At 40.3% G+C, this 144,179-nt stretch overlaps 1 protein-coding gene, 1 long non-coding RNA gene and 1 pseudogene across 2 annotated transcripts; 2 read left to right on the plus strand and 1 right to left on the minus strand.

Moving 5' to 3' along the window:
* The first annotated feature begins 1,732 nt into the window (after window positions 1-1,732).
* LOC126094536 (putative pre-mRNA-splicing factor ATP-dependent RNA helicase PRP1) lies at window positions 1,733-97,086 on the plus strand. The gene is made up of 14 exons (XM_049908965.1): window positions 1,733-1,894; window positions 24,233-24,271; window positions 24,403-24,492; window positions 24,933-25,073; window positions 31,133-31,309; window positions 33,348-33,549; window positions 45,905-46,081; window positions 54,522-54,776; window positions 55,354-55,612; window positions 61,795-61,986; window positions 87,547-87,669; window positions 90,598-90,788; window positions 95,513-95,675; window positions 96,348-97,086. Exons 1-14 carry the CDS (start codon window positions 1,845-1,847, stop codon window positions 96,473-96,475), a joined length of 2,187 nt encoding a protein of 728 aa, XP_049764922.1. The 5' UTR covers window positions 1,733-1,844; the 3' UTR covers window positions 96,476-97,086.
* A 23,315-nt stretch (window positions 97,087-120,401) lies between these two features.
* LOC126163471 (uncharacterized) lies at window positions 120,402-120,938 on the minus strand. Its single transcript, XR_007535260.1, has 3 exons — window positions 120,923-120,938; window positions 120,654-120,764; window positions 120,402-120,475 (listed from the first exon to the last, which is right to left on the minus strand). It is a non-coding gene; the product is annotated as an uncharacterized LOC126163471 (long non-coding RNA).
* Window positions 120,939-126,809: 5,871 nt separating this feature from the next.
* Window positions 126,810-126,926, plus strand: LOC126100511 (5S ribosomal RNA; annotated as a pseudogene).
* Window positions 126,927-144,179: the final 17,253 nt, after the last annotated feature.

The following is a 144,179-nucleotide window of genomic DNA, read 5'->3' on the forward strand; positions in this document are numbered from 1 at the left end:
ACGTAGGCTGTGTTTAAAATATTCCGAATACAGGTTGCGTTTTCTTTTAGGGCACTGCACCAACGTCACTGGGTCGTTTAAAAAGGATTTTCTCAGATTAGCTGGAAAAAGAATTAGCAAATCACCTCAGGAATCTTGGTACTACGGTATGAAGCAACTCATGCAACTGGCATATGAGTACGCTGAAGCTAACAAGTTGGATCACCGCTTCAATAAAGACAGGAAGGCAGCTGGACAGCACCGGCATCAGGATTTCTCCAAAAGGCGCCATATTACACTTCAGACTCCAGAGAAATGCAGTTAAACATGAGTAATGGTTTCAGTAAATCGCAAACTGAGAATTTTTAAAAAAATTTGAAGCAGGTAATAGAAGAGAAATAGTTTCTTGCTCATTGCACGTATAACATGGGTGACACAAGAAAATGTTCTGTTCCTAACAAGATCCCAAAGGTCATAATCCCAAAAGGAAAACGTTTGATTGGGAAAGCTGTGTCAGTAGAAAGAGTTCAATCCGTCAGAGTGGTCTGTCCAATGAATTCTGTCGGTTTCTTCGTACCACCAGCCATAATCTTTCTGTGATCGAGGATGAAGAATGAGCCCATCGAAGATGCACTCTCCCCATGATCTTAGACAGCAGTTTCATGAACTCTGATCTCTTCGGCGACTGGCTAAAGCACTTCAGTGACTATGCCAAACGTAGTAAAGATTACTCAGTCCTCTTCATACTCGGCAATCATATGTCACATTGCAGTCTTCAAGCTGTGCTCTTATTGTCGAGTTCATCACACAACTCTGTTGTCCCTACTGTCACATGCCAGTCATAAACTTCAGCCGCTAGACCATGTATTCTTTGGACCACGGAAGCTGACAAATGGATCCACAACCACCCAGGCACTGCAATTACGCTGAGTGACATCTGCCTGGTGTTTTGTAATGCTTACCATTCTGCAGAAGGCGAAGCATTCCTTCTATGGGAAAGGTATACATCCGTTCAACCCCAATGTGTTTTCAGAGGAGTTTCTTCCATCTGAAGTAACTGATCAACTCTAGGAAGACCTAATCCAGAATTCATTTGAGGGAAGTAGGAACACAGCAGAAACGCCAGTATCTTCAGCACAAGTCTTGTCTTTACCGAAAGTTAAACCAACAATAAAGTGGAAAATTTCGGAGCGAATTTGTTTGACGCATGTGGATTCTCTCTTTGTAATTTGTTTATTTATATACATGGATTTTTTACTTATATAAAGTAGCGAAACCTTATACGTTAGCATTCTAGAGCTGAATATTCTAGTAGTAGCTTTCCTGACTCAAAACTGCGAAAATTGTGGAACCACGATACAGCACATGATTCATCGAGGTGGCTGCGTACACTCAATAAAAGCTGTGGAAAGTGTAAATAACTATTGAGATTGATAAAAAAAATTAATACTTGTCTGTATTAAACACGATACATAAATTAATTTTTGTAATTACAAACAATTTTGTGTTACCTGGGCAGTCTTGAGTATCAAAAAGCACACTTGCATATCAATCCTTTCGTTATTTCTGCTCTGCTGTACTTCTTTCATAAATTGTGTACATTTACAAGTATAATGACGCCATCCATGCGAGTCAGATTGGCCAAAGATGTATGAGTGCGTAATTAATTAAAGTGTCCCCATATCGAGTATTGTCGATAAATCGTTGATGAACGCGATTAGTGAATTGCAGGGAATGTTGTAATTCCGTTTCCTGCGCGTAGTATCGTTGAAAACTGCAGTGGGTTGTCGCTGTTGTGCCTGAGTGATTTGTTTCCGTGTTATTTAAGGCTTTTCTTTATTCTGTTAAGGTGTTAAGTTGACATTATGTCGAAGAGGAGATTGGAAGTGCTTGACCCATATGTCAAGAAAAAGCCGTAAGTAATTGCAGAGAATTTTGCTCCTTGGACGAATGTTTATTTCTGCTCCCGTGCAAGTCCGCATTAAAATGGTTTGGTTATGAACTGTTATTAATGTTTTTATGAAGGAAACTGTATACCGTCTTAACCCATTTGTAAATTTGGATAGCTTTTTTTGTATGTTGATTATGTCGTATACACACGACGTAGGCAAGTGTCTTTAAAACTTGTTCATGCGTGTTTAGGGTTATTATTCGAACATCTCGTTCCCGTATCAGAAATGTATAATGTATATTATTAGTATAGTGTGGAGCTTTCAACAAGAAATAAACACCCGTGTGTCTGAGTAGAAATATTTGCACAGAGGCAATTATTTGTGAAATTGGTTAGGTTATCATTTAGCGCCATACACTGTTAGTGTAAGGGGCAGTTTGCCACTGGTTGGCATTTTAGTTAGTTTCGTAGTGTCCCTCTGCCCTCGCAAAATTTATCTCGCAATCAAATATATTATTCATGGATTTGTTTTAATTTTTTCCGCACGATTTGTAAATCTGTGTGGTTTCATTTACGCCAGCTAAACTTACTATTTGATATGTTTGTTGTTATTTACTGGATTTCTATTCAGTAATAGTAAAAGCTTTCGAAGTTTCATTTTGAAATCGTGTATTTCTTGGTCATGTCTTGGAGAGAATCCTGTTTCTGTTTTTCATCAGTTCGGTTGTGATCCAGTAAAATCCTTTGCAGCCCTAAGTTTGGTCAGCACTACTAAATTTTCCTCAAGCTAATAAGACGAAACTACTTCAACAAACAGTCTGTGGTCTTCATAAAATGTGATGTGGCGAAGTGTCCACCTGGGTCATTCCACACCAAGTGGTCTAAAACTGAAAAAAGTTCCCACCATCATGGTCTCCAATTTTCGTCAAATTTTAACTGTAGCTTTAGTCAAGTGTTGAAGTAAGTTTCCCAAGATTTCAGGCCTCTAGCTGCAATAGCTGCTGATCTAGACCCCCTTGTCTGAAGTGTACTTAGTCCGTGTGCATGCAACATAAAAAAAATGTCATATTTGGAGTCTAATAAAATCGAAACTAATTCATAAGAATGGTTAGTAAGATGCGACCCTGTACAGTTTTTTTTGCTGATTCCAACGAAATTATGTATAACATTACTCATGCAAACCCCGGTCAAATAACTCGACTCAAAGTATACTTCAAAATTTGTCGTGACACAACGCGACAAATTTTGACCAATATTAAGACTGCAATGATTTCCTTGCAGTTGAAGATATGGACTTGAACTTTTGGCCAAGCTTCATGCTTGTGCTAGACATAATGCAGCCGGATTTGCAATGATCCAGGCCATATGGTCGCCCTGCAGTATCTCTTCAAATTAGGCAGTGTCAGCACAAACGGTAAAATTTACCAAAGTTTCAAGCCAATTATTAAAAAATAGTTGGCCTGAATCTGCTTGTGAATAGTATCACCTAAAAGAGAAACTCTTGCTCTACAAGACTGACATTTGTTTTTTTTGCAACGCGACCATTAAGTACTCATTAACTCACATCAAAGTTGTTATATTTTGTATGCGCGATGCACTAATTTTTCTTCATTTCTAGGAATTTGAATCTTAATAGTCGCTTAGAATTACTGATATAATTGGATATTTCATTCGTGTTTTATTCAGTGATTGGCCAGTGAGAGATGTCAGAAGTTAATGAAGAAGAAGAATCGTTGGCCCCCTGTTCAATTGGAAAAGATGCTGCTGCATCAAAGTGCCATGTTATCTTCTATGCTAAGAAGACTGGATTCAAAGCGTTTAGTGATTTCACAGAATGTGACCAGAAATTGCTTGTTTCGCGTTCAGAAGCCAAACTTGACGAAAATTCCATCATTTGCTTCCACCATGAAGCCCTCTTCCTACATGAATATCAAGCGATGCAAAAGAAATGTTGCAATCCATTCAAGAAGAGGAATCACAATGTAAAAGCTGGACTTAGACTGCTTGATAATGAAACAGCTGCCAAACTTTGCCTGTTAAAGAAAAAAGAAGTGATTGATATAAAACCTGGTCAGAAGCTTTGCCCTCGCTGCATGTCGGCACTGAACCAAAAGCTAGAAGATTCATCATCACTATCAACCCAATCTGAACAAGATTTCACAACGGATGAAACTGAACCAGCCATCAACAAAAGTTTATCATTTATTGGTGCTTCACCATTGAAAAGAAGACAACTAAGTAAAAGAGATAAGCAAAGCTATGCAAAAAGAAAGATCTTGGATGCACAAAGTTTAATTGGGAATCAAATTGCTGCTGCTGTAGGAATCAATTACGATGAACAGCCAAGTTCAAGTAAAAGTCGCCCATGCAATAATTGTGCAGATCTTGATAATCTTATAGAAGAGTTGAAAGAAAAATGTAAAGTGTCAAATCGTAGGACAAAAGTTCAAATATTGACCTTGGTTCCAAGAAGCTGGACAATTAAAGATACGACAACAGCATTTAATGTATCAGAAAGAATGGTAAAGCAAGCGAGAAAACTGAAGAATGAGCAAGGTGTTCTAGCTTTTCCAGCAAATCGGCAAGGAAGGAAGCTTTCAGATGAAGTTGTCCAGAAAGTACATGACTTTTTTCAAGATGACGAATTCAGCAGACTTTGTCCAGGGAAGAAAGACTGTGTGCCTGTGAGAATTTCAGGAACAAAGGTGTACAAGCAAAAGCGGTTGTTGCTTTGCAATTTGAAGGAAATGTACGTGTCTTATCAGAAGCAAAATGGACCAGAAATTGGCTTCTCAAAGTTTTGCGAGCTTAGACCAAAATGGTGTGTTACAGTTGGCTCTGCTGGAATGCACTCAGTTTGTGTCTGTACAATACACCAAAATGTCAAGCTTATGCTCACTGGTGCATCAATCAATGAAGACTACAAGGAAATTCTTAGCAAAGCTGTTTGCAGCTTGGAAAACAAGGATTGTATGCTTCATCGTTGTGAAAACTGCCCTGGTCCAGAAGGTGTAGAAGCAGTTATTGCAACATATTTTGAAGATAATGACCCTGAAGAACTGATTGAGTACAAACAATGGATTCATACCGACAGGGATACTTTAGAAACAAAGCAGCTTTCAACAGAAGAGTATGTTGAAGATATTGCAGCAAAAATTTGGAACCTGTCTTGTCATCACTACATTGCCAAGCATCAAAGCCAGCACCTGAAAGCTCTCAAAACTGATTTGAAAGAAGGCGAATTCATAATACTAATGGATTTTGCTGAAAACTATTCATTTATTGTTCAAGATGCAGTGCAAGGCTTTCACTGGGAAAACAGTCAAGCAACAGTTCATCCATTTGTAGTCTACTACTGTGAAAACGAAGAGGTGCAATGTGTGAATCTTTGTGTTATTAGTGACTGCCTTCGACACGATACGATTACTGTCCATGTTTACATTGGAAAAGTAATCAATTACCTGAAGATGCAATTTTCCAAAATAAGCCACATCCACTACTTCAGTGATGGTTCAGCTGCACAATATAAGAATTTCAAGAATTTTCTCAACTTATGCTATCACAAAGAAGATTTTGAAATAACAGCAGAATGGAATTTCTTTGGAACAAGCCATGGAAAGTCGCCTTGTGATGGCATTGGAGGCACAACAAAACGGTTGGCAGCAAGAGCAAGTTTGCAACGTCCATATGAAAACCAGATTCTAACACCCAAAGATCTTTTCAACTTCTGCAATGATAATATCAATGGAATCAAATTCTTTTTCATCAGCAAAGAGGAAGTTGAAGAAGAAAAAGCTTCTCAAGAAGAAAGATTCCTGCAAGGGCACACTCTAGCTGGCACAAGAGAAAACCACCATTTTTTGCCCATTGATATGACGACAATTAAGGTCAGTAGAGTTTCTAATGATGCGACATCTTTTTTGGCCAAAATTAGTGCTGCTGAAGTAGTAGTTCAAGTCATGGATCTTCAGCCTGGGCAGTATGTTGCTTGCATTTATGAAAAGAAATGGTGGATTGGAAACATCGTTGAAATCTCAGTCGAACAGAAAGATGCTTTCATAAGCTTTATGCATCCTCATGGTCCTGCAAGTTCATTTTATTGGCCCTTAAGACGTGATACTTGCTGGATTCCAGAACAACTTATCATTGGTGTTATTCCAGCTCCATCAGTGACATCATCTGGTCGGCAATACAGTTTTCCTGAAAGCATTCTCTTGCAAATCAACGATGCTTCCAGAATGATGAAGTAACTGAGGAAGACAGGCTTGGGAACCTGCATAAAGAAACCCACAATCAGGCTTGGGATCCTGTGGTAAAGACACCCTGTAATCAGGCTTGGGAACCTGCAGTAAAGATACCCACCCGTGGCTGTTACTGCATGGCTATCGGGCGTGGCCCCTATGGCGATGGGGATGCTGGTTTTATTGTGATAACCAGTAATGGCTCAGCCATCATGGACCAACGCAGGGCACTGCGCACACAAAATATAAGATACTTTGACCTGAGTAAATAAGCACTTAATGGAAGCGTTGCAAAAGAAAAATATATCCATCTTGTAGAGCAAGAGTTTCTCTTTCAGATGATACTATTCACAATTAAATCCAGGCTGACTATTTTGTAGTAATGGGCTTTGAACTTTGGTAAATAAAGCCATTTGCGCTGACACTGCCAAATTTGAAGAGATTTTGCAAGGCGACTATAAAGCCTGGGTAGTTGGAAATCCAGCTGTATTATGTCCAGCACAAAGATAAGACTTGGTAAAAAGTTCAAGTCCATATCTTTATCTGCAAGGAAATTATTGCAGTCTGAATATTGGTCAAAATTTGTCGCATTAAGTCACGACAGAATTAGGGGTACACTTTGAGTCGACTTGTTTGACCGGATTTTGCATCAGTAATCTTATAATTAATTTCGTTTGAATCAGCACAAAAAACTGTACAGGGTCTCATCTTACTAACCATTCTTATGAATTGGTTTCAATTTTATGAGACCCCAAAAATGGCATTTTGTCTGATGTCGCGCGCATGCGAACTTACTACCCTTCAGACAAGGGGGTGTAGATCAGCAAGTATTGCAGCTAGAGGCTTGAAATCTTGAGAAACTTAATTTAGCACTTGACTAGTGCTACAGATAAAATTTGAAGAAAATTGGAGACATGATGGTGGGAAGGTTTAGACCACTTGGCATGGAATGACCCACCTGTAAATAAAGTTGCACTCACATCTTTTACCGATATTCTTACTTGTACAAAAGGAAGAAAGTGTGATCAAGAAAGATCCATGTACCAGACCTCAGATGCTGCATCTGGGCCATATTGATTAGTTAAGGGGGTCGACAGAAGCGTCCGATCCCACGTGTCGGCTTTGACCCGTGACGTAAGGGTGTTGTGTGTGACGTCATGACGGCGCGGAGTTTGGTTTGAGTGTGGCTGTCTCCAGTTCTGTTTTATCTTATTTTGTTTACTTTTCTGATCTGTTCGTTCTATCTCGTGAGATTTTTTTTTTTTAATTTAAAAACGCTTATTACTTATTTTAATTATCTGTTTTCTCCCATTTCTGTTTTAGTTTATTATATTTATCTTTCTGATCTGTTAGTTCTATCCCGTGAGATTTAAAAAAAAAGACAAAAAACACTAATTAGCTACTGAAGCATCTTGATCTTCTATGGGTTGCAGGCGTTACGACCCCTGGGGAGGTGGGTGGGTATTCATGCATGGCTGTCTTCACTTACACGTTGTAGCTACGCAAGGTGTCTAAATTTGTTTATATTTAGTTTGCCCCCCCCCCCCCCCCCCCCACCCAAAACACCCCATTTCCCGCGCTTGTCCCGTTAGTGTCATTAGGCTTCTTGTGGAAAGTGTGTGTGTTTGTTTTTGTTTCCACCATATTTGTGACATCATGCGTCAAAGCAGACGGGCGGGATCGGACGCTTCCGTATTTCCAGTTAAGGAACACACCATGATGCACACATCTTTTATGGATATTCTTACTTGTACGAAAGGAAGAAAGTGTGATCAAGAAAGATCCATGTAGCTGACTGCAGATGCTGCATCTGGGCCATATTGATTAGTTAAGGAACACACCATGATTTTGATGTCCCAAAATGCATTGTTTTCAAGCATAAGTTGTCAATACATTTACAATAAGACTGCATGGAGTAACATGTTCTTCACCAAATGCTAACTTTCCAGACATGAACTGATGGTTGAAATTTTGAATGGGCAGCTGCCAATTCAATGCCAATTGGACAATGGAAGTGCATGTAAAGGCAGCAAGTGTCTCGGTCCACTGTGTGTACAGTTGTAGTGAACATTTATGAACAGGTGAAGGGAAAATTAATCACTTTTATTTGGCAGTCACTTTCATTGGCTTTGCCGACTTACGACCAACATTAGACTACCTTGACCACAGTCTACATGAGAGATCAATATGTCAAAACACACACACACACACACACACAGTGGAAAAACTGATAAAACGGATGAACAGTTGGTTGATCAGAGTGCAAGTTGACTAGATATTTGCTATAAGAAAATAATTTTATCATATATGATGCAGCTGGAATTACCGTACTTACAAAATAATGGTATGTATTATATCTCTGATGACTGCCTGTGGTACGACTCACTATTTGGAAGATTTTGTAATTTGGGCTTTTTGGCTCCACCCACTCATGATCAAGTTATCACCTTCCAGCAGAAAATGGTTTAGATTAGAATACTGTTCAGGCCATAGATACAGAATAATGAGATAGTCAAGGATCTAGACTATTTGGAAAAAATACTTATATGTATGATAGAATATATATGTTACCTACTTTTTCCCCATGTCTCAAGTGAGATGATTTCCAAGGATGTGGAAAAAAACTCACCATAAAAAAAGCAATGAAGGTAGTTATCAAATTTGGCAGACGACATTTAAAGCAGCCTTACATCACTCTCCATTAGTCTGTGTAGGTATGGAATGATTTCACATTTCTTACTCAAAGTGCCTAACTTATTCATCTTATTATATGCTGGGTAACATTGTAAAAGTCAGACAATTGTAAAGGTCTAGGTTTCAATCCCCAGTTGATCCTAGGATTTCTCTCTCACCTGAGGTAGTTGTTGATAAATGAAAAGCTCTGAGAACACAATGGTAAGTGCCACTGCCGTGTATTTACAGTTACAGGGCAACCGGCACTACCTATGAGCAGCAGAATATAATCCACCAGGAAAAGGTTCTAATTTCTTTCAAATGCCAGGGCAATTTAATGATAAACACCCGTGGTTGTCTGCCACAGGAACGTAACGGCAAACGACAGGTAAAATGGCTGGCACAAAGGGAGACCCATGTACGTTTTCCAAGATTATAGTCACATTCAAAGTGCATGTATATACAATTATGTTCCTGTAATACAGAAAATACAGAGTGGTTATTGACTGGCTGCTGTTGTAAGCTTGATCGTGTGTATATGCATATTTGTACATTTATATTTGAACAAGTACATAATAATCATATAGCAACAATAATGATTGTAATAACAGTGTGGTTAAAGGCGGTACAGTCTGGAACTGCAAGACCGCTACGGTCGCAGGTTCGAATCCTGCCTCGGGCATGGATGTTTGTGATGTCCTTAGGTTAGTTAGGTTTAGCTAGTTCTAAGTTCTGGGGGACTAATGACCTCAGCAGTTGAGTCCCATAGTGCTCAGAGCCATTTGAACAGTAGTAAACTTTGTTGCTAGGCAGATAATCTGTGAAGGAATTTTAGTTGACCTTGATATTGAGCAGTCTTGCTGTCACAGATACCTACCATAAAGTGGCAGGAAAACAAAGAGGCCTTCTCCGAACATGTTAAGATGCATCTCATGATGGAAGTTTAAGCAGAAGACGTGTTATGCAGGTGAAGAATGTGTATCTCAATCTGGAGAGACTGCAGATAAGAAGGGAGCATGACCTAACTGTCACTGTCCTCTTAAATGTTTTGAGAAAGTAGTGGAGTCATGCAAGACAAACATTCAGAACAATCGGGCAAGTTAAGGACTCGGATGTTCAGAATGCATCTGGCTGTCAGCCTGAGGAATGCATGCAGGTGGAATGTTACTTCTAAGTACCCATCATCTCCATTCATTGCAGTAATTATCTGTCCCATGTTTATGTGATACTGTCAACCCCTTTGCTGGTACGTCAATCTCCTCGTATTTCTGAGTGTGTCAAGATTCCACGTATATTTGAGAATCTCGCGCTAATTTCACTTGGGAGACTGTCAACAGAAATTGTGCCAAAATGGGAGTCTGGAGAAACAGAGGATTAAAGTTTGCACTTGATCAACAAATCAGAATGTTACATAGTATCTACACCACACTAATGTATTTATTTTTGTATATTTCATGTGTTGTAGTCTTTTTCTTATTCTTTTTATGTTTGTATGGAATAATATAGATGTAAATTACTCCATTTGTGGATCAGCTGCGAACTTTAATCCTCTGTACCTACAAATTCCCGTTTTCCCGCTTATTTTTGTTCCTCTCGAGCAGCTCGAATGTGAAAAAAAAGTGTATGTTGATATGTTACGGCTACTTACTTTCATTGTATTATAATGACAAGTCCTGTGTCATTGGACGCTTCCAGGATGAACAAATAAACATATAAACTGTAGGTCCCCCCCCCCCCCCCCCTATTACTGGCTTGGTAAGTCATATTGCGTGTTAGAGGAAGGCAAAGCCATAAACCTCCAGCACCTCAGGCTGAGGAATTTACTTAAGCTGCAGTTATCCCCCCATTGGTTGAATGAAGCTAATGTGTTTGCAACCTCTGTACCATAGTTCTTCACTTTGGCGTAGGTTATCTTTCAGAGAATTGCTTTTGCCTGAATTCCTGAATGCCAGCTACCAAGCACATTATTCATGGCCTTGGTTCACAGTAAGTCTTGTGTTGTTTTCTTCAGTACTACTGAACAGGCTGTGGAAAAATACTTGAAATGCCAAACATTTAAATTTCCTTTCCAGACACATTGGGAGGTAAGTTTTTAAACCAATATTTAGTTTACTGAAAACACTCCTCTTGCCATTTTTTCCTCTTCTGTTTATTACTTTTCCTGTCCGTCCAGGCAGCTTAAACTTCTGTAAATACAAAATTCTGTCATTTTGTTCCATGACTTTATTAACCCTTAACCAGAATCGATATTTTGACAAACAAAACTGGAATCGCGGGTCCAGTTGGTCCCTTGAATAAGAATTCGACATAATTCCCATAAAAGATATAATTCATATGTAAATATGTAATGATTGTATTAAAATAAGTTTTGTTTCAAACATAAATCAACTTTTATTGAGCAAAACTTTTTCATAGTATTATTTTTTAATTTCTAAGTCCAACGTCTCATATTTTAAAATAATTTTTAATACCTTACTTTGTAATGCTACATGATTACAAAAAAGGCTTAGATTAAAAAACCTAGATATAACATGGGGTTTCTCATAACTTCCCCTTAACATAAATTGGGATTCTTTATGCCATCACTCAGAAACAAAAATAATGAAAATGAAACTTTGAAGTGTCCAAATGTTATCTATGTCAGTACCTGAACTAAGAATGGCACTTGGTACACAACACTTTTTTTCCTGCATGTCGTTTACAGATGAATTTAAGACATCTGTCACATTTTTGTGACTGTTTGCTGTCAGTTTTAGGACCACATAAATAACATCTTCCTCATTTTCGTGAGCCATTTTGATTGCAATGTGAGTTTTCTAGTCATAGGTCATTTTGTGGTTCATCAGCTGCCCCTAGAAAATTATCAATTCTACTCTTCAAATCTACTGAAAATGAATAATACTCCATCTTCCTTTCTGTGATAAATGGCCTTATCAAATTCAGTCCAATTTGTTCTATGTAATGATTACGTTTCATACGTTTTCCACTATTTGATGCCTTCCATAAAATGAATCCATTTGCACTTGCAATATTCAATATTGCTGAAAAAATGACACTTGGCCATCGTTGAGTTCTTCTAGAGACTGAATAATTGGCGCATTTCTGATCTAATGTATCAACGCCGCCTTTTGTTCTGTTGTAAAATTCAATTATTTCAGGTTTTCCACTGTATTCATTGACTGAATTGTCATGGTGCATTGATGAGATTACCACTACACTTAGATTCTTTTTTGGGACAAAAGATGCCAATGTTTCATCCTTCACAAAACCAAATAATGTAGATCCTACTACCCGTCGTTTATCGGCTAACAATTCTGGTGGTATTTCCCTTTTATTTTTGCACATCGTTCCAACATAGGTCAAACCATTTTCAATCAGTCTGTCAACCAACTCCACAGAAGAGAACCAGTTATCAGCAGTTATATTCGTGTTTGTTCCAAATAAAGGTTCTGCAAGCTGCAGTACATTCTGTGTTGAAACTGAGACTTGGCTTGTTTTATTAGTGATAGCTTTGCCCGTACAGATAAAAGCATTGTATAAATAGTGTTTTAGTGTCGCAAAGGTACATAATCTTGATGCCATATTTAGCAGGCGTTGATTTCATATAAACCCTGAAAAAACATTTCCCTCTAAAAGGGCAAAGCATTTCATCAACTGTCAAATATTCTGCGCAGCTATAGTTTTTCTGACAGTTCTGAATGAAATTTCCAAATATTTCTGAGATGAGACCAGTGCGATCATTAGTTCTTCTTTCTTCCCTAGAATACACATCATCAAATCTCAAAGCAGATAACAGGAACATAAATCGCTTTACCGACATTGTTATTCTGAATATATCTCGGCCAGTTCCATCAGTTGCCCATAAACTTTCTATATCTTCATGGCCAGATTTGAATACATCTGATAATAGCAACAACCCAAAGAATGCTTTCATTTCCATAATACTCACATGGTCAGTGTAAGTAGCATTAGTTTTATACTTTTCTGAATATTCTGTTATTTTCTGATTAGTGTGAGTGCAGATAATTGCGATCATTTCATCTGATATCAGCAACTGCCATGATTCAAATGGTGACATGTTCCATTTTTCACAAGCTGTACCGATGAGACCAGGCAGGTAAGTGATGTTGTGGCTTCTGACTCTGGGCCTAGCTGGTGGATGAGTAGACCACTTGAATCAATTTTTGCCACGAAAATATGCACTACTTGACAGCCAGCTATCTCTCTCTACTGAATCATCTGATGATGAATTACTTGAATCAGAAGAAATTTGTTGTTGTGTATTTTCTTCGTCACTTATGCTCTCTTCGTCACAAGGTTGGAAATCACTTAAAGATTCTGTGTCTGAATAATTTTCGTCTAATAATAGTTCACAGATTTATTTTCTTTTCAGCGAGGCCCCGCTGCATTGTGGCTAAGTGCACGAAACACCACAAAATAAATCGGTATACACTGACTTAAAAAGTCGCATATCTGGAATCGCGGGTCAAATTGGACCCAGTGATGGCACTTGCCTCCACTTCTAGTAAATTTCAAGCAGCGAGCTCCCTGACCCTGGTGCACCTTACAATGTACTGAGCTTACACTGGCGCTTGAAACAAACTCTGTGCGTTTCCATTGTTAGACTGTTTTATTGTTGTCAGTGGGTCCAAAATGACCCACGATTCTGGTTAAGGGTTAATTTTTGCTGATGGGCAAACATTACATGCAAAATGAAGATGGTTCGGCTATTTTCCAGTAATACTTTGATAATTTATCGTCTGTTGAAGAAATGGCTGGCTATTATTAGAATTAAAATCAGAGAACTTTGCCTACTTAAACTTTCCAAGTATGTGGTATGCAGATTTCAAACATCTGTCTATTGCACAATCGGGTATTCAAGGACAGGTTAAAAATGTACAAGCTATATTACCAAAAATCACCATTTAGTTACTCTCCAAATTTTTCAAACAATATTGCTATTATTTGAAAGTGATTAAAAGAAGAAAAATTCATTTATGTGCGTGAACAGTAAAAAGAAAAGCTAAATTTTGAAGACCACCATTCTAAATCCATTCTTGTGGAGAAAAGAAAGTTATATTCATTTCCCAATTCATTGGCAATCACATTATCTGACAAAAAAAGTGAAGCACTGGGAAGACATGGTTAGATGTAACTAACTTCATACACATACATGCCATTGATGGGCGTGTGAACGATCAGAGTTGCAATTCTCTGTGACATGTTGAAAGACCACTGCAGTCAGTGCATTAGTGTTATTAGTGTTTAGCTTTATCAGGCCTATTAGGCTATATAAGGGGCTTGAATGGCATTGAATGTTCAGTGATCATGATGAAGAGCATGAAGATGCCACCTACTCATGTGAGACAGCATTATCAACGCCTGGCAGTAGGTGTCTTCATTTTTCTGGTTGGTCGAATTTTGACCATGGCCCAGTGTTGTACTGCATGGGAATGTTGGGGCAGCCATATTGTCAGTGTTCCAGTCATCCATATCTGACCACCACAAAAGAGAATTGTCATATTGTACACCAAGCACATTATAACCCCTTCACATCTGTGTGTATCTGCCATGCCTAGCCATCCATCCTACGCCTCCCTCTTCAATTACTCCTTTGATTGCCAATATGGGGCGCATCCCTCTTCTGTTAACTACTGTAGTTTGCTTTCGGCTTTTGCTCCAGCAGCTTAAATTATCGCTCACTGTAAGTTTCACAACCTTTGCACAGACTTCGCAACAGTACTTTCATGTGCCCTGATGGCTCTTCGACTGGCTGTGGTGTCGGTTATGCCTTTATCATTGGCACCAACATTTTTTTGGTATCAGCTTCCAGAACATTTCTTAGTATTTACAGCAGAGCTCTTCGCCCTGTATCAGGCGATGCAGTACATCCAGCGACACAGGCTTTTCAGTTGTCATCTGCTCTGATTCTCTCAGTACCCTTTAAGCCTTTGTGTGCTACACACTGTCCATCCCTTAGTGCAATGGGTTCAGGAAAGCCGTCACTTGCTCACTTTTGATGGAGCCACTGTGATGTTTATGTGGATTCCTGGTCACACCGGTCTGACAGGAAATAAGACTGCTACTCCCAAGGCTGCAGTCATCTCGGACTGCTAGCTCTTCCATTCTGTCTGACAATCTCTTTGTTGCTGTCTGTCAGCAGGGGGTGTCACTTTGGCATCATCACTGCTCCTCCTTCATGGGAACAAGCTCCTGAGAATTAAACCTCTCCCAATGGCTTGTACGACCAACTCTCAGCCCTCTCACTGTGGGGAGCTCATTTTAGCTAACTTGCATATTGGGCACTGTCTTTTTAGCCATCCCCATTTAAGTGGTGCTCCCCCACCACTTTGTGCTCATTGCCCTCAGCCTTTGATGGTTCGCCATTTCCTGTCAGAATGCCCTTTTTTAACCACTTACGTTTTCATGTATGTTTGTCATCTGAATTATCGGTCGTTTTAGCGAATGACTTGCAGGCTGTCAACTGCGTTTTACTTTTTATTCAGCATAACTATGGTGAAGGACATTTAGTTTTTAGTTCAGGGCCTCTTTCTCCACATCCGTTTTTTGAGCTGTCTTTTCTTCCACCGATTGTGCTTAACATGTAGTCGTTTTTCAACTCCTTTTTTGTCTTTGTGGTGTATGCTTCTAATATGAGTGCATAGGGCCCTGGTTGTTTTTGTGTCCTAAAACAAAAACAAACACATACATACATCTGTGTGTGCTATTGAGATCAAGCGATGTACACTCTGCAATATTCTGCATCATCTTGCACCATTGGTTGGAGACTAGCAGCAGCCGGCCTAGGGTATTACTGTCTCACACTTCAGGAGCTGTTAATACTCAAGGGTGTGTGCCTCCCTCTAAAGTTCACCAACCACAAATACAGTTGTTTTGCTCCATTCCATTGTTGTTTCAATGTGAGCCAAATTACCTATTCCTCCATCAGTGCTTCAAGTAATACATTTTATTGTCATATGTCAGAGTGAGCAGCAGTAATATAAAGTGAACAGCAAACTAGGTGAGAAAAATTTATGATCTGTGCTTGAAAATGACTCAAATTACAAACTAGCAGCACAAACCCACAACGAGGCAGTTATGAGATAATTAGTAATCGAATAAGTGGTTGGCTGGGATCTGATGCAACATTGCTGTCTAATGCTTTGAGTTGGTCATTAGTGTGGGGTAACACCTGTTGTTGTTGTTGTTGTTGTTGTTGTTTTCAGTCCTGACACTGGTTTGATGCAGCTCTCCATGCTACTCTATCCTGTGCAAGCTTCATCTCCCAGTACTTACTGCAACCTACATCCTTCTGAGTCTGCTTAGTGTATTCATCTCTTGGTCTCCCTCTACGATTTTTACCCTCCACGCTGCCCTCCAATGCTAATTTAGCACCTGTATGAGATTGATATAATGAGTTTATTTCATTATTGTTTAATTAAACAGTGCTTTAGCTCATATTATACAAGTTTATTTTATTGGTGCGTAACCAAACAGAGATTAAATTGTGATTTTGCTCATACATGTTTACCGTGGTAACAGAGAGACATTTTACATGTGTACAAAGTGCGCTGCGTTACGAAAAACGGCGTGCCCACTCAAGGATTAACACCACAACACAAACAGGTGTGTTTGGAGTGGTGCCAGGACCAGGAAGTGTGGACTGCCGATGAAGGGCTTTGCATTGTGTTCATGGTATTGTGGTGACATGCGAAGAGGTCTCTGATGATTTGGAGGGACACAGCATTGTCACTCCTAGTGTCGTGGCGGAGGTTCCATCAGGTGACTTAGTCGTGGGTGGTAGATTGAGGAACTCTTTTGGAGTAATTGTGAACTTAGTGTCTCTTCGCACATATCACATCCCGCACAACAGTATCTTGGTACCATACTAATATGTGATCTCATTTTGCCAAGTTCTTTGTAAATTTGACTCTGTTTTGTAATAAGTGAAATAATCGCATACCTCTCAACCTGTAAAGTTCAGTTTCCGGAATTCCTCAACCCCCCTCCCTCAAAGGCATTGAACGCATGTTTAAGGGTTCCACTGGTTTATTTGTTTCAGTTCATCTGTGTTTACTACATTCTCCTTTTCAACACTGATATTTTGGGGCTGGTATTGAATGCACCAAACTTCTACAACTATGATAAAAACTTTCAGCAAGTGGCAAGTTTGATGAATACTTGAAAGAAACTGTTTCCATTAACTTGTAGAAGCTACTGCTGGATGTTAACTAATCTTGCTCGAACCAAATATCAACTTGTTCAGAACAGTATTGTATACACCCATTGTTGTGTATCTTGGAAAACAGTGTATAGGAATGGTATAGGGGGAAAAATTGTGCGATGGGTGGTGTCCTTGAGTGCCCCCCCCCCCCCCCCCCCCCACACACACACACACACACACACACACACACACACACACACACACACACACACACACACACACAGACGGAGAGACAGGCGGAGAGACAGGCACACAGGGAGACAGGCACACAGGGAGACAGGCACACAGGGAGACAGGCACACAGGGAGACAGGCACACAGGGAGACAGGCACACAGGGAGACAGGCACACAGGGAGACAGGCACACAGGGAGACAGGCACACAGGGAGACAGACAGGGGGGGGGGGGAGCGGCATGGCACAGCCTATTCCATTGCCTCCTATTCAGACTGCCAGTCGTGTTCTTTACAGTAAACTAGCTTAAAATATTGCCAGTAAGTTATTTACTCTAAATTGATTGATTCAGAGATTGTTCATTGTAATGTATATCTGTATTTTCCTGTACTTTCTTATAATCCCACCTTTTTTGCATTCTGACCTGTACCCTTGTCCCCAAAGGTGATGGATTAGGAGGGTTATATTGTACAAGAAACGTGCAGTCATGCACATAAACACAAGTTCCATATGTACCACAATAAAAAAATAAAAAACATAGTTATCAACCAAAGTCAGACAACACACACATATTCTGCAGTTAAACAGAATAACTGCAGAAATTTAATCATGGTCAGCATATCGTCCCCCATTACAACATGCACTGACATACTCCTGAACACCTTAGTCATATCCGTAACTAACAAAAAACAGAGTATCAGACAATGGAAACTCCAGAAAGGCATATCAACAGTGTAAGAAAAGATAGATTGCTACTTACCGTGAAGATGACCCGTTACATTGCAGACAGGCAGAATTAAGACACTTACATGTAAGCGTTTGGCCACCGCTTTTGTCGGAAAAACAGAAAAACGCACTATTCATTCATATTAGCAAGTACACCTCATGCACACATGACCACGAACTCTGGCAGCTTGGGCTGCAGTGGATTCTATGGTGAGCTGCAGGAGTTGGTGGTCATGTGTGCACGAGGTGTGCTTGCTTGTGTGAATGAATGGTATATGTTCTCTTTTTATGACAAAGGCTGTAGCTGAAAGCTTATATGTAAATGTCTTTTAATTGTGCTTGTCTGCAGTTTACGTCAGCTACAGGGCGTAATCCGCAAGGCGCAGTCTTGGGCTGTAGCGCGTGGTTTTCAGTTTTCGGCTGCCAAGACCCGCGTTATGCATTTCTGCCGGCACCGAACGGTCCATCCTGAGCCGCGGCTTTATCTTGCCGACGAACTTCTTGCTTTGGTGGAGACCCACAGGTTTTTGGGTGTCCTTTTTGATGCCCGGTTGACTTGGCTGCCTCATATCCGGCAGCTTAAACAAGCGTGTTGGCTGCATCTCAACGCCCTGCGTTGTTTGAGCCACACCCGCTGGGGCGCCGACCGATCTACCCTGTTGCGGCTCTACCAGGCGTTAATCCAGTCTCGCCTGGATTATGGGTGCCTAGCTTATGGCTCAGCATCCCCATCTGCGTTGCGGGTGCTGGACCCAATTCTCCACAGCGGGATACGCCTTGCCACTGGTGCTTTCCGCACCAGCCCTGTGGACAGCGTCCTAGTGGAGGCAGGTGTACCTCCACTGCGGTTCCGATGCCAACGTTTGCTGGCCGCTTATGCTGCCCATGTTTTTAGCTTGCCCGGGCATCCAAATTGTCGTGTCCTGTTCCCGCAGTCAGTCGTCCATCTGCCAGACCGTCGGCCCCGGTCGGGTTGTCCGATCGCCGTACGCATCAAGGAGCTTCTCTGCGGGCTTGGGTTTTTCCCAGTTCCACCTCCTTTCCGGGCGCCTCTGCGTACACCCCCGTGGTGTGTTCCTCGCCCTTGCCTTCGGCTCGACTTGGCACAGGGCTCGAAGGACTCGGTCCCTCCAGAGGCCTTCCGCCGCCGCTTTTATTCCATCCTGGCCACATATCAGGGCTCCGGAATTGTTTACACCAACGGTTCGATGGTTGCTGGTCGTGTCGGGTATGCGCTAACTCTAGGGGACCATTCCGAACAACGGTCCTTGGCGGCTGGCTGCAGCGTTTACACTGCTGAGCTAGTCACCATCTTTCATGCCCTAGAGTATATCCGCTCCTGCTCAGGTGAGTCCTTCGTTATCTGTAGCGATTCCCTGAGCGGTTTACGAGCTCTCGACCAGTGTTTTCCTCGTTCTCGTCTGGTGATGGCTATCCATGAGTCCCTGCATACTCTAGCGCGTTGCGGCCGCTCTGTGGTCTTTGTGTGGACCCCCGGTCATGTCGGTATCCCGGGCAATGAACATGTTGACCGCCTGGCGAAAGAGGCCACGAGTAAACAGTCTCTGGACGTTGGCCTCCCAGAGACTGATTTGCGGGCAGTCCTCCGCCGAAACATTTTTGCGCTTTGGGACGCTGAATGGCGCAATCGGATCATGCCCAATAAACTCCGTGCCATCAAGGAGACGACGACTGTGTGGCGGTCATCCCTGCGAGCCAACCGCAGGGACTCTGTCGTCCTTTGTCGGCTCCGCATTGGCCACTCCCACCTGACACACAGTTATTTACTGCGTCGGGAGGACCCTCCTGTATGTCGCTGCGGGGCGGCTTTGACAGTGGCCCACATTTTGTTGGCCTGCCCCCTTTTAGCTGTGGTCAGGCAGACATTTGCGCTGCCTGATACGCTCCCTGCCCTCTTATGTGATGACCCTGGTATGGCTGACTTAGTTTTCCGTTTTATTCGGGCAGGGGGTTTTTATTATTTACTCTGAGTGTTTGTTCTGTTCGTTTGTGTTGATTCTGGCCATTGGCCTACGATTTTACGCTGAGTTTTTAATGTGTTCTCGGTGGTTGGCTTTTCCTTTTTATCTCTATGGTCGGCCAACCACTGTCGCACTCTGTGTGATTTTAATTTGTTTCGTCTGATCTCTGTAGGGGTATTTCTTGTCCTGTATCGTCTGACGTCTTTCCTGTTGTTCGTTTTTTTTTTATTCTCTTTGGGTGGTTTTACTTTTTTGGAAAAAGGGACCGATGACCGTCGCAGTCTGGTCCCTTTCATCCCCCCCAAACCAACCAACCAATCTGCAGTTTAACATATCATCCTTATGTTAAAAAAACTAAGTATTAATATTAAATCTCTAACATCACACTAATTCCAACTTGAAAACAAATCTGTTGCCTATAACACTGTTCTACAAAAAAAAACTTTTTTTCTGTTTCTGATAAAAAATATTGTGATCCTAGTTGTATTTTGAGTGCTGAATTGAAAACTGTTTTTGGTTTTTTTCTGTCAGGGATAGTTTGAGTAATCGCAATTTTATTTCTCTTTTCAGTTTCTGATATAGTGCAGCAAACGTGAGGTGAAATTCAACAAACAAATGCACATCTTTATGATGTTATAAGTTCATCACATTAATGGAGGGTGGGATCTAACATGAAACACAGTAACCTTTGTGTATACACTCAGAAGCATTTATTTGACATGAGAAATTACAGAGAATTGACAAAAAATGAGCCACTGCCTTCTAATGCACATCACTTTTTTCTCTTGTATTGTGAATCTTTCTTCTCTCGAATGATATTCCAGCAATAATCTGCTAACATAGAAGGTACCCACTTCCGTTCATACCGCCTTTCTATGGTAGAAATGTCTTTATGGAATCTTTCTCAATGTTCATCCGATACGTCACTACAACTCTCTGTGAAGTAGTCCAGATGAGAGTCCATCATATGTACCTTCAAAGACATATTGCACCCCAAATCCTGATATGCTTTGATCATATCCTTCACCATTGCTTTGTAGTTAGTAGCTCTTGTTCTTCTGAGGAAGTTTTCTGACACCATCTTGAAACAGTCCCATGCAGTTTTTTCTTTATCAGTTAAACATGCTTCAAAATTTGCACCTTTCTGCAGCTCCTTGATTTGTGGGCCCACAAATATACCTTCCTTTATTTTTGCAGCTGAAAGACGGGGGAATTTGGTAGCTATATATGCAAACCCACAGCCTGTTGGATCCATGGCCTCCACGAATTGTTTCATCAGGCCAAGTTTGATGTTAAGCGGTGGAAGTAGTATATATTCAGGAGCTACCAGACTTTCACGTTGTACATTCTTTTCGCCAACTTTCCATCTTCGCCTAGGCCATTTCATTTTCACGTAGTGAGAATTTCGGTCTCGACTATCCCACTCGCAAAGAAAAAAGGCATACTTTGTGTAGCCTTGTTGCATTCCCAGTACCATAGCAATTACCTTGAAATCTGCACATATTTTCCATTTGTGTTCATTGTATTTTAATGAATTTAGCATCCTTTGTACGAATTCTTAATTAAAGCTACTGGAATAGAGGGTATTTTATTTCCATTATGGAACGAATTACCCTTCAGACTTGTTTTCGATGCATCTTTGAAAAGTCTGCACTCCTGTGAAATATAAGTGAAGTTCAGCATTTTCATCAGGCCAGCAACGTCATTGCAAAATGTCAGTGCTTCGTCAGTTGAAAAATAAGAAATAAAGGCATGTTCTCTGTGCCTGAACACACTGATTTTAGTACTTTGGTGCAGCAGATTACACTCTTGTAATCTTGAACCAAGCAGCTGCACCTTTTGTTTACTTAGTCCTAGATCACGTACTAAATCATTTAAATCTGCCTGTGTTAACAAATGTGGCGATGACTCACTTGTGCAGTGATATAAAGAATCATCATCTTTGATTTCTTCAGTACTACTTGTTTCACTGTCACTCGGAATTTGACCTCGAGCTCTTGAAGGTACTGGAAGGTTGTCGGAATGCTGCGCTGGCATTCTCACTGAAGGCAGATCTGGGTAAACAATGTGCCTCTTTGACTTTTTGTTTGTAAAACCCTGAATTTTTGTTAGACAGAAATAACAATCAGTAACATGGTCCTTAGGCTCCCTCCACACCATTGGAACAGCAAACAACGCCACGTTCTCTTTACCTTTCCATAACTGAATTAGTTAGCAGTAACATGTAGCACAACAGAAATATGGTGCCCATTCTTTATCTTGGTCTCCTATCTCTACTCCAAAGTAATGTTTGTATGCTTTCTTTATGACTGAAGAAATGTTCTTCCTATTTCTGGCAAAAGTGAACCTCCCACAGATGTAGCAGAAGTTGTCCGGCTTATATCGACCTCCACGACGACGTGGCATTTCTGCAAATTTAAAAATACCACTTTGGTAATACACCTGTATTAAATTAATAGAAGGGAACTGGAGGAACGCTGATGTGTAAAAACAAGCAGTCATTTTACCTTCAGCACCAGGCTCAATCAGTTTACACACTGGAACTAAAAAATTCAACCGTGCTCGGAAATATGACAGTCAGTTACTTGTCAGCCAAAACACCCACTCGTTAAGACTGACACAAATTGCAGCTAACACCACTGTTGTAAACTCGATGCACCTGCCCCTAGGAGGCGTGAAGCTTTACTGCCGAGGCAGCGACTGGCTATCGCCGTTCGAGTTAATGAGATGTTTCAGGTGGTCTTAATGACATAGGTGTGGCGGGGGATAACCTAATGATGTCTGATTCTTCACACCTGCTGTTGTACAAGAAATTATCACGTTCTATCACTATTGGATGCGGCAACATACCCGTATTTCTCTATAACGTCTCTGTGTTTGCCATGAATTGTGAATATACATATATATGCATATTACATAAAAAGTATCCCTGACAATGATATTTTGTTTACATATTTGAATTTCCCACGGTCAAATGGTCTAGAAGCACATACTTTAATATCAGAAATAGAACCCATGTCGAACAGTGTAATTGCCAACATTATTCTCACCTACAAAACTCAAGAAGTGCACTAAATCACTAATAGCACTCAGACATTTTAGAAACGTGAGCATCCCACACTAGAGTGTGCCACTGTATACTCAAGTATGCCTTCTGCAAACACAGTCCATCTAAAATACACCATACCACCGTGATGACACGCAGCAAGAGTGTCCCATCACGGGTTGAAGCAGATGGGTGGTACCATAATCTTCAGCTGACATAGTAAATTTCATTATGTATATCTGTCGTGTTACTGCATGAAACATTAATAAAAAATTACTGAAAAGTTCAGGCATGTTATTGTCATGTGATGTGATAAACATTGGCTAAATCTGCACCACATCACAACCACATAAGCTATACTTTGATAAAAATGACTTTTAGATGTTCAGTTCAGTGTCTAGTAGTACTAGGGATCCAGCATCAACCAACCACATCTCTTTGCTTGGGCTCCACTTGTTTGCCATGTTGCCTATTTTGCAGGTACATGTCAAGTCTTGCCAGGCAAGGCATGTTAATTGGTGTGGAGGGGCAAATCCAGACAGAGTGCTTTAGGCCTATATGAGTCGCATGAGCACTTGGCATGCCGTGTAACAGCAAACAACGTTTCATTGAGACTTTCTCTATTTGCAGCTCTGTGTTTTGTTTTGCACAGTGTTCAGTAGTTGCTGTCTATGTATAGAAATTTCTGTATAGAGTGCATTCCTAAGAGCTTTTCTTCCATAGTGAAGGTTCTTCCATAGTGAGTGTTTCTTCCATGTTCTACTTGATTCAAACCTATATGGTACTGGTAAACTGGTCTTATAAACTTAATGTCAGTTCTTGTGCATGGTCATGTCCGTAACTGAAGATTTAAGAGTATCTCCTTCAGAAGACTGTACTCTTTTTTTTCAATTTACCGAACTGATTTTTTAACTTGTTTTAGCTGCTGTTTGTACTTTAGAAATCATTGTTGCTACAACTGTCTCATGGTCACTGATAACCCCAAAAAGGTGAGATCTCTTTGTTGCCATTAAATTAATACATTTCATTATGAGCGGGCTTATCAACTATTTGATCCAAACCGTATTCAGAGGAGAGTTATTTCTAGCCCAAGCCTTACAAAACTAAGTGTTCTAGTCAGTTGTTTGATGATTAAAGTTTCATCCAGTAATAACTGTTTTTGGGGTACATAGATGTTAGAGAGTTGAGGGTTTCTCTAAAGTTTTTGGTTACATCTGTTAGTGAGTCTGGTGGCAGACATGCCATAAGAAACTACTGAAATCACTTTCTCTACATTAAATTGGGTTTTCTTATTACAGATACGATCCTGAGAAGACCAAAGAATCTGATAAAGATCGGTGAGTTATGTCGATAATTAGTGAGATAAATCATTTTAATGTAACCTCTTATGATTTCAAATGAAATGTGGCACATTTTTCAGATATGTTCATACTATTTAATTAAAATATGATGTGATTTTTGCTTTCAGGGAGAAATTGACTGGTGGCACACCAGTAGCAAGTTACCCAAAACCAAATGTCCAGGTTAATCCATTCACTGGATTACCATACACTCCCAGGTAAGATGATGGCATTATTAATAATTTATTAAATCCTATTCTGGTGAACAATGAAGTTGTAAGTTTTGGACAAGGTGTTTAAAATGTGCACATTGTATCTTGCTAAGTGTAATTTAATGATCCCTTTTTGTAATTGTAAATAGTGTAAATTGTTATATGCTGCTGATTTAATTTTAAGTGTAATTACATATTCATTTGGTTACTTGAAATGCTCCTAATGATACTTTCATTCAGGGCAGTACTGTGGAAAGTTGTAAAATCTTTTAGGGCAATGGTGCCCTCACACTTGTATTTTACTAAACCTGCATTAAAAAGAGGCTGTCCTTTTTCATTTTAATGGATAGGAAAATTTGCTTCAGTGTATTTACATACTTGGTAATAGTAGTCAGCCCTTTTAACAGATGATGTAAGTATTAATTTTTTTAAATTTTATTTTGCAGGTATCACGAGTTTCTAAGAAAACGTGTAACTCTTCCTGTATGGGAGTACAGAGGACAGTTCATGAAGCTGCTGAGTGAGAATCAGTGCATTGTACTTGTTGGTGAAACAGGTTCTGGAAAAACTACACAAATTCCTCAATGGTTTGTACTAACAGCTATTTTCTGGTAGATTAAATAAAAAAACCTGTGAATGGAGACATAGGAGCTACATGTCTTGAAAGTTGACATACTGTTTTCATTAACAGCTCATATGTTCCAAAGAAAAGCTACGATTGAAGGTAAACACTGGAGGCATGATAATGACTCTCTCACTATTTCGCAAGCCAAAGGATTCCCTGTTCCCAGAATTCCTGTGACTGTACAGAAGTCATTCCTCCACAGTGTCCTTCAGTTCATCATTGGATTTTAAGTGCTTTCCTTTGAGATGTTTCTGTAGTGGAGAAGAGTCATGGAAATCGCAGGGCAGCATGTCCAGGCTGTGGGGCAGTTGCTCAAGTTGTTCCCACTTGAACTCGGCCATTACACTTTGTGTGACCTTGGAGACGTGGATGTTTGTTATTGTGGAGGGGAATTGATCCCCCTAGGAGCAGCTCAGGCTGTTTCCTCTTGGTGGACTTGGATAGGCTACAGCGTCTCTCGCAATATATGTCTTCAGTAGAGGTTTTTCTGTGATTGAGGTATTTGACGAGTATCTGACATTGTATGTTGAAAAAGACTGCCAGAATCAGCTGCCTGCTGAGTGCACAGCTTTGAATTTTTTAGGGGGAGGTGGTGATGCATGCTTCCTTTGCCTAGATGTCTCAGTACAATATGCCAAATTAGCATATGCAAGCATCAACTGGTTCGGTTATTATAACACTACGTACTTTGTCATTTGAAGATTCCATATACTTTATGCTGCAGTGCATTTTAAATTAATCACATGACATAATGCTGGGGATCTCCCAAGGAGTGAATTCAGCTGCCTAGTAAGAAAGATTTTTCTTTCTTCCATGCAAGTAGGCACCTTTCCTATATGAAATATAGATATCCAGGTTGAATGTAACCTACTGTAATATATAATAAAATGTTGGTTGGTAGGAGGGGGGGGGGAGGTATTTGTGTTGGTGATGAGAGGAAGCTGAGATGAGACCTATGCTGCCACAGCCAGTCCTTTTGAATAACACCGACGGCACCACTGAGCTTAATGCTCCCATAAAAAAAAAAAAACTGTGACATTGTAAAACAACTTCTCACAGCTGCAGATACCAAATGCTTTAAAGGAAAGTTGAGGAACAAAATTTCCTGTGTGCACCCTTGCTCCAAACACAGGCATCAACTATATCTTATTTTAACTCTGAGAAAAAGATCTCTGCTGTCTTATGTACATGCTCTCCTTCCAAAGTACCAACTGTGACACTAGTCAAATAGTAGTAGTGACAAAAGTGCACTTCGGTGCCTAGAAAGATTCATTCTGCTAAAACACATTGTAGAACCAAGATTCATATTTGCAAAACTAAGGATCTTGTGACAGTAGATATATTTGGTGACAGTCCAGAAAGAAGTTGACACTGGGGATGTAAATACACCGATTGCTGAAGACCGGCAAATGAAGTCACATATTACCATTACAGCTGACAGTATATGTGGTAATTTGAAAGCAGAATTGCAAGATTGGTTCTTCGAGAATATTCGTGTCCTGAAAACCCTCTAGATTCCAAGCATCGTGAAGTGTCAACTGTCACTCAAACCCTTTGAACACTACCTGCAGTGATCGAAGCAAAGCAAAGAGGATTGTTCAGCACACTGTCTGTAAATGCATTAAAAATATTCGGAGCAGCTGTGCTGAAGTATACAGGCATCTGTCTATACTGGGAACATTGATAGTATACTTGGGTATGAAAATGACAATTGGCCCCATCCCTATGAAGACTGCCACACTTAAGGAGATCTGCGGAACAGTCCTAAGGAATTATAATCAGCAAATGAAATGAAGGGTGGAGCACTACTCCAGCCTCTACTCACACCCAGCAAACATCAGCACAAAAGCAAAAGGAGAAACTATCAATTGCCAACTTCACAAAAGCTGAATGCCATGTCTTTTGAGCAGCTTCAGAGAGCTGTTGCGTGGCTTAAATGTGCAAAACGCGCTGGTAAAGGGGACATCCAAACAGAACTTGTCAAACTGACACCACTCCTTCCAGTACCCTGTAGTGTTGGGCTGAGAGTATGGTGCCACAGGACGTGCCGTGCCAACATCGTCACTCTATGTGCAAAGGTAAAAGTGATCTGAGTGATTGCAGTTGACAAGTTCAGGAAAAGTGCCATGAGCAGAAGACACCATTATTCATTGTTTTCCTTCACTTGACAAAGTATTTGACTCCGCCAGAAAAGAGGGTGTGTGTGTTTTGCTAATAAACATAGGGTGTCCTGAAGATAATCAGGGCTTCTAATTGCTATTTGGAGAGTGCTGTGATATTTGAAGGGAGCACACCACATCCATTTTCTGTAGAAAGAGGGGTTAGTCAAGGCAGTGTACTTGCCGCCTTACCTTGTTTGGTATACTTTCGTTATTTGCTCAGAGTTGCTTTCAGTGAAACAAAGCTGACCATTGATGTACATACCAGGCCCGACAGGAAACTTCCCATCTCGCTATTCAGAGGCAAGTGCTTCGTGAGGACTTGATTGTAAGCAACCTTCTATTCAGACGATGCAGCACTTGTGGTAAATACTCAGGATGAGCTTCGAAGGCTTAGATACAAATTTTCTGCTATAGGCACTCTCTTCTGTGACTGAATATAAAGGAGATTGGCATTATTGTGCTAGGATATCGTGCTATCTGGGCTCGTTAGCGTCAGTAGGTCTCTCCTAGGACAACAAAATAAACGTGAGAATCAGCAAAGTGGTGGATACTGTCTGCTTTACACAAGTATATAGGACAGCATCTTATGATGATTATAAAAATGCTAGTCTATTAAGCATGTGTGCTGTGCACCCTCGTGTATGGAAATGAGATCTGGGCATCATATGCTACATAAGAGCTTTAGCTCCACACCATTCCGCTGTGGTGGTTACCAAGTATCCCAGGGGTAAAACGGAGAGATCGTGTATCAAATGAGAAGAAACTGACTTAGCAAAGCTGCTGAGTACCACCCCCCCCCCCCTCTCGAGAAACACAGCCTGTGGTGGATAGGACACTTACATCTTGTGGACCAGTCCCATCTTTCTTGATGCTAGAGAGGGTTCTTGATTCACGTTGTAGGAAATACCAGAAATTAGTTACATGTGGTGACTTCAGTATAAATTTTGTTTAAGATGGTGCAAGAAAAAGAATGTTGGCAGATCTCCTAAATTCATATGATCTGATGCAGATGGTGTTTTTTCAAACTAGGGTGCAGGGGAACATTTGCACAACCATAGACTGTATTTTTATTCATTCTTCAGTACTAGATGGGCATTTGGTTAGTAAAAGGGTGAAGGGCCTTTCAGACCATGATGCACAAATTTTAACACTAAAAGGCTTTTGTACTCGAACGAATGTCGCATATAATTACAAACTATGTAGGAAAGTTAATCCAACAGGAATAGTGTGAACCTTGTGAAGGAACAAGAGTGGCAGAATGTTTATAGTGCTGATAACATAGATGACAAGTACTATTCTTTCCTTAACACATTTCTCATGCTCTTTGAGAGTTGCTTTCCATTAGGGTGTTCTAAATGGGGTACTAGTAGCAGTAATAGGCAGCCCGGGTGGCTGTCTGGTGAGAAAGGGATATCACACAGAACAAAGCAGGATTTATATCAAAATGTTAGAAGTAGTCACAGTCAAGCTACAGTAGCCCATTACAAACAGTATTGTAAGGTGCTTAAAATGTTATTAAGAATGCAAAGAGTATGTGGTATTCAAATAGAATAGCTAATTCACAGGATAAAATTAAAACTATATGGTCAGTTTTGAAGGAAGTGTCTGGTCAGCAGCACAAGGTCGACAATATGAAGTCAGTTCGCAGTAAAAATATTTCTGTTACTGATGAATCAGATATATGTACAGTATTTAACAATCATTTTCTTAGCATTGCTGGTGAAGGGAAGGGATTAGTATTGGGTCCACTCCTGTTCCTTATTTATATAAATGATATGCCCTCTAGTATTACAGGTAACTCTTAACATATTTCTGTTTGCTGATGACACTAGCTTGGTGGTAAAGGATGTAGCATGCAACATTGTCTCGGTTTCAGATAGTGTGATTCATGACCTAAGTTCGTCGCTTGTAGAAAATAAACGAACGCTAAATCACAGTAAGACTAAGTTTTTAGATTTTCTAACACACAATTCAACAAAACCTGACATTTTAATTTCACAGAATGGGCACATGACTACTGAAACTGAACAGTTCAAATTTCTAGGTATTCGGAGAGATAGTAAACTGTCATGGAAAGCCCACGTTCAGGATCTTGTTCAAAGATTTAATGCTGCCGTTTTTACTATTCGAAAGGTATCTGAAGTGAGTGATCGTTTGACATGAAAATTGATCTACTTTGCTTATTTTCATTTGCTTGTGTCATATGGTATTATATTTTGGGGTAACTCTTCCCATTGTAAAAGGATATTTTTGGCTTAGAAACGGGCGGTTTGGGCAATGGGTGATGAAAGGTCACAAACCTCTTGTCGACCCCTGTTCATGAGTCTGGGTATTTTGACATTGACCTATCAATATAGATATTCCTTACTGTCATTTCTTGTTAACAACCCAAGACTAAGCAACTTTCACTCTGTTAATACTTGGCGGGAATCAAACTTGCATTTGGATCGGACCTCCTTAACTCTTGTGCAGAAAGGTGTGCAGTATACTGCTGCATCCATTTTCAATAAGCTACCACTCGAATTCAAAACCCTTAGCAGTAATCCACGCACTTTCGAATGGAAACTGAATAGTTCCCTCGTGGGTCACTCCTTCTGTTCTGTCAAGGAGTTCCTTGAAAAATTTAGCTGATTCTTGTTCTGTTGTTGATTGCATTTACTTAAACTTGTGGATTGACTTTTTTCAGGTTCATAAACATTTTATTTAAATCTGTTATTACCTCCATGTTGTAGTTGCATGTACTGACACGTTCCATGACCTTGGAGATTTGCTCCTCAGTTTGGTCCTATGGAGTTGATGTGTAAATAAATAAATTAGTGGGATAGGACTTGGCAAGAGATCACCTTGAAGACCTACATTGCACTTTAAAAAGTGTACCAATTGTGATACGAACACATTTAATGGTGGCTATGACAGATGGGAGCAGCTCACCGAAGACCACAACGGGAAGCTCATCAATGATGGCAGCAAGTTCCACAATGGTAGATAGCTCAACAGCTTAGCTGTGAAAGAAGTGTGTGGACAAGTGCTTATGGCGAACCTGTCGTTTGGGGTGATTATACTCTCGTCCCACTTGTGGGCACTGAATGGGATCTCACATTGGATTTGTGAGATGCCAATGAAAGTGCCTGTATGGTGCTGCTTGAATCTTCAATTGGCAGAAGTATAAGCTACTTATCGTGTCATTCTCATGTCATTATTCTTAGACTCACCACTCTTTACTCTCTTGTCATCAACAAACAGATGTTTGATAATGAGTCATTTATTACATGACATCATGACATGACACCTCCTTCAGTATCTAAGAGCACATCAGATAAATCTTAAGTGGGATTGAGAAAAACTGCAGCTTTTTGGTTCTAAGGTAACATTACTGAAGTTCACGTGGTGTACCAAACATTTACTAGTTCCTAATTTGTCCTGTATTTAAGTCATCTATTGTTTTAACATGGCATTATTAACTGTCCTAAGATATTAAAATATGCTGTGATACCAATTTTTTTACATATGTGAAACATTTTTCTAATTTCATAAGCAAGAAATTTGTAAAAGGCGTACCAGTTTTGTAAGCACTTTTCTTTATTTCTCTGTTTTGAATGTCTTTTTTTTGGGGTAGGGGAGGGGGAGGGTATTGGACTAACTGTAGATTGTCTTGTTATTAAGCTTTGCCATTTTCACACTACTGAAGTTTGGAAAATGTTTAAAAAACAAAGTATTTGTTTAGAAGTGATTACATTTCAGTTAATGCCTCACATTCTGATAGAATCAAATATTAATTGTTTCCGTGTTGTAATTATTATGTGAGAACTGTACCTAATACGTGTTAAAAAGTTGTAATGTAAAAATGTAAAATTTTCAGGTGTGTTGAGTATGCTTTGACGAAAGGTAAAAGAGGTGTAGCTTGCACACAACCACGACGAGTAGCTGCCATGTCTGTGGCTCAGCGAGTATCTGAAGAAATGGACGTTTGTCTGGGACAGGAAGTGGGTTATAGCATACGATTCGAGGACTGTTCCTCTGCAAAAACTTTACTGAAGTAAGTAGACTGTTGAAATTCATATTATGATAGTCTTGTATTAGGGGCATTACTTTTCTGTTTAAAGTTATTTCATTTGTATTCAACTAATTTTCTCAGTCTAAATGATGATTAAATAATAAATATTTTTGAGCCTTACAGTATAGAAGAATAAATTTCATTTACACAGTTCACATTCTTCTCATTTAAAACATTAGCAAAGCCAATTAAAAGTAGTAACCATAACCGCTCATCTTATAACTGTGACGTTACTTGGTTGGCAGGCACATAAACAAGATTGATAGGTTGAACAGTGTAGTTGAATGGCATGCACGCGCGTACACACACACACACACACACACACACACACACACACACACACACACAGAGAGAGAGAGAGAGAGAGAGAGAGAGAGAGAGAGAGAGAGAGAGAGAGAGAGAGAGAGAGATGACCACTTGAATACAGGATTTGTTAATCACTTTTGTAGGGGATAGAGTGCAAAGCAATTTTCTATGGTTGCAAAGAAACAAGTGGTGTGGTGTTTGCCTCCAGCCAATATTTGTTAAGGCAATGTTGCAACTTCAGACCTTTTATGGCAGATGTTAACTAATTTAAATTGCAGTTACATATTATGGGATATACAAGTGGGAGATTGAGTAGCTGTTAAAGCTGTTAATTAAGAGGAAAAGGTAGGTAGAAATGTATGGCTTGTACTGCAGTTTGTAATGGGAGATTGTAATCTGTTCAGAATATTTAGACAATATTTTAGTTTTTTACTGCACTGCTACTATTAGCAGCATTGCTTTAGCTCTTCAGTTTGCTATTATTATTGTTGGTATTATTTTTAAATTCATAATCTTTTAACTTAAGCCTTTTTTTCTAGCAGGATTTGTAATGCTATCACTTAAGATTCTGAATTATATTCTTGGTATTTTCCTTTTTCCCCTTCCTAAAAAAATGTTGATTAATTTTAACCTTGACTAATTGTTACGTGTATTGTCCTCTCCCTTCTTGATTCCTTTATTTTCTGTATTCATCCTTCAATGTTTCTACCAGTCTTGTCAGTTTTGGACCTTGTTTGGAGTAAATTTATGCTTTATTTATTTGTACGCTGTGCGAACATATTGTGGTCGTTGAAAAAGCAATGAACTGGAAGTCGTAAAATGGAACGCTGTAGCAGTTGTAACACAATTGCCTATGAAGCAAGATGTCGTCCCTGTAAGAACACTGAGGCTGCAAACTTGCTGCTAGAGGGAGATCGGTGCACACTCGCATGAGACAAGAGTGTGAGCACATGCACACAGACTCTCTCCACTGCACGCAGTAGTGCCAAAAACAGAGAAATAAAGACTTCAGAAGAAGAGCAAAGGAATGTAGTGTGTTTCCTTACAGTGGTAGGAATATGGGCAATGGAAATTTATTGAAGAATGGTATAAGTACTGGAGAGCACTGCATGTCTGTTGCATTTCCAACGCTCAGTCCGACCTTTTGCGCAATGGCCTTCAGTAATAGGGACCTCCATCTGCTGAACAAGGGTATTGTTAATGCAGTGTGTTGTTTCAGATTGTGCGTCGTTGACCAGTGACATCTGATCTTCATCACATAACTTGAGCCATTTCTTGACCCTTTTAACAGATATGCAGTTCTCTTTGTATACTTGTGCCATTCTTTGAAGAATTTCTGTTCCTTGCACACCTTCTGCTGTTAGGAAATGCACTACACTCCCTTACTCTTGATTTGAAGCCTCCATTTCTCTGTTTTCAGCATGACTGAATGCAGTGGATGGTCGTCTTATGCACGTGCTTGCTCTTGTCGCACGGTGTGAGCTCATATCCCTAGAAGTGAGTTCAGGGCCTCAGCACTGCTACAGGGAGCACACCTTCTTTTGTAGGCATTGGTATTACAATCCCTTCAGTGATTTCCATTGTACAGTTTCCCTCTCATTTCCTTTTGAATGACTCTAATATAAATCAAGCTGTTAATTTTCTTTGTCTAGTGTTAGTTTTATCATGTAAGTTATCCACCTGTGTGTGCACTAAAATATTAATGTGCAATTAGGTACATGACAGACGGTATGTTGTTACGTGAAGGAATGTCAGATCCTATGCTTGAGAGCTATGAAGTAATTCTCCTTGACGAGGCACATGAAAGGACACTGGCAACTGATATCCTAATGGGTGTCCTGAAGGAGGTTATAAAACAGCGATCTGACCTGAAGCTGGTCATTATGTCTGCTACTCTTGATGCAGGCAAATTTCAAGTAAGTTTGTATTATTAAATTCATTGCTTCTCAAACATTACAGGTAACATAAGTAGTGAATCTACTGCTTTGTTAAAATCCTTTGTAAGCAGAGCAAGAAAAAGTGTGTGTGTGTGTGTGTGTGTGTGTGTGTGTGTGTGTGTGTGTGCGCGCGCGCATGGGGGGGGGGGGGGACACATAAATACATACTTGGGAAATGCTGGGTACTCAGTTGTGGTGTAAAGAACCTTCTTCAAAAACTTTACATCTCCTGGGATAATGTGTTGTGCCATTATCATGAAACACTTAAGCCAAAACAAAGGTAACTTTATGAATGTAATAACTAATTTTCTGAAAAGTTAGGCTATGTTTGTATGCTGAACAAAGTAGCAGTTTCTTTAGAACCAGGAAAGTCATATATCAGAAAAGTCGGTAGTAATGATGCCCCATTAGTGACATCAGCTCGCAGATCTCTCAACACCAATCCATTTGAAACGTTGCAAAACAGCAATGCCGGAAAGATAGCACTATCTGGTAGATGACTACCACGTGTGACAAGAGTGTTACAGAGAGTGCAGTTGTCAATGTGCATGACGTGGAACAAACAGTGGGATGAAAATGTTTGTGATAGTGACTTACCTTATTGTTGTATAGACCATGAAAGAGCACCTTATATTTAGGTGAAAGTGAACTATCTATTACGTAGTGATGTCAGTAAAAGTAGGATGAGGCACTTACAATAAAACCAAAAATTATTATGGCTGCTGCTGCTACTACTGCTACTACTACTACTACTACTACTACTACTACTACTACATGGATAGTGTGATTTTCACGGAATGCTTTATGGAAGTTTTTGTACCCTTTGTAAAAGCTCATCAGTTAAAGAATGGCAAACAGTAGAAAATGTTAATGCTCCTTGACAATGGACCAAATCGTCCAGCATGTGATGTTGTTGTTGTTGTGGTCTTTAGTCCTGAGACTGGTCTGATGCAGTTCTCCATGCTACTCTATCCTGTGCAAGCTTCTTCATCCCCCAGTACCTACTGCAACCTACATCCTTCTGAACCTGCTTAGTGTATTCATCTCTTGGTCTCCCTCTACGATTTTTACCCTCCACGCTGCCCTCCAATACTACAGTAAATTGGTGATCCCTTGATGCCTCAGAACATGTCCTACCAACCGATCCCTTCTTCTGGTCAAGTTGTGCCATAAACTTCTCTTCTCCCCGATCCTATTCAATACTTCTTCATTGGTTATGTGACCTACACATCTAATCTTCAGCATTCTTCTGTAGCACCGCATTTCGAAAGCTTCTATTCTCTTCCTGTCCAAACTATTTACCGTCCATGTTTCACTTCCATACATGGCTACACTCCATAAAAATACTTTCAGAAACGACTTCCTGTCACTTAAATCTATACTCGATGTTAACAAATTTCTCTTCATCAGAAACGATTTCCTTGCCATTGCCAGTCTACATTTTATATCCTCTCTACTTCGACCATCATCAGTTATTTTACTCCCTAAATAGCAAAACTCCTTTACTACTTTAAGTGTCTCATTTCCTAATCTAATTGCCTCAGCATCACCCGATTTAATTTGACTACATTCCATTATCCTCGTTTTGCTTTTGTTGATGTTCATCTTATATCCTCCTTTCAAGACACTGTCCATTCCGTTCAACTGCTCTTCCAAGTCCTTTGCTGTCTCTGACAGAATTACAATGTCATCGGCGAACCTCAAAGTTTTTATTTCTTCTCCATGAATTTTAATACCTACTCCGAATTTTTCTTTTGTTTCCTTTACTGCTTTCTCAATATACAGATTGAATAACCCTGTCTCACTCCCTTCCCAACCATTGCTTCCCTTTCATGCCCCTCGACTCTTATAACTGCCATCTGGTTTCTGTACAAATTGTAAATAGCCTTTCGCTCCCTGTATTTTACCCCTGCCACCTTTAGAATTTGAAAGAGAATATTCCAGTCAACACTGTCAAAAGCTTTCTCTAAGTCTACAAATGCTAGGTTTGCCTTTTTTTAATCTTTCTTCTAACATAAGTCTTAAGGTCAGTATTGCCAATATTTCTACGGAATCCAAACTGATCTTCCCCGAGGTTGGCTTCTACTAGTTTTTCCATTTGTCTGTAAAGAATTCGTGTTAGTATATTGCAGCTGTGGCTTATTAAACTGATTGTTTGGTAATTTTCACATCTGTCAACACCTGCATTCTTTGGGATTGGAGTTATTATATTCTTCTTGAAGTCTGAGGGTATTTCGCCTGTTTCATACATCTTGCTCACCAGATGGTAGAGTTTTGTCAGGACTGGCTCTCCCAAGGCCGTCAGTAGTTCCAATGGAATGTTGTCTACTCCGGGGGCCTTGTTTCGACTCAGGTCTTTCAGTGCTCTGTCAAACTCTTCACGCAGTATCGTATCTCCCATTTCATCTTCATCTACATCCTCTTCCATTTCCATAATACTGTCCTCAAGTACATCGCTCTTGTATAGACCCTCTATATACTCCTTCTACCTGTCTGCTTTCTCTTCTTTGCTTAGAACTGGGTTTCCATTTGAGCTCTTGATGTTCATACAAGTGGTTCTCTTTTCTCCTAAGGTCGCTTAATTTTTCCTGTAGGCAGTATCTATCTTACCCCTAGTGAGATAAGCCTCTACATTCTTACATTTGTCCTTTAGCCATCCCTGCTTAGCCATTTTGCACTTCCTGTCGATCTCATATTTGAGACGTTTGTATTCCATTTTGCCTGCTTCTTCTTCTTCTTCTTCTTCTTCTTCTTCTTCTTCGCGGATCAACATTTGTTGGCCTTCCTTTCCGCCCAGTATTCCTTCATAAACAACGAATGGACTAGCTTTCGTTGCGTAGACCATGTATGTTGATTAGTTTTTCTCTCTTCTTCCTCAAAACCCCGTGTGTTTGTGATTTTTCTGATTTCATTTCTATCATATAGATTTGGAGACCCTAATTCTCTCAGGTCTTTTTCCGTCTGTTTGTACCAGTTCGGTCTTGTAGTTTTGTTCTTTAAAAACGTATGGATTTTGTGCGTTAACCTGTTTGAGTCCATTCTTTCTAAGTGCCCCATGAATTGGATTCTTCTCATGCGCATTGTGTCTGTTATTTTGGAGATATTTTTATATATTTCTGCATTGGGTTTTGGATAATGTACCCCATCTTTAGTTCTTGGTCCTAGGATTTTCCTCATTATCTTACGTTCTTTCACTTCTAATTCCTCTTTTAGTGTTCTGTGTTGAAGGTTTAGTGTCTTAGATGCGTAGAGAGCTTCGGGTCTAATTACTGTTGTGTAGTGTCGTATTTTGCAGTTCCACGAGTGACTCTTTTTGTTGTAAATGTTTTTTGTTAACTGAAACGCCGTATCCATTTTCTGGACTCTTGATCTGACAGATTTCTTTTCATTACAATTTTCTGCAATCCATTCACCTAAATATTTAAATTCTTTTACTCAAGAGATGTAGTTATTACCAATTTTAAGAACAGAAGGTGCATCTTTGACGTCGGTCATAAATTTTGTTTTTTCAAATGAAATTTGTAATCCTATTTTAGCTGCCTGTTCTTGTAATAATTCTAGCTGTTTCTGTGCATCGGTAATGTCTTGTGCGATCAGTGCCATGTCATCAGCAAATGCTAAACAGTGTAATTCTATGCCCTTATGTCTTGGTCCCAGTCTGTGTGCTGGTGCACCTGCTTTTTTCCATTCTCTAACAACTTTTTCAAGAGCACAATTGAAGAGCACTGGGGACAGCACATCCCCTTGTCGTACTCCTGTGTCTATTTCAAATTCTGTACTCAATTCTCCCATAAATTTTACTTTGGATTTGGTCTCCGTGAGTGTTTCTTTTATGATGTTTGTTGTCTTTTGATCTAGTCCAAATTCTGCTAATACTTCAAAAAGGGATTCTCGATCTATACTGTCATATGCTTTTTTAAAGTCGACAAATGTGATGACATAACTTTTGTTTGAAGTACTATGTAAATAATTCATTGAGTTTTTCAAGTTAAGGATTTGTTCTACGCATGATCGACCTTTTCTAGACCCACCTTGGTATTCGCCTAGTTTTGAATCCAGCTGAGGTTCTGCGCGGTTTAGTAGGGCTTTAGACAGGATTTTGTATGTTATTGACAATAAAGAGATTCCGCGATAGTTGTTGGGGTCTGTTTTACTTCCTTTTTTGTACAGAGGATGTATGATTGCAGTCTTCCAATCTGTGGGGATTTTTTCAGTTTTCCAGATTTCATGTATAATTTCTTTGAGTTTTGCAATAAGATTTTCTCCTGCATTTTTCCATAGTTCTGCGATGATTTGGTCTTCTTCTGATGCTTTGTTATTTTTCAGTGACTGAATTATCTCTTTAATCTCTTGTAAACTTGGTGGCTTTGAGTCTGGGTTTCGTTGTGTACGATGGAACTCAAATTTTTCTGCAGGCTTTTCACAATTCAGTAATTTAGAAAAGTATTTTGCAAGAATTTCACAGTTTTCGGTGATGGTATGAGCAATTTCCCCATGGTCATTTTTGAACTGGAGTGATGGAGGAGAGTACTTTGTTAATTTTTGTTTGAATACTCTGTAGAAATTTCAGGAATTGTTTTTCTTGAAATCATTTTCTATGTCTTGCAATTTTTTGTCTTCGTGTTGTTTACGGACTGTTCGTATTGCTTTTGTGACTGTTTTCCTGGTATCTTTGAGATCTTCCAGGGTCTTTTGATTTTTGTTGCACAACCAATTTTGCCACGCCTGTTGTCTGAGATTTATCAGTTGGTCACACTCATCTGTCCACCATGGGTGTTTACATGTTCTTGTTTGCGGTGCTACAGTTTCAGCTGCATTAAAAGTCCTGCTTGCAGTTGTTGCCAATTTTGTGGTTTTAAATTTTGCGTTTCTTTTGTAAATTGTTCATTGCCATTTCTTTTGTACATCATATTTACGGTGTGGAGATTTCTTAGTGAATTTTCTTTTCTCTGGAATGACATCTAGGGAGAATTTTGTTGGGTAATGGTCAGAATCTAGGTCTAGCCCATTAAGGACTTTAAGTTTCATGATTTCTACTGTATTTACGCGGGAGATCATTACATGATCCAACTGATATTCACCTAGTAATGGATTAGGTGAGATCCAAGTTTTCGTTTTCGAGGCTCTTTTCTTGAAAAATGTTGATTTGAAAAATAGGTCATGGTTTTTTCAGATTTCAATGAGTCGCATGCCATTCCGGTTGGTCTGTGTGTGCCCTGACCATTTACCTACCCAATATCGATATTTCTTTTCTTTACTGATTTGTGCATTGAAATCGCCCATAAGGATTTTGACATGGTTATTTGGGATTTTTTGGAGAATATTATCTAATTGGTTCCAGAATTCGTCTACTTCTTCTATTTTGTTTTTGTTAGTGATGTTAGTTGGTGCATGTCCGTTGATTAGGGTGTATATCTTATTAGCTGATTTTATTGTCATCATGGAGAGCCGACCCGAGTAAGATTTGAAAGTTGCGACTGAATCAAGTATTGATGTATCTACTATAAATCCAGTTCCAAATTGCGGACAATTTGCCATGGCTCGTTTTCCAGGTTTTCCTTTGTATATCCTGTATCCTTCCGAATCAAAAGGATTTTGATCTGTATATCGTGATTCCTGAAATGCAATAATTTTGATTTTACGTTCTCTGGATTTGTCCAGGATGTTTTTTAGTTTTCCCATTTTTAAGAGAGAATTTACATTAAATGTCATTAGCCAAATTCTAGATTTTGGTTTGATTTTGTTATTACGGGGTTTTGAGGTACTCCGATTTACCTCCATGCAAACTTCTGTGGTCTCCCCAGAATCCGAATAGACCACTTACGGTTTTTCAACCGTGGGATTTGACCCACTGGGGTAATTTGTCTTTGAAGGTGCTGTGTCCATGTTGATTTAATTGGACTGGGTTTGTGACTGGAATTGAGATTTCAGTCTGCTTAAGCTCAGAGTTCCACTTCTGAGTTTTATAGATCAGCCGCCACTAGCATGTGGAACAGACGCTGTAGGGTTACCGCCACTAACCTGTGGAACCGTCGTGCCCTTTGTCCAAATAACCTTGGACGATAGCTTTTATAGTATCCCAAAAAGCAAGGTTGCCTCTTCCGCCAGTTCCGCCGTACCGATGATCTTCATCTCCGCCTTCACTGCCGTTGAGGTCTTCACCGTGTCCCTGGCAAGGGGCCCTCACGAGGTACTATCACCCGGGCCAGGTGAACCAAGGTTTTTTTATGAGGTGTTACTCCTCCCCGTCCTCCTTTTTCAACCGGGCTTGGGACCGGTTATGGCGGAGTTTTTGCCTGCTTCATTTATTGCATTTTTATATTTTCTCCTTTCATCAATTAAATTCAATATTTCTTCTGTTACCCAAGGGTTTCTACTAGCCCTCGTCTTTTTACCTACTTGATCCTCTGCTGCCTTCACTACTTCATCCCTCAAAGCTACCCATTCTTCTTCTACTGTATTTCTTTCCCCCTTTCCTGTCAATTGTTCCCTTATGCTCTCCCTGAAACTCTGTACAACCTCTGGTTTAGTCAGTTTATCCAGGTCCCATCTCCTTAAATTCCCACCTTTTTGCAGTTTCTTCAGTTTTAATCTACAGGTCATAACCAATAGATTGTGGTCAGAGTCCACATCTGCCCCTGGAAATGTCTTACAATTTAAAACCTGGTTCCTAAATCTCTGTCTTACCATTATATAATCTATCTGATACCTTTTAGTATCTCCAGGGTTTTTCCATGTATACAACCTTCTTTCATGATTCTTAAACCAAGTATTAGCTATGATTAAGTTGTGCTATGTGCAAAATTCTACCAGGCGACTTCCTCTTTCATTTCTTAGCCCCACCTACTACATTACCTTCTCTTCCTTTTCCTACTATCAAATTCCAGTTACCCATGACTATTAAATTTTCATCTCCCTTCACTATCTGAATAATTTCTTTTATTTCTTCATACATTTCTTCAATTTCTTCGTCATCTGCAGAGCTAGTTGGCATATAAACTTGTACTACTGTAGTAGGTGTGGGCTTCGTATCTATCTTGGCCACAATAATGCGTTCACTATGCTGTTTGTAGTAGCTTACCCGCATTCCTATTTTCCTAGTCATTATTAAACCTACTCCTGCATTACCCCTATTTGATTTTGTGTTTATAACCCTGTAGTCACCTGACCAGAAGTCTTGTTCCTGCTGCCACCGAACTTCACTAATTCCCACTATATCTAACTTTAACCTATCCATTTCCCTTTTTAAATTTTCTAACCTACCTGCCCGGTTAAGGGATCTGACATTCCACGCTCCGATCCATAGAACGCCAGTTTTCTTTCTCCTGATAACGGCATCCTCTTGAGTAGTCCCCGCCCGGAGATCCGAATGGGGGACTATTTTACCTCCAGAACATTTTACCCAAGAGGACACCATCATCATTTAATCACACAGTAAAGCTGCATGCCCTCGGTAAAAATTACGGCCGTAGTTTCTCCTTGCTTTCAGCCGTTCGCAGCACCAGCACAGCAAGGCCGTTTTGGTTATTGTTACAAGGCTAGATCAGTCAATCATCCAGACTGTTGCCCTTGCAACTACTGAAAAGGCTGCTGCCCCTCTTCAGGAACCACACGTTTGTCTGGCCTCTCAACAGATACCCCTCCGTTGTGGTTGTACCTACGGTACGGCTATCTGTATCGCTGTGGCACGCAAGCCTCCCCACCAACGGCAAGGTCCATGGTTCATGGGGGGGGGCAGCATGTGATACCTTAAACAAAAATGATGAGCTTATAAGTGATATTTCTTCCATCTAACGTAACCACCTAATTATAGCCTGTGGATCGTGGCATTATGGAGACTTTCATATGGTATTACAGAAAATAATTATAGATTTAGAAAATGTCCTACGTAATGGGAGCAATGTGGGATAGTGTAAATGAACAGACTTTGAGAAAAGTCTGGTATAAAATTTTGGGTATGACAGAAAATTCTCAAACGGACAGAATTCTTGAACAGAATATGTGTAAAATACTCAGTATGCTAAAAGAAATAAATTACCGTGAATCTGATGGAAGAGGTATTAAAGAATGGATGAATGTCTGCATCAAATTGTGCAGGATAGTGAAATAGTAAACGTTGTCACTGATACAGTTGCTGCTGCCAGCATCTCATAAACTAGTGGCCCAGAAAATGAAGGTGAAAATACACCAGCTGCTTCTGAAACATTTACATGTACAGATGTTGCCTTCTGCTGGTTTGAAGCTCACGATGAAAGTGAGCAGAATCAGATATCTGTCCTGGAAAAAAGGCTTAAAAAAAGTGGGTAGGCTTGCTTAGACAGATCAAAATTAAGGTTTTTTAAGCATTAATTCTATTCAAATCTACTGCACATGCAAGATATGTATGTATAACATTTTTTGTTCATTAGACTGTACTACATAAATTCCTATTCTACTTGCCTTTGTTATAATAAAAGGGATTCATGTTGTTATGAATATATGTAGTTTTTATTGGTAAATAAAATTATACATTTGATTATCCGAATAAACCAGTTTTTCAAAATTCCTCAATTAGTTTGGATAATTGATGCTCTACTATAATTTCTAGTAACTTAAGCAGCTTAACAAAATGCTTCTTTCAATTTGCAAACTTTCTCCTTTCAATAGTGCCACACTTTTTCATGAGTTCTGTTAATTACATCCCATTTCTACTTACATTAATGAATAGTTTCTTACTCTCTTTCTCATACAAACTTTTAAGTCATCAACATTATCCAATATATCAACATTTACATTACCACTTACCTGCTGCTCAAGCCCCGAGATCTGTACATGAACAGTATTTATATGCTTTGCTTAGCAAATTAATTCATCATCATCATCACAAAAACGTAACTCCACTACTTCTATTAATTCATCCTGCCAGGAACCAACAGAAACTTCCATTTCATATTACATTGGTTTTCAGTTACATTTTTACTAATATCGAAATTTCTGAATCCAGTTATCTAACTTGTTTGCAAAACACTTTTACAGATTCTATGTTTTATCCAAGTTTTTTTTAGTACATATATCCTTAATTTATGAATTTAAATTACCAGTGACGTTTTTGATACTCTCAATTACTTCAGTGAACATTTTCCATAAACTTATGAAGTTCTTCCATTATTGTTTTACTGCAGCTATTAACATTTGTGCATTCTTTGGATAATACCCTAGTCATTTAATCTACTATTTGTGTAGCAGTTGCTACCTCACAGAAGTTCGTATATTCTAATCTTACTCCATTATCATCCTGAGATTCATTTCAAATTGCTATATTCTGTTCATCTGCAAATCTTAATTCCTCAGACATAACTTCATAAAGTGCTTTTTAATGTTTACTCCACTATGAAACACAGTCTTTTTTTCGTTACCGCTCATTTTGGAAAAACAGGTTGATCACACCCGATAACAGGAATATTTTCTCTTTTGTTATCTTAATGTACAGGTACATGCCCGTGCACGCACACAAACACACACAATGACCACCAACTCCAGCATCTTGAGCTGGATTGCAACATCACATGGGATGCAAGCAGCAATCTGGAGGGAGTGGGGAAGGGGGAACTGGAAGGGGTAGTAGTGTATGGATGAGGAGAGAGGAACAGTCTGGTGGGTGCACAGGGACTAGACTGCCAGCAGGCACAGTGTCGAGAGGTTGTGTGGCTGGGAAATGGATAAAAGCAACAGAAAGGGAGAGGAGTAGGGAAAGGCAGGCAGATGTGTTGGCACAGGGCTGCAATAACAAGGTGGGAGATGAGAATGAAGAGAAGAAAGGACAGAGGGGGGGGGGGGGTGGGGGTGGAAACTATCGGGTGGATCTTGTGGGGACAGTATATTACCGTAGGTCAAGACTACACTCTCCACCAGACAGCGTTAGACTCTCTCTGCACCTGTACACTTCTATCCCTTTCCTTTCCCCTTCCCACCCCCTCCAGATTGGTGCTTCCATTTCACAGATGATGCATTCTGGCCCAAGTTGCAGTTGTTTTTGTGTGTGTGTGTGTGTGTGTGTGTGTGTGTGTGTGTGTGTGTGCGCATTTAATTCATAACCAGTTACGTAATGCTGTATAAGATGTTACATTTCTTAGTTGTGCTTCACAGAAAGGTCATTAATATTGATTTCAGAGAAGTTTTTTAGTTTTACATGACTTTTTATTCAAAATAGGCTAGTTATGAAACAGAACTCAACTGGAAGCTTTTGGAAAAATTGTTTGGAACATTTCTGTTACTCAGCCTTTGAAATTGCTAGCAGTACCATGGCCAGTCTTCTAGCTATCTGAAATTGTGTCAAATGCTTTTCTTCCCTTGTCGTATTAAGTTTTGGAAATAGCCAGAAATCACATAGAGACAGCAGGTGAATGAGGGTACTCAAGCACCACAACACACTTCTGAGCCAAGACATTATGTATGATGTGGATTTTGTGTGCTGGCGCATTGTCGTGCAACAAATACAGTGTTGAATGATTCCAATATTCAAGATGAACCCAAACAGTCATTGCCCATGAACGATTTAAAACAATCAAGTAGTAATCTGCATTCACCATTTGACCTTCTGGAGAGAATTCTTTATGGATGATTTCTTATTCAATCAAAGAAAGCTGTGAGAAGCGTCGTGACACAGCTTTTCAGCATGCACATTTTTTGTCTTGGAAGTTCTGGACCTTTCCATACCAAGCTTTGGTGCTTTGTTAGTGGCTCACACTGAAAACATGATTCATCACCTATTATGACCCAAGACATGAAGTCTGGATCGTTAGCGGCAATCTTTTTGTGTCTCTACAGTGTTCCACTCGGCAATCTTTTTCATAGTCAGTGAAAGAGTGGGGGGCACAAAGCAGCAGCAGTTCTTCTTTTCGCCCAAATTTTTAATTAGAATGTGATGCACAGTTGTTCCACTAGTTCCAGTGAGGTCCTCAATTAACCTGCTAGATGAACAGTGATCAGTTTGAAGAATTTCAACCATTTTTAAATATTATCTTTGACTCGAACTGTTGATGGAGCTTCTGCTTGCGAGTCTTCAATGCTCACTCTATATTGCAAAACCTTGCATATCACTTAAAAACATTTTTACTGCACATTGATAAAATTTTTTATCATTTCATAAGTGTTGTGGCACTTTTACCCAAGTTAAAACAAAACTTAATGTTCATACATTGCTCCGTTCATGACAGAAGTTCAAAACATACTGTTAAAGTTTAAGTTAAGAGCATTATCAGCAGTTTGATGCCAGCACTGTCAACTTTAAAGTGTAAGGTAGTCAAAATATCACACTACTTAATTCACGCATCTGTTCGTGGTGTGATATTAGTAATTACACAAATATAAAATAGTTGTTTCCTATGGCATGGTACAGACCCCTCTCACCCCAGGTGCATGTTCTATTCAGGACTTGATTAGACTTTGTGGTCTCTCAAACTTGACAATGTAGTGGTCTTAAGAGTTCCTAGATACACATTTTATTGTTGAACACAATTAACAGACTATTTGACATAGCTTTTGGGTTAAGACAATTAATAGACTATTTGGCAAAGCTTTTGGGTTAAGAAAGCAAAAAAAGTGGTGAGTTGTAGAAGAGAGAGTATTATTGTATGTTAGGATTGGGCCATATGGCATAACAAAAATAATTTATGCCATACGAGAAGCAAGATTACATAATGTAGCTGAAGCAAGTTAGAGTTCAGAAACTGTTTCGTAGATGTCTATAAAGCTATTTATACAAACTCTACTAGTATACAGTGTTTGCATTAAAAAAAAGGGGGGAGAGAGAGAGAGAGAGAGAGAGAGAGAGAGAGGAATGAGTTTCAGCAATAGTAAGTATTTTGTGGTAGGGGATTAAAATTTGGAGCGACTGAAAATTTTTGGAATCTAGTACTACTGATAGATGTTTAAAATATGGTGGACAAATCAGTAACAAATGGAAGAAATAATTAAAAGATGAATGAATTCTGTGGAAAATTCGTGTTGTTATGTGGGGACTGCTTAATGAGACATAATATTGTGGCCACCAGGAATAGTTTATTTGGCACTGGGAGAAGCAGGAGAACAGTAGAGTGGGCAGGGTGCTTTTAGAGACAGACAAATAAGGGTACATATAAAAGATAAGGGCACTGAAGGTGTGTGGCTATCATGATAAAACTAGAGCAAACTACATTTATACACTGCAGTTTATTTTGGCACCTGCAAGGACACCCTTTATCGTGATACAGTTTTTAGCCTTTCATTCTGATCCGTGTTACTGTCGCAGTTGTGAACTAATTTCCGTTTGAGTGTTCTGAAAGTTGCTGATGATATAACAATCCTCTTCTTTCAGCAATATTTTGACAATGCTCCATTGATGAACGTTCCTGGAAGAACTCATCCAGTAGAGATCTTTTATACCCCTGAACCTGAGAGAGACTACTTGGAAGCTGCAATAAGGACTGTGATACAAATCCACATGTGTGAAGAAATTGCAGGAGATGTTCTTCTATTTCTCACAGGACAAGAGGTATGATTTCCTCAACAATAATTGAAAACTGTTGCTTTCTTCTAAAGACAAATTATTATTAAATCTTTGATCATACAGTTCATAAACTTGCTTTCATTATTGTAATAATGTATAAATAAAATATTGTAAAAGTCTAAATAGCAACCAAAATCATGACATGAAGCTATTTTTAAAGCTTCTAGTCAGTCAGTTTTAACAATTTTGTTGGTTTAAGCAGTTGTAATGTGTTTAAGTGTAATAGTTAGTATGACAGTTCTTATGAATAATTGTACATTTCTAGTAATTTAAGGCACTCTTGCCACATATCACTGAAACTGTTTCGATTATTGAATGCTTGACATGTCAGAAGACAGTAATTTGCTGCAGTGAGACTGCTTTCATATGCAACAATATACAGTTACTGTAGGTTATTGTGCTGCAACCAATTCAGTCATAAATTTCGTATTATGTTGATAATGATAAAGCAGTGTCAAAAATTATAATACATGTTAATAAATAGTAGTCTTCCCTGTTAAAGCTGAATTTGCAATGAGTATAGGCGGTATCTCTATTAAAGTGGGTGTTCAGTTTAGGGTTTCACATTACACGATTATTGTAGGTCCTTCTGTTATTGGTGAATGTTCCAGTTGATGTTAGCTTAATCCACATCGACAGAATTACACTATGTGATCCAAAATATCTGGACATCCCCAAAAACATATACATTTTTCATATTAGGTGCATTGCACTGCCAGGTACTCCATATCAGTGACCTCAGTAGTCATTAAACGTCATGAGAGAGCAGAATGGGGCTCTCCACGGAACTCACGGGCTTCAAAAGTGGTCAGGTGATTGGGTGTCACTTGTGTCATATGTCTGTGTGCAAGATTTCCACCCTCCTAAACATTCCTAGGTCCACTGTTTCCGATGTGATAGTGAATTGGAATGTGAAGGGACGTGTACAGCACAAAAGCGTACAGGCTGACCTCATCTGTTGACTTATAGAGACAACAGACAGTCGAAGAGGGTCATAATCACACAGGAATTCCAGACTGCATCAGGATAGACTGCAAGTACTATGACAGGCGGGAGGTGAGAAAACGTGGATTTCATGGTCGAGCGGCTGCTCATAAGCCACACGTCACGCCAGTAAATGCCAGACAATCCCTTGCTTTGTGTAAGGAGTGTAAACATTGGACAATTGAACAGTGGAAAAACATAGTGTGGAGTGACAAATCGTGGTACACAATGAGGCGATCCGATGGCAGGGTGTGGGTTTGGTTTTTGCCCAGTGAACATCATCTGCCAACGTGTGAAGTGCCAGTAGTAAAATTTGGGGGCGGTTGTGTTATGGTGTGGCTGTTTTTTTCACGTAGGGGGCTTGCACCCCTTGTTTTGCATGGCACTATCACAGCACAGGCTTACATTGATGTTTTAAGCACCTTCTTGCTTCCCTTTTGGGATGTTTTGGAACGATGACTTCGTGCCAGGCCTCACCCCTGAACATCGATACTTCTCCTCAGTGCAGCACTCCGTGAAGATTGGGTGCCCATTCCCCAAGAAACCTTCCAGCACCTGACTGAACATAAGCCTGTGAGAGTGGAAGCTGTCATCAAGGTTAAGGGTGGGCCAACACGATATTGAACACCAGAATTACTGATGGAGAGCACCACGAACTTGTAAGTCATTTTCAGCAAGGTGTGCGGATACTTCTGATCACATAGTGTAGCTCAGTGAGACTGGGAGGAATATGCATTCAGCTCCTTCTTTATAATGTATGTTGTGTATAATTGAAGATTTAAATCCATGATACTCTGACAGGCAGAGTGAATGATTATACTGACCAGTTCAGGTAATATACTTGGTGTCACTCCTAAGAGGAGGTGTATATGCACCAGGAAATTGGGAAAAACACAAGAATTTTTTCATTTGGTGAAAACCCTGGAACTTTGTAGAATTGAGTTTCCTAGTTTCAGATTTCAGTTAAATTCTTGTAATTTTGACTGGTAAGAACTGTACTCTAACAAAGTATTTTACTTTAGCTCACATCTGTAGAAAATATCTCTCTTGACGTTGTGTGTAGCCGATCCTCTTCTCTGGGTAATCAGCTACATCAATCTGTCAAAAGTTTCTTCTCTGAAGACTATAGCTGGTTAAGGGAATTTATTAAAATACTTCTCTATCTTTGCAATAATTGAGGTACTCGTATAATACTTTTAGTTCAGTCACTTTATTTTTTCAACTTTCAAATATAATATCTTCTGCAAATTAACTTAATCCTTACACGTCACTCATTTACACATATTTAAATAGCATACATGTGTCTTGTTTCGTTCATAGCCAAGACATGACATAATTTAAAAGTTTCCCTCCTCAAGCGAGGCCAATACATGAATGTGCATAGTGATCTATATTCAACTGTTCAATAGTCTTTTTACAGTCACCACAGAGTCTTAACACATCAAAGAATACGACATAAGTATTCGTTGAGTTCTCCTCATGTCTTCTGTAACGCTGGCGCCAAACACTTGTCGTCGTCAGTGACTCGGCCCTCTTACGGTCTTGTAATAACAAACTTCTGACCTGCACAAAGAAACAGGTGGATCGCTAGAAACATTCTCACTCTCCCGCACTTGTACCTAAAATATCGGGTGTTCAAGACAGTTGAAGGCAGTGTGTTTTTAGAATTTAAACCGAAATTCTTGAGTCACTACATATCCCTCCCCTTAGCTCGAACATGCAATATTTTATACATATTCATCACGTACACTAATATTACACAAGATGATAATTCTTTATCTTTTAACAGTACTGTGCATATTTTACCACAATTACAAATTGTGAATCTTTTAATCCATTTTGCGTGTTAGTTCTTTTGAATCTCCAAAAAAAAAAAAAAAAAAAAAAAAAAAATCTTTGTTTTCTTTTCCTCTTCCATTCGTAAATTTCAGGTGCACATAACTCATGAATACTCTACTGCTTTGTTCTTACTTCCCATACTATTTTTCCTAAGTATGTACTTATTCATTACTAATTGTAATCTGGAGGAACTCTGGATAGAATAAAGTGTTCCCTTTTTCTGACACTTGTAAATCTAAAACGTAAAAATGCTTGTGCTGCATAGAATTCTAACTTAGCAGACTCATCCCTTTAAACGTCTGACTTCTCTCATGATACTGCCATTTTCCCCTTTAGGAACAGTACCTATATCTTATATGGGTTGATCCTAGGAGTACCCTTTCTCCTTCCGTTTTGGTAGGCACGCCCCTTTCTTATTCCTATCCTCCTATGGTTCAGGTCAATCCCTTCTTGGTGCCCCTGTCCGCGCAGTATAGGTCTGCCTATCAGCCCTTTTTCTCATCCAATAAATGTCGAGTGCCCTGTCTGTATACCTCTTAAGGAGGCCTCCTGGCCATTGCCCTAGCACACATCTTTATGAATACTATTATTAAATATTCTCTGGTAAAATTACAAATCTGCTTTACACTTCTATCCCACTTTCTAATACTTCATCTAATACCCTAGAGTCCTCTGCCACTCCTCACTTTTATCATATAAACAGATATCATGCCCACACATAGTATCTACTGTGTCTAACTGTATTTACCCACTCACAGTAGTTACTATGCCTTTTCTCAAAGGACTAGCACGGCACATGTAAATATATATTTGAGACCGACAAAAAATAATGATACAGAACCGTCACATATCAACAATGTAATATGTGCATCGAGTCAGATGTACACGTATTTTTATTCCCCTACATCCCTTGGCAGTTCTGGCATCACTTCAGGTTCCTAATTCGTAATTCTTCTGTTTGTGCTTAAATATATCTTTGTTTGTATGTAGATGTGTGTTTGTGTAACCTGATTCTTTGGCCTACTTCTATGAAATAAGTTGAAGGTTATTGGAAACCACAGAAAATAAGAGGGACTTCAGTGATAAAAGTATATGCATATGGAAAGAGGGAAAGATAGACCAGTACTCAGATGAGAAGTAAGAAAGGAAAAAGTAGAACTTCTTGCTAAGATCGAAGAAGAGAAAGAAGATAGCCAGAAAGACAGGAAAACCCTTCCCACCCCCCTTTCCCAGGGTCCCTACTTCGCCAGTACTTGAGTGAAAAGCTGGAGGAGGTATGATGTTAAACGTCTCCTACAGAAAGGACAGTCTCACCTTCACCTTTGAAGCCCCGAAGAAAAATCTTAGCAACACCTATGGAACGGCAAATGATGAAGAATCAGTTACACTTGTCTGAAAGGTGGGGGTGTGAGATTAGTGTTAGTCATGTTTGTACTTAAACTACCCACTCCTTCCAAAAATGATACAAACCCTCCTATTTACATTACATCTCATAAAAGGTATAAAATGTTCTATAAAAATAGAAAATTATACACTACGATAACGTAGCTGGCTAGTCATTTAGTTTATTCTATACTTTTATACTCATATAAAATCCTCTATTCATTTTATTTCGTCTAGATATCACTCTGCCTGAATAGTACCTTGATATTATGTTTATACTAACACTATTTTCTATTAGTTTCATTCCATGTTTAGAGATCACTGTTTATCCGTGATTCTCTTAAATAGGTCTCAATTTTGTAGTCATATCTGGTTTCCTACATACTAAAATTAATGGATAGTTTAAGAATTCAAGCATAGATTACAGAATAGTCGAAGAATTGAAGGGAATTCGGTGCAGGAAAACTAATTTTGAAGAAACACTGAAAACAACTAGGGATCCGATGGTCGTCACTCTGCAGAATGTTAACGTTCCTGGGGAACAGCTGTGACTCCGCCCGGATCCCATGGATCTGATCTTAACCTCACTTGAGCAAGTGCAAACCAGTACTTCTGGGTAAATTATTTGTGAAAGCCTCCCCACAGCAAAACAATTAATGCTTTACAAGGAAGCACAACTTTAGGTAAAGTCGTTCTGTTTTCTACTTTGTCATGTACAAGTTTGAATTCTTCGTACAAGTCATCCATAACCTTGTTGGCATCATTGAGTTCGGAAAAAGCAACTGTCAAAATGTTTCCGGAGATTATACTCTCGGGTCACTTTTCTTTCCACCGTATCAACTCGAGTGTTGACATCTGCAATTTGCAATTGGACGAAAGGAATTAGCTTATCTTGTTTATCAATACTCACCTTCAGGGTGTGCAACCTCTGATTTACAACATTGAAGATAACATTGCATACGCTTTGAAACTATCCTAATTTTTCGTCAAGTTCCATTTATACATTGTTATATTTATCTTCAATCTCAAATTCTAATTTTTTAGTCAAATCCTGAAGTTGCTCATCCTGTCTCTGGTTAAATTCAGTAAATAGTTGATTAACGTGAGTATTCAAAGAACTAGTGAGTTCACTCTTTATATCTAACTTCAGGTTTTTTACCTTATCATTTAAAGAGTCAAATTCAGTCTTTAATAGAACCATGCTGCATGACTGTTCAAGGTTTCACTCTGAGCATTTAAACTAGAATGTACTGAACCTATTTCTCTCCTTAGAGCTTCATTCTGAGCATTTAATTTTTCACTTAGAGTGGCTGTATCAGCCTTCTGGTCATTTAATCTAGCATTTAGTTCTTGTCTCAAAGTGATTGAATTTGCACTCTGTGCATCTAATTTTTCATTTATAGCTGCAATTTGAGCATGTGACTCTGTTCTTTGGTTATCTAATTTAAGACTTAGTGCTTTAATTAAATTTGCTACTTCAGTCCAGTCTGGTTGGCTCTGAAATTTGTTACTGTTCGTGATCCATAATTTTATTGATCTTAGACCCGGTAATCATCTAAAGAAAATTCACCACCGAGTACAATAACTATAATAAAAGTTTATCATTCACTCGTCTCCTCAACTTTTATCAAATAATTATTGGTTTCCACTCACCCGGCGTAGAGTTCTAGCTGCGTTGGTGAGCAGATATGTAATCAGTGCTGGTAGACAGCACTGGTGCCAGAAGTGTCGGACGTTGCTTTCAGCATCGTCGTCTGCGAGCGGACGCGGAGTCAGCGCTGGTGAGCAGCAGCTGGTGCAGTCGGCATCGGTGGCTGGTTACGGCGGCGGCGCGATGTACATGTGTGAAGACTGCTTACTCTCCACACCTGATCTTCTTAGTCGAAAAGCTGAGGTCTTCTCTCCAGTTTTCACCGCTATTACTTTCTCACGTCTTTTACAGCGTTGCACTCGCAACTTTCTTCCATTTGTTTATTGGACTCAATACAATTACTGGAAACGGTTCTCATATGTTGTTAGGCTTGGTTGCTATGGCAACACCTGATATCTTCTTTCTGTTTCTGTCTTTAAATTCCCATTTTCTTCGGATCCTGTCACTGAAGTCACCACATTATAATGTTTTTCGCTGACAGAAAATAATATCTTCTTATCTATCTATCTTATCTATTGATCACATATGTGAACTTTAGTGTCAACATACTTGTTGATTAATGATGTACTAGAACTGCTATGCAGAACAAAATTCTCTTCTTAGACATATAAATATCTTCGTTTCGCTTGTATCTCGAGCTTTAGAAATAATTAAGTACATTGAGACATAAGAGTTGGTTTAAAAACCATATGAACATGCGTCTTGACTTCTCAGAGTGCAAAACATGAAGTAGTTCAAAAGTATCTATTATCAAGCAAGTCCAATAAATGAATGTGCATAGCAATATATTTTCAATTGTTCAATAGTGTTTTTACAATCATCACAGACACTAACACATCAAAGAATACCACATAATTATTTGTTGAGTTCTCCTCACATCTTTTGTGGTGCTGGCGCCAAACACTTGTCGTTGTCAATGACTTGCCCCTCTTACAGTCTTCTTACAACAAACTTCAGACCTTAACATAGAAGCAGGTGGATCGGTAGAAACATCCTCACTCTCCTGCACTTGTACCTAAAAAATTGGGTGTTGGAGGCAGTTGAGGGCTGGGTGTTTCTAGAATTTACACCGAAATTCTTGAGTCACTACACTATGATTGTCAGAAATATTCAGCTGATGCAATTTAAGCTGTGCTCTTCGCATCCTGCCTAACCATACCCGTGAAAAAAAAGGCAAGAAAGTTTTGACGACCAGTATTGTTTGAAAGCTTAGCTTTCCTTGTAGCTACACTGGTGCATAGTAATTTAAACTTTTCCTATTTGTGTGAACATGCTACTAAACAGTGGTGTTAGTGGCTGACTGCGTCATGTGTCCTGTGTTCTGAGTCATTGCTGTCATTGGCTGGTGAGATCAATGTGACTTGAGCTATGATTGGCTGACAGAAGTGCAATACAGTTTTGATTTCAGTGCTTAGGAAGCTAGTATACTGTATTTGATGGAATTCATATTTATACTTTCATAATATCAAAGTACACATTGCTGCGCATCAAAGACCTTTCCAAAAAGAATTTTTTCTTGTCTGCGTGCACTCCCTGTAAGATTTACAGAACACTGTTGCTTATTTTTTGGCAGATATTTGCAATTTCATTTTTTAATGTGTAGCTGGAGTCATTCTGAGCAAATTATACTCACCACAGCTCTTATGTGACTCGCAATGTGAATGTAAAGTGGTTGGTTGTTGTTGCCTATTACAAAGAAAATTATTTTTAAAGCTGAATTTTTCGAGCCCATTCGATAAAGCAACCCCAAATTAGTCTATTCTGCTACTAGTTTTTTCGATATTTATTGACAGGCACTGCAACACAGGGCTTAACTGGTACTTCAGTAGCAGTCTTTGCCTGACTTGTCCATCTCGCGAGCCATCCTGTCTTGTGCTGTCTGCTGTCGCCATGCAGCAGAGCTGTTCAGTTGCTGCTGGGTTATAGGCTGTTTGTTTTCTGTGTTCTGCTGCCCTTGTTAGTACAAATTGCTATATGAATATCACACTTGGCTAATTTGGTACCACTATGGAATGGGCATGAAACACTCCTCTTTGATATAAAAGTAATTTTGTTTGTAGCAGGTGTTGGACATTGTGTGAAACTTTATGTACGGTATTTGTTTGGGATGCACATTGCAAAACTAACATTGCAAATATCTGCAGAAACACCAGAGAAACTGTGCCTGACAACTTTTATATGTATTCCAAAGAAACCTGCATACCTGGTGGCAGATTTAAAAACAAAGTACCACCATGTATTGACAGCCATTCACTGTTTCATATGCCACCTACCATTGGCATTATTTTTGCTAAAAATGGAAATTTTTGTTAAATCTTGCTTGTGATCCCACACATTGGTTTGGGAATTGTGTTTTGTGATGTGACTGATAACTCACAGACTGCCTAGCTGGTAACACTTTATTCTTGTGTACAAGCTGTTTAGCTGCTAACTAAAGCGTGGGAGAAAATGGGCCTGTTTGAAAATAAAATTACCGTGATAAAAATCGATCTTTCAGTAAAAATATGTGGCTTGCATTTCTATAATTTTCCTTCCGTTTGTATATACTTACCATATATTTCTGAACAGGAAATTGAAGAGGCTTGCAAGAGAATTAAGCGAGAAATTGACAATCTGGGGCCTGAAGTTGGTGAGTTGAAGTGTATTCCATTGTACTCTACACTTCCACCAAACCTGCAGCAACGGATCTTTGAGCCAGCACCACCAAATAAACCAAATGGAGCTATTGGCAGAAAAGTTGTTGTTTCAACAAATATCGCTGAAACTTCACTCACAATAGATGGTGTTGTGTTTGTGATAGACCCTGGCTTTGCAAAACAAAAAGTAAGTCAGTTTAATTAATTTGTTTATCAATAACTTATTGTACATACAAAACTAAACTAGTTCTAGTGTTCCTCTTAGAAAATTTGATTTTTAACGTGTTGGGTTAGCAAGAAAGCATTGTTATAAAATGATCACTATTTTTCACTGATGGCGTGAAAGAAATTTGTTGGCCATCACAGTGAAGCAGTTACTCATCTGAATGAATTGTTGATGTATTTGAGTGGGTGTAAAACTGTGTTCCTTAGCTGTTTCGTGCTCAAAATGATGTTGAGGGAGGTCTAGAAATTTTTTCATTTTAATTAATTTCTGTAAATCTTGTGAAAGCATAATATTGTTTTAGTATTTCCTTTTTTATTTTCAGAAGATATGTTTACAACATAGAAATTGTTTTTAAGTGACTTCGTCATGACCTTTGTATCAACTAATTTTAACAGTCGAAGATGATAGTGATGTACTTAAAAATACACTACTTAACTGTGAACCCCATTCAAGATAATTTAACAGAAATGGTTTCTCCATACTTTCCTTTCAGAGAGTTTTGTAGTGTGAACTGAGATTTCTTTATTTTTAACTTTAGGTATACAACCCAAGAATACGTGTGGAGTCTTTACTGGTATCGCCCATCAGTAAAGCTTCAGCTCAGCAGCGAGCAGGTAGAGCTGGTCGAACAAGGCCAGGAAAATGCTTCAGACTTTATACAGAAAAGGCATTTAAGCAAGAAATGCAGGATAACACATATCCTGAAATTCTGCGGTCAAATTTGGGATCTGTTGTTTTGCAGCTTAAGAAATTGGGAATTGATGACCTGGTACATTTTGATTTCATGGATCCACCAGGTACAGTTTTGTGGTATAATACATTCACCATACTTTTATTTATGAACAAAAATATACTTGTGAATGACTAGGTCATTCAGGCTTTTGCAGCTGTTTCATGAAGTGTTACTTGGAAGATTTCAAAACACTTCATAACTTGTGGGTAGTATTGGGATCTTAAAAGGATATAAATATTCAATGGGTTTGTTAGAAAATAACTTTTTCTGCTACTGGTTGACATTTTCTTTTTATTTATAATTTCCTTGCCACATTTCAAGAAATGACTCCAATTTTCAAGTGCATTTTCCATGTGCTCTGCAATTTTTTCCTGATGTTTTAAATTTGTGAGGTCCTCCATTGTTCTTCTGTTGCTATAATGTATGCAGGTGTCCCACATTTTAATTAATGATAAAAATCTATGTAGCGTTATACTTACGGTTTTCTTGTGGTCCACTTGTGCAGAAGGTCGGACACATTAAAATGTACACAATTTTCTATGCACAGTACACAACGAAAGTATTAAATGTACGTAAAAAGATTTGATGATATAGTGGAGATGCTGAGTTGTTGCAGATAGGTACAATAATTAGATTGTCACAAATAAAGCTTTTGGTCAGTAAGGCCCTTGTCAAAAATTCTCTCTGCACCAGTGCATGATGGGAGTGGCGATTGGGTGGGGATAAGGAGGCGGCTGGGTCGGAGAAGGGAAGGGATAGTAGGGTATGGGTGGCGGGTGGCGAGGATGAGGTGGAGAGGGGGTAGGGCAGCTAAGTGAAGGCAGGGGGGAGGGGTAGCAGACATGGAGAGAAGTAAAAAGACTGGGTGTGGTAGTGGACTGAAGGCTGTGTAGCGCTGGAATGGGAAATGAGAAGGAGCTGGATGGGTGAGAACAATGACTAAGGATGGTTGGGGCCAGGAGAGTTATGGGAACGTAGAATATAATTCAGGGAGAGTTCCCAACTGTGCAGTTCATAAAAGCTGGTGTTGGTGGGAAGGATACATATGGCACATGCAGTGAAGCAGTTACTGAAATGAAGGCTATCATATTCGGCAGCATGCTCAGCAACAGGGTGGTCCACTTCTTTATTGGCCACACTTTGTCGGTGGCCATTCATGCGGACAGACATCTTGTTGGTTGTCATGCCCACATAGAATTTAGTACAGCGGTTGCAGCTTAGGTTGTAGATCACTTGACTGATTTCACACTTAGCCCTGCATTTGATGGGGTACGTGATGTTTGTGGCCAGACTGGAGTAGTTGGTGGTGGGAGGATGTATGGGACAGTTCTTGCATCTAGGTTTATTACAGTTGTATGAGCCATGCGGTAAGCGGTTGGGAACAGGGGTTGTGCAGGGGTGGACAAGTATACTGTGTAGGTTCGATGGACGGTGGAATACCACTGTTGGTGGGGTGGAAATGATAGTGGGCAGGACATTTCTCATTTCAGGGCACGACCAGCGATAGTCAAAACCTTAGCGGAGAATGTAATTTGGTTGCTGCAGTCCTGTGTGGGACTTGAGTTATGAGGGGAATACTCCTATGTGGCCTTATGAGGGGAATACTCCTATGTGGCCAGATGGTGGGACTTTGGGAGGTGGTGGGAAACTGAAAAGATAAGGCAGGAGAGATTTATTTTTGTACAAGGTTGGGAGGATAATGCAGTTTGTGTAGGCTTCTGTGGATCCCTTGGTATATATCAAGAGGGACCGCTTCTCACTGCAAATAGGATGACAATGGTTGGCTAGGCTTTATGTAAGGGAATTCCTGGTATGGAATGGATGGCAGCTGTCGAAGTGGAAGTATTGCTGATGGTTAGTAGGTTTGTATAGAAGGAGGTATTGCTGTAGCCATCTTTAAGGTGGACGTAAACATCTGGGAAGGTGGCTTGTTGGGTTGAATAGAAACAGGTGAAATGAATGGGGGAGAAGTAGTTGAGGTTCTGGAGTAATATGGATCGGGTGTCCTCACCCTCGATCGAGATTGCAAAGATCGCATCAGTGAATCTGAACCAATTGAGGGGTTTAGTATTATGAGTGTTTAGGAAGGTTTGCTCTAGATGGCCTAAAAATGGGTTGGCATAGGATGGTGCCATACGGATGCCCATAGCCATACCCTGGATTTGTTTGTAGGTAATGCCTTCAAAGGAGAAGTAATTGTCGGTGTGGATGTTGTAGCTCATGGTGACTAGGAAGGAGGTTGTTGGTTTGGAATTTGTCAGTTGTTCAGAAAGGTAGTGTTCAGTAGTGGTAAGGCCATGGGAACTAGGGATGTTAAGTGTAAAGGGAGGTGACATCAATAGTGATGAGCAGGGCACTGTGTGGTAAAGGGCCAGGAACTGGAGTCGGTGGAGAAAGTGTTGGTATCTTTTAAATAGGAGGGTAGGATCCGGTTTGGGCTTGGTTGATATGGTTTTGCAGGACTGTGTTGGTGAGGGCTAAGGATTGGCAGAATCTCAACAGGTGGAGGTCATGTGGAAGGAGGGTTGGCAGCTGGAGATGGGTAATTTGTTGGTAAGACTGTTTGGGAGAATTCCATGAGCCAGGCAACAAAGCAGGAACAGTATGTGGGACTGGGTTCTGACTGGGGATAAGGAAACTTTTCTGGGTTGATGCAGGTGGAAGGAGCAAGGATCCACGGTGGTGGAAAAAATGCACCACCAAACAAAATCCAGAACCTAAACAGACCTGAAACACAGTCATGAACCTTTCCTCCAGAAGCCTTAGCCTCACAGAAATATCAATCATTTCCAAAGGACTCATCATTGATCCCACCCTCATTCTCCAAATTCAATCATGCAGGACTGGTTGATGACCTTCTCTTGTTATTCCGGTCCCTACAGTGAAAACACTTTCATACCAATCAGACACAACCAAAGACCAATGTTGAACCGTGCCTAACTCTTTTCACTCCTCCATCCATCTGTGATCCACCTCCATTCCTCCCAAATCACCCCCTGTTAACTTTACAGAACTTCTTAACCTCGAACCTTGCCTCACCATCATTTCCCAAAATCCCTCAACAAGCAAATAAACCTTACACCTGCTGAAAGAACCGCACTCTACCATCTAAAAACTAATCCTACCCTGCGGACAATGGCACCACCACTGTTGTGCAAGGATTACCTGGCAGAAGGACTCTTCCAGCTCTCAGATACATCAACCTACAAACCTTGCCACAGTGACCCCCATTCCAGAAAACCAACAGGATCTCCAGTCACTCGTCAAATCCTTGGTCCCACCCAGGACCTCACCCCAGAGTCCATCTCTCTACTCAACCACTTACCGCACTCCTACCTTCTAAACCCAATCGCCTAGGATGCCCTATTGTTGCCAGTTAATGTGCCCTCAATGAGAGAATAGCTGGAACTTACCGTCCTATGTAAAAGATACAACCATTTCCTCCACTGATTCTCCACAGTTCCTGTACCTTTACACTAACATCCCTGATGCGAATGGCTTACCATTATTGAACACTACCTTTACCAACACCCAACAGATTCCAAACCAACCACCTTCGTTCTTGTCTCTATAAGCAACTCTATCCCCAGCCACAATTATCTCTCCTTTGAAGGCATTATCTACAAACAAATCCAGGGTACGGCTATGGGCACCAGCATGGCACCATCCTATGCCAACCTATTTTTGGGCCATCTAGAGCAAACCTTCCTAAACACTCATAATCCTAAACCCTCCACCTGTTTCAGATTCATTGAAGACATCTTTGTGATCTGGATCAGGGGTGAGGACATCCTATCCACATTCCTCCAGAACCTCAACTACTTCTCCCCCATTCATTTTACCTGGTTCTATTCAGCCCAACAAGCCACCTTCCCAGATGTTTACGTCCACCTCAAAGATGGCTACATCAGTACCTCCTTCCATACAAACCTACGAACGATCAGCAATACTTCCACTTCGACAGCTGCCATCCATTCCATACCAGGAATTCCCTTTCATAAAGCCTATCCAACCATCGTCATCCTGTTTGCAGTGACAAGCGGTCCCTCTTGATGTATACCAAGGCTCCCACAGAAGCCTTCACAAACTGCATTATCCTCCCAACCTTGTACAAAAATAAATCTCTCCTGCCTTATCTTTCCAGTCTCCCACCACCTCCCAAAGTCCCACCATCTGGCCACATAGGAGTATTCCCCTCGTAATTCAAGTCCCACACAGGACTGCAGCAACCAAATTACATTCTCTGCTAAGGTTTTGACTATCACTGGTCATGCCCTGAAATGAGAAATGTCCTGCCCACTATCATTTCCACCCCACCGACAGTGGTATTCCACCATCCATCGAACCTACACAGTATACTTGTCCATCCCTGCACAACCCCTGCTCCCAACCCCTTACCGCATGGCTCATACCCCTGTAATAAACCTAGATCTACAACCTAAGCTGCAACCACTGTACTAAATTTTATGTGGGCATGACAACCAACAAGATGTCTGTCCGCATGAATGGCCACTGACAGTGTGGCCAATAAGGAATTGTTGCTGAGCACGCTGCCGAATATGATAGCCTTCATTTCAGTGACTGCTTCACTGCATGTGCCATATGGATCCTTCCCACCAAACACCAGATTTTCTTAATTTAGCCGGTGGGAACCCTCCCTGAAATATATTCTACGTTCCCGTAACTCTCCTGGCCTCAACCATCCTTAGTCATTGTTCTCACCCATCCAGCTCCTTCTCATTTCCCATTCCAGTGATACACAGCCTTCAGTCCACTACCACACCCAGTATTTTTACTTCTCTCCATGTCCCCTACCCCTCTCCCCTGCCCTCCGTCTAACCTGCACTTAGCTGCCCTCCCCTCTCCACCTCATCCTTGCGTGCCCCCAGCAGCACTTCACTCTCTGCCACCCCTACTCTACTATCCCTCCCTGACCCAGCCTCCTCCTTGCCCCCACCCAATCGCCACTCCCATCATGCAGTGGTGCTGCTGCCCGCAATGTGGCTTCAGTTGCCGGAGACTGTGTGTGTGTGTGTGTGTGTGTGTGTGTGTGTGTGTGTGTTGTATATTTTTATGAAGGCCTTAATGGCCGAAAGTTTTATTTGCGGCACAGTATGGTGAGTGGTGACTTCCCTTTTCATAATATTGTTACATTCCATCCTGTGTTCTCTATTGTTTGACAAGGTCTGACAATATTTCTATATATAGACAACAAGCCCATGCATGAGTACGATATACTTGCATACAGAGGACATTTATCTTATAAACTTTATCATTGTTTGCTTATACATTTTTGCAATGACATTTATCTTGGTACATTTCTGTTTTCATTTACCAAACAATGGAAAATCTAGGATGGAATGTAACAATATTATGAGAAGGAAAGTTGCTACTCCCCATATAGCGGTGATGCTGAGTCACAGATAAGCTCAAAAAAAGACTTACACAATTAAAGATTTCGGCTATTGGCCTTCAACAACAACAACAACAACAACAACAACACACACACACACACACACACACACACACACACAACTGCAGTGTTAGGGAACTGAAACCACACTGCAAGCAGCGGCACCAGTGCATGATGGGAGTGGCGACTGTGTGGGGATAAGGAGGAGGCTGGAGCGGGGAGGGGGAGGTATAGTATGATGGGGGTGGCGGACAGTGAAGTGCTGCATGTTAGACTGAAGGACGGGGAGAGGTGGGGAGGGGGAGGGAAGTAGCGGGTATGGAGAGAAATAAAAAGACTGGGTGTGGTGGTGGAATGACGACTGTGTAGTGCTGGAATGGGAACAGGGAAAGTGCTGGATGGGTGAGGACCATGACTAACGATGGTTGAGGCCGGGAGGTTGGTGGTTTTTTATTTTTTTAATTTTTTTATTTTTTATTTAAGGGTTTCTGTGTAAGTATACTCCCAAAGCATCTGAGGAAATGAACTGTTTCACTTTCTTCAAATCTGAATATTGGTCCTGATTACACATTTTTTATATCATTTTTTTGTTATATGTTAGATGTAAAGAATCCAGTTTTTAGTTTGTGGTTTTTGAAGATATTTAAAACTTCCATGATTCGCTGGTAATAACTGGAATGCTAGATATACATTTGCTTGTACCTTCTGTAGTGCAGTCTGTGTCCGAGTCTTTCCTTACTTCGCTGAGTCAACCATGGAAGCAGTATAGTTATTCCTTTGTCTTTCACTGTTGCATGTTGTTTTTTAAAATTTTCTTTAACTTTCTGGTACAGCTCCAGAAACCTTAATGCGTGCATTGGAGCTGTTAAATTATCTGGCTGCATTGGATGACGACGGCAACTTGACAGATTTGGGTGCGGTCATGGCAGAATTTCCTCTGGATCCTCAGCTGGCGAAGATGTTGATAGCGAGCTGTCAGCACAACTGCTCCAATGAGATTCTCTCCATAACAGCTATGCTGTCAGGTAACATGCAGGACATGGTAGAAAGTGCCATCTTTTTCACTTCTTTTAAATTACAACAATCTGTTTGTGCTTGTGGCAGTTAAAGTCACAAGTTTCTGAAAGCTGTGGTGTTAGGCACAAAATCTGTTGTTAAATTTTTTTGTTGTGGGAAGTAATGGCTGTGATCTGTTAGACAAGTGGGCTTGTGGGTTTTCTCATGGAGTTTACCACTTAGACAGATTGAATTATGTCCTACATTAATGATAATTCATAGACTGAGCAGAGCAGGAAACATTTGTAAGTTATTTTGCAAGTTTTTATTTGTTTGAAATCACATTTAAGATCAAAGCAAACTTTCACTCAAAATAGTAAATTACTAGTATAAAAAAACTGCAGTATTAAAATGTAGGTTTACACTCATACATGTACAATTTAAAAGTATTGCTTCTTGCTACTTTTGAGAAGAGCACAACCAAGATCTGATTTATCAGTCAGATGCTTTATGTTTACTTCTGTCTGATGTCATGTAGCATTTTAGAAATGCTAGTATTTTAGGAATGACAAATTGTTCCACATGGACTGATATTAAATTAACTATTTTATTTATTTACAATCATAATTTCAGCTATTGTGCCATTCATTTCATAGCAATTGTACACTCTTAATCTGGGTAATAGTTTAATGTTCCCATTCCAATCACGAAATTGGTTTTTGGAACTTATTACTCAGGTAATAGGTACCGTGTACAACATTGTAACACTGAAACCTTTAAAATAGTTTTCATTACTGCACTTTTTCTGCGAATTGATAAACTTGCTGGGGGTGTCTTGCCACAGATTTTTTTCTCAGGTTTCTTGCAGCCGGTTAGAAACATGATGTTACAAGAAAATAACCCTACAAATAAATAATTCATTCTTATTTTTTGTTGCCAACCACAACTTACTTCACTTTCCACTCTTATATCATATTTGATTAAATCAAACAATGGAAAATACATTGTCATATTTGACTAATATATCTGAGTAAAGGACTGCAGTCAAGAGCACACGGCACACTTGCTGCTGAAAATATCGCAGCTTCCAAGTTGGAATAGTGGCACTATGTCTGTAGTAGAAAGACCGTGCACTCTGCAGTCTGCCTTGGTTAACTATTAGTAAAGAAATAAATAATATCAAACAAGAATTTACATTCAGCCCCAGTCAAGATTGATGTGTGGAGGCACGATAGTTACAGGAATAAACTGACTGCAGGGAACTGTTGGTGCACAACAGGTTGCGAAATAGAACTGAAATTGCATGTTACAGTGACAAGACGTGAACAGTATCCATTTCTTTAAAATTTACTGAACTTTTAATTGCAAGAAGAAATGCATTGTGATAAAAACTCAGTAGTTTCCTCGTTGCTGTGAAAAAGTGATTGATAAAAAAATTTACTTTAGTGTTGATTAATCTCTTCTTATTAGAGATTTGAGTCCGGTGTGGAGCATATTGTTCATTTAGTACAACTCGGTAACAGTGTTACTGTAATAGTTCTAAAATACACAAACAAAAAAATTTTGCATCACCCAAGTTCCCAGAACTCCTGAAGATAGATGTTGACTATGGATATTGTATCACAGACACAGTCCCTTTGAGTGTTCAGAGATGCCACTAAACCCACGCAAAGATGTAAACAAACATGCATGAGCAGTGCCTATTAGACAGAGGGGATCCGACAGCCGAACAGTTCGTCATTCCACCAGGAAGGAGGTGCACGGCCTGTATCTTTATTTCACCATGCCCAGACGATCAATACCGCTGTTATATTCTGTCTGCATTGTTACTTTATGCCAGGAAGGGCTCTCAACAAGGGAAGTGTCCAGGCGTCTCAGAGTGAACCAAAGGGATGTTGTTCGGACGTGAAGGAGATACAGAGAGACAAGAACTGCCGATGATGTGCCTCGCTCAGGCTGCCCAAGGGTTACTACTGCAGTGGATGACCGCTACCTACGGATTATGGCTCGGAGAAACCCTACAGCAACGCCACCATGTTGAATAATGCTTTTCGTGCAGTCACAGGACGTTGTGTTAAGACTCACTGTGCGCAGTAGGCTGCGTGATGTGCACCTTCACTCCCAATGTCCACAGTGAGATCCATCTTTGCAACCACGACACCGTGCAGCGCGGTACAGATGGGCCCAACAACATACCGAATGGACCGCTTTGAATTGGTATCACGTTCTCTTCACTGATGAGTGTCGCATATGCCTTCAACAAGACAATCATCGGAGACTTGTTTGGAGGCAGCCCGGTCAGTCTTGACGCCGTAGACACACTGTCAAGCGAGTGCAGAAAGGTGGAGGCTCCCTGCTGCTTTGGGGTGGCATTATGCGGGGCTGCCGTACCGCGCTGGTGGTCATGGAAGGCGCCGTAATGAATGAATGAATGAATGAATGAATGAATGAATGTATGTATGATTTGTGAATGCCATCCTCCAACCAATAGTGCAACCATATCAGCAGCATATGGCGAGGCATTAGTCTTCATGGACAATTCGTGCCCCCATCGTGCACGACTTGTGAATGACTTCCTTAAGGATAACGACGACTTGGGTGGCCAGCATGTTCTCCAGGCACGGACCCTTGGGAGATGCCTGGGATGGATTGAAAAGGACTGTTTATGGATGACACAACGCACCAACCACTCCGAGGGATCTACATCGAATCACCATTTAGGAGTGGGACAATCTGGACCAACAGTGCCTTGATGAACTTGTAAGTGATATGCCACGACAAATACAGGCATGCATCAATGCAAGAGGACATGGTACTGGGTATTAGAGGTACCTGTGTGTACAGCAGTGTGGACCACCACCTCTGAAGGTCTCTCTGTATGATGGTACAACATGCAATGTGTGGTTTTCATGAGCAATAAGAAGGGCAGAAATGATGTATATGTTGATCTCTATTCCAATTTACTGTACAGGTTCCAGAAATCTCGGAGTCAAGGTGATGCAAAACATTCTTTGATGTGTGTATTATCCATTCGTAATTGTTAGTTTTTGCTTGGTAATGGCACAATAGCTAAAATCACCGTTGCAAACATATATATCTCATAACATTCCAGGCAGAAAATGTTGTCATTTCTATTATCTGTTCATTTCAAAGAACCATTAATTTTTTATGCCATAGAGCAACCACAGTGATCGCAGTAAATTATTTATATTTTCTTCTGGTAACTGGTTTCTCTCTGTATGACCATCTTCGGGCCAGCAGCTGAAAGTGTTATGCAGTGCTTGACAGGTGCCATCTGGTGCTACACAGCATTCCCATGAACCAGCTCCACATATAATCTGGAGTCTCGTTTAGAGATGGTTGTATGGACCGAAGCTGGAATTACAAATAAGTTTGCGAACTGTAGTGCTTTTTATTACTAAAATTTCCACAAATCATTTATTTGCTAGCAGAAGAGATTTTCAGCAAGATATTAATCATTTACTAATGTTTTTGCAACGAAACACTGTCTGTACAATGCGCAGTGGTGGATTTGGTTTCGTGTACATTACTCTGATTTTTATCAGTTTTTTATATGTTTTATTAGGTCACTGTCTTGTCTGTCTGTCTGTCTGTAGTGTACAAACTTTGCAGTTGATTTTAAACAAATTCCCAATGAGCTAGTGACTTGAAATTTTAAACATAGATCACTTCCTTCTTGGTTTATGGGGTGTTGGGGGGGAGGGGGGGTTGTGAAAAAGATTGGTAATGCCTGAAAACTCGACTGCTCTGGTGCTCTGGAAGACTGGCATGTTGTGCAGTTAGTACCAGAATGCATTCCAGGCTATATGCAGGCAGAGGGGGATGGCTGAGCAGACAGAGGGAGGAAGAGGAGATGTTACAACATGCATGTACATGGGAAAACTATGGGTAGGCTTTGTGTGTGTGTGTGTGTGTGTGTGTGTGTGTGTGTGTGTGTGTGTGTGTTTTGGGGGAGGGAGGGGGTATAAATGATCTCATCAAAATACCAGAATTTCAAATCCATTGAGAAATATTACACACGTAAGACAAAAAATAGATAAATTTGGAATATAACACAACTTTGAATGGGACAAAATATTATAAAATTTCTCCTGATCCTGTAAAGATTCATAACACCAGTCAGACAGTCCCGAAAATTTGTGCATGTGAATTTTTAATAGCTGTGACGAATTTTGTAAGATTTATTATGAAAAATGTGGGGCACCTACAATACATAATTGATGCATGAATAGTTCACCTGCTAACTATTGTCTATTGTATGTACCTGTCATTTTTCATTGTCAGTCTTACAATTGTTGTCATAGCTATTAAAAATGCACAAGCACAAAGTTTCAGGACAATGTGTGTGGTACTAGGAGAATTTTTTTTAATCTGATTTAAAAATGTGTACATTAAAAATTTATTTTATTTCAATACAGTTGAACCTGATTTATAAGGAACACTGTCCTGTGTAATTCTTATTTATCTGTAAAGTTTTGTCAGTCTTGACAAAATATAGTTTAAAAACGTTACATAAGCATTTATTTGTATGTAATACATTTTTACATAATTTGCTGTTATACGTAACAAATTCCAGTGAAATAAATTGAGTTTTGCATAATTGTAATGAGTGCTGTTTGGAAAGAAGCCCTGTGATATTTTGTATAACTTAATTGACAGTACAGATAGTGGGTGGTGCTGCAGAGACAAGGGTCAGGCACACAGTTAACCAGAGCCAGCGGCATGGAAACACACACACACACACACACACACACACACACACACACACACACACACACACACATCCAGGCACTCTTTTCAGTACAAGAATTTCTTTTGTATCATTCATTTGCTTTCAATCACCCATGGAGAACAGAAAAAGGAAAAGTTACACTAGATCAGAAAGTAAAATTCATATGGGAGGCGGATGTTAATACACACAAAACAGAATCTGAAATTGCTTCGGACTTAGCAATACCTATACTACACTATGTACAGTCATTAGCAAAAGAAACAGTATTTTGAATGAATTTTTTAAATTGGGTCCAAAGTCAACGAAGTGCTTTTGTCAGCAAGAAGGGAGGTGCGTAGATTTGGAAAAGGCACTTTTTATACAGTTCCAGCAAAAATAGGCTGCTGCTCTGCCGATCAGTGGCAATGCTGAAACCAAAGGTGTTAGATTTAGCTGGAAGTATGAATATGACTGCTGATTTCAGTGCTTCATCAGGATGGTTACAAGGATTTAAAAATTATCATGGAATCATAGGGAGAAAAATTTCCAGCGAATAGAAAACTGTGGTTCTGCTGGGTATCTTAAGGGATTATAAACCTCAAAAAATAAATAACTGTGATGTGACCAGTATATTCTATAAGCTGCTTCCTAATAAAACTTTAGCTGATAACAGTGACTTATGCCATGGAGGGAAGAAAAGTAAAATTAGATGACAGGTCTTCTTGCCTCAAATGTAGATCTGTCTGACAAGCTTCCCCATGTGTGATAGGAAAATACGAGAATCCGAGGTGTTTTGAAGGTGTAAAGATATGGGTGATTAAGCTTTTTAATGGAACAGTGGTTAAGAAACTGGACATCAGAATGATAAAGAAAAAAGAGGGTCATTCTTCTGATAGATGTGCAGCACATCCATCCTAAGTAGTTTTGGAAAATGTTAAGAGTGGAATTTTTATCTCCAAACTGTACCAGTATTCTACAGCTGGTTCAATATGTGATAGCTCTGACTGATGCAGGAAACGAAACTCTCTTCATTAACTTTCTACATTTAATTTATTTTGGCTGTCTGGCAGCTAGTATCATCCTTCTCAATCAACAACTGTTTCCATAAAGCTGGTATCTTACTGGAAGAGATTGATGGTGGTGACGGTGAAGTTGTGTCTGGTAATGAGATAGCTGTACTGGAGGATGCAGATTTCGGCAGTTTTGTACATTTTGATGATAATCTCACCATGTGTGCAGAACTACAGGATGAGTAGATAATTGCTAATGTGCGCCAGTTGTGTGTGGTGAAGATCGGGAAGGTGGACCAACTTAAAGTGACAGAGTTGGAGATGACAACTTGAATCGTGGGACACCTAAACTGAGTGAAGTGTTAAGTGCAATTAGTGTGTATAGGCATTACATCAGGGTGAAAAGTAATAGTGAAAAAGCTCAGAATTCATTAATAATTTTTCAAAATGAGGTGTATATACTTAATATGCCAAAAGTGATTCAAGCCAAATTATCTGATTTCTTTAAAGCAGGTTCAAGTTAAAAATAACGTATTTTCTCTTTAAAACTGTACATTTGTTGATTGCACAGGGCACAGTGCTAAATTACAATACAGTATCTAATTTCTCTAAAGTATGACTGAATATCAGTTTTTCATTTAATATGGTACAGTATATTCGTTGTTTGTAAAGTGTACACCTGTAGGCCAATTGTATGTGTCTTTTTTTTCCTAGCAAAAAATATGATTTGTATTACTGTATTTATATCCAATTCTAAGTAATTCTGAATTACAAGTGTTCTTTTCTTTCCCTTGAATCCATATAAATCAGGTTCAAATGTAATTTACAGATTTTTCTTTGTCTACTTCATTAGTAAGTAGTGTTAAATATTTTTAATGTGTGTTGTGGAATTAGTCCTAGGACACCATATGAGCATATGCTGTTATAAACTTGAACTATTGGGAGTGTTCACCCTTTGAAGTTGGCTGTATTGGGTTTAAAATTAATATAATGTCAATAATTGATGGGAAAGAGAGTAGGTGGTGGAGTTGAGGAGGAGAAAATACTGTTGTCAGTGTGTTTTTGGGGATATCACAGAACACTCCTAATCTAAATAAGCAGATTCATGAACATCAGTGCCAGCACAAACCATGTAAGTGATGTGTTCGGTTTTGGGTGTATCTTTCTTTGATTTAATTTTGCTATTTCCAAAAGTGCTAATAAATTTTCAGTTAATATTGTCATGGTATGTGAAACTTTTTGAATCCTGGTGTTTTGTCCACAACTGCCTTGGACATCTTTGGAGGTGTTCTTGATTGTCTTGTTCAAGACTCAGAACAACCAGGAGCATCTTTGAAGATGTTCAAAACAGCTCTGGAAGAAATGTCAGGCACAAAAAAAAAAAATTTAAAGGGTTCCTACCACAGAACCCAGAAAACTCACCAGCAGTTAAGACGGCAGTTTTGGAAAACCTTCATTATGTGATCAGAATATGCTTTATCAGTTTACCAGCAGTGAAAATTTAATTGCTTTTTAGAGAGATTCTTATTAGTGAAAATTGGGAGATTAAATTAGGTAAAAAAAATCTTGGAGATGGTAAATCGTGAAACCTCAGTTTTTTTCGCTGACAGAGTTCATTAGTAGTCTGATGTTTGAAAAGAACAAGTTCTCTCTCTATTAGAGTATGATTGGCAAGCTATCTGTGTAATGTATAAATTGGCATTATTTTTTTTGTAAATAAAAGTAGCATTGAACATGACAAATAGATCTTTGTTCATTGACAACTCATTGATCATGTTGTCTGCAGCAGATAATGTGGAGTATTGTTGTCTGTTTCTTATTCCTGCTTCCATTCTTTTTCTTCACAAAAGTAGCCAGTGCTATTTCCAGTTATATTCACTACACTAACTCTTCTCTGCAACAGGTTCCTTTGGCATCTATCACTGTTTGATCTGTTAGTCTTCTTTAGCATCTGATCCTCTGTTTAAATTTTGCTGCATATGAAATAGATGCCTACACTCCATATTTCTGTTGTCTGATTTATTGCAGCTTAAGTTTTTCTTCAAGATCAAACAAATTCTAAGCTTAATTCTTTCCTATTAAAGTTTGAATGGGGTAATATGCCTCTCTCATGCTCAACTCTAAAAACAATTTTTTATGAGACACTACAGAGACTAAAGTGAAATTTGAACCACAATTCATTGTGCTTTTTATGTATCTACCACACATTCAACGAGACAGTGACCACATTTTTGCCAGCAGCAACAGAAAGAGAACAGAACATAATCCATTGAAGGACTGAGTCCTGAAACTTTGTATTACCAGTTTGAGGGTGACACATTAAGTTGCATAATAGTCATTTTGACTACAGTTTTGACATAATCAAAATGCATACTAATATAGGTCGGTGTGCCACATTCCTTCTACATGTGATAATAGCAGTTATTAAGTGAAATTACATGATGAGCACAACTTAAACTATATTATGAACTGACAATTAGTAAAACTTGGTAAACGAGGTTTACTTATTACATTGTTCCATAAATTCGGACAAAAGATAGAAACAGTGGTCAAGCAAGAACTGTTTAACTTTATTTTAAATGCATTTAATGTTGGTATTCCTTTTAGGTAAGAAGGCAAATGGTTATATAACTTAGCTCCAATATGATACACTTCTGTTTTCCATAAGTTTGTATTTACTGTGTTCATGTGTAGGTTCGTGTTCTGTCTAGTTTCATATGTGCGTTGATCATAGTTGTGTCTGAAGAGATTTTCCTTTTTTAATTTGACTTATTCCCTGTTGTTCCTGTTGGACCATAGGGTAGCAGTAAAGACCTTCCATCTGGTTCCATTGGCAGCCAAACATTTCAGTGCACTCCATGTTTTACCAGCTTTCAGAGCTTCCTCTTCCACCATTCTTTTCCATGTCTTTTTTTTGGCGGCCATGTCTACGTGTTCCTTGTGGGTTCCAATTCAGTGCTGCCTTTTCAACAGCTCCTTGTTTGCATATTGTGTGACCAATCCACCTCCATTTTCTTTCCTTTATTTGTTCACGGATTGGTCGCTGGTTTGTTATCTCCCACAATTTGTCATTTGATATAACATCTGGCCACATTTATAATTCGCCAAAGACACGGGTTTATGAAGACTTGCAGCTGGTTTACAATCATGTTTGTTACCTTCCATGTTTCGCAACTATACAGGACTGACTGACTTCATGTTGCTATTGAACAAGTGCAGTTTGGTTCATCTTGAGATGTTCTTATTATGCCAGACAGAGTACAGTTGTACAAAGGCTCCATTTACCTTCCATATTCGGCTTTTTACATCCTTCTCGGCCCCTCATCTTTACAGACAGTACTGCCTAGATATACAAAGGAGTCTACTTGTTCCAGTTCCTTTCTATACACCGTTAGCTTCGCTTGTTTTAGGATCACATTCTCATTTCCTTAGTTTTCTGAACATTTATTTTAAGTCCTGCAATTTCTGCTTCATCCCATGAACCATGGACCTTGCCATTGGTGGGGAGGCTTGCATGCCTCAACGATACAGATAGCCGTACTGTAGGTGCAACCACAACGGAGGGGTATCTGTTGAGAGGCCAGACAAACGTGTGGTTCCTGAAGAGGGGCAGCAGCCTTTTCAGTAGTTGCAGGGGCAACAGTCTGGATGATTGACTGATCTGGCCTTGTAACACTAACCAAAACGGCCTTGCAGTTGTGGTACTGCGAACGGCTGAAAGCAAGGGGAAACTACAGCCATAATTTTTCCTGAGGGCATGCAGCTTTACTGTATGATTAAATGATGATGGCGTCCTCTTGGGTAAAATATTCCGCAGGTAAAATAGTCCCCCATTCGGATCTCCGGGCGGGGACCACTCAAGAGGACATTGTTATCAGGAAAAAGAAAACTGGCATTCTACAGATCGTAGCGTGGAATGCCCGATTCCTTAATCGGGCAGGTAGGTTAGAAAATTTAAAAAAGGAAATGGATAGGTTAAAGTTAGATATAGTGGGAATTAGTGAAGTTCGGTGGCAGGAGGAACAAGACTTTTGGTCAGGTGAATACAGGGTTATAAATACAAAATCAAATAGGGGTAACGCAGGAGTAGGTTTAATAATGAATAATAAAATAGGAGTGCGGATAAGCTACTACAAACAGCATAGTGAACACATTATAGTGGCCAAGATAGACACGAAGCCCACGCCTACTACAGGAGTACAAGTTTATATGCCAACTAGGTCTGCAGATGAAGAAGAAATTGATAAAATGTATGATGAGATAAAAGAAATTATTTAGGTAGTGAAGGGAGATGAAAATTTAATAGTCATGGGTGACTGGAATTTAACAGTAGGAAAAGGAAGAGAAGGAAACTTAGTAGGTGAATATGTGTTAGGGCTAAGAAATGAGAGGAAGCCACCTGTTAGAATTTTGCACAGAGCATAACTTAATCATAGCTAACACTTGGTTCAAGAATCATGAAAGAAGGTTGTATACATGGAAGAACCCTGGAGATACTAGAAGGTTTCAGATTAAATAATGGTAAGACAGATTTAGGAACCAGGTTTTAAATTGTAAGACATTTCCAGGGGCAGATGTGGATGCTGACCACAATCTATTGGTTATGAACTGTAGATGAAAACTGAAGAAACTGCAAAAAAGTGGGAAATTGAGGAGATGGGACCTGGATAAACTGAAAGAACCAGAGGTTGTAGAGAGCTTCAGGAAGAGCATAAGGGAACAGCTGACAGCAATGGGGGAGAGAAATACAGTAGAAGAAGAGTGGGTAGCTTTGAGGGATGAAACAGTGAAGGTAGCAGAGGATCAGGTAGGTAAAAAGACGAAGGCTAGTAGAAATCCTTGGGTAACAGAAGAGGTACTGAATTAAATTGATGAGAGGAGAAAAATACAATAATGCAGGCAAAAAGGAATACAAACGTCTCAAAAATAATATTGACAGGAAGTGCAAAATGGCTAAGCAGGGATGGCTAGAGGACAAATGTAAGGATGTAGAGGCTATCTCACTAGGGGTAAGATAGATACTGCCTACAGGAAAATTAAAGAGACCTTTGGAGAAAAGATAACCACTTGCATGAATATCAAGAGCTCAGATAGAAACCTAGTTCTAAGCAAAGTATGGCAAGCAGAAAGGTGGAAGGAGTATATAGAGGGTCTAAACAGGGGTGATGTTCTTGAAGACAATATTGTGGAAATGGAAGAGGATGTAGATGAAGATGAAAGTTTGACAGAGCACTGAAAGACCTAAGTCAAAACAAGGCCCCGGGAGTAGACAACATTCCATTAGAACTACTGACAGCCTTGGGAGAACCAGTCCTGACAAAACTCTACCATCTGGTGAGCAAGATGTATGAGACAGGTGAAATACCATCAGACTTCAAGAAGAATATAATAATTCCAATCCCAAAGAAAGCAAGTGTTGACAGATGTGAAAATTACCGAACTATCAGTTTAGTAAGTCACAGCTGCAAAATACTAACGCTAATTCTTTACAGATGAATGGAAAAACTTGTAGAAGGTGACCTCGGGGAAGATCAGTTTGGATTCCGTAGAAATGTTGGAACACGTGAGGCAATACTGACCCTACGACTTGTCTTAGAAGAAAGGTTAAGGAAAGGCAAACCTACATTTCTAGCATTTGTAGACATAGAGAAAGCTTTTGACAATGTTGATTGGAATACTCTCTTTCAAATTCTGAAGGTGGCAGGGGTAAAAAACAGGCAGTGAAAGGCTATTTACAATTTGTACAGAACCAGATGGCAGTTATGAGAGTTGAGGAAGAGTTGAGGGACATGAAAGGGAAGCAGTGATTGGGAAGGGAGTGAGACAGGGTTGTAGCCTCTCCCCGATGCTATTCAATCTGTATATTGAGCAAGCAGTAAAAGAAACAAAAGAAAAGTTCGGAGCAGGCATTAAAATCCATGGAGAAGAAATAAAAACTTGGATGTTCGCTGATAACATTGTAATTCTGTCAGAGACAGCAAAGGACTTGGAAGAGCAGTTGAACGGAATGGACAGTGTCTTGAAAGGAGGATATAAGATGAACACCAACAAAAGCAAAACAAGGATAATGTAATGTAGTCGAATTAAATCGGGTGATACTGAGGGAATTAGGTTAGGAAATGAGACACTTAAAGTAGTAGATGAGTTTTGCTATTTGGGGAGCAAAATAACTGATGATGGTTGAAGTAGAGAGGATATTAAATGTAGACTGGCAATGGCAGGGAAAGCGTTTCTGAAGAAGAGAAGTTTGTTAACATCGAGTATAGATTTAAGTGTCAGGAAGTCGTTTCTGAAAGTATTTGTATGGAGTGTAGCCATGTATGGAAGTGAAACGTGGACGATAAATAGTTTAGGCAAGAAGAGAACAGAAGCTTTCGAAATGTGGTGCTAGAGAAGAATGCTGATGATTAGATGGGTAGATCACATAACTAATGAGGAGGTATTGAATAGAATTGGGGAGAAGAGGAGTTTGTGGCACAATGACTAGAAGAAGGGATTGGTTGGTAGGACATGTTCTGAGTCATCAAGGGATCACCAATTTAGTATTGGTGGGCAACGTGGAGGGTAAAAATCGTAGAGGGAGACCAAGAGATGAATACACTAAGCAGATTCAGAAGGATGTAGGCTGCAGTAGGTGCTGGGAGATGAAGAGGCTTGCACAGGATAGAGTAGCATGGAGGGCTGCATCAAACCAGTCTCAAGACTGAAGACCACAACAACTACTACTTTAAGTCTTTCCAACTTTTCTTCCATGTCACGCAATCCTAGCGAGAGCAGACAGATATCATCAGCAAAGTCATGGTCTTCAAGCCTGGTTTGCATTCCCCGCTGAATACCTCTTTTCATACCATCAACAACTCTTTTCATTATGCTGTCCAGTACCAACAAGAACGAGGTAGGGACAGAATTCCTCCCTGCCTCACCCCAGCATTTATTTGGATGTATTCAGTAAGTTTCCCATTGTGTAGCAGCCATGATACATGGCTTTAATAATATTTATTACCTTTGATGGTATTCCTTATTCTTCCAAGGTATGCCACATAACTCTCCTATTAAGAGAGTCAAATGCCTTTTCAAAATCAATACATGTAAGATAGTGTGTTCTGCCATTCTGCACTCTGTTCAAGTATTATATGCAGTGTATTGACGAGATCGACACAACTTCGGAGCTCTCTAAACCCAGCTTGCTCTTTTCTCAGTCATGCCTCGACCGAGTTCTTGATATGATTTAGCATCAATCTACAGAATACTTTACTTTGTACAGATAGGAAGGTGATGCCTTGCCAATTATTACAGTTGGTAATGCCCCTTTCTTTGGCACCTTTGTAATCAGCCCTTCTTTCCAGTCCTTTGGTATTTTCTCTTCTGACAATATCTTCTCAAACAATGGATGCAGTAGATTTACAGTGGTGTCAATGTCTGCTTTTAGCACCGCAGGTGCAATATTATCCATTCCTGGAGCCTTCCTGTTCTTTACTTGCTTTGAGAGCTATGTTAAATTCAGTCTTAGTTGGTGTGTTTACATTGATTCTGTCACTGGCATCTGGAAAATTCTATTGCCTCCCTCTCTTCAGGTTGTTCTCTGTTTAAGACTTCAGAAAAATGTTCTCTCCATCTTCTAAGTTGGTCTTCTTCTGTCAACAGTCGACCCTCCTTGCTTTTAACATGTCTGTTCTTGTTGAAACCGTTTTTGGACAGCATTCTAGTGATGCGGTACAGCTCTTTTGCATCACCCCTTACTGCAGCTGTCTCTGCTCTGAGCTTGCTCATCCATCCACTTTCTCTTATCCTTCCTGACACTCTTCTTTGAGAGTCAGTAGCTGCATACTCTACTTGTATTAGAGTTTCTGCTGTCTTGTTTTACTCATATTTAATTTTGCTTTAATCTCCTTACTACAGCTGATCAAATTCCGTGTAAGCTCAGACATCCAATCTTTTTTCAAATGGTTTTTAAGGCCAAGGAGCTGTTTGTTCACATTGCAACAGACGTCCTTAATCTAAGTCTATCTGTCATCAACACTATTCTCATCATTTTGCTGTGCTTCTTGGAGTGCCTTGTAGCGGTTCTTTAGCTCAGTACAGAAAGATTCTTGTTTTGCTGTTTTCTCTCATCATATTTTTTGTTCTTTTGTTTGAACTTTCTATTTGTAGCCAAGATTTTTAGTCTAAACTTTGCAACAATAAAGTGGTGATCACTGCCAATATCAGCCCCATGTTTATTTCTCACGTTCATCAGCGTTCTTCTAAATTTTTTGCTTAGTGCTATATGATCAATTTAGTTTTCCGTTCGGTGATCAGGTGATACCCATGTAACCTTATGGCAATTCTTTTGTGGGAATAATAACCTCCAATCACCAAATCGTGACTGGCACAGAAATTTGAAAACATATCCTCATTTTCATTCATTTTTCCAATACCATAGAATCCCTTTACATGCTCTAGGCCGTAATTGTGCTTTCTGACTTTTGCATTTAGGTCTCCCACAATAATCAAGATGGCTCTCTTACTGGTACTTTTAATGCTGTCACTTTAGGAGATGTAAAACTAACACTCTCCCTCCCTCTCCCTCCCTCTCCCTCCCTCTCCCTCCCTCTCCCTCCCTCTCCCTCCCTCTCCCTCCCTCTCCCTCCCTCTCCCTCCCTCTCCCTCCCTCTCCCTCCCTCTCCCTCCCTCTCCCTCCCTCTCCCTCCCTCTCCCTCCCTCTCCCTCCCTCTCCCTCCCTCTCCCTCCCTCTCCCTCCCTCTCCCTCCCTCTCCCTCCCTCTCCCTCCCTCTCCTCCCTCTCCCTCCCTCTCCCTCCCTCTCCTCCCTCTCCCTCCTCTCCCTCCCTCTCCCTCCCTCTCCCTCCCTCTCCCTCCCTCTCCCTCCCTCTCCCTCCCTCTCCCTCCCTCTCCCTCCCTCTCCCTCCCTCTCCCTCCCTCTCCCTCCCTCTCCCTCCCTCTCCCTCCCTCTCCCTCCCTCTCCCTCCCTCTCCCTCCCTCTCCTCCCTCTCCCTCCCTCTCCCTCCCTCTCCCTCCCTCTCCCTCCCTCTCCCTCCCTCTCCCTCCCTCTCCCTCCCTCTCCCTCCCTCTCCCTCCCCTCCTCCCTCTCCCTCCCTCTCCTCCCTCTCCCTCCCTCTCCCTCCCTCCCTCCCTCTCCCTCCCTCTCCTCCCTCCCTCCCTCTCCCTCCCTCTCCCTCCCTCCCCTCCCTCCTCTCCCTCCCTCTCCCTCCCTCCCTCCTCCTCCCTCTCCCTCCCTCCCTCTCCCTCCCTCCCTCTCCCTCCTCCCCTCCCTCCCTCCCTCTCCCTCCCTCCCTCTCCCTCCCTCCCTCTCCTCCTCCCTCTCCCTCCCTCCCTCTCCCTCCCTCCCTCCCTCCCTCCCCTCCCTCCCTCCCTCCCCTCCCTCCCTCCCCTCCCTCCCTCTCCCTCCCTCCCTCTCCCTCCCTCCCTCTCCCTCCCTCCCTCTCCCTCCCTCCCTCTCCCTCCCTCCCTCTCCCCTCCCTCTCCCTCCCTCTCCCTCCCTCTCCCTCCCTCTCCCTCCCTCCCTCCCTCTCCCTCCCTCTCCCCTCCCCCCTCCCTCCCCCCTCCCTCCCCCCTCCCTCACCCCCTCTCTCACCCCCTCTCGTTTCTGAAAGAGCATAGCATTGGATGACTGTGATATTTCAAATGTTTGTCTTAAAACGTCTTTCTGAAACTGTTTCCCATTCCATAAGGCTCTTTTTTGCTCCTTTGGTTAACAAAAGACCAACTCCATTTCTGTGCTCTGCATCCCGTCCAGCGGGTCCAAAGTATAAAAAGGTTTATCCATCTTGTGTTTGGATTTCTCCAAAATCTAGCCATCTCACCTTACCAAGTCCGAGAATGTCAACCTGTAACTCGTCATCTCCTTTGTAACTTGTTTCAGTCTGCTGGCTTCTCTCAATGATCTAATATTCCAAAAACCTATTTTTATTGTCCTTTTCATGCCAAAGGTCGTCATATTTGAGTCCGTCCGGCTGTTCTTTTCTGCTGTTTCTTTAACCATTTGTTTTTGGGAGTGCCAGTGACTGGCCTTGTCTAGTGGTGAGGCTGCCACCTAAGAGCCTCTAGACTTGCCCGATTTTCTTTTAAAGATTTACTTCCCTAGGGCGACTGGTTTCCCTATGTCTAAGAGTCCCCCATACCCTTTATTATTATTATTTGAGATGGCAGGAAAAGGACAGGCTTGGGATAGGTGAAAAGGACCAGTGGGCAAACCGCCTCGCCTGCACGGACAGTGCTACTGTAATGCGGTGTCCCTTGAGGAGGTTCCTTTTTTAAGATGCTCCCTTCTGTGAAAATTAATATTTTGTATATATACAAGCAAGGCAGTGGCAATATTTAGAGAGTTTTAGAAAGGGGTCTACAGGAATCCTTGCATTTGGCTTTTTTATCACCCTGATAATCTTTTTCTGTATTTTAAATGTTTTTGTAGAATTTGTGAAGTTCCCCCAAAAAATCATTCCGTACATAAGTAGCAACTGTGTACTACAATGGTACATATCAGCACTGATGAGCAGCTTTTATTCTGAGTGAGGAGCCTAACAGCGGAAGCTAGTGAATTCAGTCTCTTATTTAATTGTTTAGGTATGCCTCCCACTTCAGAAAATGAATACCTAGAAATTTTGTATGGCTAACCTTCAACACAGTTTTCCTTCCATAGTGAAAACAGGGTTTGCATTTGCTTGTGGGAATGTGTGTGTGTGCGTGCGCGCACGCGCGCATGCACGAGAGCGTTCATGTGGGCACATGTGCACACTTTTCTGACAAGGCTTTGACCAAAAGCTAATGTGTAAGTGTCTTTTCATTGTTCCTGTCTGAAACTTAACGTATCACCTACATATCTATCTTTTAGTGATATTGTTGATATTCTGACCGAAGTTTCCATTGTTTAATGCACAGTTAAATATAAAGGCACTGATTTCAAGTAGTGAAATGATGCAAATTTAGTATGCCTGTCTATCTTTCCTTCCTTCATTACTGCTCACATTCAGTTACCATATTTTGTGCGGGTTAATAAAAGCTGTTGTTGCATCTCCCCTTTTTTTTTCTGGAGTTTCTATTTCTGCTTTGTTTTATATTTAATCACAAGTATGGGTGTTTCTCCTGTAATAAGTAAAAATAAGCAAAGATGACCAGACTCACGTAGATGACTGATAGTTGTTTGGAGCTTACATAAACATAACATTGCACACTTTTATATCTTTCAAGCTACCACTCTTTTTCTAATTTAAGTACACATTCTCATACATAAACCACACAAGATGCCCGTATGCACTCACCCATTGTTACAGTCTTCTCTCTCTCTCTCTCTCTCTCTCTCTCTCTCTCTCTCTCTCTCTCTCTCTCTCACTCACTCACTTTTCTGTTTTTCTGTGTGGCTTAATTTCTTATTTGTATTTTCTGGATAATCTGCTGCCTTTCTGCTTGTTTATCAGAATAGTGAATACTTGACTCACCAACTGTATTGCTTTCCCTTTTTAAATATCAGTTCGCATTTTACTATGAGAGCTACATTTCTTTTTTTATTCTTCATAGGTTTGAGCTATCATATTTCAGATGGCGTATTTTTGTTTCCTTGCATGTTTCTAAAAAAAAGTCATATGAATGTTCAGATGCTCAAGATTTTCACCTGTTACTTCCTGCTGTTAAGTAACTAAAGCCATTCTTGCACAAGACAGTGACATTCTTTCTGAGATGATCGGTGATCTCTCAGCATTCCCAGCCTACCCTGAAAATGGACAGCCACGTGGTAGCGCCACTAACAGTGTTAAATATTGTCTGAGCTGAGTGGAGAAATTCCTGAAGAACGTTGTGCAGACATCAGTGGATTCAAGAGCACTTAACATTTCAAAGAGGTGTCTTTAAAAAATTAATTTCCTTCTATACAAAATGTAATGAAAATTCTTGGCATTTGTGAGTAGTTAAAATTACATGCCTGACTGGAAAATAGGCACAGAGGCCTGGATTTTGAAGCCATTACACTTCCAAATATATTACTTATACATTCCTTACTGGTACTCACAGATGTTTGTGTTTCTAACTTAGTTTGCTCCATACACTGAGTTCATCTCGGACAAAGATTTAACTGAATGAGATTTTCACTCTGCAGCGGAGTGTGCGCTGATATGAAACTTCCTGGCAGGTTAAAACTTCTGCACAAATCACTAGAAATGTACACAGGCACTGGTTTAGTAAAATTTATGGAGAGGTTCATATTTCCATACATACCACTGCATCAACCTAAGTCCCCCAATAGCACAAAAAGAAGTGTTGTTTCATAGAACTTAATGCACCAGTGCCTTGAAATACTTTATTTTCAAACCAAGCAGGATTTAATATGAGAACCAGATCTACAGGTTTGGCCCGTGATGAGCTTACATTGGTTTTTGTTCAGAATATTTGACCTGTTTTATTCTGCTGTTCATAATCAGAAATGCTTAAAATGTGCAATTTCACACAGCTGTATCTCAAAACTCAAACCACTCCGCTTACAGATTTTTTTAACGTCCGAGTGAAGAGAGCTTAAGGTTTTGCAGCCTTCAAGTTTTTAAACTTTCATTATTGTGGCTATTTTATTTTTAAGCATTTATTTGCAAGAATATTCAGCATTGTGTTAATATAATATGAATTTTAAACAATGTGCTATTACAATTTCTGTGACAAGGTTAATTGGCTATTAACCCTCTAGGCAGTCTCAACAGCTCCTCTCAGAAATTATTATAATAGTTTTGTTTAATGTGGGTAGATATCTTGCATTTTAGGTGTCAGTTTTTAGCACTTTAAAGTACTGCTTAGCTTCTTTTGGTCGTATGCCATTGACCCAGCTATCACACAGTTCATTTTCTGCTTTGTGGTTGAGATCATCATATGGTATGTCACATTTGATATGGTAATGTGTCCTGCTGTTTCCAAAATATTTGGTTAGTGCCATTATTTCAGTTTCACACCTCTCCCATTGTCATGCGATAAAATTTTGCAACTTAACTATCTTCAAAATGAGTAGTTCACATACCTATGAAAAATTTTCTGGCAAGGGTTTACAGCAGGGATCATATCTCTGTGGAAGACCTATGTGCGAGACTACCTAATCACCCACTCGACACTTCCTACTTCAGTCCTGCCACAGGCTTATCCTATCTCATCAGAGGCTGGGCCACCTGTGAAAGCAGCCATCATATACCAGGTCTGCTGTCATCACTGCACAGCTTTTTATGCTGGTATGACAACCAACTGGCTGTCATGAGAATAAAAGGCTACCACCCAACTGTGGCCAAGAGCAAAGTGGACCAGTCAGTAGCAGAGCATGCAGCTGAGCACAACATGAGTGTGCAGTGGCTGCTTCACAGTCTGGGCCATCTGGATTTGGCATCTATATCTGCATCTATACTCCACAAGCCACCTTCTGGGAATGTACACAATCGAAACTTTAAGAGTAAACCATACCGTGATGCAGGATGCCTCTCTTGCTGCATTTGGCACTGGAGTTAGTTGATCATCTGTGTGATGCTTTCGCCCTTACTAAATGAACCTGTAACAAAACATGCTTCCCCTCTTGGGATCTTCTGTTTCCTCTATCAGCCCTATCCCGTTTGGATCCCATGCTGATGAGCAATAGTCAACAAATATTTTGAAAGCTACTTCCTCTGTTGATAGGCTACATTTCCTGAGGATTCTCCCAATGAATTTGTCTGGCATCTGCCTTATTGGCAGTTAACTTTATGTGATCATTCCACTTCAAACCACCCTGTATGCACACTACTACAGTTTTATGGAAGTAACCACTTCCAGTGATTGTTCTGCTATTGTGTAATCATATAATAATGGAACTTTGTCTATATATTCACAATATGGTAAATTTGTTGAGAGTGAAAAGCCTCGTGGAACTTGTGATGATATCTAAGACGTCATTTTTGTGAAAAGTGATGCTCATATACACTCCCCTGTGGCACGCCCAAAGGTACTTTTCTGTCTGAACGTTTCTCTGCATTCAAAGTGACATGCTGTGTTCTGTTCGCTAGAAACTCTTCAATCCAGTCACATAGTTGGTCTGATATTCCATACACTCATGTTCCGTTCATTAGGTGACAGTGTCGAACTCATCGAATACCTTCTGAAAGTCAAGGATCACATTATCTACCTGGGTGCTTGTACCTATTGCTTTCTAGGGTTCGTGGATGAACAGAGAGAGCTAAGTTTCACACAGTCATTTGTGGAACCCACCATTGGCTTTTCTGAACTATGCAGGTAGAAGTTATACTTGCAACACATCCTTTGTTCCCGCAACTCTCTTGGCCTCTATCTCCCTCAACCCGTTGCCCTCACACACTCTACCAAAGTTTCCCCTTCTCCTTCCCCTTCTTCTGTCCTATCGTCTCCTCCCAACCCACGTCACCTTCATTCTGCTCCGCACCCCACTGGCTCTCGTACGTGTGTATCACATGTCTAGCCTGTCCATTTCCCACCTCTCTTTCCCATGTTCCAAGCCAGCAAACCTGCTGCTTTCCTCTTAGCTGTAAGCTACCCACTCCTAACCCTCCTTCCTACCTCCTGCTGCCCACTCCTCTACCCACGCTACTGCACTCCCGGCATTGTGCATCCAGCTGTCACAATGTAGGGTCAGAGGTTTGTGCGTCATGCATTTGTGTGTGTGTGTGTGTGTGTGTGTGTGTGTGTGTGTGTGTGTGCTGTATGTCGACAAAGGAATTATGCTAAGCAAGTTTTCTTTCTCCTTTGTGTGTGCCTGTCAAAAACTCAATGGCTGTGTTGTTCAGTGAGTAATATTCGTTTCAGGTTGTTGCTCTTCCCTTTCTTTTTCTCCCATTTAGAAGTGTTATTAAATTTTTTATTGGTGTGGCTTCTGCCTTCTTGTCCTTATAAAATCTTTTCATGATATCAGTGTGTTGTGAGACCATTCATGAGAATAAAAACAAGTTTTCATTGTCAGTTTCTTCATTGATCTTCGGTTATTTAGAAGTGTTATAAATATTCCACAATTTTTATGTATGATTTTGGCATGTATTGATTATGTAAATATGTTTGTCTGAATGAAACTTTTAAGATGTGTAGATCTGCTGTTGTTTCATATTCTTTTTTCTGTTGTGGACCATGTATTTTCCAAAGTGTTCCGTTCACACTTTTCAGTTTATGAAAACCACCAGTGGATATGGTTTCTTTTGCATATAGAACTTCCAGCAAAATAAGTCATCTGATGACTTAATATGGAAGTCTGGGAGGTGTCCCCCTCCGATTTTCTTGAAACTTTACATGTAAGTAGAACATGAAAAAGTATTAGACATGTGGTTTTTTAAAAAAAGCTACTAATATGTTGATTTACAGGGTAAAATATAACCCAAAAGTTGAAACCCGCAAAATAAATTTTTACAGATATCTTCACTTTAAATCAATATTTTTGAACCAAATCAAACCGAAATCATTTATTATAATAAACTGCATTATACAATAGTGAAATTGGCCACAGGGGCTGTTTTCCTTATCTTGCAGGGGGTAAAATTGTATTTTATGAAGTATACTTTTGTAATTAAAATTTTTAAACTAACTAAAGGAACTAAAAAATTATTTTTACAAACTTATTGATCAAATAAAGTTGATGTGTTTTTTTAATATTTTTAAAAAGTGCCCCTGCATAGGGTGAACTACCCCTAATGCAAATGAGTTATAAGTGCCCTGACTAGTAGTTTTTCATCAACTTTCGTATTTTGGATTTGTTTGAGTTGCTGATAACGATTCAGTCATAAATATTAAAGCATTAATTTGGGGTATCTAATATGGCAGAAAGAGGCGTTTTCTTAATGCAGTTGAATATTGGTTCATTTCAGAATTAATAATTTTGGAAAATCATGTTGGTACTGATTTACATTTGGATGTCGAATTGTTATACAGTGAAGTCGTGTCATCTAACATACATCTTAAGTATGCCCCAATTTGCTTCATTTCCAGACAATATTGTTGATTTTCGTTTGGATTAGTCTCTAGAACTTATTTAATTCAAAAAAGATAACAGAAACAATCAAAGTTCGTGCATGCAGTTCAGTTTAATGGTTAAAAAATATATATGTGACCCCACTTCATTTGATAATAATTGTATTTTATTATTTTTTGATTTTGATATTCATTGTTAAATATAAGAGTACAATAATTTACATACAGTACAATTTGATTTATCAATTAAATATTTGAAATTGTTGACAAATACATTTGTCTTCTATTTTATATTTTTATGGTTTATAATTATTGCAATAGTGGTATTCCGAAGAAAATGATTTATGCACAACTGATTCGTACACCATCCGCAAGTTATGATTGCAATATTGTCCTGGAAGCTACATATAGGTTCTTCAGAGGCCTGTCAGTTAAGTATCCACTTTTGAACCATGAATACATGAAAGTATTCTGAGATCTTGGAGATGATAGCTGATTACGCACGAGAGATTGCATTTTAATGATATTATTTCTCTCATGTAAGTTATCATAATCCATAAAAATAATTATATCTGATGATTTTCCTACAAAGTTTTTCCGGAAGTGAAATATGTACACATCTAAAGGTTGAATTTTCCCAGTTGTGCCAGGAGGTATCGTCATTAGTTTTAAATTCATCTCTTTTGGTACAACTTCTTGTACGATACTTTGTCACTGAGCACGCCAGGCATCCAAAAGAAGCACAGATGAATTAGTAGTATTTTTCAAAAATATTTATCTTATTCATGTCTGAAAGAGTTCGTTGGAAAGCTTCCCAGATTTCGAAATTCATATTGATATATTTTCTGGAGTAAATAGTGTTTCCCTAACCCAGAGTTCAAGAGCTCCACTTGCTTACTTAATACTAAAAATAAAGGCAAAAGCAACATAGCCTCTGCTGATATAGTAGGCTGAATAGTGTAACTGTGTGTTAAAGAAGGTAGTGATTGTGCTATGCTTTGTACCTACTCAATCCCTTTATTATTTAGTGTTCTACAGGCACAAATCTTCTAATTGAATCCACTTTGATCTGAATTAAATACATTTTCTGCTCCGTATTTTGTAATGGACTTCAGTTCCAAAAATTTCACACTTGTCTTCTATTTCATTAATCTTCATGAATGAAGCTTTTGCAACGAATTTAGTAATTTTTCGAGATAAGATATTGTGTTTTTCCTCTATCCACGAATGTGATGCTTTAAAAGAAGCCATGTCTATTTCAACTTTCTTTTGTAAAATACATCTCTTCAAATCAATATCATCTATAATCAGTTTTGATGCAATGGCTTCTTTTACATTATGTAATTTTTCATATCTGTTGCCTCCTGCCTGAACTTGCTTTTTCCATCATCGAAGTTGTTTCACGCTACTTACTTGTCAGTACCGCTTCAGACTCTTCACTTTCTTTGTTTTCAACACCTTGTGGATGAATTTCATTATCGTCGTCAAGATATAGTGTTTCTTCTTCTTGTACATCAATTTCCGAAGTTGTTACGCATTGTCTTATTATTTCTACCAGTAAATCGTGTAATTGCTTTCCTTGTTCATTAACTGTAAATTTAATTTTTCAGCATTATACAGATCGAAGGTTCTTAATAATAATGTTGTTACTACGATTGCACTAACAGGCATTGTATTTCTATTATTACTTATTTTCAATTCTTTTAATAAATACTATATATTTCTGATTTCTACACCATCCTATGATTACTATCGCACCCCTCATAGGGGACAGATTGCTGCACCTAGCCCTAAAAAATGGAGGAGACAAAGTATACTCAAGATTAATGAAAGAATCTACATCCAAGTCCTAGTACAAATGCCACTTACGTAAATTAAAATTTTTAAACAAAAAATTATGATTTAAGTTTCATACAAAGGAAGTATACAAAATAAAATTAGCTGTACTTCATAAGTTCCAGTCTTTATTTTTTATGTAATTGAGGGAAACATTCCATGTGGGAATGGATGGATATGTGTGTGCGAGTGTATACCTGTCCTTTTTTTCCCCCTAAGGTAAGTCTTTCCGCACCCGGGATTGGAAGGACTCCTTACCCTCTCCCTTAAAACCCACATCCTTTCATCTTTCCTTCTCCTTCTCCTTCCCTCTTTCCTGACGAAGCAACCAGGGGTTGCGAAAGCTCGAATTTTGTGTGTTTGTTTGTGTGTCTATCGACCTGCCAGCGCTTTTGTTTGGTAAGTCTCATCGTCTTTGTTTTTAGATATATTTTTCCCATGTGGAATGTGAAAGTGTACTTCATAAAATACGATTTTACCCCCTGCAAGATAAGGAAAGCAGCCCCTGTGGTAAATTTCACTACTGTATAATATAGTTTATTATAATAAACAATTTTGATTTGATTTGGTTCAAAAATATTGATTTCCAGTGAAGATATCTGTAAAAATGTATTTTGCAGGGTCAACTTTAGGGTTGTATTTTACCCTGTAAATCAGCGTATTAGCAGGAAAAAAAAAAAAAAAAACACGTGTCTAATACTTTTTCATGTTCTACTTACATGTAAAGTTTCAAGAAAATCTGAGGGGGACACCACCTAGACTTCCCTGGTCAGTGTAACATTGTGCTGTATTTATTATTTGGTGTAATAATTCCACACTTGTGTATATCTTTGAACTGGATGGGTGTTATTAAGTTGGCCTCACATGTTAAGTCCTGAAGCCACTAAGATTTTCCATTGGTATTTAGTGAAGGTTTCTGATGGAAGTGTCCTGTATTCCGTTTGTAGTGTTTTCCTGCTGCTCTGTTAAACTTTCCATGTAATGGGATTTTATTGGTGTTAGTCACCAACTGTTCATATTTCCCATATACTGTCTTTCAACTTAATAGATTTTCAATATACCATTCTGTACCAGTTTTCATTGTTTTGTTTGCTTTACTCTGAGAGTGCGTACCTCTTTAATTAGTTCAGTACTCTTTACATGTGTCAATACGCTTTACTACATGTATCAAAACTAACCATCATAAAGGTGCAATTGTAACTGGCTTGTTTTAATATTCCTCTGCAAGAACCTACTATGCAGTAGTTAATCAGTTTATTTTGATGAGCTTAGTCCTGTATTAGTACAAAACTAAGAGATATGTGTAATATGTACTTCCATGCTATGGGGACAGAATTAACTGCAGCAGTTGCTGATAGACTCCAGCAGTAAAAAAGTTTTTTTTTCTGAAGATTGTCAGATTTTCGATTGTGGAAAACAGTCATCACAGTTTTGCTAAAAGTTTAATTCCTCAATGCCTGACCACTTAAACGGTAATAAAATGCTAATAGTTCTTGATAGTTGTTCTCAATGTAAGATTGGAAGAAGAGAGAACCTGTAATGTTTAAATGTTGACGAAACATTCTGATACAAAAATGATTGAAGGCAAGGTGTTGTTATTCTTCAGTAACAAAAAAAAGTTTTGTAAAATAAACATTGTTTTATGTTAACCACCAGGCTAAATGATATTAAAAATGTGTGTTTTTCTGTCAAATAAATGAAGCACCAGAGTGCACTACAGATTTTTGTCATAGAATATACTTGCAAGCTTCAACAAGTTGGAATCATAGATTTGTAAGAATGTTCCCTAGTGCCCAATTTTTTCCCCAAAGTCAAGTTACGAATTAAATATTTTCTTCTTAAGGTATGATGACAATCATTCTTTTTCACTTGAATGATTGTGCTTCTTACATTTGGGGCAAAAGTTGAACAGACTCATGACTTAAAGACAACAATACCAATGTTGCGGAGGATTCTAACTTGTTGTAGCTTCCATAGGTTGAAACAGCCACTGGCATATTCGGTGCTAGTGCGGTGTGTCTGGGCACTACTAAATTGGTTGGATGCGGGCTGTCCCCTCTCCTCCACTGTTTAGTCCCGCAGTGCTTTGTGCGGCCCAACGAGGCCAAGAAGGCTGCTGACGATGCCAAGATGCGCTTCGCCCACATCGACGGGGACCACCTCACGCTGCTGAACGTCTACCACGCCTTCAAGCAGAGTAAGTATTGACATATGTTTTTTAGCTTTTATTAAGTTAATCCTAATATTGGGTACAAATAATACAGAATTAAAAACACAGGAAAATGTGTAGCTTGAGGAAAAAATCAATTGTCTTTGTTACTTTTGAGTATTGCACACCGTAATGCCCAAATTAACACACAAGTGTAAAAAAAGAGTGGTTATTGGTTACAAGTATTTTTAGCATATATGAAATAATACCAGTTTGCTCTCTGCCCCCATCCCCTCCCCCTCCCTCCCAACTGTCACCTGAATGGGATATTCAGTATATCTGGATAGTGTGTGTGAAAGGTTTTACTTAAATTTTGAAATGTAGTCTTTATTGTGGAACAAGGGGATTGTGGTCATGAGTACTTCTATAGTACTACAGATCTTTGAATACAGTTGCAGGTATAATATCTGAACAAATTTTTGACATGTGTGTCCGTATGTTAATGTTAAGAAAGAACCAACTTCGGCTGCTTGGGTGGAGATGGACAGTTGAAGTGCTTCAGGCCAGTGTTATTTTATTATTTTGCAACTGCTTACACACCTTCTTGACTGGAGTTTTTGTACTATACTGTCATCTTCATATAATCAGTTCCTGATACAAAACATGCTCAGAATATCATAGTAATACAGCCAGATTTTGTTGCTTGTGACTGTAGTTTTCACATAAGAGAGCCGCCACCTCCAAAGTTTTGATGCACAACCTGTTATCTACTACTGTGTCAGCTATTGATGAGGCTCCACAATTTCATGTAACCTTTGAGAATGGTGTTAACTGCAGTTGGAGCCAGTGATTTCTGTATCTTGTGATGGGCAGTGTAAGCTTTCACATCCAGTATTTTCATTGTTCATGAATTTTATTTTATGTTCATTAGGCTGTGGTCCATTGCTGTTAGGAGTCTTTATAGTCTCTCATGTTACATCCTGCACTAGAAGACAAAACATTAGGCTCATTCATGCACATGAATGAGCCTTGGACCAAAGACTACTGACTTTCTCCTCCAGTTTCTGTACTGCAGCAATATTCTCTTCGGTGACCAATGATAAGCCTGAATCTTTGTGCCTGAAGTTAACTTGGTGAGGCAAACTGCACTGTTTTCTGAAATTACTGGAGATATCATCATGAAACTGATCAAATTTCACACTGGTAATGTACCTTCCATGGTGAAGATCTTGTGAGGCCAACTAGTAAACAACTGTGCAATACTGATATGAACAACTTAGCATTTGGGTACAGAGTATGCCATTGGCTACAGAAGCAGACCTTAACCTTTCTCCTGGTGCTAAAAATTTTCTTTGTATGTAAGAACATTTCAGTCAGTGTCATAGTCTTTGGAGCTTCATTCTGAGCACTAACCGAAGTTACTAATAGTGGAATACAATAGGTTGCCAAGAAATAGATTTAAAACAGTGCATTGTTTATACTGATAGGTTAGGCTTTGGGACCAAATTATAAAAGAATGAGCACGAGTGCAATTACCTAGGATGTGTGACCTAGAAAGTCTTACTACCCCTGCATTGATTCAACAGAATATTTAATAATGTTAAAATAGTATACGTACTATTAAGAACTGACAAAAGAAAATGCTCACTTTACACACTGTTGATATAAACAGGCAGATGAGTATGTTAGCAAAATGTTTATCCAAACAATTGTAAAGAAATAGACGAAAACTTTTTATCAGGTAACATAGACAGAGACTATCGGGACATTCATATCCACATCAAAAGATAAAAAAATCTAAATTTTTTTGGAAAGAATAAATGAGACTCCAAAGGGCAGGGTAATAATGAAGAACACAAAATGTGGCAGAGTTGTGCAGAGGAATTATGATGAAAAACATTCTGGATAACATTAGGTTGACAGAGGCAGTGCAATGGTTATGAAATAATAATTTGATCATTTTAAAGAGACTGAAAGCTTGTAAAGCTCCATAAACTGCTGGTGTCCTTAGTTTTATTGAAGCCATTTGGAGAAAAGAAAATTTCATATAAGAAACAACATCTACAAGAAAAGAGAATTCCCAAACATTTTGAGCAAAAATGCAGGATATGCATTCCAAAGACCAAAACTAATAAGAAATGTCAGAAGGATAGAACACCTACTTGTAATGTCTCTGTAATTATTAACTGGATTTATCTATAATTGCATCAAAAATAAAGTGGAAGGAGGTGTACAGGATGTCAGTTTTTATTTTCACAGCAACTGATACACAAGAGGCAGTAATCACTATTATTTGTAGGCATATCTTAGAATATTTTGTTCATGTCAGGTTCTCCAACTGTCATATGTATATGTAGTTTAAATGAGAAAACCTTGTTCACTTTTGGTGCACTTTGTTGTAATATATTATTTTATTCTTTAATTGGTACCGATTTCATAATGATTGAACTCATATTCTGGTTACATTGTGTGAAAAACATTGTGTTGTATCTTGCTGCAATCTTGGAAATGTATATTTTTGTGAGGTATGAATATTACATTTTAGTTGAAAAGGGGGGAGACACACGGAAATATTAGAGAGAGAGAGAGAGAGAGAGAGAGAGAGAGAGAGAGAGAGAGAGAGAGAGCAGCATGCTTTATCGAGCATTTTTTGTGAGTGGCGACTTTGAGGAGTCATAGAAGTCGGACTATAGGAGAAAAATTTCCGTAGCACAGTGTAAAGATACAACAATTTCCTACTTACAGGCGAATTTTAGTTGCTTTTCGACTGCTCATTTTGTTCTAATATTGGTGGATATAAATTGCCACAGTTAGCCTAATCATGATACGCGTGCGCAAATGCAAATGCAACTGTCACACATGATCAGTCTCTGGAAGCTGGAGCCATTACATTAATGGATTTTCCATTGTTTGATATTAACTTTATGAGTAGTTAATGGAAGTGAGTTTTGTGGTAAGTGTCTTGTTTTCCAACAGATTCAGAGGACCCTCAATGGTGTTACGATAACTTCGTCAACTACAGATCTCTCAAGTCAGGAGATAATGTGCGGCAACAGCTGTCCCGCATAATGGACAGGTTCAACCTGAAAAGGACGTCAACGGACTTTACGTCTAAAGATTACTACATAAATATTCGGAAAGCACTCGTTGCTGGTTTTTTTATGCAGGTATGTAATTTTTTTCCCAGTATTAATTTTACTGTGATGGCATCAATAAGAGGAAGAGTCAGGATGTGTAGAATTGTACTTACAACCTCGGACGTGAAAAAAAATTTGAGCAGTAAGATTGTATTACAGATAGATCAGGATGTTCATATGCTTAAAAGCACACCGTTTTTAAGATAGAATTTTTCTACAGTTGGGAAAATACTGCTGTTTATTGACCAGCTACTGGTCATGCAGATATAAAGTGGAAAAAAAAGATATAATAAACTTTCAAAGTCAGTTTGTGTGAATAATTTCTTGCATAAGAAGCAGCAACACAACATAGCTTTAAAAATTACTTTTTCAAAAAGTGTTGTTGAAGAACTATATTTGTTATCTTTATACTTCATTGTAGATGTATATTCAGCAGTATCTGAAGATAATTCTGTAATAAACACTATGTGTAACAAAATATACAATTAATTATGGAGAGATTTTCGTTCAGAAAGTCATTGTGAAGCTTGTGGAACTGAAATTGTGTGTATGGGTGCTGTAAGGTGGGTGGTGGGGTAATGTGCAGCGGCAAGGAGCATTGTACCATGTGGCACCCCAAACTGTAGCGTCATTCTTAGACTTCAGCCTCTGTTGCATGCTTTGGGGTGTGCGTAGAACATTTAGCATTAAATGCAAGTGCAGGCTTTCTCGGCGAATTCCATATATGAAGTCTTCACGGATTGTCAGCCGAGTAGCATTGTCGTCTCGTAACAACATTTCGATGGAATGAGTCTTAATCATCTTCAGGCGAAGATGATGGAGACACACTCCATCAAAACGTTGCCACGAGACGTCGATGCTACTCGGCTGACAACCTGTGAAGACTTCATATATTTAGAATTAATTTTCACATTATTTTAGGTATGGTGAGGTTGCTTAGCTAATGTAATTTTCATTAGGGCAGGCATAAAGCAAACACAATTGGTATTTTGTTATCATCATCATTTAAGACTGATTATGCCTTTCAGCGTTCAGTCTGGAGCATAGCCCCACATATACAGTTCCTCCATGATCCCCTATTCAGTGCTAACATTAGTGCCTCTTCTGATGTTAAACCTATTACTTCAAAATCATTCTTAACCGAATCCAGGTACCTTCTCCTCGGTCTGCCCCGAATCCTCCTACCCTCTACTGCTGAATCCATGAGTCTCTTGGGTAACCTTGCTTCTCCCATGCGTGTAACATGACCCCACCATCTAAGCCTGTTCACCCTGACTGCTACATCTATAGAGTTCATTCCCAGTTTTTCTTTGATTTCCTCATTGTGGACACCCTCCTGCCATTGTTCCCATCTACTAGTACCTGCAATCATCCTAGCTACTTTCATATCCGTAACCTCAACCTTGTTGATAAGGTAACCTGAATCCACCCAGCTTTTGCTCCCATACAACAAAGTTGATCTAACTCTGTTCCTCCTATTTGGCACTCAATCCGTTTATATTTCTTTCCCACTGACATTACTTTTGTTTTGGAGATGCTAATCTTCATATCATAGTCCTTACATTTCTGATCTAGCTCTGAAATATTACTTTGCAAACTTTCAGTCGAATCTGCCATCACAACTAAGTCATCCGCATATGCAAGACTGCTTATTTTGTGTTCACATATCTTAATCTCACCCAGCCAGTCTATTGTTTTCAACATATGATCCATAAATAATACGAACAACAGTGGAAACAGGTTGCAGCCTTGTCTTACCCCTGAAACTACTCTGAACCATGAACTCAATTTACCGTCAACTCTAACTGCTGCCTGACTATCCATGTAAAGATCTTTAATTGCTTGCAAAAGTTTGCCTCCTATTCCATAATCTTGTAGTACAGACAATAACTTCCTCCTAGGAACCCGGTCATATGCCTTTTCTAGATCTATAAAGCATAGATACAATTCCCTGTTCCACTCGTAACACTCCTCCATTATTTGCCGTAAGCTAAAGATCTGGTCCTGACAACCTCTAAGAGGCCTAAACCCACACTGATTTTCATCCAATTGGTCCTCTACTAATACTCGCACTTTCCTTTCAACAATACCTGAGAAGGTTTTACCCACAACGCTGATTAAAGAGATACATCTGTAGTTGTTACAATCTTTTCTGTTTCCATGTTTAAAGATTGGTGTGATTACTGCTTTTGTCCAGTCTGATGGAACCTGTCCCGACTCCCAGGCCATTTCAATTATCCTGTGTAGCCATTTAAGACCTGACATTCCACTGTATTTGATGAGTTCCGACTTAATTTCATCCACCCCAGCCACTTTATTGCACTGCAATCTATTGACCATTTTTTCCACTTCCTCAAATGTGATCCTATTTCCATCATCATTCCTATCCCATTCTACCTCGAAATCTGAAACATTACTGATCGCATTTTCACCTACATTGAGCAACTCTTCAAAATATTCCCTCCATCTGCCCAAGACATCCACAGGATTCACCAGCAGTTTTCCTGACCTGTCCAAAATACTTGTCATTTCCTTCTTACTTCCCTTTCGAAGACTGCTAATTACACTCCAGAATGGTTTTCCAGCAGCTTGACCCATAGTCTCCAACCTGTTTCCAAAGTCTTCCCACGATTTCTTCTTGAATGCTGCAATTACCTCTTTGGCTTTGTTTCTTTCTTCAACATAACTTTCTCTGTCTACCTGGGTTCTGGTATGTAGCCATTTTTGATACGCCTTCTTTTTCCTTTTACAGGCTGCCTTGACTGTATCATTCCACCAAGCTGTTTGCTTCATCCTACTTTTACACACTACTGTTCCAAGACATTCTTTAGCCACTTCTAGTACTGTGTCCCTGTACCTTGTCCATTCCTTTTCCAATGACCGTAATTGACTACATTCAACTAACTGGTACCTTTCTGAGATCGCTGTTATGTACTTGTGCCTGATTTCCTTATCCTGAAGTTTCTCCACTCTTATCCTCCTACATATGGACCTGACCTCCTGCACTTTCGGCCTCACAATCCCAATTTCACTGCAGATTAAATAATGATCAGTGTCATCAAAGAATCCCCTGAATACACGTGTGTCCCTCACAGCCTTCCTGAATTCCTGATCTGTTATTATATAGTCAATGACAGATCTGGTTCCCCTGCCTTCCCAAGTATACCGGTGAATGTTCTTATGTTTAAAAAAGGAGTTTGTGATTACTAAGCCCATACTGGCACAGAAATCCAAGAGTTGTTTCCCGTTTCTGTTGGCCTCCATATCCTCTCCAAATTTACCCATAACCTTTTCATACCCTTCTGTTTGATTTCCAATCCTGGCGTTAAAATCACCCATGAGCAGAACACTGTCCTTGTCCTTTACTCTAACAACTACATCACTGAGTGCCTCATAAAAACTACCCATCTTATCTTGATCTGCCCCTTCACAATGCAAATATACTGACACAATCCTAATTTTCTTGTTAGACACTGTCAAATCTATCCACATCACTCGTTCGTTTACATACCTTATTGCAACTACGCTGGGTTCCATTTCTTTCCTGATGTAAAGCCCTACACCCCATTGTGCTATTCCTGCTTTGACTCCTGACAGGTAGACCTTGTATTCTCCCATTTCCTCTTCTTTCTCACCCCTTACCCGAATGTCACTAACAGCTAAAACGTCCAGCCCCATCTTACTTGCAGCCTCTGCCAGCTCTACCTTCTTCCCAGAGTAGCCCCCATTGATATTAATAGCTCCCCATCTCATTACCATTTGTTTTCCAAGTCGTATCTTAGGAGTCCCTGGTTTGTCAGTTAGAGGTGGGACTCTGTCACCTCCAAAGGTCCGAGGCATTTTGCTCTGATTGTTGCCAGCATCATATTTAAAGTACCAGGGAAGCAGGTTGCTAGCCTTACTTGCTCAGAGTCCCATTGGGTTTTACCCCTAACGGCTGAGGGACTAACCGGTGGATTTGGTAGTCTTTGCCGTATGAGCACAAAGGTGACCACGACTCAGAATATGTCCGAGATGCCCAGCCTTATTCCAAAGTAACTGGTATCCCGACTGTCGGGACCACTTACTTGGCCGCTCATACGTTGCCCGTGGTTCATGAACTAGGACATGACTACAGGAACCCTTTGTTAACAAGCAACAAGTTTTCAGAGCAAATAAATTCTGCTAGAAAGAGTCAGAAGCAGAAACAGCCAGCCAGTTACCAGGTTAGGCAGTGGCTGGAGTATGAGGTGTTTGCCAGACAGAGAGCACTCTGACAAAGCTTCAAAATAGTCTCCTTTTCTCTCTGCACGGAACGCTTCAAGCCGATTCATTCTTACATGGACACTGCTGCAACAAGATATGAAAGTAGTTGTGATAGGACATTGTTTTAGTAATTTGCTTAATAATTTTTGTGGGTACTGAGAGAGCACAGCAAAAGGTATCCAAACAAAATCAGGATTTGTAAGTAAGAACAGAGAACTACCATTGATGAATAAAGGCTCGTATATCAATTGACGTAAACATGAAATGCATAGAATTGAAGAATCAGCTTTTGGAAAGCTGAAAGAAGAAAGTTGACTCAGCATTACGATTGGCGTACAATACAATGTACAGAGAGAAAGAGTAATCAAGAGTTCAGGCATGTGCGTTACTGGGTTCGGGCAGTGTATCGCTGTGATGCAGTTTATTTGTAGTTACTTTTTAGTCATAGTACATTACAATATGGGAAACAATGCTATCATTGTTAATGGTATTATTTATTTTAATTTTAGGTTGCTCATTTAGAGCGAACAGGTCATTACTTAACTATAAAAGATAACCAAGTTGTGCAGCTACATCCGTCAACCTGTCTCGACCACAAACCAGAGTGGGTCATCTACAATGAATTCGTTTTAACAACGAAAAACTATATTAGGACGGTGACAGACATAAAACGTAAGTACAGTTTGTATTAAAAGAAGAATTAGAAGGTAAACCATTATTCTTAAATAAAAGAGATGCTGATTACCTGATATATTTATTGAATAGATTGAAAAATGCTACAGGGAAGTTCCCACCTACACAATTCAGCTAAAAAAAATTAAAAAAACTGGTTTTTGGGGAATGAGAGTGTGGAAATTTATGTGAATCACAGATTGGGAGGCAGCAGTCAGTCAATAACATCACAGTGGAAAAGGGGGGGGGGGGCAGGAGAGGAGAAAAATTATTTTCTTGGCGAAGTTTCAAATTTTTTCAGTGCGCTGTAGAAAAATGAGGAACTCCAAGAAATCTGTTGTCATATCAATAATCATCTGATTTAGACTCCTCTTTAAGATACAAATGTCTCTAGTACGATAATTCTCAGTTTGTTTAAAATTTAAAAATGTTTGCAACTTTGACATCGGTTGTTTTCATTATCATTGTGACAGGGGTACTTGGTTCTAATTAATTTTATGTCAAAATTAATTGGATGTCGTGTTAGATTGATAGCAATATTGCAATGCATGCTCTTCCACAACTGTCAGCTAAAGCAAATAGTACACACAGTTGCAGCTTTCTTACAATAATATCGCTTTGCATCAGCTATTAGGTTTTTGATACATAACCTGTGTGTTTTCTGTTTTTCAGCTGAGTGGGTTTTGAAGATTGCACCTCAGTACTATGATCTCAACAACTTTCCACAGTGTGAAGCGAAAAGGCAACTTGAAATCCTCCAGGCGAAGATGGAAACTCGCCAGTATCAAGAAGGCTTTTGATGTATTGCTGCTGCTTAAAACAGGATGTTGTGATTTTCTGTACAAGTGCTGGTCTGTACCATGTGTTCGTAGTTATCTTGTTGCAGCATATGAAAATGTGAACTGCTGTGGTACAACTTTTTGGCCATTGCCACCACCACCGCCACGACTATCATTTATCATAAACACATTATGTATTTATTCACAAAACTCACACATTGTTGGAACTATTGTATCCATATGTACATTGTTTTAATTAATTGACATGTGGTCTCACTAAGTGATAGGACATATTTCATGTAATTCATTCATCGTCATGAGTTCGTAGTATCAGTTTCTTTGTACAGTGCACTTAAGTTTCTTTTCAAAATGTCAAAAAGAGCGCATTTTGGACTGATTTCGTAAAGTGTGGACTTAAATATTGTGAATGAACATGTTGTTTCAATTATGCGCATCCTCATGTTGGGCTGCAGAAGTGATTACAGGACAATCTGAAATATGAATTTTTCTGTGTGGCCTCTGCAGTGTGTTTGAAATAGCTGTCATTTGTGACTATGAATATAGGAGTGTAGCTGTCATTTCTACTGATACTGTGAGCAATATTTTGTTTATTAAAATGTGTTAGAAAAGAAGGTACAGAATTTGATATGAATTTTGATAAAAATGTATGTGTTACAAATTTTTTATGCCTAGTTAAACCCCACAAGCAGCCTCCAATTTTATAGTTTTTGCTGTAAGAGGGTAGATAAAAAATTTCATTTTTTTTACATTAACAGAAAATGAGATTTGAAAAAAGTGCTATTAGAAACCACATACAGGAATGTAGTATGTCAGCATTTTAAGAACTGTTTTTATGAGTAATTTCATACAGTGGGAGATATTGCTCATGAAATAATATTGATGAAACTTTAAACAAAAAGTGGAGGTATTAAATTTGTATGTTAAACTCAAGCAAGATATTTTTTGTGACTGCACTAGGAACTTTAACAATTTTCTTTTTTAAATTAATAAATGTGTATAAACGGACAAAAAAAATGGTGTCTGTTTTGCTCAGTAGTGAATGCATTTGCACTTTTGTTGTTTTGAGCATTACATTCCTGTTAATGATGGAGAAGAATAGTTTTGTATTTAGTTACATACAGCTACCTACTTATTGCAGGTACTGAAGACAGAGATGCCAAAGAAGTCTATTGTTTGTATGTTGTGTATGAGCTTGATAGGGTGTGTCATATTACTCTCTTCTAGAGAGTGATTTGTCATGGGTGGTTGTGTGGTCAGGAAGATTAGATTTGCAAAGTGAGGATGAAAATTTTAATGAACACACCACTTATGTCTTCAGTATAGCAGTCTTTTATGTTTCCTGTATTATGTATATAGTACAAAATAATATTTGAATCATTTGGAAATAATTTTTTTTTTTTTGTTGCTGTCATTAAAACCTAGTGGATACGAGGAAATAAAAGAATGTACATGTACGAAATTTCATTGCAAGTAACGTAAAGTAACTACATATATCATTGTAGTTTGCACAGTCTGTAATTTGAAAGAAGCAATTTGATTTTTGTTGATACATTATCTAATTAGTTGGAATATCATAATTTGCAGCTTGAAAACTCTCTCAGTAGTCAGCCTGGTAAGTAACTGGTTGGATGGTGTCTCCTTAAAACTGCTTACGGTATTACAAAACATCATAAGTAGATGCTTTTTTAAAAATGATAACTGTTTGGAAGTCCAATGTTTTGGTTAATCATTACAAACAAAATAGTCTGTTAGGTTCATGTGTCCAATCAATAGTACAACCTCAAATTTGTCTTGTGTTATATTCACCACTCATAAAAGAATTAAGGATAGCTGCAATGCAGTACCATGCTGATTTGATAATTCCACCATAAAGTTGTCTGGCACTAGATGACAGCAGGGACTGATATTGGCCACTGCCCGCCAAATGAAAGATGGAGCAACATCTAGGCTCTTAAAAATGATAGTAAACTGCTAGACTTTTGAACTTAAGTCCCTACCCCCCCCCCCTTTCCTCTTCCCACACCCAGGAGAGAGTATTGATCAAGAAAAAGTGAATGCAGTAAGTTCTACATTGCTGCATGAATTTTGAATTTATGTATTGTCTGTTGTTGACATGTTTTCCTTATAGCCAGAATTGATCAAACTGTAGAACAGGGGTGGCCAGTAACCTTACTTTAGGGAGCTGCAAGCCTATGGACCTGAACCGAAGGTAATTACATTGGATAGAGAGTAAGCAGTAACGGGAAGGAAGAAAATTTTTTATTTCATCAATGAAGGAACAATTTTAAATTTTAAAACTAACACAATTGAACTTTTTTCCCCCCAGTAGTCCATTTGAAATCTGGCTGGTAACTGGTGAGTACAGTCCACACGAGTTCACTTAAATGCTCACAGTTAGTTCAGATCATTATTTCACTTTCAATTTGTTTAAATGTTGATTAGAGCGATACGCGCACACTAGTGGCCCCAAAATTAAAGTTCTCTTGGCACAAACTTTTGTTGGCAGACATTTTTCTTCTGGAAACTTTTTTCAAGATCTTCCAAAACTCAGTAGCTAAACAACCACTTCCTTCATAGTCTCGTAGTTTCAGGGACTCCAACACTACAGCACAAGGCCCCCCTCTACACTCGCCAATTTATTGGCTGACCACCAGACCAGCTTTATGACAGCCTACACAAATCCTGACAGACTGTGCTCAGCAATCCAGTGCCCCCTGTTTTGTGATTTGTTTATCTTAAGTTCATGGATTATATGTTCTAGAGATCCCACCTGGTTTTGCACAGAAACAAAAACTGTGGTTTGCCTTGGTGTTTTAGAGACAGCAAGGCAGAAGAAAAAGTTGTGGCCAAAGAAGTAGCTAATGCAAAGGAAAAAAATGGCCTGGGAGCCAATGATTTTTATAATTATCTAATAATAGATAAAACAGACATTTCAGAGCTGCTGAAATTCTTGAAACCATTCTTTACGGAAAAGATTACAGTCATGAGAGAGACTGTGAGCTATGAGGAGAATCTTTTTAACTAAATCATGTCTTCTAGCCACTGCTGGTACTTAGAGGAGCTCAAATTCAGTGCCTTTGTATCCCCACAATTATTATCGAAAATGATTCCTGAAACGTGTAACATGATTTATAGTTGTCTGAGTAAATAAGTCATGCTAAAGCAAAATAAACAAAACAAAAGATGATCTTGTAAACTTTATTAATTTATTTATTTCTGTAAGAAGCATAAAATGTCCCTGTACATTTAACAAACTCATTTCAAATAATAATAATAATAATAATAATAATAATAATAATAATAACAAACACTACAAATTTTGGTGGCACACATCATCTAATAAATATGACAGTTAAATGAGAAATGAAGCATTTAGCAACTTTTACAACTGAAAAAATTCCGAACTTCATCCTTCATAACAGGCTTGGACATAGGCTGGACATTTTTAACACTTATAACAATGATGCAAGTATGTTCTGAATCAATGTTTATTGACTGTCTGTGTTTCAGTTTTCAGATATAGTTACTGGAAAAGAAACCTAAAAGCCAAAATACATGAGGGTGGTAGACTTTTATTCGTAACGTATATATTGTCTGCGCTCTTTTTCTGTCACTTGAAATTATTATGGATGTTTAACAAATGAAAAAAGTGCTTCATTTCATGCATCTCTATTGCTATACTCGTCGCAAAATGTGCCCCATTAACATCTGCAGTCTTTAAATATCTCCAGAAACTCTGTCATTAAAGTTTCGCCTGTCTCGCACATTGTCATGTGTATTGGAACAACATTTAACCTTGGACGCAGTAACGAAAGATGAACTTTTGTCGGGCGGTGGACACAACGATGTTACACACAACACTGTTGGGTGAAGTGGTGGTGGGGGAGGGGATGGGGAGGCTGTCAAATGGTCCTACCTGGCAGACATCACAAGAAAAGTTGGTTGGTTGGTTGACCAAAGTGCTTATACAGTCCAGTTAGTTGGTCGGTTGCTGAGTATGCAGGGGACTTTATAAATACTTCATAATTGGCATTGAAATGGGACAGCTATCCCCAAAACAAATGGATATGCAAGGAATTAAAGTGTAAGTACATTTGGCATTTATTTCTCCAGAAAGGTCAGGCATTGTTCACAATTCTCTTCCCATTTCAATATGAACTTAAGGAATGGTTTCAGTAATTTCCTTCAAAATTTTGAAATGAGCAAATATTTTAATCATAAGATCTTAATGAAACAGACAGTCTTAATTTGGCCAAAAAGGCCTTCATTGGAATTAAACACACACACACACACACACACACACACACACACAAACTGGTTGCAGAGGCCAGACTGTGAGCAGCAGTGCATGATGGGAGAAGCAATCTGGGTTGTGAGGGTAAAAAGGAGGCTGTGGCAGGGAGGGGGAGGGATAGTGGGGTAGAGGTGGAGGACGGTAAAGTGCAGGAGTGTTACAGGAACATAGGATATATTGCAGGAATAGTTCCCATCTGCCTAGTTCAGAAAAGCTGGTGGTATTGGGAAGGATCCAGATAGCATAGGCTGTGAAGCAGTCATCGAAATGAAGAATGTCGTGCTGAACAATGTGCTTAGCAGTGGGCTGGTCCATTTGTTTTTTGACCACAGTTTGTCGGTGGCCATTCATGCAGACAACAGACAGTTTGTTGGTTGTCATACCCACATAGAATGCAGCACAGGGGTTGCAGTTTAGCTTTCATATGTAGCCATGACTTTGATGGGATAGGTGATGCTTGTCGCCAGACTGGAGGGTGTGGTGGTGGGAGGATGTATGAGACAAGTCTTGCCTCAAGGTCTATTACAGGGATAAAATCCCTGAGGCAAGGGGTTGGGAGCAGTGGTTGTGTAGTGCTGGACAAAGATATTGTGTAAGTTCGATGGGCAGTGGGATACCACAGTGAGAGCACGGGAAGGATAGGGGGTAGGACGTTTCTTATTTCAGGGCTCAATGAGAGGTAGTCAAAACGCTGGCAGAGAATGCTCTCGTCTTGTGTGGTACTGAGTCACGAGGGGAATGCTCCTCTGTGGACGAACGATGGGACTTTGGGAGAGATGTGCACAAAGAGACCTGCATTTGTACAAGGTTGGGAGGGTAATTATGGTCTGTGGAGGCCTCAGTGAAATCCTTGATATATTCGAGAGGAACTGCTCGTCACTGCGGGTGAATGGAATGGGTGGCAGCTGTTGAAGTGGAGATATTACTGGGGGTTTGGTAGGTTTGATATGGACATAGGTATTGATGTACCCATCTTTGAGGTGGATGTCAACATCAAGGAGGGGATTCTGGGTGTTTGGAAAGTATTCCTGTAGATGGCCCATGAATAGGTTAGTATAGGATGGTGCCATGTTGGTTGCCATTGCTGTACCCCAGATTCGTTTGTAGGTGATGCCTTCAAATGAGAAGTAATTGTGATTGAGGATGTAGTTGGTCATGGTGACAAGGAAGGAGGTTGTAGGAATCCCTCAGATTTGGGAAAAATGGTGCCCAATTGTGTCAGGGCCATGGGTATTAGAGATGTTAATGTAAAGGGAGTTGGCTTCAGTAGTGAAGAGCAGAGCACCAATATTGCAAAGTAATGTGAGCAGTGGAGATTTCGTGGTGGAAATGTTTGGTGTCTTTTCTATAGGAGGGTAGGATGTAGGTGGTAGCCTGAAAGTGCTGGTCTCCAAGAGCAGAGATTCCTTGTGGGGGGCACAGTAACCAGCCACAATGGGGCATCCTGGGTGGTTGGGTATATGGACTTACGGAAGTCTGTTGAAGGTGGGAGTGGTAGGGGTGAGGAGACTGATGGACTTGGGAGAAGTTCTGAGATGGGCCTAAGGATTTGAGTAGAGACTAGAGATACTGCTGGATTTCAGGAATGGGATCAATGTGGCAGGGTTTGTAGGTCAATGAATCTGACAGCTGGCTGAGTCCTTCTGCCAAGTAATCCTTGCAGTTCCAAACAACAGTGGTGGAGCCTTTATAATAGTACCTGCTGACAAAGGCTCCACCACTGTTTTGAGCTGCAAAGATTTCCTGGAAAAGGATTCCTCCCACTGCCAGATTCATCCACCTACAAACCCTGCCATAGTGATCCTATTCCAGAAATCCAGCACGATCTCCATTCTGTCTCAAATCCTTAGGCCTATCCCAAAACTTCTCTCCTGAGCCCATCCCTCTCCTCACCCTCAGAACATCAGTACCTTCTCCCCTATTCGCTTTATGTGGTCCTCCTCAACCCAACAAGCCACACTCCTCGATGTTGACCTTCACCTCAAAGATGGGTACATCAGTACCTACCAACAACCAGCAATACCTGCACTTCAACTGCTGCCACCCATTCCATTCCAAGAAGTCCTTTCAATACAGCCTAGCCACCTATGGCTATTGCATCTACAGTGACGAGCAGTCGCTCTCGAAATAGACGAAGGGTCTCACTGAGGCCTGCACAGACCATAATTACCCTCCCAACCTTGTACAAAAGCAGGTCTCCTGTGCCTATCTTTGCAGGCACCCACAACCTCCCATTGTTCCACCATTCGGTCAGAGGAGCATTCTCCTCATGACTCACTACAACATTGGACTGGAGCATTTTCTGCCACAGTTTTGACTACCTCTTGTGGGCCCTGAAATGAGGAATGTTCTAGCCACTATCATTCTCATGCGTCCCACAGTGGTATTCTGCTGCCCATCGAACCTCCGCTGCTCCCAGTCTCATGGTTCATATCCCTGCAATAGATCTAGATGCTAGACCTGACACATACTTCATCCCCCCACCACCTACTCGAGTCTGGTGATAAGCATCACCTATCCCATCAAAGGTAGGGCAACCTGTGAAAGCAGTCCTGTGATATTCAAGCTAAGCTGCAACCAATGTGCTGCAGTCTAAGTTGACATGAAAAGTCTGACAAACTGTGGCTTGCAAACTAGTGGACCACCCTGTTGCTGAGCATGCTGCCCACCATGATATCCTTCATTTCAATAACTACTTCACAGTCTGTGCCATATGCATCCATCCCACCAACATCACTTTTCTGAATTGCGCCGGTGGGAACTCTCCTTACAATATATCCTGCATTCCCATAATCCTCCTGCCCTCATCCTTAGTTTTCCCCCTTTACCTACTTAACTCCTTCTGTGTTACCATTCCAGTACTACACATCCCTCTATTTCACCAACACCTGCAGCCTTTCTGCTTCTCTCCCTTTCTGTTGTCCCAACCCTCCCTAGCTCTCCATCTAAATTCCCAACTGCACCTAGCTGTCCTATTCTCTCTCCACCTTATCACTATATGCTTCCACAAGCAACATTTTATCATCCCCTTCTCTGCCCCAGCCTCCTCCTTACCGCCACCACCTAGATAGCTTCTCCCATCGTGCACTGCTGCTCGTAGTCTGGCCTCGGCAGCCTCTCACCGGAGACTGCGGGCATGTGTGTGCGAGTTGATTTACCATCTTGGAAACAGAAGTAGAAAAGGTGCTGAAGGAGATGAAAAATAGATGATTTGCCAGCAGAACTGTTGAAGAGTCTGGGAAACAAGGCAAGAAAAGAAATAGTCTACCTCTGTAATGAGATATATGACAAAGGGGAATGGCCTGAGGAGTTCGCTGCAACAGTTATGATACCAATAGAGAAAAAGAGAAATACTAAAAAATGTGAAGAGCACCGGACCATCAGTCTAATTTCTCATGCAGCTAAAGTCTTGCTGAGAGTGTTGAATAGGTTACATGGCAAGCTCGATAGAGGGATTGCAGAGGAGCAGTTCGGATTTAGAAGAGGAAAAGGAACAAGAGATGCTATTGGCCTGCTAAGAACTATAGGGGAAAGATATATGGAAAAGGGTAGAGAAATCTTTGCTGTTTTTATAGATTTAGAAAAGGCTTTTGACAGAGTTCAGTGGAACAAGCTGATGGATATCTTGAAGAGGAAAGGAGTAGATTGGAAAGAGAGACGACTGATACAGAATCTATTTACACCAGAAAGTAAGGATAAGGATTGGAAATGAAATGTCAGAAGGAAGCAGCATTGGACGAGGTGTTAGACAAGGTTGTAGCCTTTCCCCACTGTTGTTTAATGTATACCTCGAAGAGATTATTGCGAAAAGTTTAGATGGGAAAAGAGGAATATGTATTGGTGGAAAGAGAATAGAATGTATAAGATTTGCTGATGACATGGTATTAGTGGCAGAAAGTGAGCGGACAGTGAATAACATGCTCAAAGATCTGAATGAAGCTTGTGTGGAATATGGGATGCAAATAAACACAGTAAAAACAGAGTGTATGCTCATCAGTACAAGACACAGACTGTCCAATATTAAAACAGGACAATCTACCATTAGCCAAGTAGGTGAGTGAATTTAAATATCTCGGAAGCACAATAACTGAAGACTTGAGATGTCACCAGGAGGTGAAAACTCGAATTGCCATAGCGAAGGAGGCATTCAACAGAAAGAGGAGACTCTCATGTGGCAAATTAGATAAAAGACTAAGGAAAAGGCTTGGCAAATGTTTTGTCTGGAGTGTGGCACTATGGGGCAGAAACATGGACACTGAGACGAGAGGACGAAAAAAGGTTAGAAGCATTTGAGATGTGGATGTGGAGGAGAATGGAGAGAATAAGCTGGATGGAAAGAGAGAGTAATGAAAGAGTATTGGAAAGGGTTGGTGAGAGAAGATGTCTGCTGAAGGTTGTAAGAGAAAGGAAAAAGAACTGGTTGGGACATTCATTGAGAAGTGAGTGCTTGCTGGTAGATGCTTTGGAAGGATTGGTTTGTGGGAGAAGACTCAGAGAAGGAGATACAAGGTGATAGACGATATAAAGGGAAGAGGAAATTATGAAGACCTTAAGAGGATGGCAGAAGACCGGACAGCCTGGAGAACTACCATGTGAAAACCTGCCTTTAGGCAGAACACATGATGATGCACTGCTGCTCGCAGTCTGGCCTCGGCAGCCTCTCACCAGAGACTGTGGGCATGTGTGTGCGAGTTGCCTTTGCATGTGAGTGTGTGTGCTGTCTAATTCTAAGGAAGACCGTTTTGGCCTAAAGCTTACTTGTTTGACAGCCTTTTTGTTATGCCTATCTGCGATTCAGCAGCTCCACTATACAGTGAGTAGGAATCTACCCTTTTCATAATATTGTCATTATGTCATCCTGGATTTTCCAGTGTCCGATTGAACAGTACCAAGACACACGACCAGTAAGCTAAACATGCCTTCTATGAAGGATTGGAACTTCTAGTGTATTTTGGCATGTGAGCATACGTAGTTAACCATTAACATTAGCTTCCTGCATAACATAAGGATATTGAAAACACTGTGTATGGCTTACAAAGGTAGTATGAAGGCTGTGCATATACAGCACAAAATAAGTCTACAATATATGCACTATATTAAGTCAAGAGCAACAGGTTTGCAAGCCACACTGTAGTTATCTCAGTTTGTAGAACTTGTACTATTTTTCTGGCTCTTGACTTGCCTCAATTTTAGAGCTAATGTTGTATGTTTATTGATTTGTTACTTGTTTGTTTAATCAGAAATGGAGAAAATAATATAAACAGAAGAGGATTGAGCATCTGCAAATAGTGAAACTGAGTTACAAATTTAACACACAATTAAATCCTGCCTCTGTAAAGGGGAATTGTTTCTAGATATTCAAAGAATTACCTCTCCACTCATCTTTTAGGAAAATGCCAGCACAACCAGAGTACCTTACACACATACACTGCATTGTATGGGTGTTACTGTTTGGCAACGTCTTTCCTCCTCTTAAAAATATTAATTCATCAATGAGAAGGAATGGGTTGATAAACCAGTGTTGGAATATACCCTGAAACACTCATCTTGTTTTCATGTAATTGCTGCTTTAAACAAGATCTTGCTATCAACAGCAAAACTCATATTCAAAATTGTGTGTTGTTTTGTGCAAGTATCACAGTATTGTTGGTCCTGTATGAGACTTGTGAACTAACATCACCCTGATAGCCTCCCAGCCCCAACCCCACCCCCCTCGTCTCTCCTGTCCATTTTAGTTGGACATTCTTTGATATTTTTTGAATAAAATTTCTGCCATTTTAATGTAAATAACTACCGTAATATGAGGTGAAGCCGATCAAAAACAGCAGTTTTTTTAAATTTCGTCCATTTTCTGTTGTATCGGAATAAAAATTGTCTTAATTTCCCAACCTTGATAATGATATATTCATGTATATTATTTTTAGTTCATAATTGCAGTTATTATTTTAAGTTAATTGTTGCTCAATTTCACCTCAGTTGGTGAGAGTCCAATTGCCATTGTATTTTGTATTAGGCTTCCAGTGGAGTGAATGTGATCACTGTTTTGATTTTTTTAAATATATTCCTGTATTTGCAACAAAATTTTGCAATTTCTAGACTAAACAAATTTTTATAAACACATTAAACATGAGATTTTTGTTATAAAAACACTTGCATTCTCAAAGTTTGACAAACAAATATTAATTTTTAGTTATTGTATGTCATAATCAATGTGAAAAGTATTTACTCAATATGATAATCATCTATATCTTCAAAACTAATTTCACCTCACCTTATATGTTCTGGAACAATTTATTATTTTCTTTAAATTTTTTGCCTATTTTATCCTTGTCCATTTCTTTGTTTTCATTTGACTCTTGCTCTTGTAGATCACTGTTAGATATTCTGGATAGGGACTCCCTGCTTGCAGCCCCATCACTATCATTTTCATTGAAGTCGCTGAAAACATTTCCTTTTCCTGGAGTTAATACTAAAAGCTTTGCTTGGCGCAGCTTTTGTTTTGTTTCATTAGAGCAAACCTGTTTGAATTTGCATTTCGAAGGCTGCTACCCAAGAAAATTCTGATGAGCTGGTGCCTTGTGAATTGTTATTGGTTGCTTCGGGAATCTGTGAAATGAGGGGAAGGGTGGAAGTTCAACACTGACCACTGCAAATTAATGTAGTTGACAGTTGCACAGTTACGTTCACTGTTCACCCCCCCACCCCCACTATTACGCAGTTATATGGCCAGTTCACTATTGGTTAACTTTTGATAAGCCTCATTAATAGTTTGCTGGCAAACATCAGCATACTGCTACAATACTTTGCTGTTGAACATCTCTGATCTGCAAATACCTAACCAAATGGTTCACTATTTCTCAAATAAGTTGAACAGACACTGTCATTGTTTTAACACACAGCCTATTAGTGTTACACTAATTCCACTGTTCAGTTGATGCATTACTGTAACTGATACAGACTTCCCGTCTCAAAATCGGCCGTGGACTGACTGACTGGGGACCAAAAATTGGGCTTTTATATACCCTCACAGAAATAGGCACTGAAACTACTCTATGTTTTATGTTTAAAGTTACAGAAATTACAATTGGAACATAACTCGTTTAATTAACTTAACACCTCAAAAACTTCCTTCTCTTTAACAGTTCCATCTATCACAAAGGTTAGACCGGTTTATTTGTTTGAATAATGAAATTAACACACATAGTTACGCAGACAATGCTTTTGACAAATTTGGTAATTATTTTGGGCTGGCTTTGCTTATGTTTTCTATTAGAGCCAAATAAATACTTTAAGAATCCTACTAGTTCTCCATCTAAATGTTTATAATTAGTGCAGAATTCAAATTTGTTTATAAGTCAACAATAGCATTTAAGTCACGAAACAATTACTGATTTCACCCTGTAACAAAAGATATTAACTAGGAATTGTCAAAATAAATCAGGAAATTGATTACATAGACAAAACAAACATCTCAAAAATGAGATTGACAGGAAGTGCAAAATGGCTAAGCAGGGAGGGCTAGAGGACAAATGTAAGAATGTGGAGACTTATCTCACTAGGTGTAAGATAGGTACTGCCTACAGGAAAATTAGAGAGACCTTTAGAAAAGAGAACCACTTTTATGAATATCAAGAGCTCAGATGGAAACCCAGTTCTAAGCAAAGAACGGAAAGCAGAAGGGTGGAAGGAGTATATAGAGGCTCTATACAAGGGCAATGTACTCGAGGACAATATTATGGAAATGGTAGAGGATGTAGATGAAGATGAAATGGAAGATATGATACTGCATGAAGAGTTTGACAGAGCAGTGAAAGACCTGAGTCGAAACAAGGGCCCGGGAGTAGACAACATTCCATTAGAACTACTGACAGCCTTGGGAGAGCCAGTCGTGACAACTCTACCATATGGAGAGTAAGATGTATCAGACAGGTGAAATACCCTCAGACTTCACGAAGAATATATTAATTCCAATCCCAAAGAAAGCAGGTGTTGACAGATGTGAAAATTACCGAACTATCAGTTTAATAAATCACAGCTGCAAAATACTAACACGAATTCTTTACAGACGAATGAAAAAACTGGTAGAAGCTGACCTCGGGGAAGATCAGTTTGGATTCCGTAGAAATACTGGAACACGTGAGGCAATACTGACCCTACAACTTATCTTAGAAGAAAGATTAAGGAAAGGCAAACCTACATTTCTAGCATTTGTAGACTTAGAGAAAGCTTTTGACAATGTTGATTGGAATACTCTCTTTTAAATTCTGAAGGTGGCAGGGGTAAAATACAGGCAGTGAAAGGCTATTTACAATTTGTACAGAAACCAGATGGTAGTTATGAGTCGAGGGGCATGAAAGTGAAGCAGTGGGTGGGAAGGGAGTGAGACAGGGTTGTAGCCTCTCCCCGATGTTATTCTATGTGTATATTGAGCAAGCAGTAAAGAAAACAAAAGAAAAATTCGGAGTAGGTATTAAAATCCATGGAGAAGAAATAAAAACTTTGGGGTTCGCCTATGACATTGTAATTCTGTCAGAGACAGCAAAGGACTTGGAAGAGCAGTTGAACGGGAGGGACAGTGTCTTGAAAGAAGCATATAAGATGAACATCAACAAAAGCAAAACGAGGATAATGGAATGTAGTCTAAATAAGTCGAGTGATGCTGAGGGAATTAGATTAGGAAATGAGTTTTGCTATGGGGGGAGCAAAATAACTGATGATGGTCGAAGTAGAGAAGATATAAAATGTAGACTGGCAATGGCAAAAAAGCGTTTCTGAAGAGAAATTTGTTAACATCGAGTAAAGATTTAAGTGTCAGGAAGTCGTTTCTGAAAGTATTTGTATGGAGTGTAGCCATGTATGGAAATGAAACATGGACGATAAATAGTTTGCACGAGAAGAGAATAGACGTTTTCGAAATGTGATGCTACAGAAGAATGCTGAAAATTAGATGGGTAGATCACAACTAATGAGGAGGTATTGAATAGAATTGGGGAGAAGAGGAGTTTGTGGCACAACTTGACTAGAAGGAGGGTTTAGTTGGTAGGACATGTTCTGAGGCATCAAGGGATCAGCATGGAGGGTAAAAATTGTAGAGGGAGACCAAGAGATGAATACACTAAGCAGATTCAGAAGGATGTAGGTTGCAGTAGGTACTGGGAGATGAAGCAGCTTGCACAGGATGGAGTAGTGTGGAGAGCTGCATCAAACCAGTCTCAGGACTGAAGACCACAACAACAACAACAACAGACAGAACTAAGCACAAAATTAGATCTGGTGCTATATTTCTTAAGACTGAGGGCCAAACTTTCTCTCTTATGAAAATGCAGATTATACTCATTTATGTGAATGGTAATTAGTCAAAAATGAATTTAAGGAGGCAGATGGCAAAACAAACTGTAATGCAATTGTTAAAATGCTACGCCCAGTTATCCTAACGTGGAAAAACCGGTAAATGGTCGGATTGACACCAGGCCTTTTTTTGTTTTTTAACACTTCAGCACTGGAGATTTGAAATAGTACATGTGTATTAAATCACAACGTAACTATAATTTGCCGTTGCGCCAGCACAAGTGAACGTGACACAATGGGTCACAAACATGATGTGACGGGCAGGAGGTACTGTGTGTGTGTGTGTGTGTGTGTGTGTGTGTGTGTGTGTGTGTGTGTGTGTGTGTCGTGATGTCGACTTTGTACCCATGCAAGTGCAAGGTGAAGTAGCACAAAATACCTGACATACTTGCATAACATATCATCGTCAAAATAACACCTGGCCTTATAAACCAGTTGTATTACAGGATATAAGTATAGATCAAGAATACACAATACAGCTGATATTGTGCACAGCAAACCTATTGTATTGCATCTACAATGGCTGGTATACTGCTGACACCTACATTTGTCGCTCATGGACATCACAAGTGCAGGTCACAGCGCTGTATCGGCTGTTGTATATGCAATACAGTTTTTAAATTCTGTTTGCTAAGCACAGTCTCAGTGTATTATGGAGTTCTGATGCATACTCCTATCCTGTAATACAACCAGATGTTATTTCGACAATGACATCTCATGCAGTTATATCAGGCATTGTGTGATATTTCACTTTGCACTTGAAAATGGCTACAAAGATGAAATCGTGATTGAGTAGTAATTCACAATCAAATAGCTGAATTTCCATTCAAAAGTTTCTACATAACTACAGTCCTCAACAAAGGAAAAAAAAATATCATAAACTACTTGGTCAATATAATGACACTGTTGCATTTACATAAAGACGTACCAACATTACAACAGCTGACTTTCAATACTGAAAATGATGTAATAGTTCATGCTTTTCTGCTTTGGTTTTGAAACTTAAATTCTGCAGTAAAAATTAATTCTCTGTTGCAGTCAGGATGTGACCAAGTGTGGTGGAGGATTCGGGTTTACCTGTCGGAAGGTACAACTTCCTCACCGGGATGTGGTTTGAGGATGTGGTGGTGGCTGGAACTGCTTGGTGACCCATTAATGAAGTATCCCTTTTTACAATAGCAACTTATTCATTTTAGAACTGAGACAGGAGTACAGTATGCTGTAGGTTGTTGCCCTCGGTAATGGTGGTGGTGGCGGTGGCGGCGGCTGGGGTGCCAGGTGCTGAGGTCAGCAACTATCAGCTCAGAAGCGAGCATGGCACACAATAGTGGTGACGGGCAGTGGCATCAGCAAAGCTTCATCCTAAATGGCAGATTAAGCTCTTAGCATCCCCCCCCCCCCTCTCTCTCTCTCTCTCTCTCTCTCTCTCTCTCTCTCTCTCTCTCTCTCTCTCTCTTTCCCCCCTCCTGCATACCACACTATGTTCGCCCCATAACATCCAGAATGGATGTGTGTGTGGTGATCCAGTGACAATGGAGGCCTCCAGGGACCAGTGTATAGCAACAAAGAGACTGTCTGTCCCCAGCCCAGGTTCAAACCAGTGTACTGCTAAGGAATTGGCTGCCAGCATGTGTTAATTATCCAGAAGGTAACTAGATGCTTGATCTGGCATTGCAATGGTCACCATCTTGAGATCAATAGCTGAGGGAGACGGAGCTGGTCAGCAATCATGTACACACCTCAGTATGGTTGTGTACAGAGATGGTAAGCATCTGAGAATGGCGGTCTGTTTGAGATTAGGTGGCAAGTAATTACTCAACAGCAACACTCCCACCCCAGAAGAGACTGTGGACTGTAGCGAGTGTCGCCATTGGGTGAGGGTAACTTAATTAGTTCTGCTTTTCTTGTTTAATCAGCTCCTTAAGGAGTGTAGCTGGAGCTGTAATATTGCTCAACTTCATCCTTCAGATGCTAGCTTCTTCCACATAATCAGCTTCCTGTAAATAAGCTGCGTTGATTCCGAACATATCTGCTTGTGGATTGGTGTTTGGACATCAGGCTGATGTTTGCTTCCCTCTGTATAACATTGCTTTGAGTGTTGCAGGAGCAGTTCGTTGCACCTGATGGAGTCATCCATCCTTGGAGAAATCTGGTCTTTGGATTGGGACCTGTGTATGTTTCTGGACAAATATCTTGACATACGTTTTATAAATTAGTATAAAGTACAAAGTTATCATCTTATTCTAATTCTTAGCATAAACCACGTGGTTCATAGGCAATTCTTTAATACTAAATGGTATTTGCTATGGTTAGCCCATTGAACTTCCCTCTTTTCTACACACAGCCAAAACTCTATTGAAACATCATGTAAGAAATTAGCAAAATAAAGCTTCTCACTAATTCCTTTAACAAATCATTTAGCAGTAAATGGTTCCATTCAGTTGCTTCTTATGTTTGGTAATTCTCCTTGCATGTCATTTGGTGTCTTACTTACTGCTTTGGTTCATCATCTGGATTTTGTCTTGAAACAAAAGTTACTCTTGAGTTTCCTCAGAGGACACATCCTTAGAACTATGCTCACACAAAACTCATGTATGGTACTACCACATACATTACACTGATTAGTAGTTAGATTTATTCCTTTTACTTTAACACTAATTCAAAATGGACTACTTACTGCTGTCTTGTACTTTTGCTCAGCAAAATCAACTTTGTTGTGCCATTCGGCACTTCATTGCATTAACTGAATCTTAATGGTTTCATTCCCTACCCTCATGTCGATCGAATCTTGTACCAATGTACCATTTGCAGCCAGAATGTCTCCCTGAGTTCAACTGTGTGCTGCTGAAGAAAAACTACACGGCATTTCTTCTTACCCTCATTACTTACAATATTGAAACTCTCAAACATTATGAACCTTCTGATCCTTAGGTACAGATTTTTGTAAGGATTCAGTCTTGATGGCCTCATCATTAGCCTTACAAGCGTTTTACTTCTTTTTGAAGTGGCGTCGCCATCAAAGGCAATGACGAATCTGCATCCTTTCACTAATAAATGTGTCTCTACTATTTAATTCCACAACGTAACTATTATCATCAATACCTTGCTGTGCATCCTCTACAGTATTAGCAACAAAATTATTGTCTGCATTTCCACTAAGCATGATACAAAACTCAGTGGCATATGTACTTCCCCATTCATCTGGTCCAGGCTCGACGTCCTTGAAACACCTGTTGTCATCCAATGGAGTAATTACGACGGCACCTAAATTAGTATTGCCCACGTTGCTCCTTACTCATTTACTTTTGTGCAGTTCTTATTTGCTTCGTCAGCCACTACAGCTGATTCAGACTCTGCGCTTCCACAAAATATTGGAGCTGGTAATTCTTACATTACTTTCGCTAACTTCTTTAACTTAATTCCTTTCTCCTTACCTTCTGCTTCCGTGCAACTAGTATTGTTTTTTAATGTCTGAGCTTCCTGTAGAGCCTAATATTTCTTACTGCTGTGGAAACATACTGGGCATATTGAACCCTCCAAACGTCCCATTCTTGCTTCCCCTTCACCTCTTCTAGAGTAATTGCACTGCGCCAATGTTGGTTTCTTTCCCTCTAAACTATTACTTTCTCTGGTATATCTTCCTGGTTTTTTTTTTCACAGCTTTTATTTGTTTACACGTGCAGAAAGTTCTGTGACGTCTGAGAGTCACGTGATGTCTTCTTTGCTTGAGAGTTCAGAACAAGTCCAATCAGACTATCCTCTGTTTTGAGAGGGTGTGGCTCTTATCTGTAGGTATCGTTTTAGAAGGGACTGTCCACAATTCCACTCCTAAGGGGGTGAAATAGTGAATGAAAGTCTTTCTGAAAGTATGTCACCATTAAGGCAGTTTGGAACACAGCCTAACATGTTAGACTGTGGTTTTGAGGCTAAAACTACAAAACTTGGTATTCGGTTTCTCAATCAGAAAATATAAAAAATACGCGTTTCAGTATTTTTGCAAATTCAACCACCAAGGGAGAAACATAGCGGTGAAAGATGTTTTTGAAAATAAATAATTACTAAATAACCACTAAAGGATTTTTAAGATTACATCTATGACAATTGATATTTGACTTCTCAGTTGGATGTTGAAAAAATAAATAAAAAACAAACAAACACGTGTTCTGTGTTTCTGTAAATTCAACCCCTAAGGGAGTGCAATAGCGGAAGAAAACTCTTAAGAAAATATCGCGTCACATTACAAAAAACTTTTAAAGCTAAGTTTATGAAAACTGGTACTGTATTTCATTTCTCAGTTAAATATAAAGAAAGATTTGTTGGGGGATGAAAGCTGCTATGGAAATATCTCCACAACAACATGAAAGGCATTATTAACAAAAGCTTTGTACTCCAGGTACCAGAATCGATTTTTGGTCACAAGTCATTCGGAAAAGACCATGCTTGTATGGCCTTAACTGTCGTGAAAAGCTTGGAAGGTGTTGCAATTTGTGAACAACATAAAAATTCAATTAAATACAAAAATAAAAAAAAACCTGCAGGCCACACAGTCTACGCGAGCAAAGCAGCAGCCCCCAAGCTATTTAAAGAATAGTACATGCAACCCGAGCTGGTGCCTGACAATATCAGTGCTGGCTCTTGAACAAAAAAGTTTGACAGTCACTGATCTAGACAGTAACCACAATGGCAACAGAAATAAGTAGCTCCTTTCTAAAGCACGCAAAAACAATTCACAAATGAATGGTGTACTCGTCTGATCTGTTGCAGAAATGTAAGGAGCTGTCTCACTGATGTTCGAACCAAGTTAGTAGTATATTTAAGTGTCGTCATTGCTGTTCTATGTTGTTCTCTTGTCTTCTTTTGTGCAACTGATAGATAGCTCAGCCATGTTTTCAGTGCCAAATGTAGCTATCCTGGACAAGATGTTGCGAATTTTAGTAGCTGAGTTGCAAAGAAACAATGCACATAGTAGGATAGCTTGAATTTTACGGTGCGACACCAACCTCCAACCAGGCTATTTCACCAAAAATGATTCTACCATGATGTAGTGGTAAACACAATTCGTACCCTGCACCATACAAACTCATGACTACCTCTTATAGACGTTGATATTATTGGTATACGGGGCACTACTTACATAATCTGACAATTCATAGGTTTCCTTTACCAGGATGCAGATTAGCTGGCTGTTTTTCAAGGATTTGCTTGTGGAGTGGGGGAGTGGCCATGTATGTAAAAAAAAAATATTCCATTTGAGTCCGTAGACATATCACAGCACTGCGCTGAACAGATATTTGAAAGTTATGCACAGGCAGTTGAATTTAGTGAAACTAAACTTCTAATTGTTGTTTTTACAGATCCCCTAACTCTGACTTCAGAGCATTTCAGCCCAAGCTAGAGAGGGCTCTCGGTTCACTTTATAGGAAGTACCAAAAATTAGTTATATGTAGAGACTTTAATATTAATTTTCTATATGGTTGTGCAAGAAATAGGATGTTGGTAGATCTCTTAAACTCATATGATCTGATGCTGACTGTATTTTTCCAACTAGGGTGCAGGGAAACAATAGCACAGCCATAGACAATACTTTTATTCATTCTTCATTCCTAGATGGGCATTCTGTTAGTAAAAGGGTAAATGGCTTTTCAGACCATGATGCACAAATTTTAACACTAAAAGGCTTTTGTACTCAAATAAATGTCACATATAATTACAAACTATGTAGGAAAGTTAATCCAACAGCAATAGAGTTTTTAAACCTTGTTAAGGAACAAGAGTGGCAGGATGTTTAATAGTGCCGATAACACAGATGACAAATATAATGCTTTGCTTAACACATTTCTCATGTTCTTTGAGACTTGCTCTCCATTAGAACGTTCGAAACAGGGTACTAGAAGTAAAAGGCAGTCTGGATGGCTGACTTGTGGGAAAACGATATCATGTAGAACCAAGCAAGAATTATATCGAAGTGTTAGAAGTAGTCAGAATCAATCAACACTAGCCCGTTACAAACAGTATTGTAAGGCAATTAAAAATGTTATCAGGAAGACAGAGTATGTGGCCAGTTGTGAAGGAAATGTCTGATCAGCAGAACAAGGTCGACAATATAGTCAGTTAATAGTAAAAATATTTCTGTTACTGATAAGTCAGATATTGTATAGTATTTAACAATCTTTTCTGAGCATTACTGGTGAATTAAATAAAAATTCAGTTTCTAAGGGAATCATATAAATCTTTTGGAAAATGCCTTTCTGAGATTCATCTCTGAAATATTCCTCTGTGATACTAACAAGGGGGAGATTTAGTCAATAATTAAATCACTGAAGACTAAGGGCTCCCATGCATATGATTTGAGAACCTAACAGAATATTAAAGTACTCTGCTGCATAATTGATTATTTTATATCACATAATTTGCTATCAAATGTACAGTACAGCTTTAGAAGTCGTTTAACAACTGAAAATGCTCTATTCTCGTTTCTCTGTGAGGTACTGGATGGATTAAACGAAAGGTTTCGAGTGATAGGTAGCATATTTTTGTATTTAACTAAGGCGTTTGTGTTGATCACAAAATATTGTTCCAGAAATTGGACCATTATGGAATACAGGGAGTAGCTACAATTGATTCACCTCTTACTTTAACAACAGACAGCAAAAGGTCATTATTCACAGTGCTGAGAATGGCTGTGAAATGGAGTCTGAGTGGGGTACTGTCAAATCGAGGGTGCCCCAAGGGTCAGTGTTGGGGCCACTCATTTTCCTTATTTATATTAATGACATGCCCCCTAGTGTTAAGGTAGTTCTAAAATATTTCTGTTTGCTGATGACACTAGCTTGGTAGTAAAGGATGTTGTGTGCAACATTGGCTCTGTTTCAATTAGAGCAGTTCATGACATAAGTTCATGGCTTGTAGAAAACAAACTACCGTGAAATCACAGTAAGACTCAGTTTTTAGATTTTCTAACGCACAATTCAACAAAACCTGACATTTTAATTTCAGAGAATGGGCATATGATTAGCGAAACCGGACAGTGTAAATTTCTAGGTATTCAGATAGATAGCAAACTGTTGTGGAAAGCCCATGTTCAGGATCTTGTTCAAAGGCTTAATACTGTCATTTTTAATATTCGAATGGTATCTGAAGTAAACGATTGTTCGGCACGAAAATTAGTCTACTTTGCTTATTTTCATTCGCTTTTTCGAGATGAGATAAGTTTCAAGTTACTCAGTGGTTTGCAACACATCCCACATAATGACCTCGCTAAAACTTAGGATTTCTAAAGATATAGTTTTCACTCTTTATCTTCAGAATTATACTGTGGAAGCGATTGGTAGCATACTACTATACGCTTGATTTAGACAACTATTGCGTAGGTGGTGTGATATTCTGGCTAACTGTGTGAAATTACATATGTTCTTGTAATCCCAGGGTGTTTTCAAGAATTTCAAGAATTTTATTCACCATAGATCATTTTACAATGATATTGGCTTCGTCATACAAGATGTACTAGTACATACAGAATAACAAAATAAACTTCTGTCAATACATTATAAATACATTTGAAGCATGGCAGTGTACCAAATTACAAAGGATAGCTTTTAAAAGCTAACGCAACAAGCTATCTTATAATCTAATATAATGTGGTATTTTATTGTTTATAGTATAAACTTTGTAATTACACACGATTAACCACAGCGCAAAATAATATGTTTAACTACAGACAACTTTTACATGCTTATATTCTCCTCAGGCATCTCAAAGAATTCTTTAATGTCATAGAATGGATGATCTGACAGCCAGCTGTACCACTTAATTTTAAAAGAATTTGTATCCACAGACTGAACATGAATTGGCAGTTTATTGAACATTTTGAGTGGGTTAACTTTGTGGGAATTTCCTGTTCTCGCTAATCTGTGGCGCGGTATGTCTAAATTACCATCCGCCCTGGTGTTGTGTTCGTGTATTTCCTTTCTGGCAATAAATTCTGAAATATTATTTTTAATATAGAGTACAGACACATAGATGTATAAATTTATAATTGTAAGTATTCTGAGTCTGGAGAAAAGAGGACGACAGTGCTCCCTATGACCTCTTTTACATATTATACATATGACTTTTTTTGTAATTTCAATACGTTTTTGATGTGAGGGGAGTGCCCCCATATAATAAGACCATATGAAATATGTGACTGGAATAGCCCAAAGTAGGTCACCCTAAGGTACTCCAAGCTCACTACCTCCCTTAGTTTCAAGAGAAGGTATGCCACCCGAGATATTTTTTCACATACATGATTGACATGTTCCTCCCAATATAGTTTTGAGTCAATGTGAATACCTAAGAGTTTTACCGACTTATTGCCTACTTCATTTGATGTTCCCATTAAAAGTTGTTGTGTTTTGTCAGGGTTGCATAGGAGCTTACTGGCTGCAAACCAGTCCAGGGCCTTATCTAGTGTTTCTTTTGTTAGGTTATTCAGATCTGAAATGTTCTGATGTGTGGTAAGTAGTGTTGTATCATCAGCATAACACACAACAGGGTGAGCTATATTTTTAGGTAAATCATTAAATGATTGCAAGTCGTTGCAGGCAAGCAGGCCAGACGAGAAACAGTATCATCAGTGCTGGCGTTTATGCCGGGGGAAGCGGTCCAGCCTTTGTATTACAAAGTTTGTAATAGTGGTGGGCAGGAAATCGCGTATCTGTTAGAAATCACAGTGATTGAGAAGTCACAGATATCACAATAACAACTTTACAAAATCTAACTGCGATTGCAGTCACAGTTAGCAGTCGCAAGTAGCATTTCACATTCAACGCCATGAGCTATCTGTTGGCCGAATTCCGTACTGCTTTCTGCGATTTCAGTGACAAATCGCGGCTAGAAGTCGCAAGTACAACTAAAAAGCACAGTTAACAGTGCCATCTGTTGGCCAAAGTTCGTACTACGCTCATATCTGCGACACGCTATCGAGTCTAACTGCGATTTCCGTGACAAATCGCAACTAAGAGTCGCAAGTAGCAACTAAAAAGCGCAGTTAGCAGTGCCATCTGTTGAGCAAAGTTCATACTATGCTATTCGCTACCGAGTCAAACTGCGATTTCTGTGACAAACCGCAACTAAGAGTCGCAAGTAGCTACTAAAAAGCGCAGTTAACATTCTTTTCCTAATGCCATCTGTTGACCGACGTACGTACTTCGTTACGAGAGCCTTGTGCCTCACGAGATCGACGTGCTGTGTGTGACTGTGTGCATAATACTGAATATGAAGGGCTTATTTAAATAGTGGTACAAGTCCACTTTTGTTCATTTTGAGATACAGGGTCGTAAAGTTAAATGAGTGCTGAAAAATCTGCAGTTGTGATACCAGAAATATTCAAGCATATGCCTTCTTGCTAGAGATGAACCTTTATTTATGTTTGTTTGGATAATTAATTTCAGAAGCATTATAGACAAAAAAGTGGAGGTAATGGACTTGTACCACTATTGAAATAAGCCCTTCATATTATATGACGACATGCACATTCAGCATCAGTTATGGTTGGTCAAACACAGCTGTGACTCTGAATGTATTATGTTAATAAGAAGCAACATTGCCTTTTTCTCCTGAAAATATCAAGTAACGTAAGAAATGTGTTTGATTCTGCTTCCAATATGACAGTTTTGGTTAATACTCCACATGCCTACAGGATTTTGCAATGTTAACACAGCAGAACTCAGACACCTGTATAAGTGTAGTGAAATAAAAACAGTATTATTGTGTCATATGAATGCCTCACTTTTGTTCCGACACAGTTCAAGACTCGGGAGAAAAGTTTTACACCTGGTGTTCTACATGGCAACTTCACACACACAAGAACTTTTTGCCGACATTACTACCACCTACATAAGTAAGCTTTTCCTGTGTTACTTTCAAGTAATTCACTTAAGCTATTCCTGATTTAACTGTAAGATCTGAACTTCCCACTTTCGTATCAACAGCCTCAAAATGCATATTGTAGACTTCGGAATATGTTACAGGTCAGTGTCACACCAATATTGTGGAGAAAGAGAGGGGGGGGGGCGGCGGCATGTTACTCTCCAACAAGTGTTTACCAATAAATATGTGGCGGAAAATTACGGGTATAGGACGGCTTAACATGTGGAAAATGAGATTTTCATTATTCGCTCACTGTATTTAACATTTATTATTCCTTTAAAATCGCACAACAACTTCAATAAAACACAGTTTAATCACTCATCTGCACACTTATTTCGCAATAATGTCACTTTTAAACTGCAAATCCTCTAAAGAGCTCTCTTGAATCTTCACGAGTCTCTCCCAACAGCCTTGATGTGGATAGATACGTACAGCAACCAGAACTGTGTCTGCAAAATCACAAGAATTATTAAACAATTTTTGCTGTCACTAATTACAAGCAATATAATTGACAGAGTAGATTGCTAATATTTGCTGTAATGAAAGCCACTCAATGGGGTATATTTCACATTTGCAAGAACGATCTCACTTAAGTAATTAAGTCCATCGAAACACTTAGAAACTAACCTCTCGTCTGACGAAAACGGTCTAAAGACGCAGTGGCAATTTCTCCAGATCTGCTGACAATGATATTTTGAGTTATCACTTTACTGAGTGACTGAAATGTAGTTCGGGTACCTGAGAACATAACAATATGGTAGAATTCATTTTCTAAACACGAACTATTATGGTACTGTATGGCTACTTACATATTAATTACACTATTAATATTTTAACAGTTGTTTCTTTAATACAAGATTAAAGCCAACGGAAGAACAAACGTAAAACATACTTACCAATGACAGGTTTGTTGCGATGCAATTTTCTGTGTGGACAGATGTAGCTTTTTCATACGGTGGTAAGTCGCAGAAATCGCAGGAGCCACAGAAATCGCAGGAGTCGCAGAAATCGCAGGAGTCGCGGAAGTCGCGGGAGTCGCGGAAGTCTCAGGAGTCGCGGAAGTCGCAGGAGTCGCAGAAATAGCAGTGGCGGAGGGATACGCGACCTAGGTTCCTTACCTGCGTCTCTTAACTGCGACAAATCACAGTTAAGAATAACAGATACTGAAAAGTAGCATTCACAGAAATCACTGATATCGGAAAATCGCAGTTTAGCCCAACACTACTTTGTAAACCAGTTTAGAGAGTGGCTGCAGTACACAGAGGGCGCCCTGATCGCGTATCAGGCTCGAATTCCTTACGGCAACTATATGTGTTAAGATGGCGGCAAGTAGTGTTTTTACAACTGAGTCAGCTCCCAACAAAAGTAGAATTATGATGTGTATAAAGTGCAAAAAAGTGTGATAAAAATTGTGAAAACGGAATTCTATGCGACGAATGTGATCGTTGGATACATTTTCGATGTGCAAAATTAAAAGAAGACGCTCTTCCAGACGAAAATAGTGAATGGCGATGCAAAGTTTGCCTAGAGGGTAAAGACAATATGGCGCTGCTGGAAGAAAATAAACGTCAGGTAAACACAGACTATGATACCCTACAAGTTATTTTATCTGCTGTTATGGAGAAGAACTTAGCTTTGGCTAAAGAAAACGAGAAACTGAAAAAGGAATATGCAGTGATTGACTTGGAACTCATCAAAAAACTTTCTGAAGACAAGGTTAGTTCAGTAAAAATTTCCTCACAAGTAAATAATCAATGTAGGCCAAAGGACAGTTTACAAAGACAGAGGGACATTGTTACTATCACAAAAAAATGCAATTCTGCACTGAAGAAAGATCATGTTAATTTTCTGGCCTTGAAAAATAGATTTAGTGTTCTTGAACATCTTAATGTTACAGAAAAAAAACGTTGAAGTAGGCTTACAAGTTAAACTGCCTAACCCAAGTAAGCCTAATGAAAGTGGGGTGAATAGAGAGAGTAGTAAAACTTTTAGATCAAATACCAATGGAAGTAATGAAACGAAACGCCCAAAGACACCAAGCTCTAAAGGCAGACTTAGGCCTGTGAAAATAGATGCCTATGCAGATAGCCAAGGACAGAAAATACGATATATTATTGAAAACAGTTCGAGCCATCATGTGTCAGCCACAGTAAAAGCTTGTACAAAATTTGAAGATGTCGTGGTAAGTTCTTCAGCAACTGATTCTACTGAAATGACAGTTTTTCTTGCTGGAACAAACGATGTAACGAAAAGTGAGGGAAAAGGCTTCTTATTGTCATTAAGAAAAAAGTTGCATGAACTACAAAACAGAAGAATTATCCTCTTCTCAGTACTGTTTCGGCATGATCTCCCATTCTGATTGTGTGTGAATGTAGAAGTGGCATGAGTAAATGACGGAGTGAAAAAATTTAGTAAATACTTTAGAAATGTGTCTTTTGTAAATATAACTGACTTGGTAAAAGATTCCATACCACCCGTGGCCTACATCTGAATAAACTTGGGAAAAAATATGTGAGTGATGAAATCATCAGTCTAGCTGATAAATTAGTTGGGCATAGGAGAAATTAATAGGTTAGAGACAATACCACTTAGTTTTAAGGAAAATTCTTTTTTAGAGGTAACGAGGAAGACCAAGGCCTAGTTGGTTTGCCCAGATTCACAGTGGATAACCAGCTTAAAGATAAGCAAGATTTCATAAATATATGTACTAGGTCCTTGAATTTGGTCAGGGAACACATGAAAGGTCAAAACAAAAATAGCATTAAGAATTTTGTACATAAAAGTTCTTCCCCTTGCCACACTGTTCAGTATGAAGTTAAGTCATTGTTTTGAGAAAAACAGCAGCAATAAGGATAGCCCTTATAATAAAACTTATTCATCAACTTTCTCAATGTTGAAGGTATGAGTGGAAAACATGTAGTTTTAAATGATTTTGCAAATGAGAATATGCTCAATTCATTGTGTTTGAGTGAGCACTGGTGTAAAGGTAATGGAATTTCTTTTCATGTATTAGATGATTTCTAGTTAGTTAATAGTTTCAGCAGAGAACAACATATTCATGGGGGTGTGTCAATTTACGTTAAGAAAACTTTAACAAACAGTAATAGTACATTAGATTTAGTTTTTGTGTGTACTGAGTTGCACTTTGAAGCTACAGGTATATATCTTGAAAATTAAAAAATTGTCATTGTATCACTTTACAGATGATCCACTAATCTTTTTAGAAAGAGCAGAGAATTAATTAAATTTTTTTCATGGACCCCAGTGGAGAAAGTATAGTATAGTGATTGGTAGTGACACAAATGCTGCATTTGATATAACAAAAGATACACACAGTGTAAATGAATTTAAAAATCTGTTAAGACAATTTAATTTTAGCTTTACTAACTACAAACCTACTTCTTGTCTTGACAATATATTTACAAATGTTAGTAGAGATTTAATATGTTCTGATGCAGCTGTTTTTGCCTTCTCAGATCATGAATCATTTTGGATAGAAATAAGATGGCTTAATATGAAGTCTACAGAGCTCGAAGAGCCTAAAGTGGCCATAACAAGACCAATAACACAGGACAAAATTTCAAATTTTAAGGTTTCACTCAAGAATTGTGATTGGGAAGATTTGCTTAACAACAATAGTCATTGTTTTGCTAATATAGTCTTTGATAGATTTTTCCTTGCTTTCTTAACTATTTTTGAGACAAGCTTTCCTCAGTACAAATGTAAAATCAATCCCAACACATATAACACAAATAAGCATAGGCATAAGAATGCATGGTACACTTTTGAACTAGCGAATATCAAAAACAAATTATTAATGTATTTGATTTTTGTAGACTACACAAAACAGATGGGGCTAAGTTAAGGTAGTTAAGAGCTAGAAAGGATTACAAACTTGCAATCAATGAGGCTAAGAAATAACATAACTTGTTTAGTATTGAGTCGTCCAAAAATAAATGTAAGAGTGTAATTAACTCAGTGGCCAAAAGCAAACAAAAAGAGGTTGTAGCCATATCACTAACTGAGTTTAATAAGTTTTGTGTGCAATCTGTTAATGAAATTGGTGTAAGTACTGTTAGGCCTCAGGAAACTGCATCTGATATTTTAAAAAAATGTAATAACATAAGTTGTTCATTGAAAGACAATTTTTTTTTCTCAGAGGTAACACCAGATATTCTCTTAAGTATTGTAAATAATTTTAGGCCTTCTGATAGTGTAGATATATGTGATCTTCCTAGTAATATGTTAAAAAACATAGCCAGTTGTATAATACTTCCTCTCACTTATTGTATAAATAAATGTTTAAATGAAGGTGTATTTCCAGAGGTGTTAAAATTATCAAGAGTTGTGAACATTTATAAGAAGGATGAGAAAAATTGCCATTCTAGTTATTGCCCAGTATTTCTGACACCAGTTTTTCTAAGGTTTTAGAATCCATTATCTACTGCCTGTTATGTGATTATTTGGAACATAACAACATTCTTTCTGCTGCACAACCTGGCTTTAGGAAGGGCAAATCTACTGTTCATGCTATAGACCCTTTGATAAAAAAAGGTGAAGAACTTTGCTCAGGCTACTTTTTGTGACCTTAGCAAAGCCTTCGACTGTGTAGTTCACTTCTCAACAAATTAGTTCATTATGGAATCATTAACAATAATGTAGACATTTAAATCTTTCTTAATAACTGTAAACAAATTGTGTGTATTTGGAACAAGAGATCGCAGATAGCTGACGTTAAGTGCGGTGTGCCATAAGGTTCAGTTTTGGGACCTTTGTTATTCATTTGAATGATAAATGATTTGCCATTTTATATAAATCCTCACTCCATCCTCTTTGCTGATGATAATACTTTTTTTCAATATTGATTCAGACTTTGATGCCCTTCAAACTATGACCAAAGACACTATCGCAAGCAGCAATCTGGTTCCAAGCTAATGGATTTTTGATCGATGAGAGTAAAACTCAGCAAGCAGTATTTAGTTTAAGAGATTTGACAGTAGAAGACTGTCTAGGTAATGTAAAGCTTTTAGGTATTGCCATTGATAATAAATTGTCTTGGGAGCCAACATTAAGTATGTTACCGCAAGGTTTTCTTGGTGTACTTGTTAAGAAATTTAAAATATCATGTACCTTTGGTTTATATGAGAACAGCCTATTTCGCTTTTTTTCACAGTATCATATCCTATGGACTTTTATTTTGGGTAATAGTATGCACATTCAGGATATTTTGGTACTACAAAAGAAAGTTATTAGGATTACTGCAAGCTCAGAAAATCGTGCCCACTGCTGGCCATTGTTTATTGACCTATATTAACTGTAATAAACTTATACATTTACACTGTTCTCTTCTATACAAAAAATAACTTACGAGGATACCAGCTTAGACAGGATCTACACTCCCACTGCACTAGAAGTAATAGGCATATTGACATACCTTACTGTAGATTATCGAAAACATTGAAGAGCTATGAAGTTATTGGTATGAAAATGTTCAACAAACTGCCTGCAGAATGGGTAGAAGCTACACTCGACTTATTTAAGCACAGATTGTACAGCTGGTTATTGATTAGTCCTTTTTACTCAATTAATGAATTTTATGAATGTGAAAATTTGATGTCATAGAAGTAACTGTTGGAGAATGTACCATAATTTCTCTAATGCTGTTAATATAAGAAGATTTATTCATGTTTTTGTAATCCTGACGTTGTCTATAGCTGTAATCAGTTGAATGACAATAAAATTTATTTTATTTTATTTATTTATAGTGTGTGCTGGGGGCAGTTGACTCTCGACTGCAGTGGATGACCAACCGACCTAGCAGGAAATATCTAGTGCTGAGATGATATACAGTACGTGTGCTTACGTTTTTTTTTTTGCAGATGTGTCTTCTTTGCAGTATATGTATGAGTGTCTGGTGGTAGACAACTATATGCAGGACGCAGAAGTCATGATTTTGTATGGTGCAGGATACGTATTGTGTTTACTACTACATCGTGGTAGAATCGTGTTTGGTGAAATGGCCTGGTTGGAGATCGGTGTCACACCGAAAAATTCAAGCTATCCTCGACAGCAGCGGTGCAGTGTAATTGAGGAAGCGTCGTTGGGGGTAGTTTCCGCATTTCATAATCTGTAGACCACTTTTGCAGTATTTAACTGTCAGTACAATATGACTGCTGTATGTTTTTCAATCTGTTCAAAACAGTCTGCCACTGAAAATCTCGTCATTTGTCTATCTGCAGAAAGTGGTGGACGGTGCTCCCACACTCGCAGCAGCAATTTGGCAGGTAAAGTCAGTAAGAACCAATCAGAATGCTCCATTCACAGGAAGTTCCGTGACGTCAGAGAGTCACAAGACGTCCTTTGTGTGGGGCTTTGGAGCCTCTAGAGACTGATTCAAACAAGACAGGGGCAAGGTATCTACAGAAAGTTTTGTGACATCTGAGAGTCACGTGATGTCTTCTTTGTTTCAGAGTTCAGGACAAGTCCAATCAGACCATCCGCCTCTGGTTCAGACAGGTCGGATGCTGTTCCACACCCACCACTGTGGCTTTAGAGCATCTCCAGACCAGCAGTTGTACGACATGGAAAATTCTAGCCATTTTTCCTGTCTCTAGGACAGTACTTCAAATTCTGGTTGAGCTTTTGTTTTCACGATCTGTTGTGGGATCCGAAATATGTTATGAAACTTTAGATATGTAATTGTTGTGATTTTCACATCTGTAATGTGCTTTGAAAAGTGAGGACTCCAGCAGCAAATATATACTAAGCCTATTCAGAGTTTTGGGCAACGGCCTTGCCACAGTGGATACACCGGTTCCCGTGAGATCACCGAAGTTAAGCGCTGTCGGGTGTGGCCGGCGCTTGGATGGGTGACCATCCAGCGGCCATGTGCTGTTGCCATTTTTCGTGGTACACTCAGCCTCGTGATGCCAATTGAGTAGCTACTCGACCGAATAGTAGCGGCTCCGGTCAAAGAAAACCATCATAACGACCGGGAGAGCGGTGTGCTGACCACACGTCCCTCCTATCCGCATCCTCACCTGAGGATGACACGGCGGTCGGATGGTCGCGATGGGCCACTTGTGGCCTGAAGACGGACTGCTATTCAGAGTTTCAGAAAAGTGACGAACGCCACAACAAATGTACGACTTTGAATTTTTTTTCCCCTCTCTGGTAGTACCTTCAAACAAGCAGTTAAAACTCGAAAAGTGGTGGGCATCCTGTTATAAAGGTATTTATTTCGACTTCCAAATACAGTCGTTTTGGCATGTAAAATCGGATATTGCAGCCGATATCGGTTTTGGGAACTATTTGCCACAAAATCTCCAGGAGTGTCTCAGGGAGGAAGGCTGGGAGGTTTCACAAGTGTGCTGCGATTGTTTGAGTGTCCATGTTCAAGTGTGGTGGTACACATCGCAAAACTGAAGTAAACTACTGTGCAGTGACCTTTGTAAAAGTGTATTTAGAGACCAATTCAATTGCATTTAATAACTTCTGCAGCAGCTCATGCTCAAAAACAAGGGAATGATGTGGTATTTCCCACAAATCTGTGCAAAGTGTCTCATTAATGTTTCACAAGTTTGCTGCGATTTTTTTAGTGTCAGTGTTCAAGTGTGGCGGATTCCTCAGAATAAAATGTGTAATTGCATCACATCTCTCTCTCTCTCTCTCTCTCTCTCTCTCTCTCTCTCTCTGTGCACTGGTACTTTTAGTTTTTATGACATCTTCAAGATATGTATGTGAAAATATTCCACACATTGCTTGGACACCAGGTTTAATAACTCCTGAGGTAAAAACTTCCTGGTAGATTAAAACTGTGTGCCGGACCGAGACACGAACTCGGGACCTTTGCCTTTCGTGGGCAAGTGCTCTACCGACTGAGCTACCCTAGCACGACTCACGCCCCGTCCTCACAGCTTTAATTCCCCCAGTACCTCGTCTCCTGCCTTCCAAATTTCACAGAAGCTCTCCTGCGAACCTTGCAGAACTAGCACTCCCGAAAGAAAGGATATTGCGGAGACATGGCTTAGCCATAGCCTGGGGGATGTTTCTAGAATGAAATTTCATTCTATTCCAGCGGTAGTTTGTATCTGTGTGCCACAAAGAATGAAAGTGCACCAGGGATGAGTAGGAGGAAGGCTGCAGGTACTTCCAGCATGACAGGAAGTGTTCAGCGCGGCGCCCACGGTTGTTGGTGGCTGGCAGCCAGTGGCCGCTGTGAAGCCAACCGGCACGTAGCTTCTTCCACCGGGTGCAATTCTGGTGTAGGGAGCGTGAACGAGATAGTTTTTCAGATATGTTTAGTGCGATCTGTGACAGTGTAACTACGTTGTTGCTTTCGCTATCAGAATTTAAAAAGAGTACCACTGTTAAAACTTCCTGGCAGATTAAAACTGTGTGCCCTACCGAGACTCGAACTCAGGACCTTTGCTTTTCGCGGGCAAGTGCTCTACCACCTGAGCTACCGAAGCACGACTCACGCCGGCTCCTCACAGCTTTACTTCTGCCAGTATCTCGTCTCCTACCTTCCAAGCTTTACAGAAGCTCTCCTGCGAAACTTGCAGAACTAGCACTCCCGAAAGAAAGGATATTGCGGAGACATGGCTTAGCCACAGCCTGGGGGTTGTTTCCAGAATGAGATTTTCACTCTGCAGCGGAGTGTGCGCTGATATGAAACTCACAGGAGAGTTTCTGTAAAGTTTGGAAGGTAGGAGATGAGATACTGGCAGAAGTAAAGCTGTGAGGACCGGGCATGAGTCGTGCTTTGGTAGCTGGTTTGGTAGAGCACTTGCCCGTGAAAGGCAAAGGTCCCGAGTTCGAGTCTCGGTCGGGCACATAGTTTTAATCTGCCAGGAAGTTTCATATCAGCGCACACTCTGCTGCAGAGTGAAAATCTCATTCTGGAAACAACCCCCAGGCTGTGGCTAAGCCATGTCTCCGCAGTATCCTTTCTTTCAGGAGTGCTAGTTCTGCAAATTTCGCAGGAGAGCTTCTGTAAAGCTTGGAAGGTAGGAGACGAGATACTGGCAGAAGTAAAGCTGTGAGGAGCCAGCGTGAGTCGTGCTTCGGTAGCTCAGGTGGTAGAGCACTTGCTCGCGAAAGGCAAAGGTCCCAAGTTCGAGTCTTGGTCGGGCACACAGTTTTAATCTGCCAGGAAGTTTCATATCAGTTCACACTCCGCTGCAGAGTGAAAATCTCATTCGAGTACCACTGTTGTTTAACACCATCTAAATTCCTTAAACCCACTTAAATTTCAAGGTGTATTGCGATTTCAGGGATAAATAAACAACATTCTTAAACAAATTTTTTAAACAATACTTTGTGCACGCTATATTAGCCTACTGTTGTGTGGTCTCCCAATTCCAACATCTAGACACCGAACAAGCGAATTTCCCGCCATTTTTTCCCTGGATCGCTGTCTTGGATTACATCACGAGATGGAGAGAGGGAGGGTAAACATTGCCCTCCAGTGGTGGTAATGTGAACTGGTTCAGTTGGCCTGCAGACCTCAGGGTGAGCACACTGGATGGAGCTATTGTCTAGTGATCGATCAGTGGCAACCCAGATTGTTAAAATAAACAATATACTGCACTGGACACAAAATAAGGACTGAGTCCTTTTCCCACCAATTCCCAGGAAGAGCTAGGGGGGAAGGAAAGGTAGGGGAGGAGGGATGGAGTCAGGATAGAGGAGGTAGCCCAATTGACCTCTTTCTCACCAAATTTTGAACTCCCACCATGGCATCAACATTGCCACATCCACAGCCATTTCTTTGGATCCGCCATGTTGAATAAATCTGGCAAAACACAGAGTGGGGCCGCATCCCTGTTGCCCTACTACTTACTGTTAGTACAGGGTATACGAGGGTAATCTCAAAAGTAAGGTCTCCTATTTTTTATAAGTACATAGACCCGTTTATTTCTACATTGGTTTACATCAGTTTACAGCTTGAACATTTAGCTATTTTTCGAGATAATCACCATATCTGTCGATGCATTTTTGTAGACGCTGTGGCAGTTTTTGTATGCCCATGTCATACCAGCTCGCCGCCATGCTGTTCAGAAAGTTCTGAACCTCTTCTTTCACCTCGTCGTCGGAGCTGAATTGCTTTCCGGCCAAATGTTCTTTTGATGTAGGGAACAGGTGATAGTCACTGGGCGCCAAGTGAGGAGTATAGGGGGGGAGGGGGGGGGGGGGGGAGGGGGTGAGGGGGGTGATTATGTTCCACTGAAACTGTTGCAGGACAGCGACGGTTTGCCGAGCGATGTGTGGGCGAGCGTTGCCTTGGAGAATGTGTACGCCCTTGCTCAACATTCCTCTTCTCCGGTTCTGAATTGCCCGTTTGAGTTTTTTCAGAGGCTCACAGTACCTGTCAGTGTTAATTGTGCTACCATCGATTCAATTCTGACGACGAGGTGAAAGAAGAAGAGGTTCATAACTTTCTGAACATTATGGTGGCGAGCTGCTATGACACGGGCATACAAAAACTGCCACAGCGTCTACAAAAATGCATCGACAGAAATGGTGATTATGTCGAATAATAGCTAAATGTTCAAGCTGTAAACTGATGTGAACTATTGTAGAGCATTCGGGAGGACGACGGTTCAATCCCGCGTCCGGCCATCCTGGTTTAGGTTTTCTGTGATTTCCCTAAATCGCTCCAGGCAAATGCCGGGATGGTTCCTTTCAAAGGGCACGGCCGACTTCCTTCCCCGTCCTTCCCTATTCCGATGACCTCACTGTCTGGTCTCCTTCCCCATAACAACCAACCAACCAACTATTGTAGAAATAAACAGGTCTATGTACTTATAAAAAAAATAGGAGAACTTATGATAAGGGTGATAGCAAAGTGTTTTCTGCTTTACTTTTAATTATAAGATCGAAACCAGCAGATATCAAATGAACTTACAATACATATCTGTTCGGTAAGGTAGGCCGATAAAGAAGACGTATTAAGAATAAGCAGAGCTATGCTATCACCAAAAGACAAACGAAGGATGGTTTTACATTTGTATTTTCTTTCAGTCACAGGCTGTTACTATATCGCTGATTCTCTTTGCGATTACTTTTACATTAGATGGTTCTTTAGTTACAGACGTTTACGAAAACCTTTCATGCATGCAAAGAAAAGAAAGGGCACACATGGGCGAGAAACTGGTACCTACCGAATACTCCAAGAAAATTACGACCTTTACTTAACGTAATACCTTAGTGTGTGAGCACGATAAAAGATTCATCATGAGAAGAATTTTCAGTTTTGGCCAATAACTACACGAGTGGTTAGTGGACGAAAGGAAGAACCCGGAACAATAAGCAAGAGCACTAATGAGATCACCAAAGTTTATGATGAAAGCAACTAGCTGGCTGCGAAACAATGAACTGTACAATTTGCTCCATTCCTGATGGAAGCTAACTAACATCGTATCCCTTCCGAATCGGTGATTGCAATGCCGGCCCATTATTACCAGACTCCTCCAGCAGGAATGCAAGTGGCGGCGGTAACGGCTGAGATTCTGAGTTTAGCTCGCACCCTGTTTTCAGTACTAAAGTGGAGACACCCTTTTATATGATGGCAAGGCTCCTGTAGCAACAAGTCGTCGGACCAAAAGTGTCTTCCTTGATCTCAGAGAAGCAAGTGTCTGGTGTCATCCGTCCACAAGTGTTCTCTTCCTTAACGCAGTGAAACATTGCTGTTTGTGCCAGAACAGGAATCTCTCTGCCCTGTAGTGGCAGCGACTTTTGTCCAGCAATAATTTTGTAGTAAGGTTAAAAAGACTTCTATTCTTGCGGATTTCGTTATTACGAGGGTCACTCCAAAAGAAATGCACACTATTTTTTTTGTTAAAAATATCTTTTATTCTACATGGTTGAAAGTTTTTCAGTGTGTAGATACATCCTTTAGGAACAATCTTTTCATTTTTCCACATAATTTCCATCCTTCTCAACTGCCTTACGCCATCTTGGAACCAGTGCCTGTATACCCGCACAGTAGAATTCTGGTCCAACCTTTTGAAGCCACTGTTTGGCAGCGTGCACAAGGGAGTCATCATCTTCAAACCTTGTTCCACGAAGAGAGTCTTTCAGTTTCCCAAAGAGATGATAGTCACATGGAGCCAAGTCAGGACTGTAAGGCGGGTGTTCCAATGTTGTCCATCCGAGTTTTGTGATCGTTTCCATGGTTTTTTGACTGACATGTGGCCGTGCATTATCGTACAACAGCAAAACATCCTGCTTTTGCCGATGTGGTCGAACATGACTCAGTCGAGTTTGAATTTTCTTCAGTGTCGTCACATACGCATCAGAATTTATGGTGGTTCCACTTGGCACGATGTCCACAGGCAAGAGTCTTTCAGAATCGAACAACACCATAGCCATAGCTTTTCCAGCAGAAGGTGTGGTTTTGAATTATTTTCTTGGGTGAATTTGCATGATGCCACTCCACTGATTGCCTCTTCGTCTCTGGTGAAAAATGATGAAGCCATGTTTCGTCACCTGTCACAGTTCTTCCAAGAAATTCATCTCCACCATTCTCGTACTGTTCCAAAAGTTCGCTGCATACCGTTTTTCTTGTTTCTTTGTGAGCCACTGTCAACATCCAGGGAACCCACCTGGCACAAACCTTTTTTAACGCCAACACTTTCAGTATTCTGCAAACACTTCCTTACCCTATTCCAACGTAGCGTGACAATTCGTTCACTTTGATGCGTCTGTCAGCAGTCACCAATTCGTTAACTCTCTGCACATTGTCTGGAGTGTGTCCAGTACGAGGCCTGCCGCTGCGAGGACAATCCTCAATATTGCCGTGCCCGCTTTCATCACGTAACCTGCTTGCCCACCGACTAAATGTGCTGTGATCGACAGCAGCATCTCCATAAACCTTTTTGAACATCTTGTGGACGTTTCCCACTGTCTCGTTTACACAGCACAGGAATTCTATGACAGCACGTTGCTTCTGACTAATGTCAAGTGTAGCAGCCATCTCGAAGACATGCTGTGACGGCGCCACTCACGGGAACAGGTTGAAATAAGTTTGAAAACAAGCGGGAAGAATGTATCTGCACACTGTAAAACTTTCACACATGCAGAATGAAAACTGTATTTTTACAGATATAGTGTGCATTTCTTTCGGAGTGACCCTCGTATTAAGTAGAGAGTTTATATGAAGTCTGGGAACACTTTCAATTATCTATTGCACAAGAACCAAACATTGTACAGATGTCATACATATTGCATTTTGAAGAGAAACTCTGAAAGTTTTTTTTAAAAAATACAGAGATTCGATATGCAAACCATGAGTGACCCGGCAGACGTCAAAACGGTAATCGAATTCTTGCCATACCCGTCCCAGCACGAAATCGTCCACTGTGGCAGTCGCTTCCCGTATTCTCTGCCGGAGCTCTGCTACATCACGTGGTAGAGGCGATACATACACCAGATCTTTAATGTGTCCCCACAGAAAAAAGTCACACGGAGTGAGATCTGGTGATCGGGGAGGCCACTTCACGAACTCCAACACACAGAAAGCTCGCTCCACACCTTAACCTCGCCATGTTCGCGACTAGCGTTAATTATCGGCAAATTACCAAACTGTGGCGGTATACATGAAGGAAAAAACTTTCAGGGTTCCTCTGTAAAATGACATATGTATGATATGAGTACAATGTTTGGTTCTTGTACAATAAATAATTGAAAGTGTTCCCGGACTTTATGTACACCTGTATTAGTGCTGTGGTTGGGAAGGAGGCCAGGAAACTTCTCCCACTCCAAGGTTCGATTCCGAAGCTGACATGTTGGAAGAATTACACGTAGGCATGCGTGAGAATTTCATCGTTCTGAAACAATTTTCCCAGACTCGAACAACACTGTTTCTTGGCAGATGCTAATTCCTTTCGACCATCTGGAGAGCGAGGTTGGGTGAAGGGAATTCCGTTCTCCACTATATGCGCTGAAACTCGGCCTTTCCATCTAACATGTTTATAATGATTCTTCCTTTCAGTAAACTCCTATCTCGACCCAGTCAGCTTGGGAGCTTTTAAGCAATTAGCTGGGCAGACACTGATAGTACTGAATATTGTCTGGAGCTATGATGCAGCGTGAGAGTGCGACTACATTGACCAAATGGGATAGAGCATATAACATCATGTTATACAACGCTTGACAGTTTTTGGGGATATCTGCCACGTAATAGTAGATCTAGTTGTGTTTGGTGGCCGGCCGGTGTGGCCGTGTGGTCTAGGCGCTTCAGTCTGGAACCGCGTGACCGCTCCGGTCGCAGGTTCGAATCCTGCCTCGGGCATGGATGTGTGTGACGTCCTTAGGTTAGTTAGGTTTAAGTAGTTCTAAGTTCTAGGGGACTGATGACCACAGATGTTAAGTCCCATAGTGCTCAGAGCCATTTGAACCATTTTGTGTTTGGTGCTTCTGCCACAGAACGCCGACGGTGTAACGTTGTTCACACCTGCCATATCCTGTACTAGCCACAAGTGAAGCTCCTAGAACTCGGATTCAGCACACAGTGAGTCAGGAGGAAGGTGATTTGAGGGTGATCCTGAACAAAAACCATGTGAACGTATGCCCTCTTCTTAACAGTTTCCGAGAAAAGTAATAAAAACAATGGGGAGCAGGAGAAATGCAGGTGATAGTAAAGGAAGCATAATGATATAATGGTTTACTTAATTATGTTCAACTGCAACACGTTTTGCAGCTCTTGTAGAGAGCTGCTGTGTTGCTGATCCGAACTCATTTTTACGGTTCTTTACTTTGAGCACACACGTGTAATTTCCAAGCGAGAGGTTCCCCTTTTGTGACCACTCTGTGCTTGTAGACTTCGCCCTTAAGCCAACACCACAAATTGTACCTAATGATGTAAGACCAGGTAACGTCAGTAGCCAAGAAATGACTCCACGGTGACCGTTCCAATGCCCAGGATACGTTTCACGGAGGTACTATATCACTGGCCGTACGGAATGTGCAGGAGCTTCATCGCACGACGGTACCTAATGGCCTCTGAGTCGTTGCTCTTCTTAAAGGCATACCATACAATCAAACCAGCTGCTTGGTTTCCTGTGTTTGCTCGTACTTTAGGTATCTGGGCTATGTATGGCTCAGTTTAAAAAGAATGGCTCGATGTAGTCATAATTCGAGCAGCACACGTCTGCTTTCATGTTCTCGCTGTAAATAATAATATGTAGCTGTGATTCTGCAACAATCAAACAGAAAATTACGAGTTAATTCAGTTAAAAAAAGAGACAATAAATACCCTTATCAAATGCAGTAAATTTGCGTTGAGGGACTTATGAGAGTTTTAGCAAAATCCCCAATCCAAATAGTCATCGAAGATATTCAAAACTAAGTCAATTTCATAATCACAATACACGAAATATTCACCATCTCAAAACAGTTCAGTGTTCAACATGATAATTCACAAATTAACATATGTGATACAAAGAATAATAACTCATACTCTGCCTATTCCAGGTTCTGTAAATCAAGTGGCAAAAGTTAGAGGCCTACTCTGCATTACGATTAGACCTCTAGAATTGTAAAGTTCCTTCAAAAGTACTATACCGGCCGTCCACCACCAAGAGTCAAACATCTCCATGATCGAATCACGCACGTTACCGCAAGCAGGTCTCCCTCCTTCACCACAAAGTGTCCAGAATCGCTCCCATGAGCTCTTCAGTCCCAATCTCCAGTTGACTCCCATAGTGTTCCACTACTGTCTGCTTCTTCATTGGGCGAAGGCTATCGCCACCAAAAATACATCGTCCTTAAGCTCTACAGACATGATTTGATTCAAGTGGTCCACTTTCTGGTCCAAACGAATATATTACAACAAAAACATTTGGTTGCACTCAGTTCATTAAACCCTGTTATTGCAGAATTTTCAAAACACTGTTAACTTATCGGGAGCACGTAAACTATCAATTTCAAATTCTCGCAGCCTTTCGTCAGCGGTTACTGCAAGCTTCGGCGTTTTCACACAACACATGTGTTCGTCGCCGAGTCTAGAATAAGAAAAAAATGGTTGAAATGGCTCTGAGCACTATGGGACTTAACATCTGAGGTCATCAGTCCGCTATAACTTAGAACTACTTAAACCTAACTAACCTAAGGACGTTACACACATCCATGCCCGAGGCAGGATTCGAACCTGCGACCGCAGCGGTCGCGCGGTTCCAGACTAAAGGGCCTAGAACGCTCGGCCACACTGGCCAGCTCTAGAATAAGAATACAGTTACAAAAAAAAAAAAAAAAAAAAAAAAGAAGAAGAGAGAACAGTAGATGGTAAAAATGAGTATACGAACACGGGAACTGCAATAGCTCCAAAACGATTGAGAAACGTACCGCAAACAAAACACGAGTCAAGTGAAGTGTATCCCCACTCTAACTCAGAGATTTATGCGCATGCGCGAATTTGGCAACTTGGCAGCGTCAGAAAAATTTTTCTGGGTAGATTCTGGGTGCTTTCTCTCACTGCTTATACACCAAACAGCCACACGCCAAGTAGCCAAAAGCGCTAGTAGGGGCCGCTTATATACGACTTGTCCGCCCCCGGTAGCTGAGTGGTCAGTCCGTGTACCGCGTGCGGAGCGCGAGCTCGCCCTTGTTTACATTCTAGCGGCCGTTGCTTATATGCCGGCTTACCGTATACGATCCATGGCGAACCGTTACCGTAAATCTACACTCCGATTTACTTTCTGCAACGATTATGCCCGACCCAAAGCACTCGAGGTGGAGCGTCTTCTGCGACAGGAAGTGAAGGTCCCGGCGACTGATATTATTGGCATACATTTGTTGATCGTGAGCAGCACGGTCTATGTTAAAATCATTAACGACGCGGCGTGCAAACGCATCCTACGTGAGACCAAACAGGGGTTCCGCTTCTGTCATGCTGATGGCAATGTACGGGCGGTAACCGTCGACCACGCATTTTCGAGTTGCCATTCGAACTTTCTGCTGAGGAAGTCGTCGCGGCACTCTGACCATACGGCACAGTCCACGGCCACACTGTAGACATGTGGACACAGTTTCGTATCCTGTCCTAAACGGGGTCCGAAAGGTCACCATAGATCTCCGAAGCCACGTCCCGTCCTACTTACAGATCGGCGGATGCCGTGCAATAATTATATACGACGGGCAACCTAAGACCTGTTCCGGGTGCGGCAAAGAAGGCCACCTTAGATCCGAATGCCTACAACGGCGTTTTACGCAACTTCCAGCTGCCGAAGAACCACCCACGTCGCAACCTACAGTGCTACCGGTGACCTATGCCGCTGCTCTGGCTTCTCCTACCGCTTTGCAACGTCGCCCGGTCACCACAAACGACGCCACCAACGAGCCCGACCAGACACCGACGGAGAGCGCCTCGGACGGCCCGCCGCCTCGAACGGCCATTGACGCCGCTCCGACGATGCCGACGCAACCGGACGCTGACCCTACCCTCGGCAACACGATGGAGATCGTTTCGCTCATCGTCCATACGGCGGCCTTCCTGCCAGAGCGACGCGACTCCCTTCCGTCGTGAGGCACGAAGGGTTGCACAAGGAAACAGCGTTCTCCGAAATGTCGCAAGCGAAGGCGCCGCACCGTTTCCGGCCAAGAGGAGACGTTGCAAGTCGAGGATTACACAACCGTCGACCAGCACGACGCCCCTGAACCCGCTACTGCTGACGAAGACATTATGAGCGCGGAGACATCCACGCTGTGCCTGCGCCCATCTCCCCGACGACCCATGCGGACGCTGAACTAATTCATGGACATATCACAGGCGACACTACACCACGCACCATTACATCGTCTTCTGCAGACAAAATGGACGATACATCGGTGCCCGCTTCCACAGCGTGGCACAAGGAAGAGGTCGAGGAGCAGGACCCGTTACGGAACCCTGTGCTGGCGGGCGAGCGGGGTAATGTCCCACTGCGACGCCAACGCCCTTGCGCGGTCGGCAGAGTGGACCAGCCTACAGCAGTCCGCCACCAGGCCTACCGGATAGCAACCATCAACACCAACATCCGTTCGAGGGTGAAAATCCGCCTTATGCAGGAGATGTTCTGGGCTACTGATATTGATTTCGCCCTTCTGCAGGAAGTTCACTATGCCAGTCTCCCGGATATCAATGGCTATTGCGCCCACTCCTCTGCGAGTGATCCTATGGGCCGTGTAGTGGCCATCTACGTCCAGCACGGGATTTCTGTGACGGACGTCGCCTTCCTTCCATCAGCTCGGGGCTTGGCACACACTGCCGTGGGGGGACGCATCATTAATGTCTATGCTCCCTCAGGCAATGACCGACGGCATGAAAGGATCCAGTTTTATTCCGAGGAAATTGCCTCCCTGGTTTTAGGGCGATATGACCACTGCCTACTAGGAGGTGATTTTAACTGCATCCACACTATACTACATGCCAGGAACTATGTATAGTGGTGCGGGACCTCCCGCTCCACGATATCTGGGAAGTTCAACAAGGCGACCGTTCTGGCCATACCTTTCTTACCAGTCATTCCGCAAGCCGACTAGACAGGATATATGCCTCAAAAACTCTTAGAACTGCGATGTAAGGTGCCGAACGCTGGCCACTGGCCTTTTCCGACCACTGCGCTTATACGGTCCTCCGTCCGCCACAATCTGTAAGGCGCAGTCGTGCGCCATGGAAAGTCAATACTTCTCATCTGCATGACCTGGCATGTCGCCAACAAGTCACTGAGACGCCTTCCCCACTACCGCTCGACAGTGACATGGTGGATGGACTGCGCCAAACCGGCGATCCGGAGGACACTGATGACATACAGGAAGGACATGGCTGACTGGCATCGCAACACTATTGACTTCTGTTATGCAATTCTCTGTGATCTGGACATTCAGCCGGCAACCCCAGACAACCAGTTGGAATGGCAAAGAACTAAGGCGAGGATAATTGCGCTGGCACGCTGGACATTGAAAGGGGTGGTGATATGGACGCGGCGCCACGATCACGCGGGTTTAGAAATTCCATCCATGCATCATATGGTGTCCGACGAATGACGACGTCGACGGCAGCTCATCAGCACTCTGACCACGCCCCATGGCAAGAAGGTGACCAATCAGAACGACATCGTCCACGCATTTGTCGAACACTACCGTCGTACTTATAGTGAAGAAGATGCTGAAACTGCAGCAGACGACTCCATTTTGCATTACGTCATGTGCACCCTCCCCCACACAGAGACGGCTGCTTTGACAGTGGCGGTCACTCGAGAAGAAGTAGACAACGCAATTGACAAGGGTGCAGTCAACAGATCGCCTGGCATTGACAGCTTACCAATTGAGTTTTATTGTACCTTCCAGGACCTCATGGCACCGCGGTGGACGACTATGTATCAAGAACTGATGACATCTGTCCAAGTAATCCCACCCACCTTTGTTGAAGACATCATCATTCCGGTCCACAAACCAGCCCGTGGTTCGATGGTCACGATTTACAGACCGCTCACCCTACTCAATGCCGATTACAAAATTTTTGCTTCCTTACTGGCAATGCGGCTCCGAACAATACTCCCTCATATCGTCTCCTCAGAGCAAACGACACCTGTGGGACAGGTTAACGTACAGACTGCCACAGGGGGATGCCGCGACTTCATTGCGATGGTGGTGGCCTGCAGATTCCATGTAGCGTTTGTCGCTATAGACTTCGACAGCGCCTTCGATAAAGTGCGCCATCGTTTCCTGTTTTCGGTAGCGGCCTGAATGGGCACCCCCCCCCCCCTCCATTCCTCGACGTCCTCCAGCGTCTTTACACCAGTGCCAGTTCACGTGTCCAAGTCATGGACGTTTGGCAGACCCGGTACCCATTTGCTGTTCCATACAGCAAGGGTGCCCCCTCTTACCATCCTGTATGGCAGTATGGCATTGCCCTTTGTAACGCTGGAAATGCATATCCTCCTATTTCCATTTATTGTACTATAAACTTGTTTTCCTTATTTTTGTTACCTGAATATATAACATTTCTGTGTCTTCGTATATTGTAATTGTTTTACTATTTGTATTTTTACGCTGGGTCTAGCCTAGGGAAAACTGCTATCGAACGATTACATCGATAGGTCGTGTGAAGAATCAAAGTGTGTAGGATCTTTGGTAGTGTTAACTCTGCCGCGTGGAGCGTGGGCTGAGCAGGGGGAGTCTGGCTGGGGTAGTGCAGTGGAGCAGGTGTGTTGTGTGACGCTCCCGCGAGTTGCCGCGCTTTCGGGGTTTGGCAGCATGTAATTGCGCTCGACTCGCGATGATAGTTTCTGCCATGGTGTCGCGGACGGGAAGCATTAGCTGGCGCACATCAAGAGCCCGTTTCGTCTGGTGACCGTGTCGAGAAGAAGGCGCGCCAACATCCAGCTTCTGCAACAGCGACGGCTGACAATGAGTGACTGTCGCCACCTCCTCGATCGACGGCTTCAAACCTTCAATCGACCAACAAGGAAGACTGGGAGCATATAAAGTTTTAGAACTGTATGGCAGACCTCAGCTTTTCAAACTGTACCATTTTCGTAACTGTAATTACAGCAACTTAGCATGAACATTTGTTGCTCATTGTCCCAATTGCATTACCAAGCAGGGTCCCTTCCTTTTCCGGAACGAACCCGAGTGTCGTTGAAATTCAAACGCCAGCATTAAAATAATAATATAGCATTTCACTGCTTTAATTTCAAAGTTCAGTTAAGGTATTCATAGCTGGCTACAATATTTAGATTACACAAGCACGAATTAAGAGTGCGAGTTTTGTTACCATATTTTAGCTTACCTGTGACTGCAGCTCAGCTTGGTACGTACTAAATTTTACTATTGTTAATTGTTCAGAAGCATTTAATTCAAGTTCAAAGTTAAATCTCTTCTTTCTAAATTGCGTAGATTCAAGTAGCTTTTGAAATGATTGTTGAGGTAGTCCAAGACTAACCGTATTTTACTGAATTTCTATGTGCTTCAGAAAGAAAGCTCACTATTAACTTCAGTCACTAAATTAACTTTCGATTTTCCGGTTTCATTAATTCTTTTGCTAAATTAAGTCAGAGTGTAGCGAAATTTATTACTTCTGTCAAACTTTCAGTTTTCACACTACACTTGTCAACCTTCAGTTGCCACGCTTCTAGTGCTAATTATATGTGTAATAATCTTTCTTTTTCAGTTACTATAGTAATTGTCCTTAGGACTGGCGACCGTAATTTCCCCAAGTCTCAAATATCTAATTACCACTAGTTAATTGTTGACGTAACGGCCGCACATTTACTTTCTTTATTAACTTTACCCCTTTTCAAAATTAATTTCCACCAGTTTCATTTGCATTTTTCCTTTCATTTAGATGTAACCCTTTCCTCCCTCTTTACCGACAGATTAACTTCAGTGACGATTGCTTTTCCCAAATTTCCATTAGGTACACGCGGTTTAAATTTTCACTTTCATTAAGGTCGATAAGTGAAGGGGAGGTTACACCTTGAGCCCCTCATTGGGGGCCAGCTGGAGTGGCCGTGCGGTTCTAGGTGCTACAGCCTGGCACCGAGCGACCGCTATGGTCGCATGTTCGAATCCTGCCTTGGGCATGGATGTGTGTGATGTCCTTAGGTTAGATTGCTTTAATTAGTTCTAAGTTCTAGGCGACTGATGACCTCAGAAGTTAAGTCGCATAGTTCTCAGAACCACTTGAACCATTTCAACCCCTCATTGGGGGCTTGACAACCAAGCTCTCTGGCCTCACCCTACGCCAACACACTTTTCGCTGTCGGGCATATGCTGATGACCTCCTCCTCCTCATTTGCTCCGGCTCTGAGATTCGAGCAGTCCTCGAATTGATTACCTGTTACGGGGCTGCCGCTGGCAGTGCCATGAATGTCGACAAATCTTCTGCAATGCACATTGGACGAGGCCTCCAGGAAGGTGAAGTGGCACCCCTGCCGCTTGTGCGGACTATCCGGTACCTGAGCATTACCCTTACCCCTACGGTCTCATGCACAGCGGCAACGAATTTCCGTCGCCTGTTACACGTTATCTGCAACGACTTCCGCCAGAACCTCTTGCGCCGCCAGGACACACTTCAACGCGTTGAGTTTCTTAATCATTATGTGGCATCAAAATTGGTCCACATCACGCAAGTTCTCCCTCTGCCAACTGCAATTGGGCGCAACCTTCAGGCGCCTTTTGGCTATTACCTCACGGCTGGTTCCATGTTTAAAGTTCATTATGAGACGCTTACCCTGCCCCCACGGGATGGTGTCCTCGGGCTCATCACTGTCCGTATCCGAGCTGCAGCCTTGTATTTGAGTACCATGAGAAAACAGTGGACCATCCGGGGCACATCTCTAGCATGCAGCTTGCTCGAGGTCCTCCTGCCTGCTTCCACCTCACCACCAGTGTCTGTCGGCCATATCGTGCCTCATTGGTTCATATTTCGACCTTTTTCGTCGACTACAGTTACATACATGCCAGTCTCCCAGATACGCGCCCACCCAGGACTAAGGATTTTTACAGCCTGCTGTTGCGCTGTGTTCCCCGGAATATGATGGAGACCAAACATCCCTCCATCCAGTGGCCCATAGTGTGGACTACCGTCCACCAGCCCTTCCTCCCTACGAACGTCCGGGCACTGTGGTATCACACAGTCAACAGGAAATTTGCCACGAAACAGCAACTGCACAACATTGGCTTGTCAGATTCCCCTATTTGTCTCCTTTGCCAGCAACTGGACAGTGATGACCACCGTCTGGCATGCGCCTCTTTGCAAGATGTGTGGCGCTTCGTGCAGCAAATCATTGCCTGCTATCTCCGGGTGCCACCAGACACAATAGTACCTCAAATGTTTCTATATCCGGAGGACAAACATTTTCCCGCCGCCAAATGTCATGCTATTACATGGGTCAAAGGGTGGACGGTCGCTTGTCTCTTTCATGGGTGACCTAAATCCCACCTCGACTTCTGGACCTATTTACGAACAGCCCATGCAGCTCTCGAAAACACGCCACGTTACCCAACATTATTTGCTAACTTCTTTCGAGGGGTCTTTGTTAGATCTCCACCGAGTTGGGGGGTGCCTAGCTCAGAGGGCACCTACCCCTCCTCCCCCGGCGGTGTCTGAGTTTATGCAGCCTATGATCAATTCTACCTCTGACCTCCGTGGATGGGAGAACGCGTCGCAGATTGCGCGGATATTTTTTCTTTTTCTGTACCCAGCATTTATATATATTTTTTTCTCTGTCGCCGATGTGTTCCACATAATTTCATGATAATAGTGAATATTACAAAAACACAATGCAAATAAATAAACAACAACAACGCCTTCCACTTCTGTTGATTCCTGTGTCTCCCACTGCCCTATGCCCCACAGGCTCGGTGGTGGTGAGGGGGACACTGTGGCCAGGCCTCGGGTTTCGACTCCTGCCCACTTTGCCCCCCGAGCCCCCACCGGTCCACTATACCGATTAATTAAAAAAAAGCGTTAGCGCGACAGAATGTAAATACTAAGGGCCTGGATTCGATTCCCGACTGGGTCGGAGATTTTCTCCGCTCAGGGACTGGGTGTTATGTTGCCCTAATCATCAACATTTCATCTCCATTGACGCGCAGGTCGCCGAAGTGGCGTCAGATCGAAAGACTTGCATCCAGCGAACGGTCTACCCGACGGGAAGCCCTAGTCATACGACATTTATTTATACACGAATTCATCTCTGCGCAAGCGCAGCAAGTTGTCTGGTAACTGCTTAAATGAAACTATTTCAACGACATTTGAAAACAATCATACCGATATTAATTAAAATTTTGGTAAGTTAATACACGCAGAAAAGTTCGCACTCAGCTTTGAAAACCACAATGCTATTGGTATTCCACACAGTATTGTTTATTCGCAAGGGTTGGCAGCGAGCATACGCAAAATAATTGTCTGCCAATGAATGGTCCCTGTAAACTTGACTAATGGCTTAAACACAAGCTCGTACAGTATTAACGTGGTTTGCGTTCTATCACAGAGTAGACCTTTTTCTTTGTTTGGATGGTTTGAAAATGGGTTCTGATACATGAAACGGGTCATTAAGTAAACTAAAGTAACTGAATTTTGCAATTTTGGCTGTTTTCTACATCAAACTGGTTAACCAAAATTGCTATCCTGTTATTCATCCAGCGTGCTGGAAATCCAAAAAG

This window comes from Schistocerca cancellata, chromosome 1 (genome assembly GCF_023864275.1).
Source record: "Schistocerca cancellata isolate TAMUIC-IGC-003103 chromosome 1, iqSchCanc2.1, whole genome shotgun sequence".
NCBI classification, from domain to species: domain Eukaryota; kingdom Metazoa; phylum Arthropoda; class Insecta; order Orthoptera; family Acrididae; genus Schistocerca; species Schistocerca cancellata.

What these genes read in the sequence shown, in the direction of transcription:
- LOC126094536 (XM_049908965.1), top strand. Translation starts at nt 1,845, where the DNA reads ATGTCGAAGAGGAGATTGGAAGTGCTTGACCCATATGTCAAGAAAAAG. An exon ending in TCTGCAAAAACTTTACTGAA is followed by an intron (nt 31,310 to 33,347) that starts GTAAGTAGACTG and finishes ATGTGCAATTAG; the next exon opens with GTACATGACAGACGGTATGT. An exon ending in TGATTTCATGGATCCACCAG is followed by an intron (nt 55,613 to 61,794) that starts GTACAGTTTTGT and finishes TTTCTGGTACAG; the next exon opens with CTCCAGAAACCTTAATGCGT.